Source organism: Opisthorchis viverrini, assembly GCF_000715545.1.
Source record: "Opisthorchis viverrini unplaced genomic scaffold opera_v5_2, whole genome shotgun sequence".
Taxonomy (NCBI): domain Eukaryota; kingdom Metazoa; phylum Platyhelminthes; class Trematoda; order Opisthorchiida; family Opisthorchiidae; genus Opisthorchis; species Opisthorchis viverrini.
In genome coordinates, this window is record NW_008751658.1 from 2,335,723 (window position 1) to 2,479,901 (window position 144,179).

The window sequence follows — 144,179 nt, forward strand, 5'->3', positions numbered from 1 at the left end:
TGGAGGACATTCGTCAACTCTTGCACAAGATCAACCCATTCTGCGCGTTGGGGCCGGACGAGGTCCATCCAAGGATCCTGAAGGAAACGTCCTCCACACCGGCAAATCATTTACACCTGGTGTTTCGTCAGTCGCTTGACCAAGGCCACCTTCCCTCTGCTTGGAAGGAAGCGACTGTCACNGTGACACGCATGCTCGTGTTTATGGACAACTTAACCCAAGCCAAGGACGAAGGACTCATATCGGATGCCATATTTTTTCGACTTTTCAGAAGCATTTGTTAGGGTCCCACACGTCTCGCTGCTCCACAAACTCAAGTTTTACGGGGTTCAAGGGAAAATCCTTCACTGGATCAGGGCGTTTCTCTCAGACAGATCATTCCGACTAGGAATAGGCTCGACCTACTCTGCTCCAGCGCCGGTCTCCATTGGAGTTCCTCAAGGCTTCGTTGTGGGAAAAGTGCTGCTTCTGATCTACGTCAACGACTTCCCAGATGTTCTCGTGAGTCCATGTCTAATTTTGCGGACGACTTGAAGCCCTAGAGTTCAAGTGCCAGTGCCCTCCAAATGGATGTTGTCGCTGCCAAGCAGTGGTCGTTGGACTGGTACCTTCCTCTGTATGATGAAAAGTGCGTCCATGTGTCGTTTGGAGGGAATTCGGCGAATGCCTTTGTTATGCATGGTGAAAAATGACCAGAAAACATCATGAAGATAGATGCCAAAAAGGATTTGGGCATTGGGTCTCCTCAAACCTGTCCTTCTCACTGCACCATGCTGTTTCTCGGGCTGTAACCTTATGTGCATGACTGACAACATGCAACCCACTAGTCGGGAATAAACATTATTATTATTACTATTATTATCACTGAATGAGAAATCTCCAAATCTGCCCCCGATTTATCTATCTGTGGAGTCTAACTTGAACGACTTTTGCAGCAATTTGCTAATCGTCTTTTGTTGTTTTTGTTATTTGATTTTGCAACCGAACCATCTAGCTTGTGGTGCTCTGCGTGTCACTGGACCGGCTGTGCTGGCAACTTTTCTTTACTCTTACTTAATAACTTCACAGCCATGGCAAATGTATTCTTCGGACGGTCGAATTTCCGGTACCATCAAGGCCATATAAAATATAGAAGGCTTCAATATTGTGAATCCACAGCTTCTTCTACGTTTTCTTAGTCAGTAACTCGGTTACCATCAAAAGTAAGGGAGACCTCGGTAAACTGTGCAGTATGCTGGCCATTTCATTAAGATTCGTACTCCACCGGAATCTGTGGCGTTGTTAAACGTGAAACATAGTAATAACTGAGCCCTAAACAACAATACTTAAATGCTTTGCGTTCACCTTTTAAGGAAAATACATCTACTTTCTAGTATAAAATTTTATTTCATGTAAGCACCCAAGATAGCCTCAGGTTCAAAGTCATCACAAAACATATCCTTTGCTTCCGGCTCCAGACGGTGTCTCTACCTGGTGCCGCTATTGCCGATTGACGACTGCTCCTCGAACTAGGCTCCACAATTATTTAGGAACATCGGTGATGTACAGAGGTATTTCTTAATTACGGAGCTACGTTGTTGTTGTCTGCGTGATATATGTTTGGAAGAACCACTGCTCATTTAAACTGGCTCTGCCGTCGTTGAATTGATCCCGCCACAAATCTATCAGCTATCCAAATTTAATAGTAGGTTTAAAATGAGACCAGAGTTGCATGCAAGTTAACCAGGTAGATCTAGCAGTAAAAGCTTGATTTAGGAACATATACCAGTTCGGATCTGTGCGAGAATTTGGCATCCCAAATGTGTTAAGACAAAAACGATGCGACTTGGTCAATATGGTTGAAGTTTTGTATATCCAACGAATATTTTTCAGTGTTTTTGAAGAGTATGCAATTTGAAAACTGCTTCTTTTGTCCTGGACAAAACGAAATATATTTTTTGCGGCGTATTCCGTCGGACGAGAGCCCCCGGGAATTAGTTCGAGTACTCTTAAACATGTGTTGTTGAGTGTGAGGTTGCGCGCTCTACGTTACCTGATTGTTCTTGTCTGGCACTGCTGCGCTCTACATATAGATGTATATTTTTAAAATTTGTGTAATCAGAGGCATTTTATTTCTTATCATCAGAACAGATCCGTTGCCAACGCACTGGAATTCCGCCTATTACTTCATGGCTAGCTCAATCCTTCTGAGGTGGTTGCTAGCCAACAATCAATAAAAAACGTTTCATAAGACAAACTCGTTTCGCGTAGCCACGGCATTTATGGAATGCGTGCTCACAGCGCGTCTATTTGAACAATCGTTCTCCTCTCCTGGGACAACCATTTTGACGCGTCCAAAATTGATTTGGAAGCTCGAATGGAAGTTTGCTCTTACTAGAACTCATCAACAGAGCATTTCCTGTACAGTGATGGCATTTGAACTCCGCGTATCTGATATGCAAGACTGAGTCGCTGTCATGATTCCATTAGCGCACGTTGGGCGCATGTGGACAGGATAAAATATGGTCGCTGGCTTGTCCGCTAGGTTGAGCTATTCGATTGTAAACGCTTCATTACCAACCGAAGTGACAACCAGCGCATTGTTAGAGAGCACAGTGATGCGTAGAAATGGGTTAATGGAACCCAGCACCCAATAAGAAAACTGCAATGCTGCTAAGAATAAGGAAACAGAACAACAAATCTAGGGAAGTAGTAGTATTTTAGTGATCCTGCGGGTCGGCTTGAAATAAAACTAAAAAGTGTTGCTCAGCTACATGGCCTTGAACATCTGGGTTTATAACTGGGATCCTGAAAAGCAAACGCGTAGCAGAGAAGTTTACAGCACGGGTAAACGGTGGCTCCAGTCCTGTGATAAAGCTGTAAAGTGAGACTGAATTAACTCCCGCAGAGGCGGGAAGGTGAGCTTGCAAAATGCACAGAATGAAACGCGAAATGTGAAAAATCGGTGACTGTGGGGATAATAAATTGAAAGTACATCACGATGGTCGAGCAAAAGGGAAGGTTGAGTCAACTAGAACTTACTTGCGGACGATTTGAATGATGCTAGGTAAGAAATATGTTTAGTAGCTGCAGCCAGGGTCACAAGCAGGCTAGAAGGGACAGTCCAGAGAATGAAGAAGATAACAGTAATGTTAATCCCCAACTAGTGTGTGGCATACCGTCAGGCATGGTCATGCGGACACAGTCTGAATACAGCATGACTGGGGTTATTTGCGGGTGCTGAGAATCGCGCGAAAAAGACAAAATGTCATAAATATTGGCAATACCTGATGCATACTTTGCCACGCATAAGATGACACAGTTACCCGGAGTTTATTTTACTTTTTTGGTGGGGGGGGAGATATCAAGCTGAGACAAAATCACATTGTTAATGTTTGATGATGGCGGGCAAAAACAGAACAATGGAGGGCCAAGAAGAGACAGCCCGCTTGGTGCATGATGCGAAAACTTCAATTTGTAAAGAATGATTAACCAGAAACACGGATCTGGTGCCGTGGCTGGAATGTAACGGTCCGTTCGGTCAACGTGAACTAAAGTCTAAAACCACCAATGAGGTCTATTTGGTTTTGGACTGTCGGGCGTTTGGCCAGGGCCAATAAAAGCAAAAGTGGCGCAGTAGAAGAGTCAGTAGTAGGGATGAATGGTAGCGAGAATCCCATAGTCAGGGTGCACACTGAAACCGTAGAGACTCACTGGTGTCACTGCTGGAGTGGGGTCTTTAGAGGAAGTTCCTTGGGAGAGGGAGCTCAGTGCCCACGCACAAGGCGGGACGTGAACTGAGTAGAAAATAACTGACTGCGTCATGAGCATAGAATAAAAGTCGATGAGGTTCCACGAGAAGGACCAAGAAATCCGATTCCCAGAATCACGGTGCTCAACAGATTCCCCTTTGAAATACCGTAGGAGTTACAATATAGGGTGTACAACCACCAGCCTGAGGATAATTCGCAGTGCACTTCGCCGTTAAACCGATATTGCTATAAGGAAACAGATAACGACGGTGAGAAACCACAGTTGTGGATGTTTGGTTAACCTGGACACTACAGTGCCGTACGACAAGCGCTGACAGGTAGCCGTTCGTCCTAGTTTACCCTGCACACGGAGCTTGCTCTGTCCGACGCTATTATGATTTTTTTCTGTGTTTTATGCCAGTGTATTTTAAAGATGTGTATAAGGTGAGGTGGCTCAGTGGTAAGAACCCAAAGTTGCCGATTGGAATGTCCGTGGTTTGAACCCGAACTCGACTTCCTCTGTCTAGACTCGGTCAACCCGACAGTATCCCAGCCCCGGTGCTACTTTCTAATGTCGTGGCAGCTAGGAATAAAAAGCGGCTACAGCTGAAGGGTTATAATTAGTATTATTACCATTCTTGTGTGCCCGACAGAATCGGGACTGATAGTTCTTGTGACCCGTTTCAGCTAGCCAGCCAGCAAGCGGAGCCGTGGTTGCTTTATCATATTTTTGTATACAAGCACATCATTAACGATAACAACAATATCAATAACAATATTTATTCCCAACTAATGGGTAGCATACCGTCAGGCATGATCATAGTATTACAGTCAGGATAGGAGCATGACTGATGGGCGTTGTGAATAATGGGAATTTTCTGGAAAATGGACGGCGACGTAAACGGTGTGCATTAACGAAGTAGATTTTATCTCATCTGGGTTGGCATGAGTAGGGATCCAAAATTACAAGGGGCCTTCATCTCTAATGGAGAACATATCAGAGGACACAAGATCTGATCGTTAGGATTTAAAAGTGGCGGGCAAATTAATACGAGTGAGGGCATGACAAAAAGCTTCCCGCCTGGAACGTGACAAAAAACTTCAAACTGCAAGGAGTGTGGAGCCAAAATAATGGATCTGGAAAGACAAAAGAACTGTCACGACTTGACCGGCCAATTTGAAATAAGGCTCAAAACCGTCAAATGGTGATAGGAAACTCAGGAGCACAGTGTGCAGTGAAACTTGAACGACTCACTGGTGTTGCTGCCGGAACAGGGTCGGGTGAACGAGTTCACGCAAACTGTACGAAAATTGACTGACTTGGTGATGAGTATGAATTAAAGTCGCCGAGATCTTTACATCCGACGGGAGGTTCGGCATATTGCAATCAGCGCCTCCCGGTGGTGGCTGGCGACAAATGAAGGCTGATTGTGAACGAGTGGGTGAGGGTGCGCTGTCAAAGATGGAAGTAGACAATCGCAGGTGTGCTATCAAACCGGGTATCACAGTGCCGAACCGTCACTGCACTGAAATACCTCGGTCGCTGGACAGCCCCGTGACGGACGTCGTGATTGTGGAAGTTAGGCTGAGAGGCGCAGTCCTGTGATCAGCGGGATGTTGTGCTTTTGCCGGAGGACTTCTCAGGGTGAGCAAAACCAGTGTAATATCACGCGTAATATTTGTTGTTGTTTTTTCAGGTCGGGGATCACTTTGTTCTTAATGCACAGATCAGGTGGAGTGGACAACGGGCAAACAGGTCGTCCATAGCGCGTATTATCATGGGTCAAAGCTTGGAAAGGCCTGCGCCACAAGCCTGAAGCAAGTTTTGCAAGGGCCGGTTCCTCATCAAAGCTTCAACTCCTTCGGTTTCTATTTCTTTTCCCCAAATCTGAAATGGATATATTGTTCGGTTTTCTCTGCAACAACGCAACGGGTCGGTTTATTAAATCCAGTAGTCAGAATTGGCTCAGTACGCTCATACAGCCATAATTTGCGTGCATTTATTGACCCCCTGCAGTCGTACCCGAAATGCTTCTCTGGTTCTCTGGTTCCGACCAATTAAAATTTAAGCAGCTCTGTCCTAGTGAAAGAGCAATTTACTCACGTTAGTTTTTGATCCTAGGATTAGCCGCTGCGCGGAATTTATTAACTACCAATGTTTCAAACATCCTGCCTACGATAACAGATCGGGGGGGGTGAAGTTCTCCATATTTTAGGGGAGTATGTTGGTCTTAACCATGGATTTCATCGAATAAATTAACGATAAGTCAATTCAAAGCTTGGAGAGAAAAACAAACAAACTCGGGGAGGTAACGTTTTCCTCCTGGGACGCTCGCATGACTGTCGTTACCGCATTTCCAAATCAGTTACCGGCACCATCAGTTAGTGCGAGATACTGCGTTGTGATAGTGTTTGCAACACTAGACCGGCGTAAGCCAGTTGCCTGTTCTTCTTGAAAACTTCTCCCAAACTTCATGCATCTAGTACATGAAAAATAATTACGGAATTATCAAAAATGGAATTTTGGTTTGTACTTTAACAGGTACACAAATGGTAAACCAGAAGTTGGTCTGTTATTTGATACCAAACTTGCAAAACCGATGGAAGTTTAGTTTAACCAGTAAAGTTCAAAGCAGGGACAGCTGCCTAGAGCGAATTGGAACTGAAGCTAAGGGCTGAAATCTCCAAAACAATGTCACAATACATGGTCACATAGGAAGTTTCCATTTACATTAGATGTCGGTAATTTTGTAAGCCTGTAAGTACCTGTTTCGAACTACTTATTAAAAAAGAACTGACTCATGGAAAAAAGCGTAGGTATGGAAAATAAGTGATATGTTAAGTTCTCAGCCTACCATGCTTTTTAAAATCGGCATTCATAGTCCACACGGAATCTCAATCACGACACATTCAGCTATTATGAAACAAATTTTACATGACCCTTCGTAGGTGGTAGGCCCTTCCTTGGAACTATCTGGTAAAAACGTATTTACCAGTACCGAACAAAACAGCCACGGCCTAAAACCAGTTATTGGGATACGAGTTAACCTTTTGGACTCAAGAATGTGCTAAGATAGGCATATTGATAAGACTGTCTTCAGAAGCGGTGTCCCGTGCAACGTATACTCCGCCGGTGGCCACTTGGGTCATAGAACCCTATGTCGTTGAGAAAATGGACCATGAAGACATTGCGATTGTTGTGTATGACGTGGTGCTGGCGATGCAGAACCTAAGCAGGTTAGGTGCGTGGACTTACCGTACTAGCCATTTCCATAAAAACCGGTATATATTGTGCTAAAATCCATATTATCTGCTACAAACAAACATATTAGTACGATATAAAGTGCACTCAGGACGACATAGTAACATTTCTAATGCTCAGCTAAAAGGAGTGAAGGTTCCACAGCATCTCAACTTGTTGCTAGAACTTAAACTACGATTGCATACGCCTTGAAACAGACGATCAAAAGGCCAAAGTTCTTTTACAGCCGAACGAGGCAAGGATATATTTACTGTTTGCTGATTGGACGTGCTCGAGATTTTTCATGCTTGCGTGTCCGTCCGTCAAAAAATGGGAGAAGTGTTCTGCTCTGCCTGGACGTTTGATCAGCTTTGTATATGTAGCATTACAAAGGAAATCTGCTTGACCGCGTGGCAACAATACATTCGAGGTATTACGTACGTGCCTTCAGGGTTACTATGAAGCTTACAATAGCTTCCTGGAACTGTTCTAATTTGGAACGTGGAGCGTTCCCAAAGCTGGACAGTGAACAAATTACTGGCTTGTTAGTGATTTCCACCAAACAGAATACCAGCAAGCTCACTTACACCTTAGGTAACAATTACTTTATTTGTACCAAAAAGCTGCATATTTTTCGGCCCAGCTTCATTCTTAATGATGCAGTGAAGAATGCCTTGTTTAATTAAACATATTTAACAATAGAGAGGATATATCGGGGTTGGAAAGTGTGCATGACTGCTTGAAAATGGTCTAATGACATCAGCCAATTAATTTTTTTAGTTCAAAACACAAGATATAAGCTTCTGACTTCACTAAAAGTCAACAAAGATACAGATGGTTGGCCACTTTTTACACTGCACAAGGCAGTTGATTGATTGCAACAATGCTTCGTCGTTGTTGGCCATTAAATTTATGGGAACCCACCGGAGAAATCCAAGTTTTTTGGGGACCACACAAGTTCATTAGCAGGCGGGTTAACAATTTGGTGGGTTTACGGAGATGATACATTCATAATAAAGGTATCTTCTGCTAGGCTTCTCCTATTTTTACGCCTTGGAGCTTTGCTCCAATTTGTCAGCAAAACCAGTGCACTTTAGACGTGCCTGCAAAGCCGGGATTTAGTGAACCGGTATGGTATCAAGCAAGATGACGTACAAACACACATGGATTTCAAAGCGTACCAAACCCAAAATATTTATCTTCTTCATCCAAAATAATTTTCAACCGCAAACTCGCTCATTCGAGTTGACTTACCCTGGGCATTTGGACCTCCAACATATCATCATGCACGGCTCTACGCAAGATCCCTGAAGTTAAAGCCTTATCATTTTATAACTTAACGAGCAAAGTTTAGATGGAGAAATGCGGCGAAGAAATTGTGCGAGTTTATTTAAGTTAAGCTTTTGAGCCTTCTGAAATTTTATCGCTTTTGAGCGGTGTGATATGCAAATGCGGCCAGACTTGTCAAAAAGAAGGACAAATGAATCTAAGAGGTTTTTATTTTAAAGAGGCAGGAATCATAGCCTCCAGTTCATCGGCATTTCTCTGCTTTCAAATTTCTAAGGACCATATAAACCTTTTCTCAAGCTGATCGCCCATAAAAATTATTTTTGTCTAACTTGCTATTCTCGAGGTCTTTTTTCAAGCCCCAACATTGCAGTCTTCAACAAATTACAATCTACGGTATTGCTGCCCAGCTGCTGCGACGGTTTGTTTCTCCTCCTACTGAGAGAATCGAGGTTACCAGGATCGGGGATATCTTTTCATCACCTTTTCTTAACACCGGCGGGGTAACTCAGTGTAGTATTTTACCTTCTATAGTCTTAATATACATTACTAGTGTCATCGATTTGGTCACCCATGGAGTGTCTCCCTGTTTGCTGGTAATATTAGGATAGTTTACAAAGTTAAGGCCAGTGACTCTGCTTCTACTCTTGCTTACATCCAGACTGGTCTCAATTCCTTACCCATCTTGTCCTTTAACTCCTGTCTTTATTTCACCGTTTGAAATGCCAAGCCTTCTGACATTGATTCCAGATTCCCATTGAGATAATTATTCCTAAAGGACTATTGATTCTAGCTTCTCAAGTAAGAAACGTTTGGTGCGCGCGAAAATTAATGATACAGAGTGCCTGAAGTTAGCGGGCGCTGCGCTTTCAGTCGCCGATCTTTTCGCAATAAATCAGGTTTAATTGCTATCTTTGGGCGGTTAGTAAGACACATTTATGAATTCAGCCCTCAATTTGATTTATAATATTCGAAGATATGCCGGACTGCTGTGGGGAATATGCAGCACTCGTTTACAGAATACTTACTTTCAGCATCATTCACACTGCCATATCGCCTCCACTGTTTTTCACTTGGCCTGCATCCTTTGTGGCTGGGGCACATTAGGTTGAACCCAGGCTTTTTGAATTACTTAATCTACCGCCAGACTCCCACGTTTGGGTGCCTCCCTGAAGTTTCTTCTTTCCCTCACTACAATATCAGCAACTCTAGAATTTTGCTCTCACTATTGACCTAATAAACTGTTTCTAGGCTAAACTTTTCCTTTGACTGTATTGCAAACTACAAATAAAGTCCTCCTTTCATATCTGTACAATATCATCTCATATGAGCTGTCAGACGACTCTCGATTCTTACACTCCAATTGAGCTGAGCGTCCTTTCACGCCACCGCTTACACTAGACACCCTTTAAAACAGACCATAAACCTTTTTAATTTGCGCTCTCACCAAAACTGTCCTATCACTCGGTCCGATCATGTACGCTTACCCTCTAGCTTCAACCACAATTGGGACAACGAACCCCCTAAATGTTCTTGTCCTTAAGTCACAATTTTATGTATCTACTATGCGGACGTTTCACCTCCAGGGACTACATGTGCACCTGCTTTCTGAAGCGTAGTTGTGTTTCGGAAAGTTCTTAGCACCTGCCATCATGACTATTTTTATGTCCATCCCACGGACCACGCCGAGTTTCCAGCCGACCAGTCATAGGCTTCCGTGTCCATAAAACCTAATTCTTGTTCATTCAGCCCTATTAATGTTTGGTGCTCCGCTTTGCCTAGATTTAACTAGCCTTGATACAACCGAAGCTTTATTTATCCACTGTCCAAAAGCATTCCGCACCCTCTGATCACGCGCAGTGCAGGTGCATCAAATAGTGGGTCTAAAATGCGCAGCGAATGAAGTAGCTTTTGCTTTCATAGCACACCCATTCACACAGACATAACACTGGGGTGTCCTTTACTTGACATAGCAGTTCACGACAATGCTTCATCGTCGTCGTATACCCGCATTTCACAGGCTCTGAACATCTGCATCCTACTCACATTGTCCAAAAGGTAGCTGCCGTCGCATTCGCCTCCTCTGCTTGCCTCTTCCAATGGCTGTTTGGGGTTTTCTGGATTGACCTGTTCTACTGATATGGATTTTCTCCCAACCGGGCGAAATATCTAGCGAGTGGAGTTATTACTGCATCAACCGCATTTACAACCGCTTGGTGGCCTGTCACCGTGTAGGTCAGGTGGCATGCATTAGGGATAAAAATTTTGTGTGGTGGACGCCCCGCAGGGAGAAATCCCTGTTACGTCGCACCATATTGCGTCTGTATACCCACCGACCGTCTGGTAGCATGGGTGCATCGCCTGTCGCCAATGGTTCTGGACCTGGCCTTTACCGTAGGAAATCCATAAAAGGGCACCGTTGTTTTTTGTCTGCAGCTTGATTGGATTTGTCTTCGTTGTCAATTGTCTGACAACACCAAGGGACACAAGCGAACGACGGCTGTCGTTTCGTTCGATTTTAAGAAATATGCATCGGGTATCTTGGAGGTACTCTGCGCGGCTCACGGCTAACATTGACGTGCAAGATGTTGACACATCCGTCTTGGTTGGGTTGCACCACACCAATCTCACTTTATCACTCAGACAACATATTTCTTCCCTCTTGCTTTCTGAAGCGGTCATAATCATACAAAATATAGATTTTTATTATTTCCCGAGTATCAGAAGTCACAGGTAGCATCCAATAGCTGTTCTTGCAATACACTATTCATTTTTTGAGGCTGACAGCAGTGACTCGGTGATCGGCGACCCATACTCTTACCTTCCTGTTGACGTATTAAATTCCACTTGAACTACGGCTGTTATCTAGTATCTCGGAAGCTGTTGCCCAGCTGTTTACTGTTTGTTTGCACTTCTTGTTTACTATACTCTCCCTTTTGTACAACGAAGACATTGTCATTGGGGTTTTCGGGTGAGTTAAAAAAATTGCCGCCATGTAGTTACCCGCTTCCAACTAGTCCAACACCTAGCCATCTGCTCGTCATCTCTGCAGCAAAGTTCATATCTTCTAAAAATCGGCACCTACAATGGTCCCGACATTACGTCTTCTGATCGAATGCGCTCGGTGCAAGAATGAGACACAACTGTTTCTATCAATGGTGGTCTCTTTGCACTGCACACATGCTGAGCAGCCCACTGATAATGATTTTGTGTTCTCCTATTAAATCAGCAACCGCAGCCGGCCCCTGCTTCCACGTCGGAGAAACAAATTCCACCCTCTTCTGGGTTCATTTAGCCTGCTGTCGTTCAAAGATATTTTTTGTTGGCCACCGTTTTATCTGATAATTTTTGGCACTTACCAGACGCTAATTCTCTCATTATATTACATCCTGATTCCTCTTATTTCCAAGCTTCAAACTTTGGCTGTTTGTTGCAAACGCCGCATACAACCCTTATTACTTCAATCCTGATGTTCCCTGGTCTACGCTGACATGGTCCTCAAAATTATCCATGACTGCGTCAGCCTGACTGTTTATATCAGTCTATCTGTCTTAGACAGATCCAGCTGCCACGAAAATGCGTTACCACTGTCCGATCGCGGCAACCTTGACGGCCGTTACGTAGCTGTCCAGAAACTAAAGTATGACAGTGCAATGATGACGAAGCCCTGCAACAGCCAGTCTGATGGCACTCTCGCAACTATTTTCGTGGTAACCTTGACCTCTCGGGCGGTCGGGACTGCGATGACAAATTTGAACAGTTTTTTACCCATCCCCAACTGCCTCTGGGACGAGTTCACTTTTACTTGCTAAACCTTTTGTTCGGATTTAACCCACCTGGTTTCCTGCTGAAATTTCAGTTCGCCACCTCCACAAGCTCAATTTCACTTACGGCATTTGTTTAGTCCTATGCGTTGGCACTATATTCTCATGAAAACTATCCTCTACAAATGAATTTCCTACAACAGTGGCACCAGTCAATCTATTCGTTTTCAATATAAACCATCTCATTGAGAGGAAGCTTACCATTTGTCAAAAATTCGAATTCTTCTACCTCCGTCAAAGTTCTTGTTTTATGACCCTGGCTGTTTGCCAACCCCCTAAGGGCACTCGTGGCTAACAGGTCAACCAGCTTCATCAGTGAACCGGCTCTACCTCATGCTCGTTGTGTCCGTTCTTTTAGTTTTTTCAACCACACAGTCTGCGTAATATGCACGTCTCGTTGGTTGTGCCTTCAACCCCACTTTTTAGTTTCATGCTACGTTTGGGTTTCAACAGTCTTGTCATGCCCAAAGTGGCATGTTCCCTACAAGCTGCGAAATAAAACTATTATAATAATTAAGTCTTTTGCTTCAGTGCCGACGACAATCATTTCAGTGGTTTTTTACAATTCCATTCCTTTGTGCCAATAGCTTAAAGCCAGTTGAATTAAACACCGGGTTGAAGTTGATACTGACAATTCATTTAATCTATGAACACCCACGACATAGCAGACCAGAAGGAATGCAATTCGACCATTCCTATGACCCTGGGTGCATATTATTCAAACCGGTTTGCCCTGCAACCGGTCGGAGCCCATCTGGCCATAACTACTCTGTTTGTTTCATGTCAGCATCTCCTGATTACGGATGGCTGATCACAGTTTCTTGCGCCATCCAAAATACCAAACTTTTCAGAGTACGTTCATTGCTTCGCGGGTATTGTCAAGTGGTACGCGAGTGGGCAGTCTTTCAACGTTGGAGTAATAAGGATGCCCATCTGAAGTAGCCTAAAAGGCCAATCAAGCACTGGTCTTTAGGTGCTGATTGTTCTTGTGTTCCGCAAAATATTGCGGTTAAACCTGGGATTAATGACTGTTCATGACTGTCTACTATAGTAACAATAAGAGTGTTCATTTCCAGCTTCTGAGTGGCATGCCGTCAGGCATGATCGTAAGGTTGCAGTAAAAATAAAAGCACGACTGTGGGATAGTGAGTACAGAGAAAAAGGACGGCAAGTGTGTGCAAATTTGAGCTCCTCTGATCTGACGTATAGTACTGACACTACAAGGCACATTCGCTACGAGCCCTTCATGCCATATCCCGACATAAAATTCTTGTGCTGTTTATATGGAGGGCAGAAACGTACGTCAAAAATGGCAATCTCAAGCTTTTCAGTCGGCCAGCATAGAAATTTTTAATAAGCTGACCCATTTGTTGGCACAACATCTTTCAGTCCCCACTTCAAGATGTAGCGCAAATAGTGGTTGAAATTTTTATCTGCACACATCATCGGCCTTCTCAATTAGTTCACCCACACTCAAAAATCGGCTTGCCTCAACCGCGTCCAGTTGCACTTGCAAACTCGGCTTAAGCATCGACATCTCCGGTGCTGTAGGGTTGCTTCATACCAAAGGTAAACGGAGCCATTCCATTCGTCCTCATAGACACTACGCTTATACCCTACCATGATCCACTGTGGATTCAACTTCGGTTATTTGGGACCGACCATCTCGTCAGGGTCATCTAATTTCACTCCTCGATTCCGCCATTTCCTATATGAACACTCGAACAACTATCCTCAAGATAACCCCTCCAAGTCTCTTGCCGGTGCGTTAACTGGACGCTCTCAAGGCATACTGGGTTGCATTCCATGGCGTCTGATTTACGAAATATTCTGTATCGGGGCAGACCGAATGCTCTCAAGATAGGGCTTTACCTCAGCGCTTCAATACACCCACCAGATACACGTGGGCCAAGCATCATTCTTATTGCATTCGGATATCACTAATGGGGGACAGTGCGCTGGGACATAGTGACACCATCTGTTGACTTTCGATTTCGTCCAGGAACCTCAGGCATGGAAATTTCCGTCCTGGAGACTTCCGAAGGTGTTGGGGCCATCTACACTAATGGAAGGCCACAGTTCGGAACAATGTTGGGAAAGTTTCGAAGTTCTTTCTGGACAAACCAGTGTAACCCAACAAACCAAAAACTGCCCAGATGCATTCGGTGCCTTTTGGAAACGAGGTTCAATCTGTTCTTCGAAAAGACAGCAGCTGGAGAACTGGATAATGAAACGACACTCCTAAATATATGGAAACGCTTCAAAGCAGAAGCCTGCTAGCTGAACACACTGAAACAGCTCATACTATTAGGCCTCTCAGGGAAAATAGGAGAAACACCATTCAAGTGGAAGAATAAATTCATTGACCGTCTGCTTGAGGGAGGAAAGCAAAAAAATACTGGATGACCCAGTGGTAGTATATCGAGCCGACATCAAACAATCTGCAGGCCTGTATTCTATTCAAACTGCCCTACCAATTCCATTCTTGGCAAGACCGAATTTGATATTCACGGTGAAGGATTTTCGTTAACTCTTGCACAAGACAATCCCTTTGGTACAGCTGGGTAATGTGCGTTCCATCTAACAATTCTAGATGGAAAATTGCCCCATCTGGCAAAAGGTTCCTCCCCGATGCTTCCTCTGTCTCTCGACGAAGGCAACCAACCAACCCGTGAATCCATGAACTAAGCCTGTTGTTTTTTAGTCGAAAATTATTTAGAAGGTCAGTCCGCTGATTCGGAAGTATCGTGATATTTCGCGCAGAAATGCTATTGCTTGCATCGTTATTCTCTGTAATAACTCTTGCATTTTGCATTGGAGCCGGAGTTTATGAAAATGTTGCGATAAGATCACACATCAACTTGACTCAAGGAATCGAGTTTATTGACCTTGGAAATTCTTTTGATAATGATCGTACAACCCAAACATTATTTCACAGTGAAGGAGGTCAGTTGGTGTCTATTGTGCTGGAACTACCGGGAGAATACCAGATCAAAAGTGTAGAAATTATCTGTGAGTCAGACTTTGCAATTTTTGCCGAAAGTATATGTGTTAAGCGCCTCAATTGTGATTCATTTTCTGCTATATTACGCCTACTCTCATAAAGTGGCGATTGTTGTCCATAATCTACCCATGCATTGTTGGTTCCGAAACGCTCATGTGGAAACCATGGAAGCCCGTGGGCCGCCCAAGAAAACATGATTGGGACGATCACAGACGCCTCGAAATTGTGCACGTTAGTGTGGACTCCGTTGCTCTGGTTACAAAGAGATGCGAATCAAGCATTTACTGTGTTTCATGCCCACGGCTTATAGAATCTGAGACAGTGTAACCCATAACCCGGACTCGGTAATGTGTTTCGATCCGAGCGAATGCGTAGACTTTGGTGGGAATCTTTAATAAACTATGGATGCATCCATCGTAAACATCCATCTTAAACACATGTGTTTAAGATGTGTAACAAAAGTATTTTAACATTGTTTATCTCATCTGCCTGACACTGGCAGCGGGCAGAAATACCAACGCCACTAGTGATGGTTCGCCAATATTTTTCTTCCGTTTTGTGGATCCAGGATTGAACCATCCCTGGGATTAGACCTCACTTAGCACGTGGATATATTTCGACCATAGCGAAGTCCAGTGTGTACAGGAAGACAAATGGGAAAACATATCCAACGCTGACCAAGTCCAAGAAACATGGTTTACATAATTTTCTAGCATACTCACACACTCGTATCCTGGAGCTCCGGCCGTGGACAACAGATCCAAACGTGAGATGAGAGACGATTACAACAACTAAAATGACCAGATTTTGGAATCCTTCTGATTCGTTCAGTTGATCCCATCAAAAGTCCATGTCTTCAAAAGATATGATCGATAGATGTATGGCAAAATTATCGGGAGATGACATGGGTACCCATGGTAATGTTACACGTAATTTCTTGCGAATCTAACGCACTTCTTGGAGATGCCGGTGACAAGTTGCGCCTTTGCGAATATACACACCGAAAGCAACGAGCCTGCTTATAATGTGATAGATCCTCGATTTTGTGCTTCATGGCACCTACTGAAATGGTGTACGGGCTCTGGTTGATATTAGTTGAGGGTTATTGATATAAGACGAGCAAGATCCCTTCCTACGTAATGGAGATCAGATCTAGAGGGACAACCACATTGACAAACTTCATGGAGGGCTCCTGTACGTCACAAGGGAGGCAGCCCACGTAGATTTCTGGCTAAGTGACCGTGAGTGTCATCGGGAACAAAAGTTTACGAGGGGAAGTTGATCTTCCGATTTTTGTTACTCTGAAGTAATTGAGTAACAGAATCTTCAGCCTTTTATATTGAGTGGTGAACTTTGTATATTCAAGACTAGAAAGGATGGAGAGAGTGATTCCATGAGCTTACATGTTTCAGCATCATCGACTATGTTAATGACTCAGTTATATTGATTCCAGTTTTTAATAACCACACAAAGCTGCCAGTTAGACAGTGTTTAACAAAAAACACCACGGGGTTTTATAGTAAACCTGCCTGGCACAGTAAGTAAAAAAACGGCAAAATATTAGGAAATTCCGCTAAACGTTTTGCCATGCAATTTTCATTATTAGTCAAATTATCTTGTCCCAAAGCTATGAAGACAGTTTGGCGCTATTGCTGAGAAGGCACATAGACTGAAAACCGCATATACGGGAGGGTGAGTGTTGCATTCAGGGTGGGGAGTAAAGAGGACTAGTTGTCACTTTTCAGTTTTACGTTCGAGGTCAGCCGCACTTGAATTACTTGCTAAGACTTGGGATAAGGGTCTCCAACTATTGTTTTGTTTTGCACCAAAAATGTTGATCCAATGTCGTCTTGGATGCAGTGAACACGATTCCCGGCAATCAACTTCATGGATTTATGGAACTCGTGGGAGTGCAAAATGAGGACGTTCATGGAGGAATCGTCATCTGATCGTTTTTGTTTAGACAAAATAAATTTCAACTTAGAAAGTCATTTCGGTTAGAAAGTGGCTTAGGACAAGCGGTAGTGAATATAAGAATCAACTGCCCCGATGCGTGCGCAAATAAGTCTCTATGTTTGTGGAATGCCATCCTGATAGCAGGATTTTGTGTTTTGTTGGTTTCATCATCTCTGGTCTAGCCTTCTCACATGAGCGGTATTATTGAGCGCGATCCCATTTGTTTGAAGTTGTGCTGCTCAGTTGTCGCCATTTCGGAGAAAGTTGGATGTCGCCTATTCATCTTAATAGATTAATCCTATAGTTTTTGAGATGGCCTGAGGAGACGCAGTCAAGTGTTTATTTACTGGACATATTCCCCCAACACTTTATTGTGTGGGTATCACAATCATGCTTTGCGTTTTCCAAAGCTAGGAGAAAATATATAGTCGATTTTTCTAGAACTTGGTAGTTTGTCAAGGTCATTTTTCAGCAAACAGAGCGGCCTTAAAAGAAACTTATCAGTTTCAGATGCTACTTGAGATTTTTGGTGTGTGTTTCTGCCGATGCAATAGAGATCGTGAGCTAATGGCCATTGTTTACAGACGACACTGATGTACTGAAAATCGTTGAACTGGATGTGGAGAGAGGCTTCTTGTAAGGAGTTGTTTGATGGTTTATTTGGAATTCTGGATGAACAGTCGTTTTTTTTGTGATAGAAACCTCTTTTGCCATTCTTTATTTTACTTCTGACATGCTTCTAAACGATGTTTGTGTTTCATGTTAATTACGTTGGCAACAGATGCCTAATGGGTTGTTTTATCTTTTTCTCGGTGTGAGGGGATACAGTATGATTAACCAGAGAAGGATATGCATTGTTTCCAAGTTTTGTATCGGTCCCTGACTCTCGCGTCGGTGAGAATGTAATGTTTTGTTCTGGAATGGAGCAATAGGAGCCGTTATGGTAGACTGAGTTATTTAATTGCACACTCCGCCTATCTCGTCAACTTAACGATATTTCGTTAAAAGGTATTTTATGCATGCCCCAGTTTGTTAAGTGAACTGAAATGATGCAGGACCATTTATTTCCTAATATTTGGACAGTTTTTTAGCTGGATCGGAAATAATTCACATGAAGACAGTAACTGGCTTCCCTTTTTTAAAATAAACTTGTGTGTTGAACCATCGTTTGTCAAATAGAGTGTTGTATTATATGGTTAGCTCAGAGTAGCGGAAGCAGAGTGGTGGGCAACCCATGATCTGGCGGAGGGGGAACTAAAAGAGATTGCGAGACGCTTGTGTGCTGTGTCTGGTTAAAGACGCTCAAAGGTATGGCTGCCAACCGATGTCAGTGACATTAATGTTGTCATTTTCTATCCAGATTGCTTAAATTCGTGTCTGGAAGTGCAGGTATCTCAAAATAATTGTAGTAAGCTAGCACTAAGTCCCTTTCCCATCCACCTTTATTCTTTTCTTTACAATAAGAATTTCAAATAAATGACGGTTGTACGGCAACCAAGTATCGGTTTTGAACACTAATGTCGTGCTATCAATGACGATGACAACGATAATGATGATGATGATGGTGACGGACATTTAGAAATTCAAGAGCAAGTCTTTAGGCTATGTACAGCAGATCGAAAACCTAATACAAGATGAGGCTGTTGCTGCCTTTCGAGTCTATGGCTGGCATTACACGCATTTTAAACACCAGGCGGATAGCTGCTAACTCATCGCACGGCTTGTTTTGCGTTGGCTTTTGCATTTGCAATCATTATGCTTAGATGCAGTTTAACTAAAGATTAATCTGTCGGGTAAATTCAAGTTAACAAGTGCCTTCTGGATCTTTGAATATTCTAAACAGGTTACATTCCACTTTTTCTGATTACTTTCTTAGGACGCAGGTTACTTAGTATCGTTACTGTTATCTAGCAATTTTCAAACCTGGACTAAGCTTGTTATCCACAAATGAGTATTGCAACTTTTGCTCCTACCTCAGCACCTATTTATAGAATGCTTCAGACTGACGGTGATAACTTTAGCCTATTTGGGAGTGTAGGATCTAAAATGTTTGTCCCAAGGATTATTTATTGTCTAGAGCGCTCTTTGTTGAAACACGGATTTGTTTACTCATTTACACAAAGCTTTCACCGACAGCTAATAACAATAAACAGCAACCTACTGTAGGGTGTCGCAAACTAAGTATCATGCTAATTTAACGAATACAAAGATTTAAAAGAGTTGTTTAAAATAATGAAACAAGTGGCATCATCAACAGGCCTGAACGGGAGCTGAACTTAATCTTCATCCGACTAATAATAATCTGACAAAAGCTTTGCGCTCACAGCTTTTACATTTGCATGAAATTGGAATGCAAATCACTTGTCTTGTACAATGGTGACCGTGGAGCAGTAAAACAGCAGTGGAAAAACAATGATGATAGTAACGAATCAAACATGTGTAGGCAATACGGAAGCAAACATACGCTGCGAAAATTTATTTGACGTCACAGCGTAATACATCACAAAGAAAATTAAAGCTTAGTTCTTTTGTAATTCATCAATTTACTAATGTTTTGTTTGTTGAGCTGAATAAACTTATTGCCATCGATTTGTCACCAGTGTAGGCTAAATCCAACATGCTGGTTTTCAGTGGAGTAGAGCGTCGGTTTTCCCATTGTTAATGGGTCTGAATGGCAACAGGTTGCACTTCAGGTACCTGAATTGCAGACCACTTTAGACCTCCAGTGGTATTTACAGAAGTATGGGCAAGGGGCGCTGCTCTGTCGAGACAAAGAACAGTATATCAAAATGTACAACGTACTGAAAGAAGTTGCACTAGTAGCCCATTTGTGTGTTTAGATTGTCAAAGTAGACCATATAATAGGTATTGCTTTGTGCCAAAATACGTGTATGTAACCAGTATCATAGATAAACGGCGATGGTTTGAAATGCTCTTAGAACTTTATTTAAGAGCTACTTATCAGTAAAAAGCCTCGTTTTAATCACTTTCTACCTTACAATAACTCAGAACTGAGTCAAATAACGTTACAGTAGGTAACCTATTTTTCCAATGACTTTCTTAGATACGACTTCACTCAAGTGAGATAAAATTTTATCTCGGCATCGCTATTCAATTTAGAGTTACAATCTCCCGCAGTGCAGGGTGTGGACAGCTGTCTGTCTGGACGTACAATTTAACTTCGAGAACGTCGCTCATGTCTACAGCTCAAGTGGAGATGTTTTCGTGGATCTATGAGTTACAAACTTTATTGGACGGAAAAGTGAGTGACTGTGTAGATTCAACAAGCGAACAGTAAGCGACCTTATCTAACCGAAATAAAGGTGATGTTCCAGATGAGTGGATATTCAAAAACCACTATCCACTTGTTCACCTGTGATTACAATATCGTAGAAAGGTTTGTCATACGGGGAAATCGACGAAAAAGATAGTTTGGGTTGAACCAACTATCCGGTTTAAATATGAAATAACAGATTATATTTTATCATGTGTTTTTTTGAGGATATTAATGATGCTGGCGACAGAGCTGAAGATAGTGACCAAACTTCAGTGATTCAGACGGCGCTCTTATGTTAGTATAGCTGGTTGGTCTTTAGAATTAAAATGTTTTAGCCCTATGACAGTGTAGTTTAAAAATTGCGTTTATCATGAGGAAGGTTTGATTTTTCGGATCAAGAGTGGAGTTCATTAAAACAGTGATACGTAGAAAGTTTACGCAATATGCATTTGCCATTTTTCGGTGGCCTGTGAATCAGCGCGTCGTCATATCAGACTAGGAAGCTTATAAATAACACTGATAAATAATGCGTTTAAGTGCCCAAGATCTTTTAACCATAAAGCAGGCTTATCGACATTATGTGTAAGTTTGATATCTATTTATATTAGAATTTTGGACTAGTTTTTGGTGAAATCTTCCATTTTAAATAAGACTGACAACTTCTCAGAGCCAAAGAAATTGGGCCTACTTTTTACACTAAAACTTTATGTGATCTGTGGAATCTGATTCAATTTATCGTATGTGACGAAGAACCTCATAATCTGCATGACCAATTTCCGTCGTGCACTGATTGCGTGCTTGTAATTATTTATGTTGAGTATCCTCCCGATCCAATAAGACCACACCTCAAGGCCTTTAGAAGATCGTAATATAGAGAGAGGTAAATATTAATATAATAAGGTACCAAAAGCGTAAGACTTTCAAATCGCTTTTCATTATCTCTCAGTTTTCAGACAAAATATGATAACCGCGCGCCTCTGAAATTTGAAATTCTCACTAAACAAACTTGTGCAGTATTTGGTTAGTTTCGGGTTTGATTCACCAACCGGGTGCGGCTTGGAGATCTGCAGTCCCCTCTTGCACTGCGGTTTACTACAAATTGTTAGTGTTTGTGTTCACTGGAAAGGAAATATCACTTTAGGCTCTAACGGGTATCGATCATCACGTTGTGTGTCAAAGGGTGGTAGGCCTTCTATCCGTCCACCAAGTGGTCACACTTTCAACACCTGAAGCTTATAAATCAAAAGCAAGTGAAGGATGTCATGCTTTATTATACACTGTGCTCAAAAATTAAAGAACAAATCAGCTGCCACTGGAGCCTGGTTACTTTTTAATATGAGGGGAATAGAGTGAGATTGTCTGTCTGTTTTGCGCTATAAACATGACACCTGCAAGTATACAGTAACTGGGTGATAAATAAGGTGGAAAATAAATTCAAAATCATTCCAGCTTTTCTCTTATAAGTGTGGCCATACTCGACGTATATGCGCCAACTAAAGTTTTTACGAGGTTGAATGCACCACGCACAAAGAATCATAATAGTAATAGTATAATGAAGGCAATGTATTATCGTAGGTAGACTTCCGTGATCCACCTGCAATATAAAAAACATCCGCTTACAAAGACGGGTTCTGTGGTCCACAAAAATTGTCACTACTGTAGAAGTTAAGAAAAAATCCGTTGACAGTCACCACTTTCTACAAGCTAACTTGAAGGACAGCTAATTCTTTCTTTGCATCAGGTGTACATGGGCCGTGGTGAGTAGGAGCACATCTTCAGGTTAGGAAAATGTGCACTTTTGGTTGTTGGTTTACTCTATAAGCTGAGCATCTTGTTTGGAGGCGTCTCATCATCAATTAAAGTAGCATCATCAGCGCATTGTCAAGAAGTGGAGTGAAGTGTAGTAATAGGTAAATGTTTGTGTGATAACTCATCTCTACGCGTTGCTCCACTCCTTCGTACCGCACAGACAATCTCACCTCGACTGGTGGTAAAACGTATGCAATCAAATTATTTCACCCGGCAAACAAAATAATGACCATCTGTGCTACACGATCTGCCAATATTTTGCTTAATCTGTATGCATGTTTCTTACAAAAGATGTGCTGTCTTGCTGATAAACTTCTTTTACGCCAAAACACACACGTTTCGGATGGAAACCGGTCCAGAAAATCTGCCCGCATTGTTATGAACATTAGTGCAGTGTTTCTAACCTAATTGTTGTGAGTCAAATTCCGGCACGAGCAAGCACACTAATGTCGCAATCATCACGTACAAAGACAAAGATTTAAAATGTCACATCTGATATTTTTCGAGTATTCTTAAGAGGATAGTACATCAGTGCACACAAGCACACCCTATCTCTTTTTAATTTGACCGGATGATGCTGATCTTGTGTCGAATGCAATTGGCCTTTCGTGGTGATATAACGCAGCCTGAAGATTGCAATCTTAATTAGCCAAGTTTGACAGGAACTACTTGCCAGGAGGGTGGGAACGTTAAAGAGGATCCCAAAATATGAAGTGAAGTTGTGTCCTTCGCAAGATATTCCCTTCTATCGAAACTTCCTGAAGTTTTGTTCAGTCTCCAAATTTGTGTTCAGTTTTTGACCGGTGATGGTACTGATTTGACTCAGTAAGTAGTGTGCTTGTTTGTGGCTCGGAATTATCATACTATTACGAGCAGCCGGTCATAAATCCATAGTTTTATCCATCTCACTTTAGTTGGACCTTCATCCTTCTGATCAATTTATTTTTCACTTCCTTGTAAATCACACTGGTGTTAGGGATGGGTACAACTGAGTCTCTCGGTGAACCTAATCTAATTTTGCCAGCTGTGCTTGACTGAAACATAATACTGATGAAAGCTCGGGGAATATATCAACCTGGTGATTCAAAAGAAGATCAGAATGAATGCTGTCTTCAGCAACCTCGCAAGTGCTGCGTCACAACAGCTATATTTGATGACTACTTTTTAGTACCTGTATTTCACTTTCGTGTTGGAAGGCCCAAATCGAAAGAAACATAAACATATGGAGCTTAATGATCGTGTTGCCATAGTACACCATCATTGGATACGTTTCGCCTAGATATTATTAGTTTGTTTTAGATGGTTGTCGTTGTTATTCTAAAACAAACTTTTTGCGCTGAAATTTTGAGTGCCCTTACAAAAAAATGATAGTCACAGAACCTCTCTTGCACGATAAAAACGAGAAATGAAAAAGGAGATACTGAGTATAGCCGATGTTAATATCGCTAACTACTTTTAATTTTCCACCCGTTTATTTGCTTGTAGGTTAGGATACTGTCCGCAAAATACCCACGAAACTCTTTTTCCAGAAGTTTTGATAATATAGTCCTAATCAGCAAGGGGAATCAGTAATATTAACAGCCCGCAAGACAGTGAAGGGTGAGCAAATATTTTGCGTTGACCAGTGTCTTGATACGTATTCTAATATCTTCCGTTCTTATCGGAACTTTGGCGTTCAGACTGGTTCACGAGAGAGTTGTTCTACCACGTGTTGCCCTCAAACGTAATCGATCCCGGTTGCCATGGATAGTGATCATTATGGAAATGAGACAAAACACAGTCAGATTCGCCTGCTAGACGGATAATTTTTTTTGCAGACGGAACATCACGGATTTCACATTGCGCAATTTGACTCGCCAAACAACAGCCTCAGTATGTTGGAGTCGTTTTGAAGGTTTCTGGAAATGATATGAACAACAAGCCTCAAATAATGATACAATGGCCTAATGGCAAAGAATAAATGTGAACGGACCACAATGTCTGATTCAATAGAACAAGACTGTGAATGTATAACGACTACTCACACTTCGAGGTTGTCTCACCGGTTGCGCGTATGTGTCAGACTACCTGGCTAGATAGTCGGGGCATTTAATTTCAATGCCAGGCGTGGAAAACAACATACAGTCTAAATATTATTGTCATGATTTCCGTTGACTGTGTGCCAGGGGCTTGTGCTTCATTTTGCTTGTAGTGCCTGAGACAGTCGTCCGAAAATGCGACCCAATTGGGTTCATTGAACATAAATGTGTTCTACCCCAGTGGTTGGAAATAAACAGTAGTCCGGAAGGGTACGGTTAATTATTCAGTTTATTGGATCATTATTAGGCAGCATTGAGAGTCTGAATTTCCGTTTGTGCCCACGATGGAACGTAAACAAAAACAGTCGCAACAAACGAGGGACAAGTGAAGACTGAATTGGCCATTTCTACGGGCAATTCTATATCTTAGTGCACAGAACATTGAAAAAACGTTGTACGGGCAGGATTGCTTGTTGATCCAATTTGCTTGCTTTACTTTGTTTATACATGATTCACTGAGTCAAATAATTGACACCCTTTTACTATCGTCGACCATCAAGGGCCCCTAATCACCGTGCGTGACTTATCTCTGGCAGTCAGACTTACTCAGTTCTCAAGGCTATATTAATACTAGACTGTTCCAGGGATCCAGTAAGTTTGAAGCACAAACTGGGGTGACTTTTCAGAAAGCGCTCGATTAAGCCAATAGACGACATTACATTCATAAAATTTAGTGGTATGTGCGCAGTTTCATGCACCATCGACTTCAAACTTGGGTCGCATTCTTTTCTGAAATTATTGCACTATGAGTGATTTATTAGGAACAGATCAGAGAGGTTGCTTTCAACTCTACCAGTATATATTTTATGCCTTATACTGGAATCAAACAAATAAAGCTTGGCAACTAACTGGTCATCGGAAATTTCCTGATGTGGTAAAGTGTGAACTTAGGTAAATGTTCATCCACAACGGATTGCGCGTTGATACCAGTGCCGTGAATAGTGCATTGCTTATGCACATGTATCGGGATATCTGGAATATCGTACCTACTGAAACATGGGGCGGCCTGGTGCAGCACATTCAGTTGCCTGGAAATATCACAAACGAGAGATTCAGCTAGATTCTAGGTGAATCTTTCACAAAACCAAATGTGTTTGCAAATGCGTGTATTCCGCTAACTGAAGAGGTGTTCGTAGCTTTCAGGCGCTTGAAACGGAATAAGCATAGATCGATATACAGTGGATTAGTAAATTCAGAGAATCTATCCCATGGTGTGTGATTAGATGCAGTACTCGAGAATTCCTCAAATATCGTGTCAGGGGTTTATGTTTCCCAAGCATAATTGATCGAAACAAAAATCACTGACACCGAATATTATTTTCTCTTGACCCTAAAATAAGTCCTACGATGTGGATAACGTTGTGAGGACAAAACAGTTTTTCTATATGAAAATCACGGCCTGCAAGAACACAGATAGGGTTTTCTGGAGCTGACAAAATACCTCTTTTTAAATTTGAAATTACAATGTGGCTAAATGTCGCAATAACGTTTCATGCCATTAGTTGAATGTATATATATAAAAACTCAAACTTTAGCCCAAGAATCCCGCTTTTATTTGTGAATACTGTGTCAGAGAGTTGAAGATAAAATGTCCAGGGATAGTAGAGCAAAAGGCGACCAAAAGGAACGTGAGCATTTTGAAAGAGTACAAATCTTTGAAAGAATTCATAAATGCTCAAATTTAGATTACGTGCGCAATTTAATCAACTTAGGGAGGACTGAAAACTGTTCTGGAACGGTTGATCTATCAACTGTAAATAACTCATTACCATGCCGTCCACAGTGCGGCAGAAGTGGGCTAGCAGTCAAAAAATAAATGTCAAGCAGGGGAGGTAGTCAAGCAGCAAGCCATCAGTCTGGGTGAGTAAATAAGCCAAACCAAACGCTGTACTAATTTGCTTGGTCACACGTTTATTTCATTGTAAAATTGCGCACAGGAAAATTCTATACTGCTGTGATTTCTGAGTTGGCATTGAAAACTTTGTTGGCACTTTCAGAAATTTATGTGGGCTACCACTGTTTTTCTTTCTCCCAAATAGCGGACGTCCCGTTGAACCTCAACCAAGCTGTCCACGTGGGTTTTCTACAGAATGGCGTGACGCGCTCGGGACGTTTGACATACGAGTGCATACCACAACACACGGTTAGCATTTGCCGTCCCTCATGCATGAACGAAAAAAATTCACGCGAAGGTGTCGTTGGGGATAGCATACTTTGGACATTCCAGAGGACAAAAGAAAATGGATGGACCCGTATTTACGATGTAGTGATTACCGGTCGCTTGTTCCAACAACCTGTTTCTTTGGAAGACAAAGCTGGTACGTAAACTAGCGCATGGATCCAGTTTCCCGTGTGACATTCTCATTGTTTTTCGTTGCATTCTGTTGCTCTGTGTTGATCAGGATCAGGCGACACAAGTTTGCTCGATGCAAAATATTTTTGCCAATATTTTCTTCATTCTTATAAGTTAGAATGTACACTGTCAGTGCCTTTTTGAGGCATCAGATAGCATGAACACCACAAATCTAGCAGTAAAAGACAGAGAAAATAGCAGGCTGACTGATACATGTTCAAATCTCTGTAGGTCCTAAAGGCAAAATAAAATTGATGAGATTGAACGGGCAGCTAGGGTTTACGCTATTATTTACGCGTAGTTAGTTTTATTTAACCCGCCGTGTTTGACTGCAAACGATTTTTAAGCTATGTTATGATTGCTGGCGGGCAAAAACCGGACTAGTCCCCTTTTATCTACTGTGGTACTTTTCGGAAACCTTCTAGCTGATTTTTTGTCGTGTATTAAGTGTGAGTCAACTTGGTGAGCTGTTCTGAATTAGGCCATGAATGAGTGTAAGGTTGAGGATAATTTTGGACCTTTTTCCGTCATTTTGGTAAATTTGAATTTGTTATTAGAGCCGAGGGTTGCATAAAGTTTGAGCAGAAATCTATTTGGTAGTATATCCGGATTTTTAAAACCACAAGTAAGAAGGTAAGAGAGCTCTATCAGTAGTATATCATAGAAATGCGTATTTGAGTTTTGCCTTTGGTGAGCAAATATTCCAGTTTTTCGTCAAGACAAAGACATCAACACCCAGTAGTTTTATTCCAGGTTTCAAGAAAAATGTGTCCCTTCTTCAAAAGGTTTGTCTGAAAGATAACTAGTTTTTATAGCGATTCCTTAGATAAGCGTAAATTGCTTTACCACTGCTAGCATTTGAACTGTTTTTTTGCTGTCGTGGAACAGATTATATGATCATCTGAACAAATTTATTGTTTCTTCACGAAAACTTACTGTGATATCTCAAATATTGTGCCTAATAAAACACAAGGGGACGTTTATGCAGCGTATCAATCGGAGAATTTCATAACTTTTTTGCTATAATCAGCCGAGTGCGGTTGGCAAATTGCATCCAGTTCATGTGTAAGTAGTGTGTAAGTTTGGGTGGAACGTAGGGACTAGATCCACCTGGAAAGTCCTGAGGAGAGCGGAACCAGATGTGCGCTGTCGGAGGACTTTCAGCAACGTCATGAATGGTGTTCCGTCAATAAGTATAAAACTGCTTACTTTGGTGCTACGCGTCTGCCGTTTGGTCTGTGCAGCTGATTAACTCAAATTATAAGTTGACTGTAGATAAAACCGTCTTTTGGGGAAGACGTACACCGTTTTATAATAGTCTGTTCAAGGTAACTGTGCCGACTAAAGTAGTCTCAAATAAACGGCTTGATTTAATCAGCACAAACAACCAAATTCTTCAGACGGAAGACCAGTGTGACCACATTTAACAGAAAAATGACAGTGGAGTAAAATTAACACGATTTAAACTTTTCGATAAGAGCACTATTAATGACTTACCGCTCGGATCACCATCTGTGTGCATGCGTGCCAGACAAAGCGCAGCAAAAGATATTGCATTTAGCTGTCCGCATAAAATTGGCTTGAATTTGGGACATAATTAGGAGATTATCTTACAGGGACATTCAGTAAGACTGGAAATCGCTGCAACATATTTAGAATCAACAGGTCCATCAGGACGTCGCTATTTACATCATTACACATAACTTTATGAGCCCAGAATATCTAAGCCGTGCCACTCTCTGCTACGAAACCGCTGAAACTAAGTAATCCATGTTTCAGCAGCCATAAAAGGACAATCAATGATCGTCCGGCATCAATTTCTTTTCAGCCCGTAGTTGTGATGTCACCCAAAAAGATGCGAAAGCTGACATACCGCCAGGTCACCAAAGCCTGGACAGTAGCAGTCGAGAGGTTGGATTTAAACCACATACCTCAGTCCTACTACATTCTCAGTCTTACTTTATCGGTGCCTCAGTGAATTTGCTCGGAAAAGGAGCGTTACGAGACAGAATCATATCTAAAGGTTTTTTAGAAAAAGACTGATGTGCTCCAATGATGACAAGGCTGATAACAAACACGCGCAATAAGCTGAAAAGCACAGATGAACACTTTATGCAGTTGAGATGGGCGATAATAAATAAAAGCGATTCTTGGCGCTGTCAAAGAAAGCCTGACAACTGGAATACGAGAGCCAATGTACTACACATGAGTTCGCTGAAAACTTTTCGACAGTCCACGACTGGTTTCGCGCTTTTTGTGGCTCGTCAGCTAAGCGCATTCCTCGAGTTTTCGCCACTCTTAGGTTCTACTTGAACCCAAATTGGAATGATTTCGACAAATAGACTCACCTGCATGTCAATGTGGTTTTGACCGGAGACCCACCTGCAACACAGCTGAATCTGTCTTGTTTGATGTTCTTAAGATGAGTTCCAGGTGAGTCTCCCGTCAAAACCAATTGATATGCAAATGAGTGCATTTAGCTTGAATGCGAGAGATCATCAGTATATTTGGAACTATTTAAGGATAGTAAAGCAGGAGGCAGCTAAGCAAAGTATCAAATCGGAAGGGAGCCTCATTATTCATTTACTCAGGGAGCAGTTGCCTGGACGCCCCACGGCTTATCCGGGCGTGAGCAGTCAGTGCTATAACTTTAAACAACTAATGCCTGCATTAGTCAGCAAACTAAAAATTGCTTAAATCATGCTTAACCTTGGTTTCTTCAGCTGTTTCATTCGCTCGAGCTAGCCAGAAAGCGTGATTTGATAGTGTGTCTTTAAGGGAAAGGGATCTTGCGAGCTGTGTTAGCAGTCAGGCACTCTATACTTGGGGTCGTAAACTGAACAAAATGATCAGCGAGAAAAGGAGAGCGACCGTATATTTTCTGAAAAGACTAAGGAAAGTAAACAGGGCCAAGAGTTTTGCTGAATTCAATGAGTGCTTGCTCTCTGTGAATGGTGGTAGAGGAGACTACCAGAGAAACAATGGGAAAAGAAGTACTCCTGTAAAAGACACAGGCGGCAGGATCGATGGCTTCCAATTACACTTTTAGATTTCAGCGGCTGTAGTGGACCACTTTTCGCAGGGTTAGTTCGAAACGCACCACTTTCTGTCAAGAAACACTTTAGACGCCTCATCTAACGTTGCACTGAGCGCCGTCACACTTTTGACGTCAGCCTGGTACCTGGGATTGTGCGGCTGTACTCTGACCCACCGAAAAAGAACTTTAGAATTGACAAGTAGAATTTGTAAACACTCGGTAAGATTGATCCAAGTATGTGAAACATATTGAGATGAACGGATGTGCACCTTGCGAGTGGCCTGCGATAAAATTGTGGATTTGAGTTGAAAAGCAAAAGTATACTAGTGGAGGAAACCATTGCTTCCAAAACTGGTAGGTTCTCTGATAAGCATTCCCTTCCTGACTGCATTTGAAGTAGATCGTGGATATTTCGAATAACCTTTCTTCTCAAACGAGGTTATGTTGCATTCTTCTGGAGTAATCAGCCAAGTTTCTTTGAGGAACTCTGATTGGTTTACTCATGAAAGCACTATCGATTGTGAAAGCTTAGCCGTAAAGAAGCGATTAAGAGTGCTAGTTTCATTCCAGCCACCAATGCACTGAATGCAAGCTAGACTCAAGCTATTACAAGTCATAGAGGTCTCCACAAGAAATATTTCAGGCCTTTTTGGAAAATTATTGTGGACTTGCAGTAAATATATCTTATATGAGTGACAACACTCACTCTATGTTACTATAGTTAGTTCTGTGATTAACTTCTAGTAGACTCCCCCTCTTTTGCGTACTGGGATATTCTGAGCCAACCCGTCCAGCACTACTCATGTAAAAGGTTATAAAAACAAGGCTGTGAGGCCCTCAAAATTTCTCACAAGCGAATGACTATTACTTGATATCATTGTTGGCAAGCTATTCTACTGTTGATGAGGCATCTGCATGTGTCATGCCAGCTCGTGCAGTGTTTCCTAACCAGTCTGTATGGGCTCTCAGACACCACAAACTAGCCAAACTTGATTAAACTTACTTTCAACAAGAGCACATAAATGGGTTTCGACTAAAGACAACTGTGTAACACACATTAACAAGCTGGTCAAGGATTAACCTAGTGATGGTGTCTTTCCACAGAAAAGCTGGAGATGTTCCGGAACTCTTTTGGTAAGAAGCTCGATGGTAAGTGTCAACCGTGATGCAATTTATTTTCGGGTAAAAGTTTACAGAAGCCAACTGGAGCACTATTTCACAGGTACTGGATTATATGAAACTGGTTTTACCTAGTGCAGTCATATTGACAGCCAGAGGCGTTTTGGTTATAGCAGTTGAAGATCATTTTGTTTGTGCCCGAAAATCCAGACCCACTTTGAATCAAGTCGGGGGATGTGGGTCCTCCTTCGATTCTACACGGCTTTCATATGGGAGAAATCTTTGTAGAGAAAGAGCCACAAACTATAAGCATTTTGTGCATGTGCTCAAATTACCAAACTTAAATACATAAAAAATTGTAAGTTTAGCTTTGGCGGGGAAGTCTACGATGAAAGTGGGCTCAATAATAATCTGATTTTGGAGCCGTTAGCTATAATAACAACTAGCGTGGAAGATAGGTTCTTCCACTTTTAAAACAGGCATCTGGTTCTTCATAGATGAGTTCGATAGTAAATGTCGGGAGCAACTATATATATACACACCAGTCCTGCTCGCGCCGATGAATTTCATGTTTGTTTATTGTGGAACTACTGAACGTCTTCGCGAAAGTAAACGCACTCAGACCCAATATACTCAGTTAGTTTGGGAATACTAGACTAAAAATCCAACAATTAGGACGTCTATGTTCATGTGCACGTAAAAATGCGTTAAATAAGCTTCGCGTAAAGCGCAAAAACGCTTCAGACAGTGCATCATGCATGCATGTGATAAAAACAACCATTGGACATGGACTGTTGATGAGCCCTAATAAGAGCGAAACTCGAGTCCAGTGCGTGGTGCACTCACCGTGGTGTGGACTCACCGGAAAAATTACGCCAGAACAGGAACACGGCGTTTCAAACGAGAGTGGTGTGGCTATGAACAAAATACTTACCCCCCGCAAAACCCCAAAATTGCAACCGAAAATCTGTCCAGTGGGGTTTCAAGTGTGTGTCACGCTACCTGGATGGCAGGTCCTGACTGGCGGGTCAATCGATAATCACAACCGGGACAGTTACTGGGTCCTCGTTCGATGACTCGGGCACACCAATCACATCGCTCAAGTGTGAACACGTTCGCCTGTTCAGACGTGATAATTCAGATGCGTTCAACGTGCGTTGATGGAGTAGTGGTTACACGCTCGCCTCGCATGTCAGATGTCCGGGGTTCGAATCCCGCCATGGCCATTGAATATGCACTGCTGATGAGCTCTAATAAGAGTGAAACTCGAGTACAGTGCTTCCCTTTGGTGTGGACCCACCGGAATAATTACGCCAGAACAGGAAAACGGCCGTTCCAACGAGAGTGGTGTGGCTATGAACAATGTAAAATACTTTGCCCAACATAGCTGTTGTGATGAGTTCCGCAACGGACCGAGCTGCGTCTAACGCTTCCTTAACTACGTACCAGCCTGGGTTGTTCTGCACACGTGCTCAAGAGTGTGTATATTAGCATGGATGCCTATTTGACAAATGCAGATATTTGGCAGATTTTTCATTTACTGGAGCTTTACTGATTACGTACGAGAATTTAGTCAGAAGGTTACAGTTCTGACTGAACCACAAGTAAGCGCAAGGATTACTATGCACTTTGACGCAACCGGCTTATGATTTTTCTTCAACAATTACGTCAGAAATAGATTGCATGTATCCTAATGCGTTCCAAAAAATCCGGCTGGCAAGAAACAGCCAGAGTTATCTGTTTCAGTCACTCTGTATGCGTAAAAGCTCTCGATTAGCTTTTGGTTTGACTTTGAATATCAGAAAACCAAATGGATGCTAGTGGGTAGGTCTTTATTCACTTGATTGTTTCACACATCAGGAATACCAGAATTTCGTACCAAAAGCATCTTGGTGGTGCACTGGCAACTCCATGCACCAGAGAAGCCACACAAGTTGTTGACAGCTGACAGGCGGAGGAATTATTTTTTTCTTTAGGTGAATCATCTAATCCTCTCAAAGTCAACATTGCACTGCATGGAAATATGTGAAATTGTTCGTTGCTGCAATGATCCCTAGACAAGTCGCTTTAAACAACGGGCAGGTTTCGGAAATCTGAGATTCAGTCACATATGCACTGATTATTTAATCTTTGAAGTCAGGTCATGTTCGGGTATTCGTTTATTCCTTAGGGATCTAAAAACTAATGAAATTCTTGGACGAGTTTTTTTTGATGTGATGCGAAAATGCCAATATGTCACATCATTCCATTTGTTAGCCTGTTACAGTGGCGATACCGAATAGTTCGGATTCCATTCAAAAGTTTCTAATCCAGGAAGCAGGAAATGAAATTTAGAAGTAATCTGGAGTTTCATTTATTCGCTGGACCGATTTTTGGTGGTCTCTGTGATGCCCAGAAAATGCAAACTCATTCCATTGGCTTTGTAGGTCCCATGGCTTACTTCAAATCTTAATAGAAATTGAAAACAATAACACTGTGCAGATTGTATATACACATATCACATGTATTTTTCATTAGAATCAAGTGACCTCTCTGAAATTTCGATCTAGGGGATACTCAAAGAAACAAAAACGAAAAAATCTAGCATGGGCTACACTTGGGTGGTCCTATTGAAAGACGTTTGAATCTTTATAAATACTTGATTTTTTTATCTTCTATCATTCTTTCGTCACAAATTTAAAGAGAATAACGTCTAAGTTCCTGAAACGAATCTATTTTCTCCTAGCTCCAAAGACAAATCTTTATAAAACAGCTTGTCAGGATTATTCACTGTCTGTGATTACACTCTTATCTTCAGAAAGCCTTAGACTTTTTCCACCAAAATCTGAGTGATAAAGCGGCAGTTTCAACCGGGGTGTGCCTAGAAGTCTCTCAAAACACTAAGGCACCGATTGGGCAACAGTTTTTTCACATTGATTGCTGAAGTCGATGCGTTCAGTCCTATCTTTAGAGTGTGATCAATAGTGAACATTATCAGATTGCCAAAATTCTCCTCGTAACTTAATTTCACAATGTGCACTGTGTATACTTAATTATGCACAGTACTTCTACCAAAATTGTTCCATTTCAAGGACTCTAGTTGCCTAACCCCCGATCACATCATCGCTTTATGCGTGCTACCCGATTAGAAAGATCCATTGAGTGATCATACCCGTCTGTGCTGCTATGGTAACAATTGGTCACGGTTACAGACACATCCGGTATTAACAAAATAGAAGAAACAAACCATTGTTCATTCTAAATATGGCTTCGTTTGTCAGAAAAAGAAGAATAATCTGTTAATGTTGTTCTCCAACAGTCCTGGTGGACGCTGTGTCCTTACTGCAAATTCTGGGTAAGAAATTCCCTAACGTGCATCAGATTCTGTAGGCTTATTGTTGATGAACCCACCATGCACACATTAAGCGAAGCCTGTATACACGTTAAAGCGTGTGACCGGAAGTGTCTCCGAGATGTTGAACGGAAAGGCTGGAGTAGATGAATCACAAAAGCTGTGTGGTGTGCGAAACTAATAACCACTTCATTCGTGAACACTTTCAAGACCAGTCAAACTCTCACTCGACTGTTAATCAGTGAGATAGATTAAAGCTTTCACCACGAACGGGGATATCATTTTACTGGAAAACGTCGCTTATCATTTTCAGTGTCAGTGTTGTAACCTATGGTGTGATGACCAACGGCTTCGCACAAGTAGGCTGGCTTAAAAAGAAGTTGATTGTGACAGTTTTATGGTGTGCACATATCATCACAGCTTTAGGTTGGAAAGCATCGAAATTTGGTTAAACATGCCATAACATTCATTATGATTCCAAACTACATACGCAAGAAGTTCGTGCTTTTATGCTGAAGATATCGAACAAACAATTATAGAGGTTTCTATACGTATGCCGAGTTTCCAAAAAATAATCAGTGAAAATCTGCTGGCTCCCATTGCGTTTTCGACCGGCTTGATTTTTTATCAGATGGTTTGAACTGGACGGGAAGAAAGGTTAGTTGTGAGACACTAGTTTTAACTAACTATTTGAAACCAACTAAATGTCGGTTACTCTTTCGGCAGCTTTGCTGTCGTTTTTTTCAGAAAATGTCAAGAAAACGTGCGCTAAATAGCCAGATTTACATGGATGAAATACCTGTTTTTAACTTCTACTAGCGTCCTGGATGTTTGGCATACCTACACGTTTAAAAAGTATTATTAACCAAAAGTATCGTTACTCTGGAGGATCTTTGGTAACCAAGATGTTCGTATATTGTAGGTCGGCTGTAAGTATCCCAGTTTTCAGGTCAGTATGATTATCTTAGAAGAGATCAATAAGCTAACCAGACCTGTTTCCATCCATCTTTCTCCTATATGTCCGAGACTGACACATTATCAGATATGGATTGCATCCTGTAAGTAATATTGACTTTTACTGACAGGCCTTAGAATCATTGTGACCAGGTCTCTCGGCAACTCACACTCTCATCCAAGGAATCACGGTGATTCGTATTTGTCATGTGCAGATGTAAGACCAATGTTTTTGCAGCACCGTAGTAAATGAATGAAACCGTTATGCAGAGGGACAGGAGAAGGATTTTGCTTCAGCCACCTCGTGGAGACTAGGTGGGACAAAACACAGTCGGGTGGCTTTCCGGAAAAACCACATCTCCCTTTCTAGTCAACATTTTTATGTCCAAGGCACAAGTGTTTGTTATTATCGGCTTCTCTAGAAGTACCGTAAAATGAACAGAAATCCTAACTGACTGACCATCTTTTGCTTAAAAGGTGTGGTAAATCTGTGTTGTTCGTGCTAGAAATTATCATTGGTGCCTGTATCTCCTGGGAGATCTGTGAGACAATCTTCCAGTTTGATGACGGAGTATTAGGGCATTCATCCGAAAGGTCACGAACTAACCCACAAAGTAGGGCAGTTGTCTGTTCGTTACACACTTGGCGAATTAGCAGGTGTACGTAGGGTGTTTGGCAATGGTTTTACTTCGTGCCCGTTGGTTTACTAGAACTTTAACCACAGAATTTAGTATCTGGTAATCAAACTTGTGTGAGCTTTATTCCGCAAACTCCGAAGTCTCTTTGTGGTTACCCGAATTAGGTCGAAATAAATGCTGGCGAAGTGTTAGTTCCAGTTCTTCTCTGACCGCAAGGCAGAAGTCAAAACCTTAGAGGGTGCACAGTTCATCAGTGTTCAATAAACAGTCTTGCATGGATTGCACAGAAGCAAAGGATTTCAAAAGTCAGTACACCAGATTTGCAGCGTTGTGGATTGTTGTTTGTGACTGGATCCTTCTCCGTTGCTGTCAAAAATGTGTCAGGCTGGCATGAACCTTTTGGACATGATGCAGTGCAACAGTGGGCTACGGTGGCAGTGGTGGATGTAGGGTTCATCGCAGCAAAAGGTTGCCTCAACAGCACCCGAAATATCAAATGTCAATCGGAAGTTGAGATTGGTGGCTATCGATGAGGAGTTCAACATTCGTGAGTAAACACTGTTCACAGTGGGACAGTACATGCAGGGTTTTACACCAAAATATCCACTGATATTATCCGTGACAGAAAGGGTAAATATTCTATGTATATCTCAGTGCTAAACAGAAATTTGAACAGCGTGAATTTGCTGTGCAAGGTGTTTCATAAATGAATATGCAGCAAAGATTGTCTCACCTGCGCCTCTGTTGAAGACACTGGTGCTGATACTGCCCATTAGGTTGAAGAGAATTTGATTCCAAGTGGAGAAGGAACTAACTACCGTGTGTGCTGATTTTTGGGGACTTGACAACCCCTTCACAGGTTTCTTGGTTGACACATGAGCTAAGGCTTTACATAAAGCCGTACTGATCAACAGGAGCCAACTAAATCATTAGATATATTCCACACCAAGTGTTGTGATTTGATTGTGTTTGATATGTAGTATTTGGATAGACTTATCAGAATAACCCACGTTTCTATACTGTCCCTGTCATTCACATCTACCGAAATGAATTTGTCATTGCTTTCAAGAAGAGTAATGAAAAACGTGTTTTAACGAACATCTTGTGCAGAGGACGAGCGAATAAAATATTGTTAATTTTTTTCTGCTGCACCGTAATTCAACCCTCGTCTTTCCCCAATACAGGGAGTGGTGATGCAGTGAAGATCCAAAAAAGGTAATGTTGATTGGGTTATCGTTTGATTGATTGTAGTACCGAATATCAAGAGCTATAGTCCGATTTGAAAAATACCAATGAAGGAGTGACCAATAGGAGCATTCATCTGGAATCAGATGTTGTTGTTACTGCTCGAAAGTTAGAAATTCAAGTAGCACAATACAACTACTGTTCTGTACAGGTGAGTTATTTAACTTTAAGCTGGCCAGAGAAGACTATCGTCGGATAGAGTACACTTAGGCTACATCTCATGACGCTTTGACTCAACTCAGAACTAACTCGGAAAAAATTAATTACCCCTGCGCTTGCTTTGGACGAATTCATTAACTTGCTCCATGCCCATAGTAAGTATAATTTTCTCGTCGCGTTTTATCCATTGTGACACGCTGTCCAGTTGCGCTCATCGATTCAACCTGGATTCAGACCATTCTCGTCATCGAGGACTGGCATAGCAACGGAGGACGTAATTTCCTCCCTGTCTGGTTGCCTACGCCCACACTGCTAATCGATTCGATGTTGGTTACTCTCTCTAGTCAACGTATATGCCGAATCGCGGTTGGTGTCCGATTAGTGCGAAATGTCCTAAAACGATGGAAAGATGCAACTAGTTTATCCACGTACCATTGAAAATAACTTAAACGGTGATAAATAGTACGACCAACCTGGACAAAGACAACTTATCGAATTTTACCGACCGAATTTTCTTTGGTAACTTGCTTTTCGGCTAGTTCCGCGTGTGCTATTCAGAACATAAACGATATTATTATTATTTGTATTAGAAGTTTTGCGACAGGTGCGATATATGGCTTAGTTGTTGAGCCTCAGGATGAGCAAATCAAAGCTAAGCTCCAAAGGAGATCCGATGACTGTTCATTCAGTCAGTCTTGCGAGGAACTTCCCTTCAAAGAAAGGCTGCCCTTCTTCGGAATCACTGCACAACCTTTCAGTATAGAAGTCACTATCTGGGGCAGATAAGCTGAGATAACCGCACCCAAATTTCTGACATTATCCATGGATTTTCATAACGGAAATTCACTTTAAGTTCACGTTACAGTCACTTTATATGCAATTATGTATGACGGCAAGGAAACTATATCCATTTAATTAGCTCTTACTCAAGTAGATGTTGCCTAATTAACTGGGTACTCACTTTCGGGTAGAGAACTGTTTTTACTTTCTTAAATGTACTCGGAATTACTTTGCAAAGAGCTGGATCGTGTAACTAAATCAGGAAAGTCTTTTACAAATCCAAGTTACCAGCTTCTAACTAGAAATCATGCTTCATTTGACCCCGCTGCAGGTCACGAAACACAGTTCACTCCAAACTTAGATGATAAGCATTCTTTCTGGGGCGTTTGTCTTGATCCAGCTGTTCACGCGTAACCATTTCTTTCAATTCCAAACTGATTTAGTGCTGGCTTTAAAAAGTTGCCATAAATCTACAAGGGAACTCCAGCTTAGCGTCAAATGTTTCATTTTGTCGTCCTTAGTGGAAGGCAAAATGCGGAAACGTTTGCAAAAAGCTTTTAGTGTGTGGGATGAGGTAATCAATAAATAATGGTTTTGTGCCATAAAACAAACCAGAGGAGTTCCTTTCTGGTGCTTTCCAAAAAACCACAAAGTTCCTACACTGTACTTTAAGCAAGTCAGCGTTTTAGATAGGTTAAACTTAGCTGCTTCGCGCATGCCTGAATAACTTATTTTTTAGAAACATGCTTGTACGTGCTTGTTTTCGCGCGCACTTTTAGCCGCGCTTCTAGTTGAGAAATTGTTGACTCGAGGACAAACTTACAAATTCGCCCTAGGAACAGCTAAGACTACGGACAAACATGTAGCCTCCATAAATAGCATTATTTATATCAAAGACGAATGGACTGCCGAGCTTTATCCTGATAATTGAGGGGTTCGCCCCCTCACTCAACAACTGAAACAAGCAGTACTTAAACAAAAGCATATCTCAAAAAAAAGAATCCTATGCAATAAACGATCAGACTGGTACAGGTCATTGAGCTGAAACCTATCGTTCAGGTCTTGCAGCAAGCAGTTAGCCAGCCGGAAGGTATTGGCCTTAGTTAGAGAAGCAATTTTAAACTCCGGTTGCTGTGCTTAGTGAATTTATGTTTATTTGTCCATTTTAAGAAAGTTCATAACTGGGAAGTTTACTCAGGCAAAGGCACATGTTTATTTTTTGTGCATTCTTTTGATTTCGATCTGTGGTTACAAAGATAGAGTATCCTTAAAACATTGTATCCACCAGATATGTGAAGCGTTCCGCTGCAAGCAAAAAAGAAAACGAAAGTGGTAACCTAGATGGCAATGCGCCACATTCCATGCACCAGCGATTGGCGGGTGAATTTGTGACCAGTCCACATATTTATATCATTTTGAATATGTACAAAAGGTTTGGTTCGCAATTTATTCGAAATAGTGTCAACAGCATTTGGAAGTAGCGTTTATTGTTTAGGTTAACTTTGTCAGTTAACAGTTGTGTAACCCTCTGGGTGTCTTCAGGACAAACAAGTCTTCAAAGAAGCTGATGTTATATGATATAAAATAGGTGGCAGCAATTATTAATCAAGCTTAGATTCACGACACTTTTTACTCTGCCATTCCGTTGAATTCTGAATATCATTCAGCCTCACGCATACAGTTCAGTAGATCGTATTTTACATGTTCCGATCAGCAAACATTCCACCTGTTCAGAGAGTGTTCCAGAGTTTTATAAGTAACAGCGCGACGCAGTTGCACGTCGTTAGAAAAAGCATATATAATCTACAGGATTCAACAACAAGAAAACAGATTTTTACGCTAAGATGTGTGACATTTCTGTAGCTTTCTTTTATCCCGGTTAAAGGAGGTTTTCAGTGTCTAACTTTTATGGCCGTCAAAGTCAAGATCGTATCAAAGGAAATTCACGCCAGGCTTAGACTTAAATTGCCTGCTTAATTCCAAATTGCAAGTCAAATTACGCAAGTAAATCTTGCTCAGTTATCAGTTTCACGCTGCAGAACCACTCACGTTTTACACGCTCAAGTTTGCTTTCTAGAGAGCCAAAACCTAGCTAGCTGAATTTTTATTAGGCATTGAAGAAATCCCAACCGATTGCGTGAGAGGTGCTACACATATGTTACAATTGTTATATTATTATATTATAAACATTATATACAATTTTATGTATATATTGTACAAAGGATGCAGTACACAAATTTCAGTAGCAATGATTTTTGGTATCTGGTTTGCCCTTGAAATACTTCTTTGGAGTTTTTAATTTTCGCAGCACAACTTAAAGGGCAACCACTCGTGTCAAATATTATTCTTAGATGGCCAAACTTAGCCTTTCGGAAGTCAGTTTTTGTAGTCGGATTTGTAATGATTCAAGTCCTTATAGCATAGTTTTATATTTCTAAATGCACGCCTTGATAGAATTACATACTAAATTTATGGTAAATCGGTGTGTAAAATATAGTCAGATAGCACTGTTCATTTAGGCTCATATCTAGCTTCTTGCCATAATTTCTGCTTACGTCAATTTTGTCCACTTTCTACTCAAAATGTTTACCAGGTTGGTTCGTCCAAATTTGGCGTTTCTGACAAATTTGCCTTCCTTGCTTTATTTTTTTTGGACGCCAAAGTGATCGTTGGATTATCGAGCAACAGGCTTTATGTAATTGATCGCTGTTGGTTTTTTTGGTGTCAGCCGGTCGCAAGAGACTGCTTGTGGTTTGTCAGCTACGCCCGAGTAGTTAGAGAGCCTTTAAATTCGGTTATGCTCAAAGAAAACTTTTGCATAAATTTGCTTAGGGAAATGCTAACATGCCTGAAACTAAAGAAAGGTTTTAATGAACCCCGATCAAAGTCGTGTATCCTTACATAATTATGCATAATTATGCTGCATAAACCGAAGGGAGTATCTTAAGGAATCGCTAAAATGTATAGGACCACACGTACAAAACCGTTTGCCATTTACATCATATCGAGCTGGTTGTGGAAACAGTCATCACTCTGTCAACCCTCTTCTGCGGATTTGAACAAAGTGACATGGAGCCACTGGTGAAGTGAACAGACTTAATGTCATTTTGATTTAACATGTCAGAATACCATAGATAGCGTACCTATGGGACTTGTGCTCGAATCTAATTTATTCTTGCAAATCATTTTCTCTTCTGAACGTGTTGCATCAGCTTCTATCCTGCAGTCAACTGGAAAAGCACCCTGCATTCTTAATCACACATTCCATTTGAAAAACACACAGAAGCCATGAGTTTCACGAAAATTGCCCACCTGGGGCGAGATGGCCCAAGTGGTTAGAGCGCGAATTTACTGACCGAAAAGTCCGTGGTTCGAATGCGACCTCCGCTACTCGACTTTCCCTGTCTAGGCTTGGGGAACCTGGCAGTATCCTAGCCCTCGTGCTTCCTTCGGGTGGCATGGCAGCTAGGCACCGGAAGGATGCTACAGCTGAACGCTTTCTCTTTTTTCTGAAGAGCCATCCTTTTTTGTAAAGCGCATTCATTTTGTTACATTATAATTACTCCTCATTCCGTCAACATCTAAGCGACTACCTCTTGGTATGTTACGATTCATGCTGTCCACTTAAAACCGTTCATATCTAAGCGGACAGGTCGTTCTCATACAGGGGTCATTAGAGTGAAAATATGGGGGATTATTTTAACTGGTGAAGCAGACGATCAGTCTTCTTCATGTCCAGAAGATGCTCACACAATAGGGTAAAATGCACGGTAAAAGACGTAGGATAATTGCTCAATGGATAATGGTACAGTTAATAAACGGATTATCGAGCAACAGGCTTTATGTAATTGATCGCTGTTGGTTTTTTTGGTGTCAGCCGGTCGCAAGAGACTGCTTGTGGTTTGTCAGCTACGCCCGAGTAGTTAGAGAGCCTTTAAATTCGGTTATGCTCAAAGAAAACTTTTGCATAAATTTGCTTAGGGAAATGCTAACATGCCTGAAACTAAAGAAAGGTTTTAATGAACCCCGATCAAAGTCGTGTATCCTTACATAATTATGCATAATTATGCTGCATAAACCGAAGGGAGTATCTTAAGGAATCGCTAAAATGTATAGGACCACACGTACAAAACCGTTTGCCATTTACATCATATCGAGCTGGTTGTGGAAACAGTCATCACTCTGTCAACCCTCTTCTGCGGATTTGAACAAAGTGACATGGAGCCACTGGTGAAGTGAACAGACTTAATGTCATTTTGATTTAACATGTCAGAATACCATAGATAGCGTACCTATGGGACTTGTGCTCGAATCTAATTTATTCTTGCAAATCATTTTCTCTTCTGAACGTGTTGCATCAGCTTCTATCCTGCAGTCAACTGGAAAAGCACCCTGCATTCTTAATCACACATTCCATTTGAAAAACACACAGAAGCCATGAGTTTCACGAAAATTGCCCACCTGGGGCGAGATGGCCCAAGTGGTTAGAGCGCGAATTTACTGACCGAAAAGTCCGTGGTTCGAATGCGACCTCCGCTACTCGACTTTCCCTGTCTAGGCTTGGGGAACCTGGCAGTATCCTAGCCCTCGTGCTTCCTTCGGGTGGCATGGCAGCTAGGCACCGGAAGGGTGCTACAGCTGAACGCTTTCTCTTTTTTCTGAAGAGCCATCCTTTTTTGTAAAGCGCATTCATTTTGTCACATTATAATTACTCCTCATTCCGTCAACATCTAAGCGACTACCTCTTGGTATGTTACGATTCATGCTGTCCACTTAAAACCGTTCATATCTAAGCGGACAGGTCGTTCTCATACAGGGGTCATTAGAGTGAAAATATGGGGGATTATTTTAACTGGTGAAGCAGACGATCAGTCTTCTTCATGTCCAGAAGATGCTCACACAATAGGGTAAAATGCACGGTAAAAGACGTAGGATAATTGCTCAATGGATAATGGTACAGTTAATAAACATAAACTAATTTCAGTCTTACTGATAAAGGAAACTAGTTCCCTTTACCTATCGACCCGGGTCACTTTGGTTGCTTAGATAAAACGCGTAAACTGGTGCTTAAACTAGTCCCAACAAGGCATGTAGTCATGACTATCTACTCCCCATTGTACGAAGAAGTTGCCCAGTAACGCTCCGAATTACCTTTACGTCTATATCACAAAGGAGTGCCTGAGCCCTGAAAATCAGCTCGCATATTCTACGTGTTAGAAACCTTGAATTGAATTCCCATTTGGAAGTTCTGGGCTTGCCATTGTCCCACAGTCGATTTTATCGTTTCCGAGCCTTTTTGATGCATAAAATGGTTCATTCCAAATCGTATAGCCTGAATTTATTCATTTCTTGCACGGTACATTTTCCAAAGAATTTTTTGGAACATTTAAAATCATGCTCAGTATTTTATCCCAGTGTGTACATCAACTTTCAGTGGTAAGATTGTGCTCTATTCCGCTTAATCGTTGCTAGATTATGACGACGCATTGATTCATCGTAGTGAGTAACTTTTTCATCGACCGTTTAGGTTGCATTAACCCTTTTGCGGTAGAGTCATGCGCATCCATTAAGTTAAAATTGGAGTTCTTTGAACTGAGTTTTCCCGGGCGCGCAAATCTGTTGTTAATTCGGTTTGTCAAGCAGCACGTTCTAGTCTTACTGTCAAATAGAATGAACCGTCTACCTGAATCTAGTGTTTGAAATTCTTGTCCATATTGTGATTTTATTGGGTGTCAATGGTCAGGCTACGAGGTGCCTAGTGTCTCCAATAAAAAATTGTTTGTGTATAACGACGACCATGGTTTGTGTTATCGTCGCGTGAATATAAAGGAATGGGTCGGCGAAATTGTACCGGACGTTTAGTTGACGTTGTCTCGTGCACAGTTCAAGCCTCCGCATTGAACTATCATAAACTAACGGGAATCTGTTCCGAGGACAGGATGCAAATGTTCTGCATAAACCAATAAAAAACATCACTTCAATATAGGGTAGAAAAATATCTTTTATAGGGAGATCTCGCAGAAGTTATGATGCCGATCTCTTTACAGGAGCCTGGGCCTGCGTTCTGAAGACTTAGAACCGCTGTAAGCCGCGTTGTGTAAACCACAATCCTGAGGCTATAACAGAAACATGACAGCCACGGAAGGTGTGAAACGCTCACTACAAACTCACATGAGAATGAAATCCTCATACTAATCGTCTACTGCGTAATTATTTAGTTCCGGGATCTGATTTATTAACTTACCGTATTGTGCGTCGCTCAAAATATTTGCTGATTTTGCTGAGGAACGTCCAAATACTGTGAAAATAATCTATTTATTCGTAACGTACACTTATTTACACAATAATCTGGCTTTTACGTGAGACTCGATTGAATTCCGGCTTAATCTCTCGGCTATGAATTTTTAATAGGAATTCGATGCACAAGGGCCACATAACGTTCCAGCTCAATATTCAAGAATTCGGAGAATATTTTCCTGAATGAAACTACTCACAAGGTGACTGAAAAATATCGATTACTGTGGAATAATTTCCAAAAATCTTTTGAGTATTTTTGTTCAATCTCATTATGTTCCTGCAGCCAGGTGTTTCAATAAGCATCATGATGAGCAAAATAACACTGTTTATGACCCATAAACCACACGAATAAGTTAGGAGGGTACCTTTAGTTTAGTCGGGTACGGCCTAAGGATGGCCAAATTCGAAGCACCTCAGATTACCTATGTACATCTTTGTATTGAGATTATCGCCTTCCAAAAATAAAACCCAGGTTATTTATAGGATGACTTTTGTTCGAAGGTGTTCAACTACGGTTTTGAACAAATTTGACCTCATGTTGAGCTCCATATTGTGACCGGCCGTGATGAACACAGTTTGTAAATTTGGATTCTGTTTGAGTGACTTACTAATGCAACTGAAGTTCTGCGTAAAAAATATCGGTTATTCCTAATAAAAGTCAATGCATTTCACTATTTTTGAAGCGCCACTGTCCTTTTTGTTGCACAGCGTTTTTCTTGGCGAACTGTATGGAGTAGGAGCCATCTTGCCCTCGCTTGAAAATGAGGACGGATATTCTACAATGGAGCTGAATTTCTGCAGCTGTCACCAATTAACACAGAATATATTGGCCAAACTTAAATAACTGTATTTGCTTTGTTCTACAAATCATGCGAAGCATGATTTAGCTCCCATTTCCGTAATTGCTGCTGGTTTTACTCAGCGAATATTAAGGTATTACACATTCTCCGCCTCTATCATACACGTCATATTTTGTTAAATTGTCTTCTATTTTTTGCTAACAGTTGAGAACACTCATATTCTTCGATCCGAGCGGTGCAGTGACGTAATTCAGCTGAGTCCTTCGTACAACGATTTTTGGTATCTTTTGCGGCCTCGAAACAACAGTTAATCTCCGGCCAAATCAGCCTAGCGTAATTTCTTTCTGTGATGCTAGGCAAATGAGCTTATTCCAGCGTCGTCTGGGGGATTATCTTCAATAACATTTCTAAACGCTAGTCGATTGCTGACGCTGATATTCAGTGCAATATACTTAACAATGGTAAACAAAAAGTCTAATATCTGATGACAGTTTGAGGGTCTATATTTATTCATGTCCTGTTCTACGCCGTATTTACATCTCTGGGGATCAGTGCGCTCATTTGCGCGTACACCTGGAGCACCCGCACTCATATCAGTTCAGTTGACCCACTACGGTTTGCATTGCAGTCTGCTATTTTGTCAAAAATACACAGTTTATGCTTTTTGGCCAAAGCGATTTAGTTCTGGATGCACGAGAGTGACAGAAGAGGATCGCAGTACAATGTACTCTTGTAGGCGGAAATACCGGAATTGAAATGGCGAGAATGTGACGCAAAAAACACCGTGATACAGTTCTAAAAAACATCTACGGTAAAAAACGTGTTCGTTGCTACACACTGATTGATGGGACTTGGTTCTTGAAATTGAGGTACGCAAGTGTGCACTTCACCAGTACTAAGTATATTTCCAACAGAAAATGTAGGGGAACATTTGTGCACGACAAAATTAGCTAGCTAATCATTGCCAAGCAGTGCGTTAAGTCCGTTTCTTAGAACACCTACTGCGGTTAACAAGGTTCGATTTTACGGGCTAAGTATGTGATCAATTGTCCATATTTATGTGAAACCCAGAGATCAGCCTTATTATTGATCTGTGCTCCATGTATTGTGCGGAACATTCTACATTTTAGCACTCGTATGTAGGACTTTTGAATTTGCAACCGTGGCAGCTGCGCAGCCGCACTCACTTATTGTGAAGAACAAAATCCTCACGGAACTTCCTTTCTTGAGGTATATTACGTAGCGTTACATAGGTAAGCCAGCTTTTGTTCTCCCGCTTACCATAAGCAGCGCATTCACTCTGGTTTTTCGCACTTATACCCAGTAACATGAAATCCAAACCCTAACTGACTCCGATCACCTCCGAATCTTTTCTCTGTCTATTACTTCCATTTGCAAGTTCAGTGCAGTGAAAAATGTTTGAGGTTCTGATTGATTTGATTTACTGATATTAGCTGCTGTGTGGTTGTTTTGAGTACGCTTAGCAGGAGTGTATTTTGGGTCTAGGTTGTAACAATTTGCGAATAACTTGTCCTGGATGTTGCTGGTACCACGGTGGTTTTGAGGAATAACCTACTTTGGCTCTGCTATGAAGTAAATTTCCTGTGCAAAATATTTCCTTGATTTCTACTGTTTCCGTTATGTGAATTTTCAGTCGGCTTTTTACGGCTCGATGGTTAATCGATCATGCGGTGCCGAGAACTTAATTGGTTCCGCAGATTTGAAACTTTATTCACCTAAGCACTATGCCTGAAAGTCTGCGAATCCTAATAAAACAACACACCTTGCATGAACTTAATATATAAAACATTGAGATTCTACACGTTTTATTTCTACACCAGCTGACATCACATACCTGAAGCCCTACTTCAACCGAGCTCTTGGAGTCGACTACGAAAGAGAACAATGTGCTGAACCTGTTTGGAAGCTAACGGATTCATCCGAAGCCAATTCTCAGATGCCTCCTGTATCGAAATTCCACCGAAATGTTACCGTTTATTTCGATCAGTCATATTCGATTGCCAAGGTGTCCTTGATAGCATCAGAAATGGACAATGGGAATGAAGAATGTGGTGAGTTGTGTTTACTTTCACGTTTCAGTAGGCTTCATAGTATTCTCGACATACATATATGCTATCTGCGTAGGGGAGTACAATTTATTCTAGATACGTTTTGCCGATCATTGTGAATTTCACCACTTTATACTAGGGCGAGCGGTAATTACCCATCCACTGACATACATATGTCGAAAGGATCAACCAACTTAAAGCCATTGAGAAAAGTTTCGTTTCAATTTAGCTAGATTTTCTCAGCCGAGGTTTGCACACTTCAAAAGATACAAGAATTAACTGGCAAATTATGGAAGGTGCTACCATTTCCCTGTTCAAATCAATTCGATACGCATACCACTCCAGCCACATAAGAGCGTAAGTGAGAAGAAGAGTGAGAAGAATTTCTGCATTGGGTAAATAGCAATCGTGGTAAGTTAACTGATGGGCTGGTATAACTCCTGTAACCAGCTAATTTTGGAAAACCTGACTGCTTTAGGATATAATCTTGGTATAAATAAGGTATCACTGTTTACCCGATAGTTAGCAAGTAATAAGCCGTCGGTACTATTCAATCGGTTGTGCTATACCTTTAGGGAAATTTCTCAAGCACTCCTTGATATATGCTTCGTTTATGGGGAGCTTCATCCATCATGTTTTCCCCAAAAAACTGGTCGTGGCCAGCACTTACGCGCTGATGGGTTATTTGATACGCGGCACAACTTTTCACACCATGCCAGAACATTTTTCATCTTAAGCCGTCTCCACTATATGTTGGGATTCTTCTGTAAATTCATATCCTCGGACGTCACGTAGATAACATCTTCATCAGCAACCTCTCCCAGTGGAGTTGGGGCTTATAGTACTATACCGATTTGCAGAAAACTAACTTTCCAAAGCGATCGTTTCTTGGGTAGGCTGCTTTGGCAGGAACAATTCTTCATCAGCATCCAGTCCACTTTATCTACCTCGGACTATTTAGTATAAGTACTTCTGTTTAACAACTACAGCTCCTCTAATAATACTATATTGTTTCCGAGAGACAACCTTGTGATGTCAATCAAAAGTATTTGTTTTCCGAGGGGTTAGTTCCAGCTGGCACCTTCTGAGGTGTGCACGTTCTAGGAGATGGTCTATTTTACCGCCGTTATGGCCAAGATTATCTTTACCTCAGGAAGTAAATTAGCGGTTTTAGAGAGAATTTAGATCAACTTTACAATTCACTTTATCTCTCCTTAGTGGCATTGATAAGAATTGCATGGCACGTAGGAGTAAGTTGAATGTAGCAAAGCTGTTCTGCACTTTTATTCCTATTCAATTCACTGAAACAAGTTAGGTTTCAGGTTAAAAGTACTGTATTTGTCGTCAAATAATTCTCCAGGATACCCACCGATTATTCACAGGTCCATGCCCACTACGATTCTACTGTGTCTCGTTCTGTTGAGTCATTTGTGCTTCGACATGTCACTGAGTGGGCACGAACAAATGAATGTTTCCAACTATCATTGACGATTACGAGGTAATATGGTCTTTATGAGTCACGTCTTGGCTGATTCATCATAGATTTGCCACGCCGAGATTCACATGACTCGAAACAAAGTAGCATAATTTAGTCCGGACAGACAAATCCCACCAGTGGAGAGCTTCGGCGGGTAAATTGCACATAGAAAAGTCCATAGGAAGGATCTGAGGATAATGTTCTCCTTGGGCGAGAATTCGGAGCGTTCCATCAGTCACAATTGTCGATGAAATATTCATTCTTTCTACTTTCACATAGATCAGTCTTGGTTCAAATATACTGCAGAATGTATTTATTGCTTACTAAGGTTATCGAAATAGATTAAACAAACCAACTGGCTTTTTTGGAAAAAACGCGTTAGTTCAACTCAAATCCTGATTTTAAGTTGTATATATATGATTAATAATTGTTTATACTCTGGTGGAGATTCACCAGAATAATCACGCCGGGACAGTAGGGTGGCTGTGCGAACGAGGGTGATGTGAATATGGACAATACACATCCCGGAAATCCCGCAACGTTGTTAGTAATTGGTAGGGCATTGAAACTTTCGGAGTCCAACACACCGGTACGTTGGATAACGTCGAAAAGTCTCCGCTGATAAACACTAGATAAGTTCACCTATCCAGTTGGATGGTATAAGGATGGCAAAATCTATACTGATGTGCAAAACTGAGGATTGAAGTGAAGTCCACCAATCGTGCACAAAGTGCTGCTGTGTCTCAAATACCAGAAAACTGACGTGAAGATCCTGGAAAACTCGAGCGTGTAATTGGCATCTGTATTTGCTTGGAAGCTACCGAGGATAACAGACTGAAGCAGTTTGTTTTGTTTTGCGCAGCTGAGATAGGTTTTTGCCTCATGCCATTCTTGTCGAAGGGAAGTTCACGTTCAAAAGTCACGTTCCGACTTGCGCAGATCCACACCTTGTTTGGAACACGCTACCTCTGAAAACACAGTAAAGTGCTTGGTTATCCATGTGCAGCGTAAGTAAATGACATCAAAGAAGACGTATCCAGAAATGAAAGTTATCTATGATCACTCTGTATCTGTAACGGCGAACGACGTGGGATTTCTTTCACGTTTGATTGATAAACAGGTCTCAGCCGAAGAAGAGGCATCAATATGTAATATTACAACAGTTCTGTAAAGTGTAGTTCAGTAGAAGATTTTCAGGTCTTGACAATACGGAACATTTTTCGTCCAGTTGAAGGATAAGGCACCTACATAGAGGTAACTCTAAAATGAAGAGAAAAACGGTCTTCATACCTTGCTGAGGCTTTTATGTAGACTTTCCAAACTCTTGCAAAAATCAAAACAAATTAGCGAAACACTATTTTATGTCTGAAATTTGTGTAAGTTAGTAGATCTGTTTATCACTGATCGAAGTGATAGGACGAATGCATGTAGTAAAGTGGCCGCGATAAGTTTATGCACGTCATGCCTACATGCGTTGAGTGTTGCGTCAAACGATGGCTGAAATTACTTTGGAGCAAGACGGAATGCACTCATTTGCGAACAAATTTGGTTTTGCCGGAGATCCACCTGGAACCGAACTGTGTATTGTTGTCTTATGCTTCTGTTGTGCTCATTTTTCAGGTTTCAGTTCTCTATACCAGCTGATCGAAGTAACATCTCCTGGCTTTTGGGAGTGACTTCCAATGGAATTGATCATTTGATGAGCGCAGATCCCTCAATTTAACTCACAAAATAGGAGTAGTGGTAAAATAAAAATAGACGCTCCTAACGGCTTATTGATGTGTGTTCAATCACAATTCGTTTCATATCAACTTCTGTTGCCCAGAAAAAATTCAGTACACATTGAGGAAAAAATCCTAAAGCGATTGAACCAATTTCCAACAAGATGAGGGAAATTAGGTGCCACTATCTTTGACTGCAAGTCAATTGCTCAAGATAAAGCATAGTCGTGACTCGACTGTCTTTTTCATTCTCCCTTTACATTACTGTATTTTTCTGCTTCCGTGCATCAGCAATGGCTACTCACTAGAAACCTGTGTCTGTCATCAGCACGCTTTAAAGCAACTCATGGCTCATCCTCGTAGTGAACGCTTGGTTCGTCTGTGCCTCAAATATGTCAGTTTTTCGTTTTTTTTTCAAAATTGCATTGCAATGAAACAGTCATTTCCAGATCACCGCAGCTTTCTTTAAATAAATACTTGAATCCAATTAATAATACAGGCGTAGATATAAGTCCCAATTGTCCAGTATTTTTGCGCTAGACTGATGAGCTTTTGACAAACAGCGTTTCAGGTTTTGCACTGTCATTGGTTATGGCAGATGCACCGTTGGAATGCGGCCGAATGGATCAATTGCGCTGAATCACTTTATTAAATCTCTGACAATCTATCTACTGGGACGGAGGAATATTAGTTGAAATTAGGTCAAAACGATACCAAGAAAAAGAAATCAACGAGCTCCAAAAAAGTAGACTAGGTTGAACCGGTCATAATTCCCAAGGATATTGACCGATATTCTAGTGCAAGAAAACCGAAAAAACATTTCTTCGGTTAATCAAATGCAAAGTTACTACCATTTTAATTCTCAGCCATAAAATAATTCAATGTGAAGAGTTTTGTGCAGACGTTTTGTGGGAAAACTACTTCAGGGTTATTCTTGTTGACCGGTCTTGCATAAACGAAGCTTAACTAGTCTTGTTTGTTTTCTACTTCAACCAGTCATTCGGTTTGGTGGACGCAAATCGGTAACCAAAATCTTCAGTTTGAAATCGGACTGCACAATGGAGAACGAAACCATCGGTCTTTATGTCTGTTCCACACCAGACTTGATGGGCTACCCATTCACAAATGCCACGATCGATGCGAAGGGACTGGTGCGCGTTCATATTTTTGGAATGTTGTGTAAGTCTGCCAAGTGTAAAATATGGCAAGGGTAATCGAGCACTCTGAATATTCAAGGATAATTTCAATTGTTCCATGTTCATCTCCTGAGATGTTTACTTTTGTCACTTGAGCTGAAGGTTCGGTAAAGCATAAGTTGTTGCGCAAGCACTTTTTGTATCACCCGGTATGGTGACAGGAATTAATTTTTTGAGGAAATCATCACAGCAGCAACCCAGTATCTATATTTTTAGCAAGTAGCACGCATTAATAGGGCAACGAAAATATCCTGTCTCACATACTCACTATTCTAATATGCATTCTTTTGTTCAGTATTTCTGTCAGTGGGTTTTCGACTAGATTGTGTGTTACAACAAGAAAGCCCCTTTTAACAAATTTACTGATCAGTAGTACTTTTTGTTTACAGGATTAGTTGAAGTCCGTTAGATTGAGACATGGGAATCAGACTAGGGTTCAGATATACAGTGCGATGAAACGAATGCTCCACGGCCACCTAGCATGTCTGACAAACATCAGTCCACGAGCTCACACCGCAGTGTTTGTAATAAACATGGTTTATAGGTACGATATCTGTAAAGGATAGCGTATCGTATATGCTTGTCAAAATGACGTCAGATACTTCAGCGCTTCGAGGACTGTCACATTAATTCGTTTTACGCACATATGTATATTCAAATGGATCGATTTAGACTAACCGAACGCTGTGATTCATATTACTGTTAAACATGGTGTCTTTTTACTAAATTTCTTGCGCCGTTTTTTGAAATCCACCAGCTTCACTATTTTGTGCATCATAGCTTCAGACATCTACGTACGTATGCAGACAAACGCACTGTGTACCCTCGTTCAGGATTTGTATTCCAAACATCAGTTTTACAACCTAACGCTTCGGTGGGCAGTGATTTCGAATGGAGTGATTCTCCATACTTTACTCATTTAGCGAATAAAAACTCCTCAGAATTCTATTTTTCCCTGGACGATGCGCCTTAAAAATAACCTGAATGTTGTTGATCGTTGTTCTTTACTCGAAAACCCGAAATTTTCTCTAGGTTCCAAGGATAATTTTTTTCATCCGATGGGACAGTTCATACTGGCCCTCGGAGTGTAGACTTTATTAGAGCCGTTTTGGTTTCGTATATTGTTTGTGACGGGGCAATATCCTTTATTTCTGGCGAAATAAATGTCTGCTTGTTTTACAGTTTACCCTCATCGCATCACAAACACATTTGTGAGGTTATTGCTGGTTTGTTTGGCTAGTTTCCTTACTCTGTGATTTACGCAGTAGTTTCGAGTTGGTCAGAATGTAAACGCCAGGTGAAAAATAACACTGGGATTAATTAGTACATATAGTTTTCGTTGGCCACTCCATGTGAGGGACAAAAAGCACAACGGTGAGGATTTCTTTCATGGGTCTTTGGGAGATGCCCATGTTTTTGTTAAAGCTGTTGGAATTTGGTTGTACCTGAAACTGTGTCTGAATATTTGATGCATATGGAATTGTATTGATAAGGCGGCTAAGTTGAATGTAAAGGTTATCAACATATCTTCACATTTTGTTATGATGGAAACTGCGGAACGCTCATCTCATTGTCAGCTGTTCTTCTCCTGGTTGAGGTGTTAGTGCCTTAGTCAAGGAGAAGAGATAATATTGACTGCTGCTGCAGTAGGTGTCTGAATACACCGGAAAAATGACACGTGTTGGTCTTACGTTTACACGATTACAGCGTCCAGTTAGAAAGATAAAACCCAAAAGATTTTGGTAACTTTTATTTTTATAGCAAGATTTAACTGTGTGGTTCTCAAGCGGAATCACTAAGCAAGTTATGGGATTTTGAAGCCGCCGGAATGGATGGTCGGTAATACACTGATACGAATACTTGATGCAACATGATGCAACCCCGGTAATAACGGTCATTTCAGTTTCCCACAAAGTGTCCTCATCTCACCAACGGGCTGGTGTTCCCAGGAATTTTCAAAATACTTCTTGGACCAGTAGGGTAAACCGCTTATTAGGGTGAGGCCAATTTCGCGGGTAGTTGCTAGAGACCAAATGGTAACAACTCTCATTGAGACGTGCACTTAAAATAGTCCCTTGTAAGAGTGAAACAGTTTTACAGTTCCTCACGACTTTTCTGCGTAGACTGACTTTGCTTACGGGACGGCAACCGGAATATAATTCTGTTTGCATCCCTCCCAATGAGAGCTCTTTTAGATCTGTGATAATTGTTCGGAGTGCTGTAGAGTGAACATATTGTTGACCAAGTTAAATGCCCAACACTAAGTTTCTGTGATTCAAGGTGTTGGGCACATACCAGACAATGCCTGAAATATAATGGTGATGAGTTTTCACTCATGGTAATGTTTATGCTATTTTTCTTCGACACAGTGACAAACACCGTCAACCTGACCAAAACATTCGGTTTCAACTATGTCTTAAAGCAATGGCTCCTACCCTGTACTTACTGTCATTCAATAAATCACTGCAAAGCTGTACTAAGTTACAGGAGCAATTAGGGGCTGTTGAAAAATTCTATGCGGAAACTAGGAAGCTCAAAAGGATGCCCGGCATAATATTCGCTTTTGTAATTGTGGGAGAATGAAGCCGTTGAAAATAGATATATCCGACATTGCTAATGAAATTTGTGTAAGGTAAAATACAGAATGTCTCCTGAACGAAATTTTTCCGACATGAGGATGCTTTATTCAGGTGGATGTCAGAGATAAACGGTTTGGTCCATTTGTTTTCACTGATCAGTGTTTAGAAAAAAATGAGGCGAACAACGGAAGCACTATTATTAGTCAACAGGAAATGTTTTTAGTATATGAACATTAATGCCCGAAATGTTTGCTGAACTTGACAATTTGGTTGCCAATTTTAGACACTGATCAAGGTGACACCGTCGGTGTTTATTTGTGTAGGCCTACATACCGACACACGGCTGTACAAAGAAGCACATCTATCAGAGAGGTGTTTTCAGAATACCGCAAAGGTTGACGAGCAGTTCATCTCTGGATACTACTGATGAGGCATGCGAGTAACATGTTGTTTACTCGTAACTCCGCTTTGATCTTACGGGAGGTGGGATTTATTACGGAATTTGTGGAGCTGCTTTGCAGCATTCGCTTACAACTGCGTGATAGTCAACGAATATCCAGGAACTTTTAGGAAGACGGGTTCAAGAAGAAGACGGACATTCAGTTTTCAAAAACACATGCATGAGAATTTTGCTTTACTCTCCAATAGTCTGTAACTGTTCTGTTGGTCTTCCTGATAAAACTCCGCACCGAAGGGCCTTCCTCATTTAATCAGTTCTACGAGTAAAGCTGCCGAAACTGCCAGCTGTATTCAGCTGTAGAAATGTCGGAGTATCACACTTGGTGCCACGAAATGCAGCGTTAGTGTTACGTCTCTCTAGACTCAAACCAAACAAGATCGCAAAGACCTCCTCAATGGTTAAGAGTTCAAAGTTAAATTTTCGCCTTATAATTTTTCATTGCTAGAAATGTGAATGACGATGGCCACTGTTCTTTTTTAGGAACGCACATCACCATAGAAATCACGTTTTGTCATTTGCTTGCTTTCCCCTGATGATTTCCTCAGCCAACAGTGTGTGAATGTGGTGCTTATTTATGGAAGTTACAGACAGGTTTAAAGTTACCTTACCCCTTGCTGACTGCATTCTCTTCCTCTGGAACGTCTATGTGAACAAGCCATGTATGCGTTTACCAAACAGAGATTAGTAAACTAATAACCTATCACAAAGTAGGAGTTGCCAGCAAAGCATAAATGGCGTTACAAATCTGTCCCATTAGAAATGTGCGAGTAGTATTGTGGGGAAAGCAGTGATGAGGTCTGCTTTGTGTGTATGCTGTTTACAATCACTCAGTCCTCTTAAACAGAAGATGTCATGGGGAGTTACATCAAATTAAGTGTGTATCTGCAATCATATCAGCAACCAAAAATAAAAGCTGATAAAACTAGGTGTTTGTGCGAAAATAATAAATAGTTGTTTTTAATCACGGTTTTCTCGCTCTGGGAAGATCAGAGCAAGAGACTGCTCTCAGTTGGTCCCTTCAGTAACGTTCTTCTTACAAAATACATCATTTTGCTTAAGGGTCAACTTGTTACCAGGAATACGACTGCAATGGATTTTTGAAGGTTAACTGTATAATATACACGGATTTATAGCCATATATTTTACATCTACTGATAGCTTCAGTTGATTTCATCTGTTTTGCTGTATGTTGCGCCATAGGAAACATGATTGAAACTGCAATTTTTCATTACCGATCTAGCCAACATCTACGCTTTTACCCCTTTTGACAGTAGACACGTTTCTGCTTGGTATGCTCTGTGGAACATTGCAAAGTGCTTAGAGCTCACAGGGTTTCTCATCAGGCGATAAGTTGTAGGATATTGAGTAACTTTTGAGCCTTGTGGGGCGTATTTTCGTCGATTGGGACAATGATGTATTCTAATCAGTGTGCTTGCCTCCAAATAAAAGAAATTTTAAGTTTTTATTTAGCCACAAACTGAAGGATCAATTCAAGGTGGGGTGGGTGCATTTTGGCGTTATGGCAACAACTACCGTGATTTTTCCGTTAGCTTACTAGTAGCTTAACTGTCCGGCTGAATTGTCGTAGTGTTTATATTGATTTTAGTGTATACGGTTCCTGCAACTAAACGCACGCCTCTACTCCAGTGCGGTTGCGATTTCATGGTAGTGTGTGTTGAGTGATTGGGCAGAACGTAGCCATTGGACATGTAGAATCCTGCAAAATTTCGTGGCCTTTTTAGAGTTTAACCTCAGCATATCACCAGAACACCGGAATACTCGGGTATATGAATTTTAGGCATCCTCATTTAAGTCTAATTAACAATTATTGTAAAGAACAACGCGAAACCATCCATACACTAAGGAGGAAGTGTAGCCTGATTTAACCGAAGGAACTACACTAAAAGTAGTTTGGACCAGGTGCGTAAGGCGAGACTCTCCTTTTTCCTCCTTATAGATTTCTTCATTAGTTCTATGGGAAAAGTTACCTCGTTACTGCCACTCAGTAATAAGTGTGCTGGCGATTGAATCGCTGTGGAGAGTTTTGTCATAATTATCATCTTATTTGCACAACCGATTAGACTAATGTTATCTGGCGTCTGTGCACAAAAAAAAGACTATTTGGCTTCCTCGAAACGGAAAAGGTTCCCTGCCCCGGTTAGAACGATAAGTGTGATAAAATCGGACTGGTTCGAAGGCGAGTTAGCCGTCATAGATTTGTGTAGGCTCAGATATTTCATACGTTTCAGAAGTTCGCTGAAGGGCATGGCTACTGCTATCAAAAACGACGATAATAAAAATAACCGTAAAATGCTAGTACCGGAGAAGGTAGCAACTTTGATCGCGCATTGTCTTACTTCATAATGACATGGTGATGACGCATGATCTGAGCGCAGAAATCAGATGTGGTGTTCGTTACCTTCGCATGTGATCTGTTCGACGAAACTGCGTTACAGTCGAACGAATTTAATTCTTGAGTCACTCAATATAATCTTAATGGGTGTGTACATAACAGACTGACTGACCTGTCTTCACTTCTGTTTGATGAAGGCTTGCAACCCCGCTTCGAGGTCAAAAAGGTTTGTGCCTTCTTGAACTAGCAGTGCTGTAGGGTCAAAAGGTCACCTGACTTTACCTGCATCACATATATCCGCCGTTCGGTTCTGAACTCAGTCAGGGACTGCATAATTCTGAGAATGTTTTAAGAAGTGAAATACTTCATGAGTGTCTAAATGTTCTTGAATATGTATTTTACTGACAATTTTTAGCTATTTGTAGGGAGTAGACCATCTTTCATTCGTTCTGAAGGTGGGAATTGATTTTTGACTTTATTATCCCCTTACAACGCATTTCACTGATTGCGATCAGCATTCTGCACCCAGGGTTTCACAACCAACCTTTGTCACTCTGAAGTAGGCATCGCGTAGTAAATGACATTTAACTGCTTACCCTAGTTGGGAAGCGTTTGACACTAGCAGTGTGAAAGCTTAGTTGATTAGCTACGACATACTTAAATTCCAGCCACTAGCTGCTGAAATTTAATATGGCAACGTCAGATGCTCCACTGTTGAGACACGCAAGCATTCATTATAAGGATCGTCAGCTGCAGCCAAATACAACCAACTGAAACTGAACTGCTAATCGGGCAAGTTTTTGATACTGTCCTGCTGCACTTTTAACAAAGCCAAACAGCTTTAACTATGCGCCGCTGGGTTGTGACCTACCGCTCATGACTCAGATTATATTTTAGCTGGTTACTAACTCATCGTTGCAAACCTGATCCGTGCGGAGTTTAAATATTACTGGACAGTTCGCTTACTTAAATGACTTCACCTTCGTGCTGGTGCCAGAGTGCCAATATCCTGTGGTATTTTGAGTTGACTAAAATTACACTACATTTGTTTGCGGAACAAACCTCACTCTTTCAGCACCAAGTTTGACACGCAAGGAATGTGATTACCAGATAGTACAGCTATTATCGTGGTTAGTTTATGTAGATCAACTCGGTTTACTTGAGCGTGATCAGTGTTGCTTGTAGACAGATTGCATCAAAGTAACTAACCCATAAATGGAGTTGCACTAAAATTATGACTGAACGGGTGAATCATTAGGTGAAGATAACTACAAACGATTGTCTCTAGTGGAATCTGGTGCACTGTACCCGCCGACGCATAGGCTACAATGGCTGGCGTTCACTATAATCCATCTCCGACGAAACAGCCCCGTGCACCACTGTTTATTCGTTCCTGGCAACTTTACGTAGACGTGGAGCTAGTGTACTTCACATAAACAAATTGGAGGGCAACATATGAAGCTCATAGACAGCACAGAATATCGGATACATACAGGGTGGCTCGAAACTTAAGTTGCAGGTTTTCAACATAAGCCACTGATCATGTAGTGCCTAATGAGATTGGTTTGGTTTCAGTTGTTTGTCCCCATGTAGTTTGCACATGTATGTCATCGGTCGGACGGCAAGTTTTTGTGTTTTCATGGCAGTTGCAGTGTTGGCACTTCGAAAGCTGCCTGGAACTATTCTTCGCAAGTCCAGTACAAAACATCGCGTGAAATCCCTTTGAATAGATGCACGCGCTGAGGTTCATGACCTTATTGATGCAACCGAATTTCAAACTTGAAGTAGGCAAATCCTCCTAAGCAAGGTTAGGTTGAAGGCTGCCGGAACCAAAGGACCTCTTTCGATTTAGAGCATCTTTCCTTTTGAAATTTTTTAAAATATATTTCCTTGTTCTCCCACTGTGAGACTCGGTGTTGTCTCACGGATCTAGTCAGAACGGCGGCACTTGACCATACGAGCCGGATTAACAAGACGGCAAATAATGTGCGGCTTTGGGGTCACGACGTTCATTGTTTGGCTGTGAAAGTAGTGTGCACTCGTTTTGCTACTTGCTGCTCATGATAATACATTCTCTACTCTGTGTATAGTAGAGCCACCTCAGTTGGGTGTCTTTTTAGCTTTATGTATATATTTTTTTAATAAATCTACTAATAAATCTATACTAGGACAATTTGTCTCAAATTTGCCCCCATTAACAAGTATATTAATTATCTTTGATATTGTTCGTAAATTGACAAATTTGACACAAAATTGGCCCTCATATTCTTCCCCGTCCTAGTAGAAATCATGTCATCAAGTTCAGAGAAGCTTTTCACTAAGTGGCGTCAAACTGAAATGTGAATCCTAGCTGCTGAGTTAAACCCTGTCATCTAATTAACGCAGTAGACTGCGAATCCAGGCAGCATGGTTTTGGTAGTGTTGTGCAAAGCAAGTGCAATGCTGGACTGATTACAACGATAAACAAGAATTTACTATTGATACTAATTGTTATGATAACATGTTTAGACCAGCTGTCGGATAACAACAGCTGGCTGCATACATGCTGGCTAATGCAAGTCTTTCAGGTCTAGGTCGGATGCTTACACGGTGCACCGTATCCGCTTCGCTAAACCCTACTAAGAGGTTTAATCATTAGGCCACGGCCCACTGGCAAACCCGTTCTGATGTCATCCACTCATATGAGTATGCCTGACTTTCTTGAATTGTGAAAGCTCAGTAGGTAAATTTGCGGATACCCTGTATGACTCGGGTTCCGGCTCATCAATCCAGTCGGCCAGTCAGCCCTATGGAATTATTTAAAACACAAAAATTAAGTTGCTACGTGCTACATAACGCTCTACCCCGTATTTCCAAACATCAAGTTTTTCTGTTGGGTGGGGTAAGTTAAACAATCTACCGTGTGCTCTCAGATAGATGCTGTCACATGTCCATCAAAATGAGTACTAGGACAGTGTGTAGGCTTGTTAAAAAACAGAGGTGTGGAATGATAGGCTAGCAGAAATTAAACTAAATCTGTGTTAGGACAACTACATTCATTTGAAAACCAGTTTGGTTTTCCCAACTGAATCTCTCGCTTAGGACGTTCTTCAACTAAATGCACTGCACCAGGTCATCTCATGCCTTAGTTGGTACGATATTCGAGTAACCGCAACATATTTTTTAGAAGAAGCACACTACTCGTACGGTTGATGCAGACTCCTCCAACAGTCGACGAGTGGTTTTGCTTCGCTGTGTTGATCACGTGGACGAAGTCTTCTAGGTTCAGTCGAACGTGTGCCCGATTTGAAAATCCCAAACACGCAGTAAAGCTGGGATGCAGGAGAGTCTTCCATGAAAGCCAAATTATTATGCGAATTGGCATTCTTGTCGAATTTCGTGCAATTTTAGTCCAAGTAGATCAGAAGGTGGACGACAGCTCGGTGACTGCACCTATCTGATGAGCCCCAAGAAGGGCGGAACTGGTCGTGCGCTGTCGAACAGTTTTTAGCCTCCTTTATGGGTAGTGTGTTGCGCGTATAACCCCGCAATTGTTTCGATGTGCCGTTCATTGAATTAGGGTGATGTTGTTCCTAACACTATCACCTTCTAACCTGAAAACTCGTAAATTATACGATCAACAGAGATAACTGTAAGGTGCCGGACCAAGGTATTTGGATAATTCTTTTTGATTCAATTGTACCGTTGTGGGGCTTAGTGCACCAACAGATTATGGATTGTCTGTTGAGTACAAAACACGGAGAGGAGGGATTTAGCCAGGGATTTCATCAATCTTACGTTTGAATTAGACCCACTAAATAACCTATTGCGGCAAAACTGAAACACCCCAACAAGTTCTGATATTGGATTACCAAATAGAAAATAGAAATCACTCTCTGGTCACTTTAAGAAAGCGCATGGTTTGGGAGCGATAGAAGTTAATGACAACGATCATTGGAACACCTAGCAATAAGTGTGAGCAGGAGAGGCCGAGCTCAAAGCTCACGAAGTTATGACTTCTTGAGGCACAGTATAACTGACCAACCAATAGGACCAACCCACCGAACAATGAGTAACAGTAGAAAGTACGACCCACCTAGCAGGTGGCTCACACACAGCACTATACAATACAGTCCCTGATCCGTCGCTACGCTACTCCCTTTAACGAACCACTAATAATACAATCTAGACTGGTGATGAAATGTCTGTGAACAAATCAGTAACCTCATTGCTCAATTTGGTTCACTTTCGTTTTGCACATTCCTCCTACCTGGAGATGCGACATCACGCTACTGTCACGATAATAAGGGATAACCAGTTCTACTAGGTAAGAACTTTCAAATCTCAGACCAGAATTATTATAATCAGCATTCGATGACCAAAAGTATGCTGGCTATAGAAAATTAGGCGGATGTGCTGGAAGGCAACCTGGGCTGGACATGCAGTTTGGCGTTATGCCATCTGTGCCGTCTTCATATCTCTGTTGTAGAGGTGTGTCGAATTAGACGCAATTTAATTGCCATAAAAACCTACATTTTTTCGCAAGTTTCCCTAAAGTAATAGTGTGATTAATTGTGTCCCGGCTTCACAATTCTTTTCATCCTATCAAGACTAATATAAAAGAAGATAAGCTCCGATGAGGATATTACGCAAAGACCTAGATCTGTACATCTGAGGGTTGGGGACTAATTTGTTACGTCCCCTCTATTCCCAGTTTCCGAACGCGGTTCTTCAGAAGTGTGGTAAGTTTAATTAGATCAGCGAACCTTTTCGCCATTGGATAAGAAAGGGCTGATAAGTAGTCGTAATGCACAGGAACGCGTTTTTTCACACAGTCACTTAGTGCAAGTGGGTATTCAAAGCAAATATGCGTCTTTAAATCAGCTGTCAACCCAAGTAAACATGGCTAGATGGGTTAATGAGACGGACCCTGGGGTGGTCGCAACAGAAGTTCAAAGAAAAAGTCAAATTACACGAAGCCCAAGAGGAACATTGACCACAGGCTTGACGAACTACTTCCACCACGTTTTTGTCACTGGTGCTGAACTACGTTATTTTTGTTTCCAATTTCCAGTTCCAAAATGTGAGTCACAATGTCCTTGGTTATGAAGAGGATCTGTCCCGAAATTAGCGACCGTTTTTCGAACCCAACTTTTGAATCTCGACTGCTCCTTTGAGTTTGGATAACAGCAGCAGCTTAACTCTTGTGCTCCTCTGGGGTGACAGTGTTGTTAGGCGCTAAAATGGTACCACGGTCAAACAAATAGTATTTTTATTATGCCATGCACCACAGGTAGAGATAAACTAATATAACTTTCCTGGATGGGACTTTTAACGAGTAGCCGATGCGTTTCTGCGTATACTTTCAATCTGATAACTGGAGAAACTGTCTAGAACAGAATACAACCTTCAGGTCGATGGCTAAAATGTCACGCCTCCCTTACACGGAACGGATTAGCATAGATTCTCAGATTAGTTGACTTGCTGCAGAGTAGTGCTTTCAATGAAAGGGTTTCTTGTGTCCATTCACCATATGGACGGTTTTAATCAAAATCGTCTGACATTTGACGGGATCAGAGCTACAGCTGCTACTTATCATTAAAATACTAGCCTTAGAAGGCCAATTTGACGTCAAAACGATTAACTCTCAGGGTGTTGAGCTTTAAAGGGGTTAAGCTATCTTAGTAAGTTAGAAAATGTGACTTAATTGGAAATGAGTTTCATCAGCAACGGATTACAGTGCCTCTGGGGTATGATGGCAAATAGACTATCTCTGCTTTAGTCCCAATGACCAATTGTTTCTTTAAACTTATGACGATTGTTTCCATCTGACTGCATATCAAGCGTTGCCCTGTTGCATCTTTGCAGCTGTTTATTCTTAAACCGATGTAACTGTACGTCATTTTTGCTACTTCACCGGTGCTGGATGAGCATCTGCGACTGCCTGAAATATGTTCAAAATTAAATTCAATAAGTATATGCCTAAACTGATTGTCTGACCAACTTTTGTCAGTTCGTCTGTTCCGTTACTATTTTTAGTAAAAGATAAATGTGTGGTTCTTTATGAACAGAAAGTTGCCTGTTGGTTTACGGTTCAGATTGTAATTATTCAGGAGTATTTTGAGTATATTCCTTGTCGAAAACATGAGAAAGTGAGATTTTTAAAAATATTCCTACCTTATGATTGTGTTTGTCTTTACCCAGCTGTAACTATTTGGCCTTCTGAGGGCAGAATAAATTTTCTGACGGGAATGTATCTGCTTCAGGAAAATGAAAACTACATTTTTTCTTCAGGGTACTATCCGTCAGTCAAAATCGTACCGTTTACAAAGGCTATTGATCCACAGTCCACAGAAGACTTGAAAATACAATGTGTTGCTTCCACGTGTCCTGAGAAGCACTCAAACTCGAATTGCGACCAATATGGTCACATCGTTCAATGTGCATATTTGGAGTTGGCCCGAACACATGAGCCTTCAAACGGCCATGCGATCCCAGATACTGTGCTTGTCACAAACGGTCGGGTAAAACCAGAAGTGGCTGAAGTTATAACGGAACTAAAAATAGTCCATTCTTCTAAAACCGAACTGGTCACTACAGTGCCACGAAGTGAGTTTCCCTGAAATTTTGATAAAGCACTCAGTTGAAAACGGTCCATTTTTTGGTCATTTACTCATCCTGTTAGCTGGAACCCATCCAACTATGTAGACTGGTTCCAGCTGTACCAGCTTCGTTCAGAGAGGATAAAAGGAAGGGAATAAAAGCCACGTGTGAAAGGCCTAATAATTTTTCCGATCGCAAAGTGATCTGTTTTCCCTGTATATAGTAATAGATTTGACTCAGAATCTTCAATGTTTGTTGTCATATCTGTTGGAGGTTGAAAACAAACCTCTGTCAGGTGGTACAGGCAATCACACTGGTGTACGATAATATCACACTAGTCTCATCGGAACAGAAAAATATCTAAAATGGAAATTTTTTAATGTCAGTGCACCAAGTAACAACTCCCGTCCTCAAAAATAATGACCCTATGTCAGACGTCGTGTGCAGAAACCACCAGTTGTTGAACCTGCTCACAAAGCTCATGGTGAGCTGAGTTTAGAGCTAAAATATGCCATTGCTTATCTATGTTCTTTGCCTTATCGGCGGTTTATGGCCTCATCAATCTGGCCTCACTAAGCCTAGCTGCAGTTTGAGACATAGACATGGCGGGTCACAGGAAACCTTTAGCTACCGTAGCATTGCGCTACTGAAGTATGCCAGCGTGCTTGAACGTAGGATTATACGGTGCATGATCGTAGATGAACAAAGGTGTAGGAACTCCAGTTCAGCCAAAAAGTAGTTGAATTTTCAAAAATCGGATAAGAACACTCATCTGCTGTTGAAAAAATTGAGTTATGCCATCGCCTTTTCAGTACAGTTTATGTAAATAGTGGATTTCAATGATTGGTTGGTTCTAGACACACTGCCTCATGTAGGCATCACATTAAACACTAACAGTTCACGTCTATAAAATATCTTAAGTTGATACATCAGATTTGCATGGTGCAACTCGGGAGGCAACGGGAGGCCTCCCCAACGTGGTCAGAAAAATTGTATTGTGAGACGGAAACGAGTTCTTCTAGGTCAAGGAAAACCGTTATGAAATAGTTCTAAAAATTACACGAGTATTTTAAATAAAACCAAGGTTCTGAAGTAAATTAAATTTCCTATTTTCAGCTGAATAAGTGGAATAATATTTATAGACATGAGGCATTCATAAAATTGCGTTGCAAGTAATGCATTTAACCTGCATTCTTTCACGGTTTTTATCTGAAAGAATTTGTCAACCATTCGTAGGATATGTATGAACTGGTGACAAAATGTACAGGCTTAGTTCTTTACTTTTATTTACTGCAATGGTCTTGCTTTCACGTAGGAATGTTTAAAAGCCAACACAACTTCAGTTACCACACTCCACGGCATTTCCAGGATGTTACCGTTTCTCCAAGCATATTCATGCTTGCTAGCCGTCGAATCTCATCAGTTTAAACATATCACACACAGAGCTCGCACTTAACTAACGCAGGTGCCTTGTATCGTCACAATTTCCGGTTGTCCTAGATAGAAGCTATACGTAGAAATACATAGTCTTTCTGCCAGATGTTTTGCTTGGATTCAGTGATTCCAAATGTGCAAACACAGTCGATTGAGAAACGCAGGAGATTTTATAACAAAAATCGTCAGCGAATATACGCTCATTTTCAAACTAATTTTGAGTAAACAAACACTGCAAACATTTTGATTAAGTGATTGTAAGCTTTCAGCCTATTACCGAACTGGAAGTTGAGGAAAGCCAACTGGTTTGCAAGAGTAAGGTAAGTTCCACGAAATGACTTCGAGTGCTATTCATTAATCAGAAATGCAGGACTTCTGTGGTGTGGACATAGTTGAGGAATAAAGTAAAGTAAACATCTTATTTTGGTGACAGTTTGAACCAAATGAGATTTCCAGCAAACCTGTAATATTGAATCTTAAACAATGCGCAACACAGGGGGACAGAACTATACCTGAGGGCCTGGTCTGTTATCTCACTTGAAGCCCCAGTTAGTGACCCTCTAAGGATCAAAAGTAGAGTCGGATTACGAGTTGCATGGAGTTATGAACGACTGACTGAAAAAACCTTCTGAGGAGCTTGGTGACTGTTTAAACCAGAATACTATTTATAATTATTCAAACATCAACGGTGTTTATATTCAACTTCAGTCCAGTACCACACAGTACTTCCGTTGTGCGCTACGCTGATGACGAGGAAGGATAAACATTTATCTCGACTTTTTCTTTTAACTGGCCTTCACCAGTACGGAGAATAATAACGTTGAAACACCTGACCAAACACTACTTCGTCATGTTATTCTGCGTTAATTGAAGAGGTAATTTGCTGATTTTGGATGGAAGTCCGTAAACTGAAGCCCCAAGCTGGCTGCTCCACGATATAATAACTTATCTGAAGGCCACTGATTATTCGCTTTGCTTATTGTGCTCATCTGAAGGTCAGAGACTGACAAAACTATTGAGAGATTGGATGTCAGAAGTTCAACATTTATTAGCAAGCGAAACCTTAACCTCTGTGAGTGATGGCACAAGGAATTGACCGACTAGAGCGCTTTTCGTGTTCCAAAGCGTTCCAAGATTGTTTCAAAATCGTAAAAATTAGATTTTGTAGATGGCATTGTGCGGAATTTAGAGGCAGCTTTTACTTCAAGCGCTTTTTGAGTGCCTGTGAAGCGATTGAGTTTTGCTTGACATAGAAGGTTCCAGATAAATGGGAGCAGATAATTCAACGAGGTGAATATTGGAAAATAAACCGAGAAACAGCAGGTGGTTTTTTACCAACTTCTGAGTAAACTTAGCCTCGGTGAATTCATACTCACATTTACACTTGCATAGACAACTAAATCTACGCACGCGTTAACCAAACTCCGAAAGGCTTTTGTGTCAAACCGTGGTACTCTCAACCTTTTCACCTCTGACTCGACACGTCTGGTCCATAACTTGGTTAAACTTCGTATAATTTTGTATACTCTCCTGCAAGTTATGGAGCACTTTTATGTAAATTTATGACAAAACCCTTCGAAGTTGAGTGGATGCTTCTGTGTAGCAGCTGTTTCACACCCTAAATCAACTCTCAACAGTCTAATTTTCGGAAGGTCCCCAATAAGTTTATTTCACCTTTTGGCTGCTGCGGACTTTTGCTACCGAACAAGTCGCGAAATGGAGGCGATTTATTTTGTCAAGTCCAGTTCTCTCAGTCGGATTATCCAACAATGCGGCAGAAAATTTTGACCGTATGAGTTAAAACCTTAGTATGTAGTCTTTGCAAGTACCCCACGAAGTCTAAACAAATGTGGGCTGTCAACTTCTACATACCTTACTATTTTAGAGACTCCAACATACATTACGATAAATAGATTCGGTGGTCGTGTTCAGTACGGGAAAAGGGTAGGTCGCTATTTCCGCAATTTCCAGATATAGTAACTCGCCTTTTGGGTAAAGTTATTTCAGGACTGTTAGTCGCCTCGTCCCATCAGTTGGTATTTTAAGAAGACGAATAGACAATAAACAGGAATATAGAGGATTCATTGCTGCTCCGTAACATCCAGAAACACGGAGCATTCTGCAGTGATGTGTGAGTATTCGATCGTGGGAATGTAAAGAACGTGTCGTCTGACGCTGCTGATGCAGAGTAATTGTCGAAATGCCGATAAGCCGCGTCAGGTGTACACTCAGTGAGATTTGGAAACAGCTGCTGCACCAGTCATAGTTCCTCCATATAGAGTTTTACTTTTCAAGTAGTGCGGCAACCGTCCAATGCAAAACCCTTAGTAGTACCGAGTCAAGAAAAAACATTTGTCTCATACGTATGAGGACCTCTCAAGCAGGGCGCATCAGCAGTCCACGAATGATTTGAGCTCGCAACGATCCGGTTAGGGAAAGAACATTAAAGGGTGGAACACCGAGCATACACCGAAGCATACAGTGAATCAGTTTGGTTGTCGGGACATCGTTGACTTTCGAGTTCAACAGATTTTCTGGTAGTTAGGTTTCATTAAATCACCGAGAGTGTTGTACGCTTCATTGTCAATTATTGTCGCCTGAATTTAAGTGACCAATCGCCCTCATTTACGTGATAATCAACGGAATACATGTAGATTAGTGACCTGCGCTGAGCTCATTGCATGCTTTGCTGCCAGAGTTTAATTTGAGTTTAGGAAATCAAAAAGACCAACTTGTTAGTCCGGGCAGAGATCTCTTCGCGAAGTACATTGCCTATTTTGTGACTTCAAATGACATTAGGTGCTACTTGTGTCATCCGTGCTGCGCAGAATTTTACGGGAAATGAAAATCCACAAACAAGATTTGAGGAAAGGAGATAATCAACACCTTCTATTGATTTTGCTGAGAATCACGGAGTAGTATCATTCGCTAAACATAATAATTAATTGCCGGCTACAGTGATTCTGATTCTGCTGTGTGAAAGAAATCATCAGGCTATCATCAAATTAACCATGCATCGTACTCTATATGTTTTGGGAAGTCATTTTATAAAAACCATCCAATTATCTAAACAGTTGCATATCCTTGCTATGCGATGGCTTTAAATCTGTTCACTTTGATGTCAAAAATTAGCTGTTTTATTGTTTGGAACCTAGATGTTTTGCCAAATGAAGAAGGGATACTCAGTGTTTTACGAATTAGTAACGCAAAGGGTTTTGAGATTGCACAGACTGGATGTATGCACCTGGAGCATAGAGCTTTCCGCCATTAAATATAAGTAAACGATTAAACCATTCCATCACTATTGCCCCATAAGCTTTTTGTTTACTTTGTTGATTTGATTAAATTTTGGTGGACTCTGGTAATTATCTATTCTTTTGCTATGAATATTTCAAGCAGTGAAACCACATATAAATGCATAAAACAATAACTGTCATGTTTATAATTTAGAAACTTTCTTGCACTCCGCATGAGTTCTGTGTGAAGATCTCTTTCCCAAGTGCTTTTTCCTTCCAACCGCAACTACGCCGATGTATAGGGCTTTTCGGATGCCTCGTTTGTAGGCGTTCATTAAACGAAAAATACCGTCAATGGACTACAGGATGGTCTCCACATTGGTGAACTGACTGTTTATTATGAGGTCAGTAAAGAACATATCTGTGGATGTTACCATAAAGTCGCAAAAAACATTTTGTTTAATAAGTGTATCCTGTTTTTGCAAAAGCACATTTCCATGCCATTCAGTGGTAAGTAACTAAAATCAATGCAAGGAACCCTCCGTAGGTGGGCAGAACGTTTAAATGCGATAATCCACATTGTTCGAATGTATAATTTGTACATAGCTGTGCAATCAGGAGTCTGTTCAGGGACCGAAGTTATTTACCTGGTCCAAAACCGTGCTATCGGTAGACTCCACAAAACTTAAAGGTCGCAAGACAATATAGCACGCTGTCCACCGAGTACTACGCACGCAGTATCCTGATTTCAGCTGTGCGTCGTATTCTGTCGAAATATCAGTACTCCCAACTGGATTCCCCAGAAGTTTTTGAATCTGATCTTTATGGTTGCATACTTCTGGATGTGTAAGTGTGAAAGGCGAGCTCCTGGTAAGCAACATTTTAAAGACTATGACGAACGAGTCAAAAGTCTCATTTACCGAAAAAGTCACAAATGTTCCTTATTTTCTATCTCATCCTCCATCCAGAATGTTTAGTGATTGGACGTCAATCAGTGTCTTATTTGCCGCTCTAAAACTGAAAAACAGGACCAAAAACTTTCATTTTAGGCATTAGGCGATTTATGTGAATCAAATAAAATAAAACAGATTGCACAGCACTGGGGTTTCTTTCGTGTGCGTCGGTTAAAAAACTCCAACTAGTCAACCTTTTTGATTGTGTTTGTGCCACTCTGCAATGAATGTACCATTTGTAGCTCTTCTGCAAAATATAATATTGTGCTGCTTGGTGCATGGCAGTAACAGCTTCCTATGCAGAAGTCTAACAAATGTGTTGAAGTTTGGATGCGTGCGTAACGACAGATAAGCTACGTGGTTGTTCAGCTGAGAATTCAGCTGTCACGTAGGCGATCATACCGGAGTTGATTATCTCCTCCATTGGATTCACTTAGATTCATTACCAATCATCCCCAGATCTCTGTCATCCGTTATAATCTGTACCGTATTTATTAAATCGGTGAATCGGTTGAACCCATCTACCTAATTCTAGGGACATTTAATTGCATATATGGATTTGATACACTTGAACACCCATATTCCTATTCAAGGGTGGAAGAAGGCGACGTTAATTAAGTGGCCTTGATCATATAAATCATACTTTTTTACTGACAGAACCCCATTGAACTTCCATAAATCTGAGAGACTCCGAATGTCAGATTTAATTTATTAGACGTTTGTCAGGATTTATCCGGCCTTTGGCCAGTAATCAGTAACGAATATTTTTCTTTTTGATTCCGCCTTTTAAATCAGCTCACTCCTACTACGGACAGTACAAATGCCGATGTCAGACTGACGACCCGTTCACCTCCGTTGTGGAGTCAGTCGAAACAAAACTTCCAGCAACGGAGTTCGACCAGGGTAAGTTTCGTTCACCCATCGTGAAGCTGATTCAATCGTAATCTAAGGTACACAAATTTCTCTTTTTGATTCGTACTCGCTGTTGGACAACAAGTGCATTCATCGAATCGCAGTACAATTAACACAGTTTTGCCGTATACTTTGGTTGCAACGTGCTTTTTCCTACGTTCATCATCGCTACCGTAGATCATTCAAAAACTAAACATTATTTATTCGGGGCCGAACTGGTGAACACCAAACTGATCACACACACAACGGAGCGGTCTACGAATGAGAGTAGATTCGATATGCCGGACCTATTTAGTGGAAGTGATTGTTTCTCCTTCGTCCATCACCGTGGGTTGCAGTTTATCTTGGAAAACTCATAGTGCGCACCAGTTCGAAAACTTTCACTGGGAAACATCGATTTGTCCGGAAATTGGTGTGATCATTTTTTCGAAGGGCGACCATCCAAAAGCCCTTTTTGGCCAGGTATACCTCAGCAGTCAGCAGCGAATTTATGATACGAGAAACGTAAGATTACGCATAGTCCCTGGCACTAGGTCAAGGGCCAAGAGAGAAAAAGGGTTTACCAGCTTGTCCTTGAATTTGGGTCTACATATGTTGATTGTATGCATTTTGAAGGATACGAGATAAGAGTAAATTAAGGTCTAAAAAACTGCACAGATAGTGTGTATGCCGTCCAGGTTTAATGGAAAGACACTTTACTGTGGATTGATCATTGAGTTAATCATTTAATAGCAAAGTATAAAATGTGGTGTCGAGAAATGATTATATTTGAATTCCATTTCATTGTGTTGTACAGGGGTTGACGTGACCGTTTAACCTAAGATGTCGGAAGTTACAATACTTATTAGACCAAATGGTTTGTTGCAAGGAAAATAGTGAAATTATGATATTGGATAATGAAAACAAGGATTCTGCGGTCTAACTTAAGCTGCACAGACCAGAGTATAGTGGATTTGTGTGTTTCTGCTACTATTTCCATTATTTTTCCCAACCATTTAGCTGAACATCTATGAACTTCTGTTGTTACACCTCCAGCTGCGGTCGAACTGCTTGAAACCATATGTTTGACGTGGCTCCAGATTTATGTCGCATCATTCCTCTGTGTCCAGTTACTTCCGTTGGTTCCGCGTCTGATGGACGTAACCTGTCTTGAGAGTAAAAATATAACGCAGGACCGCTCAGCTTGATCCAGAATTTCATGCAATAACATTTTGTGAAAAGCGCTATGTTTAGATCCTCTTGCAGTCCTAAAGGCAAACTTTCCCCAGGTAGCACACTTTTCCCGAGGTATTTGCGCTTCTGTAATTTTGATTGGTTGCGGCACATTAATCAAGCGAATATGATATTTGATGCAGAGATTAATCCACTGTGCGCGCAACCAAAGTTTATCTGACGCTTTGATTAATACACAGTCAGGGACAGACTAGCAACCAGTAGTTATGACCTACTGAAGGATTTGTTTGTCACTATGGTCCCCTATAAACTGTGGTTTCGCACGTTCATATTAGTTATCCATCATCCAAAATGACCCGCTAATACTCTGATGAAACCCAAAATCAGAAAAAAACTTTATACAACCCACCTCTCTATAAAATAATGTATATTTTCGTTGAATTCTAATATAAGGTTTATGACCGGGCAGGTCACGAATTTGCCAGCAAGTTATAATCCAAACAGTTTGAAGTCGTTCTTCTGACACTAATGTGTGGTTAGACTTCCGCATTCTGTCCAGGTCTGAATTGATTGAAACCAAAATGATATTTGTTCTTTTTTCACTACCACTATATAATTTTGCTCTCCATGTATACTACTAATGTGACCGTTGACCACTCAATTTTGTGTCATTTACCCGTTTGTTCGTTCTACTGCCAGGTGGTGAGTGTAGATTTCCCGTTTGTGGTTTACTCAGTCGATTCTTAGACGAAGTTGATCGATCCGCATTGTTCATATTTTGTTTGTTTTCTGTATGTACGACCTTGCGTGTATGCGTAAACGTGCCCATCACTAACAAGTTTAGTAATGGTGCGTCCGTAGTTTTGTTAATTCCACCCTACCCCTAACGTTGTCTACTCTGTTCTTGGCCTGTTTACCGACGTCTCTGCACATGCAACAGTTTATCAATACGTTTACGTAATCGTACTGGGACAAATTAACCTGATAAGTAAAGCGTCGTGGGTCTGCATAATCCCACCTACATTCAGTTAGTATTAGTCCGAAGAATGCAGACCCAGTTCATGCAAGGTTTCGACTTGGGAATTTCGTCTGCGTTTGTCGAATGAATCGGTGTATCTAGACTGACAGACACGTTGCATGGTGCATGAAAAATGAGTTAATCATTAAGGCCTGTTGCCTTGTTTTCATATGGAAGTTTACTTTCCGTGATGTGTTCCTGACCAGTGAATGTTTGACAACTTGGTTCTGGACCCTGGTTAATTTGATTTTGGATCTGTCACTTTTCCTCTGCACCGCTTTTCGTCGCTTACTTATTGTGCAGTGTGCACTAATGTTATACTGTGGCAGATTTTCTATTGGTCGAATTTTGAAATTCTGTTATTCGGACTTATATTAATGTATTGATAAAAATTATAGCATAAAAAACTGATTCGGAATTATTATGGTGCTAACATATACAGATAAACACCTGCACTAACAGCACCGATAAATCGCTGTCAGCAAGGTCTTACTTCAATATGTGTGGACTTGACTTTACTGGAAAAAAACTCTAATTACGCTCAACACGGTGTCTCGCGCACAATCGCAATATTCATGCAAGACTTTTTTGACCACAGTGCATTGTTATATCCCGTCACAAAGAGACTGAATCTTACAGTGGTATGACGGTTTGCGCACCTCAGCGATCCATTGAGCTATACTGGGGAGTGTTTTCGTGACACTTACAGAGTCTCTTATACCAGGTTGATCAATGGTTAAGAGGTATGACGAACACAGTCTCCTGGCCTTCCAGGTTGGGGGTTGGAATATGTGGCGACTTGTTCTGTAGAAATGGTAATGCATTTGCGTTTCCCGCCCAACACCACTGCCTTGCGGTGTTGGCGCCCTGGCAGTATCCGAGCCCTCGTACAACCATGACATTCACGACTGTATGGCAGTGTAGCATCGGTGTTGAACACTGATGTCATATTGTCGATGATGATTGTTATATCCGGTAAGGGTTTTGGTACTTAGTCAACTGTTCTATAAGAGGTGAACATGGATACTCTAGGCTGTTTTAAATCTATCTTTTTAACTGGTAGTGATGTGAAGACATTTAGTAGCTATCAAAAATGGAGCAGCAAAGCATCAGTTTTGAACACTGCTGTCATACTGTTGAGGATGTTGATGAATTGAGAAGAAAATCTATGCCGGAAACTCAAGAAGCACAGTGCGACTCTTTCAGCATTGTTTAGTTTCATCGTTAATGCGCATCTCACGAAGCTCATAGTTCAGAACTCGAAAAATTAGCTGTTTGGCTCGTACCAAATAAGACAATCCCCTCCGAGTGTGAGCTGTGAAAATCGCGTGATTAAACTGGCATACTACTCATGTACTCTAAGTGGGTAGATTGAAAAAATTCTGCCAGCTTAGTTAACAAACAGTTTCTTTTTATAGTATCAAACTTGTGGTTTTTTGGTCCCAAAGTGATGCAATTGAGGATACTAGCAAAGTGCTAGCTAAAAGACAAGCGAAACATAATTATCTAAGACTTCTTTTTTAGTAAATTTCATTCTGCATGTTGGAAACTAATGCTATGTATGTGACCTCGCATGTCTCCTAAGTTTTCCATATATATTCTACACAGTTCCCATTCAATCGGGTGAAAATTTGAGGTATATGATTCATTTTTGCAAAAATTGTCCGTGGTATGACAAAGTTCATTCCATCCCGAACGTTTGCGTTTATCTTATGCTTGTTACTCTGGACCGGATCCGTTTATACATTTTATCTAATATTTCGGATTAATTTCCAAACAACCAAATAAGATGCTCAGGATTATTAAAGGTTTCGCATACAGGATCCTCAGCTGCACTTTTCTGTGTCATAGAATAGGGTTTAGAATTTTTATATTAACACTGAATGCTTATATACTGCAATAGAGTACGATTCGTTTTAGGCCCACGTGCTAATGATATTCTTGCTAATCTATTACCCTACCCAATTTGACCTTGTCCAACAGACTTGGTGTTCGAGCGCAGTTTCACTGCAAAGCTTGATGAGCAAGAGATTCCGAACACTCTTGGATTCCTTGAAATGCCAGAAATTACCGGTTATTTCACTTTGATTATTTCGGGTCACAGTCTAACGGAGAACTTACAGCTGCGAGTGACGTATCTCGACAGTGGGGAATTTACCACAATCACCGAAGAAGTACGTGAAATGTCCTATACAGATGCATATATGCATATACATACACATGTGTTCGATTAACATCCGACTGGGGTTCTCCTGTTTACAGAAAATCGTTGACGCGACCTAAACTGCTTGCACCTAGTTTAAAGGGAGGCTGGTCGTAGGCGGATTTAGGCTGAGAAAAAAAAATAATGTTTTAAGTGTTCCTGTAGTTTCTGTTATCGCTTTCATGAAAACGTTCTTGTATTTGCTCTATTTTAGTACGCGCAAACAAGTTCAGTGCAAGCGTTTCCTCTGGCCAAAGGAACCCTGTATGCATGGCCCATTCGAGCCTACAGAATAGTTCAGGAGAACGCTTGGCCAGATGTGACCGATGAGGGTTTGACTACAATTGAGTGGGAAACCAAAGATGAAGCAGTAACTGTCAGGAAGGTCAAAGATGAACTGCGAACAATAGGTGAGCATAACTAAATATTTTCAGGGCATCATCGTCAGTAGTACCGATTGTTTTTCAGTGATGAACTTTATAGTGAGTCACTGTGACGGTCTAAGTAGCGGGGACTAACTGCTCCTCATTGTTGGTCTTTTGCTGATATCTACTCACATATCAAAAGATTCAAGTGTAATAAATGCTATCTTGAATCAATTGGTGATAGCTATAAACTGAATTTTTGGTTCGTTTTTAAAGCGTGCCTATGGTGCCTCTGGTCAGATAGGGCAACGAAAGTGAAAAGGCTACTCAAGTCATCTACACTTCTTCAGGATATAATCCAAAAAGACATTATGTCATCATTTTTATCACTGTCAAATTTTTCACGGACAGTTCAAGTCTAATTATATAAGGAGCTAAAGAAATAGCTTTCTATTTATACCGGAAAGTATCATTTCCTACACTACAGACTACGTAAAGATATACTACACCAGAAAACGTTTTTAAGAGAGTAAAGTTTTTATGTTTCTGCTTTGTTGGTTGCTATTTTGAAATCACCTATTTCAAAAATAATGGCCGAGGCCCCAAACCATAAAACCCATCAACTTTACGTTGACAGTGATGCTGATGACATAGTAGATATATTTGCTAAGACGCGTGTTTATCGCGCGCATCCAGCAGTTCATGAACATCCTAAATGAAAGATTCAGCTGCTCCCATCACTATGCAGCAGTTTCATCCCTTTTGAGAATCAGTCCGCAGTGCGCAATAAAAAGGTATGTGAAATATTGAATTCGAGACCTCGGTAGTTAGGAGTAAAGGAATGGACCTTTCGGTCATGAGGGGCTGACCAACAGTGTGGGTAACTCGCGTACATCTTTCAGCCGCGGAATCCGCATTACCCAGTCACGTGTTGACTGACCATTTTGGTGACGGAATCCCGGATGGAAATCCCATTCCTCTTTTGAGTCATACGTAGTTTGTTACTAGCAGCCGGAGATGTGAAAGTATCGAATGTGTCCAATAAATATTCACACGAAAAAGCATACCCAGAGAGAGGTCAGCTGTGAGAATTCCTGGAAGTTTATGGATTTAAATCCAGGATATCTGACGTTAGAGATAAGCTTGCTCTAATTGCTTGAAGGTGAAAATGAAATTACTTGCATTATTATGTCCGTAACTATACATCAATTTTCACCGGATATGATGATTCAAGTTAGTCCGAAGTTAAGCGGAGAATCGCTGAACAAACCTTTTTCTCGTATTCTAGATTAACAGTGACACATACTTGGTCGTGCTTGGAAGTGAAACCTCAAAATGTAACACGTTAAACTTGACATGTTACCTCTACCTTAGCGTACTTTGGACTCATTAGACGTCGTAACTCAGCAACGTCAGGAATCCTCTTGGAACATATTAGTCATGCGTTTGTTCCGTATTCCGAATGCCAGGGTTGGAAGCCCAACTCTGATGATGGGATTTAATAAGTGTTTAAATCCGAGTCCAGCGCTGCGCTTCTCTCGTATGAACTGGCAAAAGTTAGCCAATAGGCACAATTGAAAAACAATTCAAACAAGAATGGTGTGGATGCACGAGACATCGTCTCGTGCATGTAGGAGACGAATATCTTCAAGTTGGAACCTTCTGATCCACAGGTCTTTCACTTTCTGTACTTGCCGACTGACACCTCCCCACAACCAGACTGGTTCGAATGCTGGAATTTAAATGATGAAACTAGTTGATCAGTAGAGCTATCCACAACTGATGTGGAAGAAGGAGCATCATAGCACTTAGTATATGCATTTATGATAACAATTTTGAATGAGTGTTTTATTGACCAATAACCTTACCCCAAAACACTTTCTGTGTTGCAACAAAACAGTCATCTCACCACAGCGCCAAAACACCGTAAGAGCGTGGGTATGGAGAAGAGACTCACATGTTGTGGATATCCGAGCTCATTACCAAAATGAACCGCACAATTCAAGAGAGAAGAAGCTATACCTTCAGCGCGTTTCCTGCTCTACCGGAGAGAATCCAGAGCAGGTGTCATCTGTCACAATTAGTGGTAAGTGTTTTTCGACGGCACCCTATTTTTCGTTGCAATAATCAAACACAGTAGATGCCGGATATTTTCACTCACTGTTTTTTGTCAGTGTTTTTCAAGTGGACTCTCGATCAATAAGACCCTTTTGTAAATTGACCAGCTCGCACGTTTGATTTTGACAGACATACCTTCGTAACTAAACCGGACATTATGGAGTATGCCAGCTTAACAACAAACCGAAAATCAGTTGTTTCCCAATTGTGACAAGTTGTATTTCAGAGTAGTGAAATCATCAAAGGCAGTTATGCATGCAGTGACTCCTTGGATTATGGCTGTGTACACTGTCTACTACTACGCTATATGTAGCTCTCCAAAGTGACGAATAATGACAACTTTCTATCTGATTTATGCGCCCGATGCACTGGGCAGTGAACTAATCAACGGATCATCGAGGTGTAGGCATTCTTTCGTCTATGAATATGCTTCCTGGGATAAAATATTAATTCTGACGACTAGTCACCCTTCTTACAAGGGTGGTTTCAACCACCGAGGGGGTTGTATTTAGGAGACAATTAGGAAAAGCGGGTCGTTCGGAATAGCTGTCCTGATAGTTAACGGCCAATCTCTATTTTCAAAGAATTTATCAGTGGAACGTTTTAACCGTAATATATGGCTCTGTGTTTAAATGCATCCATCGAATGAATCCAAGGAATTAACATGGATATCCATTCCATCATTGTTGTTAAATTTACCAGAAAGTGTCCAGTTAGAATGAGGCCCTCAACAGCATTACAATCCAAAATTTAATTTTCTAGATTTGAATTGGCTCATTTTGTCAATAGCCTGCAAGTATGCATACAAACCTGGCTGATCTCTAAACTCTTAGGCCTCATAAGAGCGTACATAGTTTGCATTCCAATTTGTTCTTTTACACAGGAGGAGGAGCTAAACGGAACGTCACCCATTAGTGTTGGAGCACTTCACCGAGGTTAAAATCCAGAGAAAACAAAGAAACTTTACGAGTATTTTGTTTTTTCAGTCTCTTAGTTCTCAAAAAATTATTTTGATGAAACTGTTTATATACATTTTTGGATGTCTGCCTATTCAATAGAAAAGCAGGATTGTCACAAGCTTTCCAAATTATGACATCAGTAAAACGCAGTGGTGGATAATTTGCTCTGATAGACCGTTTAAAACACATTCGGGGTTTAACTCAGAAAGTCTCACTGATCCATGGCATATTTTTCTACTAAAGGAGACGAATGTAAGCGGATTGTACGACAGGGAGAAGTAGAGTGTGAGAGAACCAAGGGCGGATTTGCTGTTCAGTTCACTGTGACAAATCCCTCGGCTTCTGACTCATACCATCTTTACGAAGTTATGGAAGACCAAGAATCGGATAGAGAATTGGCCAAATCGACGAGTGTTGTTCAAGGTCTACAAGCTGAGCTAGATGGTAAGTACTGTGAAGAACTGTAAAATCCTCGTTGTTTGCTTCCGTTTGGTATCATTTTCCTTTTATTTACGTTTTTTTTCAGCCCCACAAGGAAACCTAATCACAGGCTGATATTTTGTAGATTCGTAGGTTTTGTAGGACTGGAGCATGATGCTGCAGCATGCAGTGTCTTTGGGGTATGCTAACAGCTCGCACGATAAACAGAGTAATTTTCTTCTAGGACAGTTAATACCGGAGCAGCGATTATAGTGTTGAGTAACATATGACGGAATACTTCAACTGCTGTCATACTTTGGTATGAACTTATTGTTACAGACCGAAGCATTAAACAGGGAGCTGTCTGCCTAATGCGCCCGAATGAAATTGCTGGCAGAGTTTGTGATCTTCTGTGAGTGTTTACCATTGTGTGCAGGAAAGAGAACATCCATTTCTGTTGCGGTGGCCTACATGCTGTGTTAAATGGTGTTTTATTTGTTGTCAGCACCATATTGATGGTTGTCTTCATATCCGGACTTACAACACAGGAACTGTGAACCATTAGTATCTTCTTTTTGTGCTGAAACTATAAACGGTGTTTGCTCATTAAAAGAATAAAATGAAAAACTGTGATTTAAATGCCAAACGTTTGATCTATTTACCACCAACAGACTTATTCAGTCTCTCTTATGAGTAACACGTATTTAGGAGTGTGGTGTGTGATGTTTGCTGCTGGCATGATCACCTTGAGCCCAAAAAAGGGATTCATATTTTTAATATGGTTCGTATATTCCAATTTATACCCATCAGTCGAAATTGTGAGCATACTTAATTGAGCTGAGTGATATCAACAGACATACCTTAACATCTGATGTTCTCTTGGAATACTATCAATTCACTAACTTTACAGGTGAATGCTGGGTCTTTTACCAAGAACGGCAACAATAGTTTAACATTAGTTTTTAAGGCAACATCATGAAGAAAACCAGTTGAGTATAGATCCATCCGGAAACATGAATTTGGGTCGCGTTTCCTTTATAAGACTTTGACACTTCAAATGAACACATGGACAAAAGCTCATTGACATATGTCTGCATGTTGTGTTTTTGTGGTTGACGGCGGCAGTCGATGGCTAGACCATTAAAATTATATGTTTACTTTTCATCTTACTCAAGTGATTAGAGCGTGAATTCATTGACCGGAAGGTCAGCGGTTCGAATCCAACTTCTGCATCTCGACCTTCTATGTCTAGGTTTGCATAACCGGGCAGGGTTCCGCCCCGCGTGCTTCCTTCGGGTAGCATGGTAGATAAGCACCGGTGGGCCCTTACAGCTAAATGATTTTTCATCTGACTTAAGGACTGATTAAAAGAAGTTTCTTGTTGCAATGTAATTTGGAAAATCAGCTTGTACAATGGGACTCAGGAGTAGATTCGCCCTTTGAAATTTACGACCAGCATGCAAATTTTTCTTTGGGAGCTGTCTCGATGAACTTTACGTTGAGCGAAACATGTATGCAGACTTCTATTCACCATTTAAGGGTGCAAGTATGAGACCAATTGCGCACAAAGATTTGATCTAACTCTTTGTTGGATGAATTTCAGTGAAGATCTCCATATTACAGCACTATGTTTGCCCATTAGACAGTGTCTACGCTGAGGATGGAGAATTACCCTTAGTTTAACCGCTGAATACACCAGAGTAGTAGCTGCGTGTAAAACCTCTATACTTGAGTATTTACCTCAAGTGTTGTGCGTACCAGCATGAAGGTGACAAAGCTTCTATTTTGAGGATATCAGTGGAGTACTAAGGGAGTTTGTTGTCTGGGTTAAGACAATGCCATTGCGCACAAGCTTGCTTTACAGAGACGGTTTGGAATTCGGGATTTTCTTGAGGGCACAAGCTGAATACGTGTTTATTCTCATATATCGATATGATGGAAAAAATATGTCTTTTATCTTTTGCTCCAGCTACTGATATTCGAATAAAACTGGCCGGTATCAAAGCAGAATCAGAACCGGGCAGAACGCAGATGGTTGTGGTATTCACAATTCATTCAAAGGTGAGAATGGACCAGTCAGTTGATTTGCACTTGGATAGAAGGTGATGCTTAATGGAACACAAAAATGTATCTGTTAGGCATACATAGCCTGAAACTAGTTCAGTAGAATCCCTTTTCCATTCTTTAACCGGGCCAACTTCTAAGTACTCAAAATTCTGAAAGCTCTCGTGTAGCTGATGGTTTGTGGAGCATACAACCTTTCGGAAGAATGCAAAAATTAACCCTTTGTAGTACAAGGCGAATGTCAGCCCTACAGAGCTTTCACATTATTGTTTGGCTTACAGGGATTTTCCATTTAATACCTTCCAGTTGATTGTTGTCCGTCCGTTACCTCAAGCCACGAATAACTCACGGGATCCATATGCGGAAAGCAAATAGTAGGCGTTGTGTTTTTAAGAAACATATCAGCGGTATTGGTCCAAACTTTGATCTCTACCTTAAAAATGGTACCTCTGAATCGTCGGTTGAGTGAGTGACATTTTGTTGCCGCTTGTGTCATCCTCTGCCAGCAAATAACATAAAGGTTATTCAAATTACGTATTTGGAAATTGCCTAAATATTGTATCGTATATTCTTCCCGTTTGAAGATTAAAAATTTTCACTGACATCTTCAACCATCGCAGGATTGCTTCTGAACTTTATTCTAGAAAAGAGATGGCAGTGGTTTACTCCGGATAGGGTTACTGTGCAACATTTACGCAGAGAGATTTTAATCGGTTTGAACCACCATTTTTGTGGAATTATGTGAGTGCAGGTCTACTCTTGCTCATATTTTCAGGTGTCGGTAGGAATGGGAATACTTATGAATAAATGAAGTAAAGCGAATTTCCGGATCATGCGAAACCTTAAGCAGGTCCCATCTTGCCACAATAAGATGCAATTAATTTCATCCGCAACTTTTCCTGTACGTGCAGTTTGCTTAATTTCCACAATTACTCTAATTCAGTTAATCACAGATAACAGTGCGTGCCATCCAACCTTCGTGAAGCTTCAGCCGTCGTGGCCAGTGTCCGAGAAACTGGAGCAACAATTGGGGTCGAACCAAACTCAGTTCACTGTGGACGTTCCAAACGACCAGCAATTGCTTACTTTTGATCTGGAGGTTCGCATAGAAGGCGGTGATGCTTCTGGAAGTGATATAACTACGAAACGAACTTTGCAGTTGTTGAATCCACGTAGGTAGTTTGACGTGTATCATTAAACTGTCAGTAAGCAGGTCACAACTAGCACGCCCCGATATAGAGCTTCTAAGAATGAATCAGGGTTTCCTAGGAATTTTTCAGGCCTTGTTGCGATTTGACACATTTAAACATTTTTATGCTCACTCATGAGTGAACGGTTCCCTAAAGCTGCTGATGTGAAGTCCAGAGAGAGGAGCGTAAAGCTTTTAGAGCGCATTCATTTATCACTTAAAGTTTACGCGTTCGCCCGATTATCCGAACTGCACTTTACCGTAAACAGTAGTTTGCACTTTTGTAGGCATTGAGAGTTTGTACCAGTATTAGGGAAACTTACTGAGTCCACTTTTGTTACATACTTTTTAAACTCGTTTTTCTACCCGCTATTTCTTCTTTGGATTATACATCCATACTTTTTGTTTTAAACAAGGCCATTTAAAACTAGATTTAAAGCTGGACACCCAAGAAGAGACTGTTACATGGACGTCACTTCCGGAGTCAATCACCGAGGTTCTAGACAAATTTAACGTGAAAATGTGGAGTACAAATAAGGTTTGTGGTATTCGTGAGGAACAAACACCACCGAGAGTTGACCGACCCATTGGTAAGTGACACCGGTCAGTTTCCGTTTTGATAGAAGTCATCGGATTTTAGTTCTGTTATTAGTCCAGACAAGGTTTACGTCTGGAAGATCACCAAATACTCACAGGGTGCATTCCATAGAGCTTCAAACGCAATAATATTAACATAATTAAAGGAAAAGATCTTGCCGAGTGTAACTAGCGTTAACCCTAAATGTCTGGCTTTGACGCACTTAAGCTGGCGAAATCTGTGTACACATGTTTATTGTAGTTGCAGCTGCCTTTTGATCGACGTTCCGAATTCATTCGCCATCGAGACAGTCGGGTTCAGAACCGCCTTGTTAGAACACCGAAAAATCCATTAGCATATGATACAGCCACCAAACGTCTGATTCCTTTGCCTCCACATCTGCATACCGGGAAATGGCGCACTCAGGATGATGTGAATCTTTTGCAAACTTGTTTACAGTGGTTTTGTGCCTGCCGAGCGAAACAAATAATCATCACATTTGTCTTGTCCGCGTAGACTACCAGCCCTCTTACCGGTGCTGAAACCCTTACTTCGGAAATAAAATTGTCCGCACTTCAGACTTTGCTTGCTCGCAGATTGCAATGCGATCTAGAGAAACCGGTGGCTCGTGTTAGTCAACGGCTGATTGTTAAAATGCACCTTCGTGTATTTTTCGTTTGGCGCAATGATTTAACTGCCGGATACTGCTTTGCAGCACCCAGAAGCATTTTCTTTCCAGCAACACTCACGTATCCTGACATCAGTGATTCCGAAGTTGACATCTTAATCTCACAAATCCCTTGATTATCCTTTGTAGAGGTACTAAGTAAGACTCAGCGAAAGCAGGTCTGAAGTAAAACGCTCTACTGCAGAGTCGTAAAGATTGCACGCTGTGCATAATTTTTCCTCACTAAAGATTTGGTCTGTTTCTTGTGGACAATAAGCAACTGTTTTTCTGACTTCCGGGTTGCTAGGGCGCGTTTGTAAGCTCAAAGCACCCGGGTTTGGTTGAATTTCTAAAGTGCCAGGTTACCAAAATTAGCATACGAGTTTCCAAAAGTCCATATTTATGAGTCAAATACTTGAATATAGGGTATAAAAATAGGTCATTTTTGGTTTTTATTGTCTTTGAGACACCGATTAATCGCCAAAGGTGCTAGCCTAAATAGAGGCACATCTTAAAACAAACTTGATATTGGTGGTTTCACACGACCCCACAAAATTGGCAGCCCTTGATCGGATCCATAGTATGGCTTATCCAGAGGAGAAAAATCTAAATTACTTAAAAGCTTATGGGCCTGAATGCTAAAGTGACCTGCTTGTAACGACAGGGGCACCTCACAATTTCGAATCAACACACCAAAAGTCTTATCGTTGTTATAGGAATAGCACTGTATCCACTCTTGGTCCCTTAAAGTTTTACCAGTAAACCGGTCTCATTAATCTTATCGTTTTAAAATTTTGTCGGCTGTATCAGGCTTGCCGGGAACGTTCAGTGGAGGCAATCTATTCCAGGTATCAAAATTTATCTCACTTCTGAACAAGTGTTCCAAGCTTAGGCTGAGTTTAATGAAAGCGTCTTGTTGCCATGTTTTGCTTTGCCTCACTTGCTGCGCGTGCTTGCTACTGGCATTTTATTTTGTCCAATCCGAGAAAGTGGCCTTTCTCAAGAATCGGTGTTTTTATTCTTCGGTGCATCCATAGTTATGTTTATTCTACCTCCACTTGCACAGCGAACACTCAAATGCACGAAATGGTAGAGCAAAGAATCTTTAATGAACGTGACTCCATTAAACTGAAAGAGCACCAAATAGTTCTGATTTAATATAAACATCATAACAGGGGAAATTACATTTTTCCACCCTGAGTTAATAAACCACACGCTGAAGTATACATTTTCAAACGCTTCGTTCATTCAAACAGGTCTTTTGTTGGTGATAGTGTAAAACTGCACGCTAATCAACAGGAGAAATATTTTATTTGGACCAGGCCAGAGCTGTGTGAGATGGATACTGCAGATAATTTTCAGAAAGGCTGGAGCACCTGGGCAATGCTTACCATTGTTTAAACATATTAATTCCACTCACACAATAGAGTCCAAAGTAAAATCCCAATTGTTCATGGCTAAAAGATGACGTCTCAGGAATCGTTCTGAAAATCAAAACATGGCATATTCCCGATATGAGTTTCAGCAATCAAACGTCACACTCAAGTGACTGATTGGAAGTTTCAATAGGGTACAATAAGACGGCTAATAATGTCACGCACCCTTTAGGTTTGTACGTCTCCTGTGATGTCCCACGCCATTTGGCTGATCAAACAAAGCTATCAAAGGGATGTCTTGCTTTGCCGGCGTACTATTTATACTTTGCAAGTATAAAGTTCGTCTACTGGATTACTAAAATAGACTTAAAATCGTCCTCTGATTATTATCATGGAATTCTCAGCTTTGAGGTTCCACTGTGCCGTTTGGAGGTGAAAATTTCATCTAGAGAGAGGATTTATACTGACTGTTCAGAACAGACTTTTGTATATATTCACCTATCTATTCCGGGCCCAAAAATGTGTTGCATTTTCAAGGACGTTCAGAGTGAGGTAGTATGGGTGAGTTTGCCAGCATTTGCATTCATAATTTACATAGGTGCAGCCTCTGTTAATTTGACCATCGGCGCTTTTTGTCAATGCTATCAGTCACGTTCCTGCCCTAAGAAAGTTGTCTAAGTGGGTCGTCACGTCTACGCACACGTTCACAAGCCCACATTTAGTGTTACATATCCAAATCAACAGTCTTGTTTGCACACTTTGGTGATTAGTTGTGGTTTTCTCTAGTGTATAAAGGGCTAATTAACAACGGGTTTTACAAATTCTTTGTTTTAACGAAAGGAGATGCCGTTTGGTTGCGATGAATAGGAGATACAATCTACAGACCCTGATGGATTTCCAATTAAGGGAAAATTGTTTGCATGCTGTGGAACGCTTTTCGGCAGCACATCTGATCTCACTGGGTTTTTCAGCGTGTTTTGATTAAAACTGGATGCAGAGATGATCGATATGCTGGTTGGTGGAGCATAAAAACAACTATTGTCCTTTAAAACTGCACAAGTCTACTTTGCCAGATTAGATCTCTTATTACGACAAACAGTAACACGCTAACAGAGTTATGGTTTGTTCATGCTTCACTCAACCTACAAGGTTCTGTCACAGGTTGAAATGAATTATACAAAAGTTGAACACTGCTTGTTTTTTCAGCTGGATAGAATGAGCAATTTATGCAATCACATTGTAAAGCTCAGTGTGCTTGGAAAACTTCATGTCCGATTCTTATTGACAGCTGAAGAAAAAAGGTGGACAGAATAAAACATTTCACATGTAAAATCTTGAGGTGTATGAAGATTCGCAATCATTGCTGTTAGCTTTTTCAACTGTAAACTGTTTATAAAATACGCGTAGGCTGGAGTTGCAACAGTTTGTTCCAACAATGCTGTGGAAAATAAGAATATGACTGCTACACATTCGGGGCCATTGGGATGAAATAACAGAATTAAACTATAGATTATTTCACAGACAATCAGAGTGGAAATACCGAATTTCCTAGTAAGATAAGAAAATGAACAATTAGTGAGTCATACCATCGTCTATTGAGCACGCTGTATTGTGTGGTAACTTCAAATTCCGAAAAGCCACCTGATTCAAACCATTTCAGCACTAACTCATAACTCACAGAATATTGTGTAAATTTTGCTTCAAGTTGTCCTTATTTTCTTATTTGTATTATATTTTGAACCCCCAATTTCACTTGATGCTGGTAAATCCATGGTTACTTACAACGATCATTAGGTTTGTATGTTACTTATAGCGCTCCATCTGGTTCCCAAAATTTCTAGACTTAATGAAACTGACAGCTGCTTGGCCCAATAAAAACCAGTAATATAGCTTAAGTATCACTTATACACTTGTTAGTGCTACAGCAACTGCGTTACCAGAAAAGTGATGTCCCATTTGTTTGTTGTTTGTGCTAATTGTTATTGTGCTAATTCCTGTCACTAATAGCTTTTATGGTGATTTACAGGAAAACTCACTGCTTTAGCAGGCCGAAAAATAATGCTTATTCATGTTGTCCAGTCAGTTTGAATAAGTTTGATTGCCCTCAGCACAAATTGTTTGTTTTCTTACATTCGTGCATCAATTAACAAAACAACATCTGCTTTCTGCATTAGTCTGGATGATTTGTCCGGTCAACTTCCACATGTCTGCTACCACCATACCACTCATCAATTTTGTTGAAAACAAGGTGGCGATGTGTTTCTAGTCTATTCGGTCCTTTGTCAGTAATTAGAGGATTCGTGTTTCACGCCAGTGAAAACACACATGCGGAGCTACAATTATTCCCGGATGTGCGTTATTCCTTGGTTTAGATGACACCACAATTCTAATCAATATTCATCAGTGTATGAATTAGGTGGATGAATAATATAACTAAAATATTCTCGCCTTCACTCCTCGTGGTCGAAAAGTTGAGCTGTTTCATTTAATATATTGGCTGTGCAATCTATGGTAAAACTTCCTTAATGGAGGTTTCATTGTGCACACGCATGTTTTTTAGAGTTGGGATGGTTTTTAAAACTGGAATTTGGGTGTCCTTTACTTGCAAGTTTGATTACTGATGCCCTAACTGGAGACCAAAAGTCAAACCGTCTTCAAGCAGGCTGCAAAGTAAGCATAATTACTGATGCCACGACGTATTCAAAATAAGACGGCAAAATGTAGTTTCATGAATACATTTCAGGTCGTAGTATGCGGTCAAACCATTTTGTTTGAGTAAAATAATGCGTCGATTTTTTTCAGCCCGATTTCATATTATTCAACTTATACTTTCACATTTGGAGCTCAGTTTCTCCTAACACTGTGTGACGGATATGCTGCCTGCTTTTGCCAAGATTTCACATGTTTACTATCTTCCAACCTTTTTGTTAACAACTTGCCGTAGGTACTTAAACTTTATTCAGTTCTGATTAATTTCACTCGAAGATTTTTTCTCGTAACTGACCCTTAGCTCTTGCTCCAGTAACCCATAACTATTTAAATTACAGTATTCCACTACCAGCTTGGCAGCAAACAGTCCGTTTACTGAGTCCAACGAAAAATAGATAAATCAAGGTGATTCTTGTCTAGGTTCATGTAGAGCACAGAAAACGAAGTGACCAAACGTTATTTACATTAATTTGGCTTTTTGAGGGACGTCCAGGTGGCAGACCGTTCCAGATGTTCGATTTTGGACTGTAGGATATCTGCTACGAAAACAGGTACATGCACATACTGTTGCGTTATATTCGGCAAAATCTACTCCACCCGTTCTGAACTAAATGCAGGCCATTGAAGTTGCGATACTTTAAGAAGAGGAGAACACCTATGAACCAATTTAACTATATTCCCCACAAAAGAGTGGTTTTTGATGTAAAACTGCGATTTTATTGACCGAATTTCCAAGTTTGTGTAGGATTAAATTATGCGTAGGAGAAATATTTCTAAAACAACAAGTGCCGTATTACTAAATTTAAAGGATTATATCTACATGTTGTGTCAATCCTATCATTTGTTTACTCGCATGTAAAACGGAAAAAAGGCGTAATGAAGTAACCGTCACCGATCCCGGTTATTTATATCGTATTGGTTGAAGGAACGCAATATGCCCTACGCATCATAAGCAGCACAATTTTTCTATTCTTTCTACCGAAAAAACAATAGTTACTGTCAGTCACACACGCGACAGTTTTGGAAGTATCTTGTTTCGTCCTCCATTCACCACTGAGAGTTATCTCGTTCACCTGGTACGTCCGGACATCCACATTAGTTTCACTCCACAGGTCCTCACCTGCCACAATTGTTTCAATAAAGTGTAGCTAATTTACATCTCTTTAAAGACAAAAAGTTAGTTTTTAGACCAATAAATGATTAGGTTGTTGCTTCCGTTCCTATCCTGGAACCAGATCGCTCCACAATTAACAAACACGACCTGGCAAAAAAATCTGTGCAAAGAGCATGTAATTATACACACCAGATTGGTGAATACCTGTGTATTGCAGCTATTATTTTCCCCCACTCAATGGCTTGGTAAAACCACATTTTTCCTCGTCGATTAAAAAATTAATTTATACCAACAGCCGTTTTGGTTGACAAATAAATTAACACTACTGGTGTCAGGCGCCATAGCAGTAGTTTCACTCATACAGTGACAGGTGACAGGTAGATTCCACGTGTGCCACGCTATGTTTACTAAACCCCATTGATAGAAACACCAATTAACGTTTCATTTGTAGAAAACTTGATGGCGTATCGCATAAGTTTAATCGACGTGCCAAACTTCAAATCGCGGGTGCTGGTTGATCATGAAATTGAAGTCACACCAATCTTTAAAACGATCGATGGAGAATCAATTAAAGGAGTGCCATCAAACGTTGCTATATCTAAAGGAAAAATTGGTGAGTTCTACCTTCTCACTTGCACATGAATTTTTCCACTACTGAAGAGAAAAATTCTTATTGGAGAATAGCGGAAAACGTTTTTCTGCCACAATATGCCGTTCTGTTTGTACATTTCTACTACCAAAACAACCAAACGAAAACCTGGCTTTTATCCGTACGCGGTACTTCTACCACGCCGTCAAAAAATCGTTCAGTCAGAAGTTTTTGCTCGGATAATAACACCAATGGGGAGAATACGAGATTCATTAAAAACTGAAATTGAAAATTTATGCAGCCTTCAAGGTAAGATACTTAAAAATACGAATACAACATCCTGCTCTTTCGGAAGGTGCAACATTCCTTTTGACAGATTTTGAAATTTTTACTTTGTATAGAGTTTTCAATGCTGACGTGACTTACTTCAGCAGGCCATCTATATTCCTTCTATATATTCCATATATATATTCCATCTATATTTCCTTTCCTCATTCTGGGTCGCATTTTGCACATTATCCATAATCAAACTTGGTCGCTGTCCTCCTGAGTGTCACTCAATCGCAAAAACAGGATATTCCGCCATTACACAAGTTTAAAAAACAAAATTCAAAATTTCCATTCCACTTTATTTCAACTTTGAAAACTTTTTCTTTACCAAACCAAAGTGGATTCAGTGATGAAAATCTTCATTCCTAAAGTGTTGGGGACAAACACCATAGAATGATATCCGAGATAAAAAACAAGAGGTTCTCGTGTGTCGGTCGGGCTCTTGGCCAGTCGAAATCACATTTTTTCTCTAAATGTCAGGCATTTCAAACATATAATCGTTCTAAAAATTAAAAGCATGGAAAATATAAACGAAAATTTTGAATATCATCTAGCCCACATAATGGAGCGGTTCCAAGTTGTCACCCACATTTGTGCGGTTGCTTTATTTCTGTGCTTAAAGCGGTTTTTATATTGGCTCGTAAGTCTACGATATCTATATTGTCAGTGTTTGTTCATTTTCATTAGACAACACGATATAACCACTACGTTGGGATTTGGAAAAGTTTATGCATTGGTTTACGGCCCTACGTTCAGTTCAAAATATGGTCACTGGGTTTCCATAAAGAATGCGCTAATCGCTTCAAAAGCAACGCGGTTTGCATCATCTGTTGCAACAGAGCTCTTGGTTTGAAAAGACGGTTTTACTTATGATCTTGGATAACCAAAACGAGAGCGGCGGATATAAAGAGCTTAATGTTGAGCTTGTGGTCTAGCAGCTACTACTGTGTGCGTAGATAAGACCAAATTTTCGGCTACTTTGAATATAATCCAAGCAAGTGGAGTACACTCATTAGCTTGGGTGCTTTGCTCGCTGCATGTGTGAAATAATTGTTGGAGTACCACTGCACCAATGCAGCAGGGTCACAGACATTCGTACGTTTATTGTGGCATGTCTTTTGAGGAGAAGAATAACCAATCACGGAACCAACAACCTTCCCTCTCTGAAGGCAGGTTAAAATGGGAACAAGTCTCCTTCCTGGGGAATGTTTCTTTTTAGGGAACTCCTGTGAAATCATATATTTACTCTCTGTAGTGAATAAACAAGTAATCATATCGAAAGTCTTTTTTAACGCGTTGTGTGGGCGACTGTTATATTCAACATGTAAAATAAACAACCCATACCTAGGCTGAAAATATACTGAATCGAACAGGTAATGTTCTGAAAATACATGTTGACGTGCGCATTTTTATCTCTGTTTCCATATTAAGATACAACGCTTGCTAGCCCATCAGTTAGCTTACACTTTACCTGTTTTGACAGTCTACTCATCTTAGAATTCCGAATGTAGACAACATTTGCAATTGTTAGTTTTGGACAGCCAGATGACATTATTATTTCATCCTGCCGAAGCTCAAGTTTCTCCAAATCAGAAAATTAGAGGAAGGGCAATAGCGAGTCATCCAAGCAGCAACCAGATACTAGCATGGTGTGCATTCTTCCTTTTTCCTTTCAAGCCAGTGAACAAAAGAGTTATAGATCTCTGTTTAGCGAGTACTTATGTCCTTAGAGGAGAAAAATAAACAAACTGAAATTAACCAATCAGTGCCTTCCTTCAACTACATCTGTCAGAAAAAATGTATAAAATGAGCCGTAGCAATACTAAGGGTTGTGTTCTTCCAATCTACGCCTGCGTTGTAATATTGAGAAAAATTTTCCAGGTTCATTTTCAATAATTTGCCTGAGTGTATCAGCTAACTATTTATTATTTGAGCAAATTAAATTCACTTATTAAAGTTCATTAGATTTTCCAACTGACTACACACCAAAACACCATTCGGAAGTGGATGAAGTAGTGGAGGAATGTCCGGAGGCTTTTCAGTGTGTTCAGTGTTTGTCGCTCCTCTGCGTCTTGCTTCTACGGCTAAAGAAAAAAAGGTGGTAACTCGATGTGAAACTTCTCGTTTGATTACTCAAAACATCTCGACAGCCTACAAAGGTTTCCAGCAACTTTGTAAATAGTATTCCTTGCAGAAAATATATTCAGAGATTTCTTATGTCGCACTGACTATAACACGAGGAAGCTTTTTGTAACGCATTTAGTTAATGAATATCATAAACAGAACATTCGCCTAAGTTATATCTCCCTCTAAAATACAAATTAGAGTGCAAACGTATGTCTTCCATGATAAGCTTTAACTGATACAGGAAGGTCGGTTGGATCAGCTAGGATTCTAGTGGATTATGGTTGATTGTACAGGTTCACAAAGGACGGCAAATGTGGCACAAATGTTTGAACAAATGGCATTCCCACAGTCCACCGATGACTGCCAAAACGCCTGGAGACATGCCATTTTATGGATTTTGGGAAAATGGTTTGGAGCATATTGGATGGCGACTGTTTATTGTTTTGGATGCCGTAGGCTTTGTACACTCAAGTTCAAAACATGCATTCGTTTTTTGACGATTTCACTTCTGAGGAATGACCGGTTTTGTTTGGGAACTTGCGCGTATAAAGTGTAAGAAAAGAACGTGCATGGGAGACCGTGGCTCGCCGGACTTTCGCTCTACCAGCTGAACTGCCATGACCCTCGTGTGCACTCGTATCCGCCCCACGAGTCCACTATCAGACGTCCATACCGATTATAAAGGAGATTTACTCCACCACCCGTCATATCGTAGAGATTTGGTAAAGCAGTGTGAAATTCCAGTGCATGTATGCCACATGAGCCCATGTACATAGTGGTTGGGTCAATGGGGCGCTCTGCTGTAAGCAAAGCGTGCTCGGATTATGCCCCAACTGGATACTGCTGTCGTTTTGTTCAGATTGTGTAAGCCCGGATGTCTATTACGAATTCTCCGTCTCTGCGTCAGCATTAGACATTACTTTCCTTAAAACCTTTCTGATAGATTTACTCTTTTCACCGCTGGTAAACAATTTGCGTTACAATCCACGAGACATACTGATTTGTCTCGCTTTTTTGTTTTGGACGCCTTTTTACTTGACAGAGTTAAAGTCGTCGCATGAAAATAGTACATTACCTCTGAAAAAAACCCATTATCTTTTTACCAGGTCAGAGTGGCGTGAAATGGGACAAATCTGCGGCCAATCGAACTGCCCGGATATACGTCATACCCAGCCAGCCCGCATTATGCCTTCGGGACAATCCGGCAATTACCGTAAAGCTTGCTCTCCTGATGATGAGTCCAGGAACAGCAACGCCCAATCAATTGGTTGATGGATTTCATCTTGAGGCCGAAGAGGGTGGGCTTGGTTCTGATTTCGGAAAATGGTACACAATAAAGGAGCTTCAGCCGGGACGAAGATACGAGGTCAAAGTAAGTAACCATTTACATCCGGATCACATATGTTTACACTAAAGTAGCCCGCACTGTATAGTTGCATGGTAGTACTGTGTCATATCGTAATTGCACACTTTGGTTGAATCCCGTCATTTCTGTTATATATGTTTTAGACTGTAGTGATGAGCGTATTTGTAGTTACAGATATCCTGGTGATGATAATGCTTCCTCTTGCCAGATCATCTGCTTTAACGTGATTACACTTTGTTGTGGCTTAATGGAATAGCCAGGTGGGATCATTGTGTGTACTGTTATTGCGCTGACAATTTTCCTATACTCTGTCATCAGAATATTTTGATTTCGCCTTCCAATTTGTGTGAGTGTACATGGTGTTAGGCAGGATCTTTACTAAGATGACATCGCTTGCGAACTAGCTTGCAGCTGACACAGCCTTACTGCTCATTACTTCATGTTTGACAGGCAAATCCCCTAAGAAAGGGAAATAATGCGCGTTAAACATTTTTATCTCGTCGCCACTCGCATAATCGGAGCAAGTAAAGCCATATTAGGAATGTAGGATCCAATGAGTCCCAGACCCTATTCTTACTTAAGTTATCCGGTATACCTGGTGGCTGACAGCCTCAGATCTTATCCAACGTAATCTCTGTTGCTGTTCCGAGTACAGACTTGGCCTCTTAGCCCCTGGAAACAGTATATGGCAAATCCTGAAAGTAGTTATTGGACATGAAACAAATTGGAAATGGCTTGAAAGCTGTTAAAAGCTCGCTTCGAGACACACGATAGGGACCAAATGGAAAACTTTGGTCAGCACATGTTCAGCTTTCATAGCGGTCCTGTGAAACCATGAAACCACAATAATTCGGAAAACACTTTCGAGGCCCGCTGACTCTCTATTCACTTTTCTATATCAAAGTTTCTTCTTTTCATAAACTCTATATCCGTCTTACGATCATCCACAAGTTCCTTCGTTCGCTACTAATTATTAATGATGAATAGCTTTTCCTATTGTAAATGGGGCAGAACAATTCTCAAAAAGTGCTTCCTGGTTTTAAAATGCTTCGAATCAACAAATCTCAGGTAAACCCTACAAACGGATAAGTTCAGGGCGTCTAGAACAAACGCTGTCTGTTCAAGTTTTTTGTTTATTAGGCAATTTAAATGGTATCATTCCTTATTACTGATATGCAACCTCTCCCATCGTCAATACGTAACATTCTCTCCTCCATTCTTTCACTACTAATACGTCAAAAGTACGATTAAAATAATACTTCCTTATAACCCGATCTTGTAACTTATTTCTAATTGCGAATACAAAATGAAAATTTGCTTTGTCCTACAGAGGGTTTTTATCTGCCACCTTTAATAGGACAGCGAAAATTCGAAGCATATTTTCTCTTCAGCTTTTCCAACTTTCCGATGCATCTGTTTACTCAAAATCCGACTAAAGAAATAATTACTCTACTCTTTTTCATGTGTCGTACAATTAATTATCCATTCTCCGCATTCTTTTTTAAATGTGCCTTAATGCAACCTTTGCTACTGTGTGAATGAAAACCTCGCGAAGCACTTCTAGCTATGGGTTCTGCCTTTCCGTGTTTTCCGGTACGTCAGTGGTGAAAGGTCACAGTTAGTTTATTTCTTGCCACCTGTATTACTGAGCACCTCATTCGAGGTCCTGAAAGATAACTGACCATAAAAATGCTTGTGAGAACCACTGACATACATGTGTTGCAACTTTTTTAGCCGGGCCTAGTCAAGGTTAAAGGGGACCGACAACAAACCAACTACCCATTAATCATCAGTACGTTTGTACATCAGACGAACGTCCTGGAAACGCTGTAATGGCTCTGATATCAACATTATCAACATTGCCAAAATCTCAAATAATGCTTTTTTATGAACCATTTATGCCATGAAGACAATGAATAATTGATTGGCTTTGTTGGTCTTTAACTGCCAAAAATATTCGAGAGTGAGTGAGCACATCAGATGCATTGATCCTATCTTTGCGGTGGACGCAGTGCGCATCGTAGTAGCGTGGCAGTTTGCGCATTTGTGTCTGTCTTGTAAGTCAAGGCGATATAAGCCCGCTGAATATGGATGTGCTTTGTGAAAACAGGTGTTTCTGCAGCAAATGTCGACGAAATGTGAACTGCAAAGTACAGTTGTAAGCATTATAACCGGATTGCGAAATCCCGCCTAAGTGCGTCGAACGAGGAGTTAGGTGGGAAAAGGGTGATTACATGACTAGGGCAGTTGATGTGATATAATAGCAGTTACTTCGGCATTTGTGGGAGTTTTTTGAGGGCGGCCTTGAGACAGATATCTTTTTGTACGGCCAAAATAGTTTGTGTCACTTTCGAAAACAACAGGATACGATTGGCATGGACTTCCATCTTGTGTTTGAAGCTGCTATGGAGTCAACGGTCACCACCAGTACAAATCCTAATTTTTGAGGTACGAAACGATTTTTCCCAAGGGAGGACACGCTTCTTTCGGCAGGGCTATTGTTTTTGAAAGTCGGAAATAGACAGCTTTGGAACCGACAGAATTCCTTCTGTTCCTTCTCTACCAGTTCATCTTAGATGTTTGAGTATGAAGTTATCTGGGTACCACTTTTCCTTGGGGCTTTTCGTGCGACATAAATATCCCACCCTTTTGCACTCCTGTTGTGCTTTATTCAAAACTGCAGTTATCATTTGAGATGATACCGAAAATAATCGTTCGCAAAACTACAAGCAGATATAAGTAGAAGTTTAGCAGAGGAAACACTGAATGCATTTTTTGAGCGTAAATTTACCTCTTTAGTTTAGTTCAGTTGGAGAACAATGATACGTGGGATTACTTGTAACATTTCTCTGGTGACTGACTGGATAAGTTATTAAACTGACATTTTGGTGACTTGAGCTCAAACACCATGTTCTGCCGGGCTCATTCATTATGCATACTTGGCAATGACGAGGTACTGCGTAATGGAAGAACACCAAAACAAACTCTCAAGATTGTCATGAGGGTCACCAGAGGTTGACTAGTTTCCGTCTTTTATGGCCTTCTTCCAGAAGATAAGCCAGGTATATCTACTAGGCTCTTTGCCTAAAAATCGGAAAATATTTGCGATGAAGGGAGCATAAAAACGGCGTCCTTAAAGAGTTCACAAATTCCGAAAAGTGACTGAGTGATTCCTAACATCAATACTCTGTTGATGGGGTAAACTGGCATTCTGTCTTCAACGAATCCGATCAATAAGATCAAAACAGAAGTGTATTGCTTAAGTGAGCGTCAGTGTTACAGAAAAGAGACTGGTCAACAAGTTCTTTGTTCCCATGAACTGTGTGCAGCTTCACTATTTTTGTCTTTTATTTATGACACGTTTCAATTTCTTTGTACTTGATTTGACCAATGAATCATTCCTCCCTAAGGCAACTGTGCTTTATCCAACGGGCATTCAAGACGAGCGGTCTGCAGCTGAAGTGTTCTGGACATCGGATGGTAAGTTGCTGTTGTGATATTGTATACTGATACTTAGTGCTGAGCACTCTCAGCAACGCTGGTTGAAGTCTGCCTACTTTACAAACAGGTCCGCCTGAGTGGTCACCCAAAAATTATTTGGCCCACCTAATAGCGTTATACAATGTGGCTTAGTATGAATCATGGCCGTTTGCAGGAAAAAGTTCATCAGTAAATTAACACGCATTGTTCAGTAAAAGTAGCAGCCATAACTACACAAGCTGATTTTCGTCAAAGGCTGCTTAGCAAACAGCTAAACTTCAGAGTATAACTGGCGTTGTTCAGGTGCAATTTGTTGTAAACAGGTAAGGTTTTGGAGTGCTTAAAATCTCGAAATTCACGCATTACTGATTTGTTTTCATACGAGTAGCTCAACAGAATCTCTCGTTAATGATCTCCTACCGGAAAAAATATTACAATGGGCGGGCAGGAAGTCACATATGGTGCGATAAAACCAATCTTCTGATACCTTGAGAGCCCGATCATGAGCATCAAGTGTGCAATAACTTGGAGCCTTTTTCGGTCAGTAGGCGGGCAGGAAGTCACATATGGTGCGATAAAACCAATCTTCTGATACCTTGAGAGCCCGATCATGAGCATCAAGTGTGCAATAACTTGGAGCCTTTTTCGGTCAGTATTGTAACGTTAGCCATGTATGTATAGGTAAATCCATGTTATTCAAAAGCCGTGTTGTTGTTCATACTGTTTTCTGATTCTATATATATTCTCCCCATGGAATGAACGTGAATGCAACAGCAATCGGGATTTTCTTGCGGTAATCGGGTACAACAAGATTTCAAGCAGTCACATCGTCTGTGCTGGTGAGTGAGGCAGGCTACCCAAAAATAAGCAACCTTCATATATGGGTGTAATCAGCATCACCCCAGCTAAACCTTGGAAACCACGTGGTCAGCTGAAGTGTTTTGGGAACCAGGCTTAGCTTTCTGTGGGTGGAANATATATATATATATATATATATCAGTAAATGGCAGGACAGTCAGTAAACATCATACCCACCTCTATTTCTTTGGGAATTCGGGGACGAGGCCGAATTCTTGAACCTCAAGAAGGGAAAAGCGGGTCATGAGATGTTAAAATTTCGGGCGACGATATCGGTAGTATGTTCATCAAGAATCATACACAGTATATATTTAACATAAAAGATAGCGCACGATTATTCTGTCGGGTGTTCAGTAACCTTGAAAACATACTTCAAAACCTAAACAGGTCTATATGTCGTCCAATCCGGAAATAACTGGAGACTGAGATTTACTGTGTTATATCAATTATTTGCACATGCCATACATTCCGATGGATTATTCCAACTCTCACCAACCGGATACTGATATGCTACGATACACTTCAATAATCTTTTCGCCCAACTATGACTCAGGAGAACAAGGAAGCTTATTCTATGGGACGGGTTGAATCGACCGTATAAAATCATAAAATGCATCCTAGTTTAAAATGAGTGGTCTTCGTAAAGAAAGCTAATAAAAAGCTTGTTGACAGCTCACCGCCGCTTTCACACTTCTTATTGTAAACGAGAGATTCATTCGAGTCTTTCATGAAAGCGAAATTCACATGCAACCGAATGTATTTGTTAAATTTTCTTCAGTACTTCAATGTGACCAATAGAGTTCAACGTATTCAGTACATCGGCGTGAAACTTTCAACGTGTTCCACCACTTTTTCTCGAGGATATTTCACGTTTTCAGTTCAGTAGATCCCCAGAAAAGAGCTAATAATTTCAGCTCTGATGTTGTTTGGCTAAATCCTATTTAGAGCCAAAGATAATTGAAAATCTCTCCTTCATTTTTTTGGACCTCGGCCAAAATTAGGATCTGTATTTTTCCGCATTTATTTAAACGTACCAAGCTGATATCGCTTGAAGTGTCCCTTACCTAAGGAAATCAGTGGCAGGGGATGTTAGCGAATCCGGTCATGTGGAGCTTCATTTGCAGGATTTTGGCAACGGGCAAATTAGCCTGGTGGACTGGACTGGTTTCCAATAATGAAGCGCCTTGCTCCGACCGCAGCACGAGACAGTAACCTAGTTATTGTACTGTTGGTTCTCTGTATTCTGTCACATTTATTTGATGGGGACATTCATGTCAGTCTAGGTTAAAGTACAAACGGTCTGAAAGCACAAAAACTAGGTTATTTATTGACCAACAGACAAATGACGAAGAATCCCATGAATAATTCACTGAATCGTTCCGAAAAATATGCATTGTTAGTTACCTATGTTTTTTTTGCGTTTTATGATTTTTTGCTAGATGAATTCCGTGAACAATTTATTTTTGAGATTGGACCCCGACTAGTGTTACCTCTCTCGACAGTCTAGACAATTATTACAGGGACATATCGGGAATGATTACTGGGCGTTTTTTGAACGGCTTTATTGCCATGAATATGCAATATTGTTTTAAGGAGACAAGGTCATAAGTACTGAAGAGTTTGGCGCAGGGAACGTTTTCCCAGCTGTGCAAAAGCATGGATACAGGCTCACAGCCCCGATGTCTTAAGATCATTTGGTCGGACTAACTGATAAGTAGATAGAGTCTTTTTATGAGACGAATGAATGACATGATAGACCCTTGACTGCGTCCCGTAGATGTAATCAGCTGACTCAACAATCTTCTCTGAGTAGTTGGAGCAACCTGCGAAACCTATAAATATCCCTCCAGGAATACTCTGCTGCAATTCACATGTGATATATTACTCGATGAACGCATGAGTAATTAACGGTCCTCCTCGGTGTGTGAATAATCCAAGGGAATATGAATTTATTTGGTCCACAATGTCTGCACATATAACCCAGATGTTCCCACGCTTCAATTACAAATCGTTTCTTGGTTGTATTTTTCCCACTATTAATGTTTCCTGGCACGGGACTCGGTTTCGCATGTGCAGCCGATGTGCTATGGGATACTGCGTAAAGTTCTGAGCTTCTAGATTGCTTTCCTTAGCCATCTTCAGGCTTCTACACAACAACCACGGGATACCTATTATCTCTCACAGTGCAAGTTCAAATGGCAAAGATGAATAGGGAGTTTGGTGAATGCGTTCTGAGACTGTCTCTAAGCTAGTATCCTTCCAGAAATCGTTTAACTGTCTCCGTGTTTTAACTTGACAATAAACGTTCCCTTCAGTTGGTGACGTTAAGCCAACTAAATTGATATGAATATGCTTCGGTCATGCTCATGAAGTGATTGGAATAAGACCAGATCTACTAGTAAATCTGCCAATAATTTGAACGTGTATTTTTCATCAGGTGTTTCAGGTACTTACTTACTTACTTACTTACTTTCAGGTACTTACTGACCGAATGGAGTTATGTCTGTTTAAAAGTAAATCAAACCGCTTATAAAGTTTATGCACTTTCACACACATAACTGTGCAGGGACCCAAAAATACTGAGTTATTTGCGCAGTCATAAAGTTCTTTGGATTCTAGGACCTCATCACGAAGACCTCAAAAAAAACGACATGGCATACTTATAGTGCACGAAAAGTTTTCTGCACAACTTTAGCTAGTTATCCTTTTACGCTCTTCTTGTATGATTTGCTAACCACCACCAATTTATCAAATTTTACTTCCTCGTATTTAGAGGTGTTTGTGTCATCTAGTGAAGTTTCTGTAAAGCCAGGAGATCGTCTCGAAATTCAGTGCACAGGAGCTGTTGGCCCGAACGATTCATTGAAAAAACGCCTCGAGTGGAAGCGCGCGGATGGCTCGCAGCTGCCGGATGGAACGCGTATTGAAACAGTCACTGCGACCGAAAGTGACCCAAAAAATATGGAGACAGTCAAACTCGTCTTCGAAGAGGTTGAAGCTGGTCAAGCCAACACGTATGCCTGCTTCATCAAACCTTCAGTAGCCTCTCAAGTCGGAGTGCAATATGTACCACCTACTGTCAGAGTGGTCGTGAATGGTGAGTGAATCATTTGGTAGACTAAAATCCAATGACATCCACTTATTAGATGTGCCTTACAGGTGGAAACACCTTTCAACAAAAACAGGCATTGGTCGCAACACGGGATGCCGTATTATTCACCTCCATTTATGCTCTAATTCATTGAAAGGCAACTTCGATCAATGACTAATTTGTTGTCCACCATGAAGAGCCCGGACATGATCTTAGCGCATTGTGGTCTTAGATTTCAGCGGACAGTTCAGAGAGCGCAGCACATGTGAACCGCGTTTTGGTGACATATTTAGTGTGAAAGGAAAACTCAGCGGTAAAGGAGAATGCCATTTGCAACTACCTTCAAGCAAACGATTCCTAGCAGAGCTCGTTTTGAACGCAACGGGAGCGGTTGTGCTACCTGGCCTCCATCTACTGCTGAGCAGTCCTAGGATAAAATGAGCATATTACCATCAGCTGCCGATACTGCGCTTCAGTCCTTGGCCGTCGATAGTACTGAGATGCAGAGGTTGATTCAGGTGTGCAGATGTCCATCAAACGTCCCCAGTAGAACACATGAACAAGCTTTTCATTTAGTAGCAGAAAAGCATCGTGTACCAAGGCTAGGGAAGCCAGTCATGGCCCACTATGCGGTGCGTTACAAGGGGCCTCGTGAGAGGATGTTGGTTGTAACTGAGATAAGATAATTGCAGCTGTACATGAATACCTGATTAGGGAGATTCACAAGGCTAGTCATGAAAACATCATCTGCAAATCCGCCACTTTGCCTGCGCAATCCCGTGGAATAGGGCTGCAGTTAGAATGCAACTGATTAATGACCTCAGCACGAATTGTCTGTTATTTCTGGAGCTTGGCGGAGCGATAGACGAATCGATTACTATATTTGCTGAACGAAGCTGCAGCACACCGGGGTGTAACGAAAAATCGAGTAACACGTGCATTTTGAGCCCTTAATTTTTTGGTTTACTTTGTGAGACGTTTCCTCTGGCAGCTTAAAAAAATTCCAAATCACAACTGATGAGTCCTTCTTTTTTATGGGGGGGGGGGGGATATTCTCTGTACTTAATCTCGTTTTCTTATGCTGTTGATGTCAATCACTTTATTCTTTAGGTATGAATGCGGTGTGTAAAACCCTACTGTCAAAGAATCATGCATCATTTCAACCATCCCGCGTTTTGTCAGGAACGGAAGTTCCTTTGGCTTGAAGTCCCTAGCAGCAAAATGGCAGGCCAAATATATCAGGTTCTGTTGTCATGTGTCTGGTTAAGCAACATGAGTAACGTCTGCAGCACAGATGTTATGGCTAGGCATTTACAACCGAGCTGTAAGTGCAGCGTTTCTGGGCAACAAAACCACCTGTGTATTCGAAACGACTTGTTTACTTAACCTCCGCTGACCGGTTGGCATAGTTTCGGGCGACAGTGCAGAACAATGGCATAACAACTGACGGGGATTAAATATCCTCCTGCCTCCTGGTGAAGGGCTCGGCTAGTGATGGACGGTCATTTTTTCCTGTGTTGATAAATTCGATCTCGATCCAAATATTTCCTGCTAACTGCATGTTTGTAACAACTGGGTTTACTGACATCTCAGAGTCACACATCTGGACATAAGCAATTCGAATGATGACTTGCGTTGCAATGGCTACGGATAAGATTCTCTTAACAAAGCTTCCATCAATCCTCAGAGGTTGCATCAGAATTCTCGATCCGAGCGCTTACAACTCGACGCATATTTTCGACTTGCAACTGTTTTTGTTAAAGTATTCCGCTGCATTCCATACTGCATCACAAGTGATGATTTTGACATATTCAGTCATCTTTCGTTAAACTTGTTTTCCTTTTTCACCAGTCCTTGAGCTCGATATTCAATCTCATGTGGCGAATGTAGCTGATCCTATCACGGTGCAATGCCGTGCCCATCAGGGAAGCACGCTGACGTGGACTTCACCGGGCGGCGCAGTGGTGCGTAAAGATCGTCAGCGAGAGGAACCTTATGTGACGGATGTGAAAAATGAACAGGGCACGATTTCATTGTTACATATTCCACGCGTGAAACTGGCTCAGACTGGTCAGTACTTGTGTAAACAAGATGGGACGGACAATCACCGTGCCTTCAAGCTGAAGATGCAAGAAGGTAAACAGGTCGATGAACAAAGGTGCAAGTGAAAACGATTCTTAGATTGTTTTCGGCCTTGGTTTAGTTCCTTTGGGAAAAAAAAACTTTAAAATTTAAAGACATCATCGTTACAATTCTGTGATATTTTTCATTTGGTTGATCGGTAGCATACCAACCACCAAAGAGGTGCCAGAGAAGTTTGTATATATTGGCTAATACTGCTAATTAACAAGTCAGTCTTCACGAAGAGTTCATTGCAGGCCTCGCAGATACGGCAGCAAAATTGTGCGACCGGCAAAACGACTCGTTTGCGAATGATAATTCTAAAAAAAACCGAAAACATGGGCAGTGAATTAGGATTTAGCTAGTGCAGTCAAACTTGTTGATAAGATATCAGAACAAAGTTCTGTGGACATCAAGATAAAGCAAAAGTAACAAAAAAGGGAGGGATTAGATAGGAACTGCATTATGGTTTATGATTACGAAATGACTATTCGGGAACATGTGATGCTGAATTATATTCCGCGGTCTTTAGAATTTGGTAATAACTTTCTTTCCTAACATTCCACTTGGACTCAACGTCCATAAACGCCCTTAAGCGCGGATGCTGACAGTGAGCACGAAAGCTGCAATGTGAACAGCAAGTTTAATAAAGGGCTTATAAATGCCGTATTCATGAAGAAACCCTGGAGGAAGCACAAATGACATGCCCCTAGTGTTCATCATCACCCTAAAAGGCGAAAACATCAATGTTGATATAGATGCTCCACAGCCAAGGTATATTTTCAAACCCCGAGTGTCTACCTCGCCGACTTTGAAGTTCGCAAACTGAAGCAAGCAGGTCGACAGGTGGTTCGTGCACGTAAGCTGGAATCCCCTAGTATTTCCAGGTGGATTAATGGTAATCACTTGAGTAAAAAAGTGTAGAACGTTACCAAAAACAATCTATTCCACCTCTATGTTCTATACTTTTTGCGTGGAAAAATTCAACAGAAATTTGCTGGACTTGACAAGCATAAGTTTTATCATGACCACATATCCGTGACAAAAATGGACCAGGTGCAGAGCGTGAAAAAAACGCGGAACGGTGAGAAAACCGGTTGTTAGTTTTTATTTAACAGATGGTTTGCTATGATATGAGTACATTCAGTGCCTTGCTTGAAAGATGTTGCACGCCACATTGATTGACGGAAACCTGCCGACAGCCATGGGGTGAGCATGATGTTTAGAAAAACAGCTTCTCCGTAATCTTTCCATCTGGCCCGTGGAGTTGGCTCTTCCGGGGTACCAATAATAGTAACCAGTGACGTAATAGTGTTTGACGGCTGATGTGCACGCATGTGATGGCACCCTATGGGGCAAACGTATGAAGCTACGTTGTTTCATTGAACAACGGAACTTCCCAAAGTTGAGCTTGGCCTTCATTGAAGTATGATGTATCATTATTTTATTTTGAAATGACGGCAAAACTCATTATTAATGGCTCGTAATGAGGTTGAAAAATGAATTATTGAATTATTTTTCTACGTTTGCTTTTCTTCCATAAATCCGCTTCAAATGGCGGCTCGCTTTCTTTCGTGACCTGGCACAATTTATCATTCTGCGATAGTTACTTTCGGTCAAATCTGTGGTGTGTTTTGTTCAAGGGACTAGGGAGTCCTAGGCAGAGGCCGGCTTTGGCGTTCAAATCCCACTGATATCAGTAATGTGCCCCATTCTGATATCAAATCGTTTTTGTATCGTTACTCACGAACTGCTCACCCCTTTTTTGTTCCAAGATGTCCGGATTGTAGTTGACGAGGATAGCTCACAGTTGGCTGGCGAAACTTTTTCAATCACATGCAATGCCTTACTTGGTCATGCGGATCAGAAGGTCGAATGGTACAGGCGTGAAGGTGATGGCCATCCATGGACCCCCGTCTCCTATGCATCATTGGAGGACGAATCAATAAAAATCACTAACCAAAACGCTGAACTGTCTAATGGAGATAATGTTCGTAGCTCCCAGTTGCGCATGATTAACTCTCCTGCCTCGGCCGGCGAATTCGCATGCGCACTGAAATCAATGTCCGGCGACAGTAAACAGTTTGCGAGGGAAACTATGGAGCTTCCCAAGACGAGTGCAAGCGTTCATTTAGATTCCATTCCAGGTGAGTCTTCAGGAACTACCGTTTTGTGTGCCACAACCTGCTAGGTGTCCACAAAAGCTGCATGCTTTATCATTTCGAAGCTATATAGCAGCTCTAGTTACATTGTTGGCGTCATAGTTGAAGGAAAAATAAACCTTGTCAGTTGAGATACGTCTAAGTGTACATAGTCGGTAAGTAGACTGCCAAAGCGCAATAACATTGTTTAGCTTGCTGACATGTTACGGTGGCGCAATCCAAGGTGGCCGACCAAATTCAGGCACTGGCCTTGGGCTAAGTAAATGGGACTGTAAAACGTGGGAAGATGATTAGGAGTCAAGCTGGTTTCAAGTAACTGGGCTTCTACAGCTCCAATTCAGTGACTTGTATACGGAAAAGATGGTAATAATTATGAATCCTCCAGAGGAATGACTTTTAGAGGACGTACTCTAAGTATGAAAGCAGATGTGCCTATCTTCGAAACAGCCTCTTATTCGAAAAAATGCCGTAATTTTTAGCGTCCTTATCTTCAGAAACCTCTGAATAATAATCGGCGACTCCATAAGAGAACAATAAAACGGCAGAATCTGCGAAAACGATAAGGTACTGTCTTGCAAAATGACAGAATAACACAAGCTTAGAGCTAAACATTTCCTATACGGATTATATCATATATGGAAAAGCTGTTCACCCTCCGTTCCCGTTTTCACCAATTTGGTCAGATTTCAAAAACATAGTTACTGTAATTGTCCATAGCACAACTGGGCATATGCTTGAATATAGGTTCTACTTTTGCCCAAAAAAATTGAAAATTCATGCATTTTTCAAATGTGACAACCAAATGAAAGAGAAACACTGAATACCTGTTTTACTTCAGGAGGCTTTTTTCGAGTAAAAATAGCATTGTTGTTAGATTCGAGGTTTTGTGGAACACCCTGTTTGCTCCAGATTTACTGAAGTTTGTCACGCAAGAGTTGAATTGATCTAAAAAAAAAAACAGATAAATCTTACCTGGAATCGTACAGCTTTTTCTCCGATCGATATTGTGTAATGGGATGCCGCGCTAACACTGATCGCTTGGAACCGTACTTCTTAAGGTTTCCTGTGGACTAAACTTGTTTCGCCACATTTTCACTTCATACAGCTCCAACTGGTAACCTTTGAATGCCTCCGTCAGGCAGCTTGTACTTTTAGCACTGCAGAAATGCTCAAGGATCCCTTGGATAGTGGATTAAACATAGTGACAATGAATGGATCATTTTGAGAGCCCAATGTGTAGATGACATCCGCTAACACAAGTGTAAACAGGCGGTCTGTGTTCAGGACGCTTCATAGGTGCCTTCCGGAATAAAACGAACCAAATTTTTAGCAGGTTTATTCTGGCAAAAATAATGAGCCAGATCTTTTCGGAAGTTGAACTTTCCTATGCAGGTCTTAAATTAGTGCTCAAATCCCCGGTTAACTGTGTAAGGTTACCTCTCGTAAAATTCCAAAGCTACCATATGGAATCTGCATAAATAATATCAAATAGACATCGTTTGTGTGATGCAAAACTTCATGTATGTGTACAATAGCACCGCATACCTGATGTTAACAGGTTAAAACAGCATATGCTTCCTGGAACAAAGTCGTTTATTCACCACAGTAAATATATTGCCAGGCCTATTGCTGCTAACCTTCATATCGTACAGCTTTTTCTCCGATCGATATTGTGTAATGGGATGCCGCGCTAACACTGATCGCTTGGAACCGTACTTCTTAAGGTTTCCTGTGGACTAAACTTGTTTCGCCACATTTTCACTTCATACAGCTCCAACTGGTAACCTTTGAATGCCTCCGTCAGGCAGCTTGTACTTTTAGCACTGCAGAAATGCTCAAGGATCCCTTGGATAGTGGATTAAACATAGTGACAATGAATGGATCATTTTGAGAGCCCAATGTGTAGATGACATCCGCTAACACAAGTGTAAACAGGCGGTCTGTGTTCAGGACGCTTCATAGGTGCCTTCCGGAATAAAACGAACCAAATTTTTAGCAGGTTTATTCTGGCAAAAATAATGAGCCAGATCTTTTCGGAAGTTGAACTTTCCTATGCAGGTCTTAAATTAGTGCTCAAATCCCCGGTTAACTGTGTAAGGTTACCTCTCGTAAAATTCCAAAGCTACCATATGGAATCTGCATAAATAATATCAAATAGACATCGTTTGTGTGATGCAAAACTTCATGTATGTGTACAATAGCACCGCATACCTGATGTTAACAGGTTAAAACAGCATATGCTTCCTGGAACAAAGTCGTTTATTCACCACAGTAAATATATTGCCAGGCCTATTGCTGCTAACCTTCATGTACACTCTAACATAAAGGCAGCAATTGTATGTTTGTAAATGTACTGCAGCATTTCAAATGCTCCGTAAATTTGGGCTCGACATAGGGCATCAACTACTGACACGAAGATTCGTGGTTCGAATGTCCATGCTTGGTCACCGTGGCAGTATCTCGGCCCTCGCGCCCTACTCGGGTGGCATGTCAGCTAGACACCACAATAGTGTTACAACTGGGGATTCATTCTAATTTACTTTGATTATCCTACAAATTTCTGTTTAACATCCTTCCAACCGACGACCTCGGATGAAAATTTCACATATTACAGTCTACACAAAGAAGCAGTATTTTCACCGCAACAACCACACACCAATAAATATGAAAACTACTCTCAACTCGCATTCTTGACACGATACTTATACCGTCATTGACTTGTCGTTCCCCTGCAGTGATTAAACTTGATCGCGCCAGACGAGTATCCAGACAACAGGTTGTTGTGAAGTGTACAGGTTTTCCAGCACACGAAGAAGACCATCTTGAGTGGTACTACGTCTCATCGACTGGCAACCTGGAAATTCCAATAGGTAAGAGGGACGATAAGGAGGAACCTGACAATCAAGAGGTGAGTTAACACCTTTTGTCTCTACTTAAGTTGTCTAAGCACACATCAACATCCACGAGTCTAACAAAACAAATCCTTACTAACCAATTGAATTATTTCGTGATTAAACTATTGTCTTATTGTTTAACGGTCCCATTCTTTTAAACTCTGTCCTCCTTGCATGGAAGCTTAACTAATTCTCAGTAGTGGTTCTTAATTAATAAAGTCTGTCCGTAAAGCTTTTTGCATAGGATATCCTATGGAGATAACTGCAAAGCTTATGAGTGCTCCTCCGGCTAATTTTAACACCTTCAACTGGCCATAGACTCATATTCTTTATTTTTCTGAATTTTTTGTTATCCTCAATAAATAATAAATACCCAGTTTCAGGTAGGCTGTATTATTTGCATATCTCTCCATTATACAAGGTAGGAATTATAAATCATAATAGAGATAGAAGACGAACACACGTACAATAGTGAAACCTTTGAGTTGACGATTAGGCGTTGACCTAACTGAAATTGCTTTAGGTGCGTCGGAAACCAGTAGATCCGGTTAAATTCGCACAATCCTACTCTCTGATCAAGACCAAATATTTTGGGTTACCTCTGCTATGCGAAAGGAAGCACAACTTACATAACCTTGTGACGGAATCACACTTTGTGAACGTTGCTTTTCAAAGAGGATTTAGCGAGAATGTTGTATCGTGGGTGGCGGTCTATTGGTTGCGCCTGAACTGAACCTGTCAGACTATACGATAAGGAGAGGACAGAGAACCCTTGGCACGGTTATATTGTCAGGACAACATACAGAGCTTCTGCGTAAATATATAGGATAGCTAAATGGCCAGATACGGTCGTTCACTTGTTCATTCTCTACAACCAACGGCGGTGTTTCGGGCGTGAACAATTTCAGCCCCATTCCGCTGGTCTTGTGTCGCTAAGTCGGGTTTGGTGAGCTCCGCCAACGCACCTGCTTTTCGAACGTGTGGTGCCGATGGTGACCTTGGAGATGCCTCAATCTGCACCTGTAATTTTTCCATGCCTGGGTGCGTCCTGACAGAGAAGATTCTGTTAAGTTTTTTTGTTAAATAGAGGGTAAACAATCTTCAGGGCTCTAGTGATTTATCATCCATGACCTTGTGCATAAACGCAAGTTTTAGCCAACTCACTTTTTTTGCGATGTTCGATAGTGAGCTTTTGAAAACTTTCATTGTGTAATTGATTAGAATATATTTTTGGTTGGCCTGGTTCAACTATCAAGGTAAATCTATTCAAGCTGTACACTTCTGTTTGAATCAATCATGAAAGTGTTGCTTGTTGTCTGATATTTTAATTATTGTCCAGGAAAACTCTTTCAGTTTAAGTGTAAAGTAAGATCCCGAAAAATCCCGCCAAAAACATACCTTCAACATTTTTGAGGATTATTTGCGTTAACTGGTTGGTTGGAAAGGGTTCTACGAAAAGATGATGATCAATTAATCAGAGGTTCAAACAAGTTACTCCTACTGATTAATCATAGAGAAAATGAAGGACCTCAGGTAGCGTTTTTTATGTTCTCACTGCACTTCTACCATAACATTTAAACGAATTCCAAACATTAGGCTCTGTAATTATCAAATCCTCAGCTGACATAGGTAGCGAATCAGCTAAAATAATGGCAAATGAACTGCTTAAATTGCGAAGACCTGAGGAAAAAAGTGTTGGAAACCGATACAACTCCAAGCGGCCATATCAGTCACCAGTTTGATCAAAATCACCCATTATGTTTTTATTATGGATTCGTAACTCTCAACTGCCTGCCTAAGTTGAGTTTTGATCAGAAAATGCAAGAAAGTACAAATTTGGTTCAGTTATTTAGCGATCAGTGCGCTGTGCCCGGGTGTTTTTGGGAAGCAATCTCGTTTTCTTCGTTTCCATCTCCTATCACACAAGCTTGTCCAACTTCTGCAAGCAACTATGCGAATTACAGACAGCACTCCAGCAAGCTGGCCTGGTCTGTCCAGTCCGGTTCTGTTGGCCGCATCACGGAGGATTGCAGCGCGCAATGCAGAAATCCTCGTTTTCACTCCGGAGGTGCTTGAGCTAACAGTTACAAATGCTACAGAAACCGGAATAGACCCGCGATTGATTGATGGGTCTATAAGTTGTCGCTATCGACGACCGCGTGCTGTTATGAAGATAAAGGAGGGAAAGCTTCTTACACAAGAGGTGACGCCCTCATATATTGAAAAATTAATCCAAATCAATCAACTACTTGGTAAGTTATGTATGCATGTCGTGCCCATTCTGGACACTGCTATTATTTTTCTCAACTGAATGCCTCACACAGGAAGGGGAATCGTGTTTCAAAAAGCAGAATACAGGGAGCTAATAAAACTTCTATCTCCGCAATTGTATGCATGCAGTCGGAATCGAGACTGGGGTAGGAAAACGGGGTAAAAAATCTCACGGCAAACACAGACCAGTGAAAACACTGCAGCGAGCAAAGGTCATCAGACTCCGTGGCAGGTTGGATAAAAGTACTAGGGCTGTAGACATGATTCAGTGTTGGCATTACGAAGACAAGGGTCACTACGAATTCCGGTTGTTTACTGGTTGTTTTCCTGACAGTTTATGACATCGAAGGATTGTCTTGGTTTTCTTCTAGGGAACTGCACACAAGACTACTGAAAACCGTTTGGCAGATGACCATCGGTTTTGCCCTTCTTGGGGCTCACAAGTTAGACGCAATATCCGAGAAGGGCGAAAATATTGGTAAGCTGCCAAATATTTTTCAGAAACATTGTGAGTAGTATTGTAGTGCTGAAAACCGTACCATGTGATGCAATTGTTGAAGACCAACTGAAGAAGAACACTGTAACCGAGAGCTTCAGCTGGATCCGGTTCCGCGTCAAAACCAAATTTATATGCAAATGAGAGCGTTGGTGGAATTCCGTCTAATTTGGGTTCACGTCGAACATAAGCCTGACAAAAACTCCGGGACTGCGCCTACCTGTTAAGCCACAAGTGAGGTGAAACCAATCACGGACTGTCGAAGAGTTTCCGACAGCCTTATGATTAATGTGTTATGTCGACTGTTCAAAGCATTGTGAGAAGGGTCACATGCAATCCATTCCGTAGAGCAGCCGTACAGCAGAAGGTAAATAATTAGGGTGCATCAGGATTGACAAATTCCTTTAGAATGCAAATTTAGATGTATTGATACTCAGCAATATACAGATGCATACCTCTTTTGATAAGCAACCATCAGATACGGACCTTTATTTTCCAACCTTTAGTAATTCATTCCATATCTAGCGACAGTCATATTTCATCGTCCATTAGTGTCCCGAATTTGGGCCATAGACACGTTTGCTGGCCCATTTTATTCATTTCCATTCTCAGTTTTAGAATTTCCCTAATGAGCCACTACCTTTTTTGCCGAACCACTTATATGCAGTGCTACTCAACATAGAGGGCATAGTATTCGTGTAGTTCCCAATTTCTTCTCGTGGAAAACTGAATCAGGGGTTCTGTTTTTGCTTCTCATGCAAATAAACAACATTAAATGGGACACCGTTCCATGGAGGTGGGTCTACTGAGACAGGAACGGAAGTCATTGACTGTGCCACTGACTTCACGCAAAAATGAAAGCAGGGCACGGGGAAATGTTATCCTACAAATACCATCCATCCCCAGTAAGACCTACATATATCCCGTCTACGGATTTGACTCAACTCTGGTCTTGAGTTCAAAGGAATAATTTACTACACTCTCCTGATCATAGCACGAAACTGTCGACCACAGACCAAAGTTCCTCTAGTCAGTACCATTTGGCCGATTTAGGTCTGCACTTATTTTAGCAGACCAGTTTGCACGCAAGGAATTCACCGCGCAACATTGTTGTTCTTACAGCTTTGTTTAATATCCACGTTGTATGTCCATCATTTCAGTTACCAATCTTTGTGAGGTAAATTAGAATATTTTCCAGCCCGGTGCCAACTTTGCTCCGGCCATGGTGAACAATCGGGGCCCGATGTTCACTTATTAAGTTTTTACTTGGAAGTAGAGCATGTTTCAAACAATCAACGATGAAAGCCAGCAGTATGTGGCACGTGAATGTGTTAAACGTGTTGAAACTGTGGTAATGAAATTCAGTTTACTGCACAATCTGGTCACCTGCATTTTTCTGGAATAATCCAGGTTGATTTCTGCGATGTTCTGAAAAATCAACTAGCATACAGTTGCCTTCAGGTTAAATTAGAAGCAACTGGAAAGTCGTTTTCAAACTGTAACTTCAGTGCCAACAGTTGTTCCAGGTTTTCATAAGTGAGATTTAACATGAGACAGGTTACTCAATATTTGGCACACGAACTTTGCGGCCAATTTCTCTTGAGTTGCCAGCCAACGTTTTTCCCGACACAACCATATCTCGGCAGGTGATACGGTATGCGTTTACTCTACATTCGCTTGCAATCAGCAGTGGGTTTCTCCAGAACAATTTTTTAACATGAATGACGACAAACCCCAAACGCTTTGACAGATTTCATAGAAACATGGCGAGTTTGCTTATAAGGATCCAGGTGACAACGTCGTGTAAATATAATATATCTTACCTTTTAGGTTCGGATTATCCATCAGAGGAAGGCATCGTCGCTGCAGTCCTACAGGAATCTGACGAAAACAATGCAATGCGTTTCGGCCAGAAGAACTCAAAGTGGCTACCTATTATCCTTGCATTTGCTCTAATTTTCTTGCAAATTTTGTGACATCTCAATTCACGTTCTGTCTTTGAATCGATCAACGGAAAACTACTTCTTTTACTCCAGCTTCTACACCAAGCTCTAGGGCCAGATTTTTCTTGTTGTCGGCTTGTCCATTTCCCCGTCTTATTCTTCGCGTACCTGATTAAATTTGACAACATTTGCTGCTAATGTCTTCATAAGTACTTGTGTTACTAGATCAAACTCAAAACCCTGACCCATCCATGTGTGAAGTTTCCGAATACACCCCCCACAACCCATCCGAAGCCCTACAAACCTTCCGGTCCCTTCGCTTATCATGCTTATATTATAGGCTAGCACAATCGCTTTCTTGATAACATACCATTCAGTGAACCAGCTGCTCTACATTCTTCATTCATTTCTACATGCTAACACCTCGTGATACTCTTTATTCTTTTAAACATCTCGTCGAACTCTCTTGCTGCGCTATACAAACGAATAATAACCGAATTCGGATAATCCACAGATCCGGAGATTCGGTGGAGTGATTCATGCTTTCGATGTTTTAATTTTTTTCCTTTAACCTCTACACCAAAACCCGGTCCCCAAGTATTGCCTATGCAATCCTGTCCGATGTTTCTCTTCTCCATGTTTGATGTGCTTAAATTAGGATACAAGTCATGTAAATATGGATGAATTGTTCCAAATAGGTTACGTCAAATTGATTGGAAAGAACTCTGTCTCTCTTTTTCCATAACGGCGGAAAACTTTCCCCGGTCAGCCCATGTGTGATTCTTAGCGACTTATTCCTTACAGTTGTTCCTATCTTATTATCAGATTTTCAATTTTCACTTAATAAAGACATGGGGGTAACATCTAACTGGCGATGCGAATACAGGTTAAAAGTGACAGTGGGTTATCCAGGGCTTTTGGACAACTACCTCAAATAAGGGATCTCCTTTGAACGTGCATCCGCCCAAATGTTGCAGTTCAGTTTCGCGCTTTCCACCCGCAAAATGATCCAGAGGGCTTCGAAACCATGTCCATGCAATTGAGTGTTGGTTAATTTTCTGGTGTCTGGATCACACGTGATTGGATTTGTTTCCGCCGTTTCCATTGCTTTTGTTGATTTTTTTGAGGTCCTAGTTACAACGAATCGCTTAAATCCGTCTAATCTTCGCCGCTGCGTAGTAATTAAATGATTCTCAAAAGTCGTATTTCAAGCTCCTATTGTTGTGGAACGTGGCTGAGTTTGTTGATGGCAGCCGACTTTATCACTAAAGAACCGGGTAAAACAGTTGGTATCATTCGAGGCTATGTGCCATATACGCCATCCAACTGTGTGTATCATGTTCTGAACTCAAATACTTGTTACTCCTAAGCACATCAGATGTTGAATTCAGCTTTGCTGGCTTCACACGAGACTCATTCGGATTAAGGTTGACAAATCTGCCTCAGGTCGCTCTCATATTCTTAGATCACACGGACACTATCAGGGTAGGAACAGTAGTGATGTAATCGCAGCAAAGTTCCTCAGAATTGTTCAAGCTGTTGATGAAACTCACTTTTATTTTCGATTCCTTTTTATTTGTACACATTATCTTTTATGATCTTGGCTGGGTTTTTCTATATCGTTACGCTTTAAATTGTGATAAACCTAGCAGTTGCCCGGAAACTTTCTATTATTCGATCTCGGAATACAAGTTTATCATTTATCCAAAAGGTGACAAAGCCAGAAGTATCATACATGTTTGAGTTGCAGTACGAAATATCTACCACCAGGATTAAGACCAGTAGTTTCTCTTCGTGACAGCACCATGGCAATTTTCGCATCTTAATGCAATCACCGCAGTAGTAAATGTAGGCCGTTGCGATGCGACGCAAATGGGTTGTTTGTGAGTCACTAGCTGCTGAATCAAAATTATTAATTCAATAATGATCTGTGGTTCTTTTGACTTTCATTCATACGCAGACCGACCCGACACCCAAAAAACAACGATGGGGATGTCCTGACTTAATTGATCGAACTGCTCTGCGTATTACACTTCCACAAAAGCGCTCAATGTAAATTGTATCCATTAAACACTCAACCCCCCTTGCTTGCCCAACTCCTTTGTATGAATGCAAATGACCTTGTTCTCTTCTTTATTGCTTCACGAGTTTTCTGAGTAAACTAATGTCATTGAGACCTCTGATTGCTTCATTCAGATCTAAGCGTTTGTTTGAGGCAACACAGGAAAGATTCACGAAATCAGTAAAACAGACCGTTATACATGGTATCCCTCATACAACTAGTTCCTTTTTCGCACTGTCCGGCAATGGAAAACGTAGAAAAACATGCTGATTCTTCCCATTAGAATAATCACCCGGCTTCACCAGATAAATGGCCAAGTTTCACGGAGAAATTAGCGTGTTCGGAATTTTTTTACCCACTGTGCTGCTAGTGGCTTAGTCTAGCAACCGAATGCTTGGAAATACAAAACTGTCTAGTTCTGTTTTCTCTAACATGAAGGTACAGGCACCCTGCTAAGTGCCATTTAGGGTACTGCACAGTCTCGGGGCATCAGAGCGTCACCCGTTGTACAAAATGCCTGACAAAACTGCAGAAATTAGTTTGCTTAATTGGCCGTGGGGGTTGTAGGAAGTAAAAAAATGTATACTGAAACACTGACAACAGATATATTTGGGATATTCTGACTGGAATGCATAGATTGATTGTTGTTCATGGATGGGTATTTGATTTCATATCTGATTAGTAATCTGAGTCTTCCCGTATGCCTGTAAAAGAGCAGTTTGTTGGTTAGATCATCTGGGGAAAAACCATGCGTATATGTATAGGCGTATATTTTCACAAGAATAATATGTACGTAATCATATTGAGACAGAATTTAAAAGTTTTGCTGTAAATCCATTCTGCCTCAGGTGACATTCTTTGTCCACCTTGCTTTACACTGGAATGCAAAGAATCAGGCTTCTAAATCGAAGGGCACATAAAACGACCTGCGTTTTAAGAGTGATTTTCTGACCTTATGGCCCGGAAGAAAATATCCCCAACCGGTGCAGAGCTACTAGTGTAACGAAGATACTACTGATGAGGCATGCGAATAGTGTCTTCTTGTAGACCCGCTTTATGTCCCTTGAAAAATGAGATCTATTACGGAATTTTTGGAGTCGCTTTGTAGCATTCGCTTGCATTTGAGGAACAGTCAATGAATATTCTGGAAAGTTTAGGAAGACGCGTTCAAGGAGAAGGTGGATGTTCAGTTTTTTAAACATATGCATGTGAAAGCTTTGCTCCCCTGTCCAGTAGTCTGTAAGTGTTCATTTGGTGCTTCTCTAGTGAACAACTCTGCATCGAAGGCCATCTTTCTTTCACTATGGCCAGAACATGAACACTATCTTTAATGTACTTGGGTGCAAGTATCAATGTAATCTACGCCATTCAGTTCGGTAGACCAACTGTATAGGTCACTCACTAGATCACGCGTCACGAACACTCAAGCCACGTGACAATTCCTGTCCCAATTGCAACCCTAGCCGACAGCATGTACACTTAAGCTTCTCAACCATTTTCTTCACGCGGCTACCACTTGCCTCACGCGCCATGCTTATGAACTTCATTCAACACATCAGGTCGAGTTGTATTCATGTTCGTGAAAGCATCAAACACGAAGGGCCACCTTATCTTCACACTGCATTCAATAAATAGAAATACAGCTGGGCTCAACACGCGCCCACAGGGCAGGAAGTCAACAGAACTCCGCAGGTCTCCACGGGCAACTACGAAACACGTGTTGCAGCTATACTGCAGAGAAGACACGTCCCGCGTCCGAAACTTCACTCAGGACTCTCAACAATTGTCCGCAAACGATAAGCCACTTTTTGGGTAATTCCAATTTCCGCATTGTATCTATTTTCATGAAGTGCACCTAACAATCGTATTCATCACATTCTAGTAGAGCAGCCATTTGTTAGTGCTTGTTATCTTCTGATAATCAACTTAATTACTTCACATCAAGAGCACTAACAGAACATACGACACTTCAGAATATACTGTAAAGAATGATAGCTTTACTTTTCTTCATCTTTGCAAGCCCATAGTCTGCACTAGAATCGTTGCAACATTTGTTAAGAATAAGTCCACTGCGTCACTCATTAATGTGTCGCACATACCACGACCAAAATCGAAGATTTTTTGTTAAAAATATCGTCCAAGGGATATTTTAATATCCCTCGCTCGTGTTAGGAAGTCTTGTCAGGAAGTTCCTCACTCTTTAATGTGAAAAAAACTTTCCATCATTTAGCATGTCAAAAGATTCCCGGAGATTGTGTTCTTCCATTGCGAGTAAAACTTTCTATTTCTCACTGTTGATTGACGAATTTCTTTTTAATCAAATTTCCAAATGCACTGCAGGTATTCGCCTCAATAACCCACCATTTCATCACGTTGGTTCTTTATAGCATGGCTGTGGGTTTTGTCACTTGAAGTTTGGCGATTTGAAGCTGTTTCCAAACATTTCTTATCCAACCGATTCTTGCTGCAAATCGGATTCTCACCCAGATTTTCACAGTTTACTGTGAATAATACAATGTTGCAGTATTTCAACCGGGTTCGTTTAATGAAAATAACAAGTGAGATACGTTTGAATATCCCATGATATTTAACCCCTCTATCTGCCCATGCAGTGTCATTTTGACCGTTAGTTTAATTCAGTGGCGGACGGCACGCAACTGAGATGAATACTACCGAACGATTTGGGCTACGATCACTGCATAACGGAATCTTTGGCCAAAAGCTGTCAGCATGGCCCTCCTTCAGTCTAAACTTCGTTGTCACTGATTACATTGGCTGCCTGCAAACGAATCTAAGTCTTGATGAGCTTCATTCGAATAGGTGTGGTCAATATGGATATTTTGTGGGAGAGCCGTAGTTCTCCAGCCAACTTCTATGTTCTATGTTCTCTTCTTTGTTCCCAAGCACAGTCATCTCGAATTACGTGAAAGATGAGAATACTGTTGGTGATAACTAGCCACCTAAAAACTAATCTGGTTTTGACGGGAGGCTCAGCTTTACGTGCATTGACATCGAAGATACTCTGGTGTTTTTCCATCCAAGTTATAATGTCGGTGAGGCATCTCGAGAGATCACTACCGGTTTTGCCCTTCTTGGGGTCTATCATGTGGGATTAGTGTTTGAATTTCCATCAAACTTAGTTGCTACATGAATACCGTATATACTTATGTATACTACCCCTGCATAGCGGTTGAGATTACCTGTTATGACGAGAGGTTTTTTGTCTGCACGCATGGCTCCGTGGGTTTTCTCTAGAGGATAGTACCGTGAAACATGCAACGGAAGGACATAGTTTATGCAGTGTGAGCTTCAACCCGGCCGAGCGAAATTTCCAGGTCGGTTGACCGAAATTCCTGCGACGATTGGTACCAATCAGTCTACTAGCACTAATGTTAGTAGTTAATAATCGGAAGAAATATACGGTGTTAGGTGGTGAAGAGCCGTGGAAAGGCGACAATGATAAATTGTTTGTACGTTGACATCCTTTAGCCAGAGTATCGTCCTGTCAATCAGGCTACAGAACGTAATTCCGTCCTCTACATAACGAGGATACCAATGGATTTGTAATGCTGACAAGTGAGGAGTTCTATAGTTTCCGCTGGTGTGACGTTGAAGCTTCCATCGATACTCCTGCGTAGCATTTGACCAAATAATAAATGATCGGGTGAGACTATTGCAGGTTTCCTAAAAATGCTAAAACTTCTTAAAAACTGGTACGAGTATAATCTTATTCTTTTGTTCTGTGATGTAATATGTGCAACAGCGATATCAGGCCATGCTAAATTCTACTTCACCAACAACGCCCAAAATGTAGGTGATAGGGCTTTCATGTTTTTATAATTTGCTTATAAAGAATCCTTCAAATGACACAAAATGGAGCATTAGGGCAAATGATTGTGTTCAGCGAAATGCCGAAACGCTGCTGGTTCAAATATCCCTGGAGATTCATCAATTGCCCAGTGATATTCCAGCACAAATTGAATTGATTTAGAGGATATAATACTAGCGAAAAACGATGCTAACCTCCATACAGTCGTACGGAGCAGACTACTCAACTAATACTAGCTTGTACTTCTGTGCTGTGAAATTAGGCAGCTTTGTTTAATCCCAAATCACGGAATCAAACAACCACTCGACATGTGTCCATCTGAAGAAATAAATAAAGATATGGGAGGGTACACCAATTCAACCTATTTGAGTTCCAACCTTGCATGTTTGTTAACCAAATGGTTTTCAGCACAGCACCAATAACTATCTTTTAACAATTAGCCAACTGTTTAATTTGGTCTTTTGGTAAATTTTTCGCAACCAACTCGCCTAAATCAGCAAACACATCGATGATCTTGCAAGCTTTTCATGTGTATCGTACCGTCTCAACGCCCACATCGTCCTTCATAAACACAAAACAATGCTTATTTCACTGGATCCTCTGTCCCTAAGTGGACCACTTCGGTACGAAATCGTGAGATTTGAATTATATTGTATACTTTTTGGGAAACGTCCTGAAACTTCACAAAAGCACAGTTTCATATGTTTTCTAAGAAAGGCAGGACAAAATTTACATACGGCACCAAGCAATTTTCTAGCCGGCCACATTACGCACGTATTCGCCCCCGGGTATTTAGAGACACCAAAGTAGATTTCGCTCTTATGTGGTCACGCTTTGGCCATTTTGTCCTGAAGAACCGTTACCCAATAAAAGAGAATCGCTATAAACTCGCGGCAGGCTAACAAAGACTTTAGGGGCAACCCATTGTTAGTAACTTTTGAGCACTGTACCTTTTATAGCTCATCTCTTGAATTGACACTAACGAATGTCTGCACACACAGCACGATTCGAAATAAAATATCGGCATAATGTAATACGACATACCATTATTTCGTTAGAGTCTTTCTGTCTACCAAGAGATTCTGCCGTTGAGTAGCACTCTTTACGTTTCATTTTTTAGTTGGAATCTTCCTGTACCTAGACTCAGCAGTATTTCTTGAGGGGATTGTAATTTCATGTCAGGCTTTGAGCATGATTGAAATTTGTATAGGGATCTCAACATTTCACTGCTTTAAATATTCATTTCCACTTCCAGGAGAACCTTACTATGGGCATGGGCAACTGTATAAATAATCGGTTGAAGACATCACGTCCAAATTTTTATAAATTTGAACTCCTAGTGTTAAGGAATGCAGGTACACGCATAAACTTGATGTCCGTCAGCGTTAAAATGTTACTGCACTGCAGTTTTCCCGTTTCGTGATCAAAACGATAACAAATCCGTCTACAAATAGCTGTTGGAATGCTCTGGCACCCTTCGCAAGTACGATGCAATGCTGAGAATCTCTCGATTTTCGGGGCTATTTTCGAAGTCCTCTTGTATAAAAATGATACAAATCTATAATACTGCTTTTAAAACCCTAGGTAGCTAAAGGGACTAGCAAAATTAAGTAAAGTTCCTTCCAATGTTTTTCGCGTTGTTTGCCATTGACAAATTTGTCAGTATTTTTGTAGCACTCTATAGACGTGAAGGGATCTCCACACTTTTGCATAAGCTATAACTGAAGGTTGATTTTGCGGGTTGAGTTATTTGGGGACACTGAAAAACACCAGCGGCAACTCTTGCCCAACTCAACTACTCCCTGGCTCTGTACTTATCAGTTGCACGTTAAAAATACTACACTTAAGAAGGATATCATCCTCGGCCTCATGCGTCTTGCTAACCCATCTGACAAACGTAGATGAACATCTTTTCTTACTTTGCTAACAGAGTACCGACCAAGTCGGGTATTTTCTCATCCAAATTGAGCGAGGCTTTGCGTGCAGTTTTCACCCTAATTCACAGAGTCCGGGAACCAGTAGTCCCGCATTTCAGCCAGTCAGATAACCGTTATTTTACCTGAACCAGTCTTCAGCATATTTTATTCCCATCTTAGAAGATGCTTATAGCTACAATCATTCTACTGAAGATGAAGGGGTGACCATGTAGATGTGGATTCGGTGACTCACAACTAGTCCACTAATCATAGTGTTCAGTGTTCTGTTCAGGAATCAGTAACCTGCCCACAAATGTTGCCAAACGTGATCTAGACACCCAAACCCCCAGTGATTTATTTCTGTAGGTTTTGAAACGTGACATTATTAGGGTGACTGTCTGGTTCTCCAAAGGTTCGGATGGGCAGTGATATTTGCCATTGGGTCACCTTAAAATGAAACTGCTCGATCCAGATAAGTGCTTCCCAGAATGTGATAGTTTGGGGCAAGCAGTTATTTTTAATTTCTAATTTTGGTAACTCCGCAATATTTTAAATTTCTGAACAATTTCCACAAACGTTAGCAGACCGTATACTCTGCATGTGATTGTGCTAGTGTATTGCATAACAGGGATACCGCTTATGTTGGTGTAATACGTCGTGTGTTCTCTTCGGTGTTGTCGCAAAAATACCAAGAGCCATGTGTAATTAATTAGCGCTGATTTCTTAAAAGTACAAAGAGTCATTTTGTAATTAGGTGCGGTCTTCGCAGACCACCGGCTCCAAATCCTGCCCGTGGCATTATGATATGCATATTTCTGCAAAACGTTCGCACATGCGAAGCTGCAGAACAAGGATGACTGAACAGTCTGAGTCTGGGTAAATAGAATCACTATTCGCGTGACTGTGCCTTGTTGGAGGTCCTCAACTACAGGGTGTGGCCGGCTGTTAGTTCTCGAAGACAGGTCATCCATCAAAGCATGTTTTTAAATTGCTGCTGAAGACTGCAGAAACTCCATTGTCTATTTAATGGCAGATGGCTTGTGATGACAAACCATCCGTTCATCCAACTCACTGATGATCATAGTATGGCAATCTGCATTGGGTTTCAGCTTTCTTTGAAGACACTGCGAAATCCACAACTTTCTTGGCAAAGAAAGGTGATGCAACCAGAACTTACTGTGATACGCTATTAGAGTTTCGTACTCCACCAGATTTCCCACAAAACCCACCGGTGTGCTCGCACCAAGCTTCTCTCGATAACCCAAAGGCAATCGAGTCACCTGGCAAATCGCTCTAATTCTTACCCAACACTTGCCCAACTCAACTACTCCCTGGCTCTGTACTTATCGTTTGCACGTTAAAAATACCACACTTCTGAAGGATTTAATGTCCTACTTTGCAGTTAATCACCTAACTTTTTTGGGGAGTTTCCGCCTTCTCCGTCATTCTGATAGCTTTTTTCTGAAATTCCGTGCTCTCTAAATGATGTGACGTAACTTATCACCATCTGAATGGACCCCATAGAGCAAACGTTTTGTATTTCTGGAATAAAATTCCACAATCATGTAATATTCAACTACAGGTTTTGTTGAGTTTCCCGAAGCGGAATTTTGAGTGACGCGTAGGTTCAACAATCCCAAAGATCAAAAGGAAGGACTTGGTCTAAAATTCTACGGTACCATTTACACATAAGTAGTCCAATCCATCCAACAAACCTCCATTGTCCATGTTCGTAGCGTCAAAAAGTGCACAAGTCTGTCATTAGTACCCCACTCTCATCATCAAGTTCACATCGTACTCACCATTTCGTCCTTTCCACCAGGTTACCGGTGTTCTTGTTGGGTCGTTTGTGCGGTGATAACAGCCCGGCCATTCAACCAAATCTCCTTCGCTACCGCATAAACCCCAACTGCTCTACTTACTCCGCCTGCCCGACGGAGGTTCTCTGGACGTCATAAGCTGCTGATGGTATTGACAGTGGCGTTGTAAGTGTGTGCGCGTCCCAAAATTGATCAGTCACAGGTTGAATCATCGGATCTTTTCCAGATAGGCACCGCCACAAATGCTAAAAGTGCATGTGCGAAAAGTTAAGCCCCGCCAATTTTTGCTAGCTCCAAATTGATGGACGCACACAACCTTGACCTGTTTTTGATGACAACAATCCCTTATCCGCATCTAGGCTCATTTTGTGTAGAAAGTTTCTCCGTTCGAACTTAAAACCTTAAATGAACTTTCTGACGCTTTCAACTCTCGTTCATAACAAGAAGTAAGTACGTTTTTTGCAAAGCCGCGGAGTGATACATCAGCAACGTCTACGCAACGATGGCCACCAAATGACACTTTCAACTGTTTCTGACAGGTGGAGGCATAATGCCCGACAATGTAGGTAAGAAATCGGTCTTCGGAAGGGAATTTGGCTGCAGCGGTCCAGGATGGAGTTCAGGACAGTAATTCGATTCACTTATTGCTGGTCCAAAAAGTTAGCAAAAATCAGATTCTGCTTGGAGGAATTACCTATTAGCAACACTACCGCTGTTGACTTGAGGAACTTTCTTCGCGGAGTTTGCGCCTGGCGGCTTTTACAGACTCCAGCAGTTGCCGGTGGCCCAGATCTACACGTCGAGATCGATGAAACGCTAATACCTCGCAGTAAAAACCACGCAGGGCGAGTCCTTTCCTAGCAGTGGATTTTCAGAGGGATCTGCCGGGAAACTAAAGAGGTGTTTATGTATGCCATGTCAGATCGAACCGCGGCCACTTTGATAGAGATAATCCGGGCCTGCACCGCTCCCGGCTAAATCATCATCTCTGATATGTGGGCATCATATCAAGGAATTGAAACGATGATTGACATGAATTCTACTTATGAAACGGTTAAACTTTGGCACGTCTAGAAGAGGCAGAATAAACGCCAATGCGACACACAATGTTCTTTAGTGGACAGCTACTCGTGTGAGTTCGTTTGGAGACGAAGATACCAAAAAATTTACCTTTTCAAATTATAAACGACATGTCCAAATTTCACTCTCTTCAATAAAAACTAAAAGTACAATTTTCATATCCCCTTTCTTCTAATCTCTTTTAGGTGGCGAGGTTGATTTTTTGTCCAGGCTTAACTGGAACAGGATTTGATGATTCATCAACTGGTCCTATCTGGCATCACATAATAATAACTATGATTGTTCTCCAAGGACAACCTTGCTGGTTAGACCACCGCGTTTGGTTATGCTTAAATCCTCATAGTTGTTTCCACAGCTAAAATGTACTTGCACTTATTTTGGCCTTCATTTCTGTGGCTGGAATTGTTAACTTCAGTGGAGGACTACACAGCTTACTGTAGAAAAAAGCTCTATTGTGGAAAAGAATATGCCGTTGGATGAGTATTAAGTCACAGCATTCTTTTAGGACCGTTCGGCAAATTCCATTGGTAAACTGTTGCTTGACGACTTCCAATGAGTGACACATTATAGGTCAAGCGGTCAGGCATCTCTGAGTTAAAGAACGAGGAGGTAAATGTATCAATTGGATAAGACCATTCAACAAACCATCATGCGCTTATCGCGTATGATATAAGCTGACACTGTTACCCAAGTGTTTTTTAATTCGTTGATATTCACTATTCAACCGCTCATAGAACCGAACTGAGGACAGGTCTTTTGCAAAGACCGTGTGGACTTGCTTAATATCACTACCCGTAGGCAGTTACAAATAAATGGAGATAAATGTCTTGTCTGAGGTCTGTTTATTCAAAGTGTGTTGTTAGATTTGCACAGAAAATCCCGAGGGTGACAGTGAAACCTGTCTACTTAGGAGACATTGCTCCTTGTCAATATGCGACAACTATGTGGCAGCGAATCCATCAAAGCCACTCGAACGTGTCCATTGTTGTATCCGGCAAGCGGATGTCACGGTCAGTGAGCTCATTGTATTGAGTTTGCGATCCAATCGTCTTTCGCTCCCTCAAAATACGTTCATCTCTTGACCTGCAGTCCTAAAAAGCAGAGAAATTTTGTGATGAAAAAATTTACACGTAAATGCACCTGGAACATATTTTAGGCACAGGGGCCAAGTTAGAGATTCAACTGACTATCGCGTTCAATTAGATTGATACGTTTAGGAACGGCCAGTCATTTTTTTCAAAAGGATCGTTCGCGTGATAAATAGCGTAGCAGCCTTTAAGATCACATGCAAAATTATTGTTTCAATGGAAGATGGGAGGTATTGCTCCCTACTGGAATCTCGGACTTCAAAGCGTGTTTCAAACTTCTCATCAAAAGAGTCTCTTTAGAGGACAAATCCCTCTTAAAAGTCCAATTGAAGGAGTCCACTACGGCTTTCTGTGTGAAAAGCCTCTTCGTTTATTACTTTGGAGTACACCACAATAATCTGGGTACAGTAGTATATGGCACTTAGATCGGTTAAGTTTTGTTAATAAGGGTTTTTTGACACAACTTATACTGAATAATAAAACTTAAGTCCATATTACAAAACGGAGAGATAACCTTTAATACCCTTGTTTGACTTTGAGAGTGTTTGGTTGTAGCCATCTGTGCATGTATTTTAACTCATTTCCGTTGAATTCTTTCTTCATTTCTTTATTCCACCAGGTTGTAAATCCCACTCTCTTGGAAATAAAGAATATCACATGAGTCGGCACATATAGACGACATTAACTTGTAGATCCTTATTTTGATTGATGAGGTTTCTGTAGTTGGACAGATTTCTCACGATCGGTCATTAATTCATGGCGCGAGCGAGCCAGATGATCTGCTAAGCGAGCAAATGAGCGTGAGTACGCACGTGCACAGATGATGTGTGCATATGGTCATGAGAGACAGAGCCAACACCGTCAAGAATAAACATTTGAGGACCGAAAAAAAGGAACCATGACATTCTTGATTGGGGTACAGTTGACGCCAGCGTATACCCTGATGTGTTTTCGATTGTTTTTGTATCGGTGCAATCCAGTCAGATTGCTGAACAAAGATGACATATTGTGAATCTACTGTAAATACACGTCTTAAACTGTAAACGGTGTTGCCGGTCGACTGTCGGGTAATTTGTCAAGCAATGTTGGAGACCGAAATATACCGAAAAATTCCAACGTTGATATGGCGATGGAAAAATAAGCGTGTTTTTCAAATTTTCAAACTCGTGCATCTGGAAGGGGAAACCCATATCTATGCTATTGGAATTCACCTTCCTGCTTGCATGTTGTCTGTGATGTACCTCATATCAGGCATAATGTGTCAGTTGTGGGGAAATTCTTCCGGTGATTTCCACAACGCGCGAAGAATTTTAAACAAGATCACACCACAAAGATTAGGTGACTAAAATTTTACGGGTTGACTTCATGAATTCAGGCATAAGTTTCCAAATGCCTTTTATTCTGATATAGCTGTAAAGCTGTAAGGTAAGCTGAAACAGTCAAGTTGATCAAGTAAAAAGGAAGAGCTCATGGTTAATTTTCTTAAAAAAACTACTCACAAGGTTGCTTCGACAGCCCACGACCGGTTTCGCCCTTCTAGGTGCAGTTCCCGGGTTTCCGTCAACCTTATGTTCTACTTGAACCCAAATTGGACTGTTTTCGAGAAATACACTCATTTGCAAATCAATTTGGTTTTCACGAGAGGCTCAACTGAATCTCTCGTTTATGATATTCTACAACTGAATGTGCCGCACACAAGCCTCTTCATGATTCAGTTGGCACGATATTCGACACATTGCAATATATTTTCATAAAGGAAACTACTCACAAGGTTGCCGAAAACTCTTCGACATCCCACGACCGGTTTCGCCCTTCTTGAGGCTCATCGTTCAGTTGTAGAATATCATAAACGAGAGATTCATTTGAGCCTCTTGTGAAAACCAAAGTGATTTGCAAATGATTGTATTTCTCGAGGTCATGGTTAAATTTAACGCGGATCGAAAATTTTTTGATAGATTACGAGCTAAAATAACTACGCTCACAAAATATCCCTTGCTACTGCATTTATTGGTGTGGATAACCGGAAACTCGAAAAATTTATGTGGAACGAAGCTATGCGCTTAGAAGAAGACGCGCTGTTTTCGAAAAATCATGGGAGCATAAACACAACAAAATTTTTGAGTGTCCTGGAACTCATTAGTAATGAATTTTAGTTTTCATTATCTCGGAAACCACAAAAAATATACGTCTGGTATGTCAGAATTGGTTGTTTCCTACCTGCACTGCTGGAAGGAATCTCGCGCGTTCAACCATTGCATACACCTTTCCATCTGTCCATGCAGTTCCAAATGGATCAGTTGTCCCAGAACAGTCCTTTTCGGTCCTTATCTGTTGTCGAATTTGTTTCCTTTCTTCATTGCCAGCGAAAATGTGTGGCAGCCGGGTTGATCTCGCATTATGCAGACCGTCTGTACGTTTGCAATATGAAATGCCTTCGGTACAGTGTGATGTGAAATCCAAGCCTTCTTTGGAGTCCAACAGGTATGGCTTTTGCATGGTATATAGCGCCTCCATTCTATTCCAGTGACATTTCGAATGTTTACGTAATGAGCTGGGATCCGTGTACCGCTTAGTACAACCAGGAACTTGACAAGCATAGGGTTTCTTTAATGTGTTAGGCGATCGCGTGGAATTTTCGAAAGCAAAGGAAGTGGTTTCAAATTATAGAATTAGTATTATATTTTCACACCAAATCTTATGAGTACCCTAATATAACCCAAGTACTCTGTGTTCTCGGCTTGGTCCAGTGAGTTTAGACAATTTCAATCAAAGGGACGGTCGAGTGACGAAAACCTGAGAGACATGTGAATGGTTCATAATTTAATGTGAGCAGTATTTCTCATTGAATATATGATTTCTGAAAAGAAAATAGTTGTTCTTACAACCAAATGTATTTAGTCATCTTGGCCGATTCGTTTTATCAGGTATTAAGTTATCCAAAATGACAGTGGTTGGTCGCCATATTCTTATAAAACAACGTTTCAGCATTAATTGTAACCTCCTGGCCACCGGCAATTCATTAACGATTTTTATTCCCTTGTGCTGCATGTTCAAGAGCAAAGTTTGCTAGCGAACCATTGTTGCAGCTTTCAAAACCCCAAAAATATATAGCCATTCGCACAAAGATGAGCTTCAAATCAACTCTGAAAGAGATATCTTTAGAAGAGATCATGCGTTTTTAAACTTTTATCATTACTTTGAATCAAGAAGGCATCAACCGTCATTTCGCGTCATTGACTAGTTTCTCGACCGTGTTCTAATGAAACATTTTTTAAGGTCTCCGTTTTTGAAGAATGAAGAGGGATATTCCTATACCCCTCGTTAGATAATTTGCTCTAACCCGTGGAGGTGGTTCCTTTACAAAGGACACTTGTATTATAAAATTATTTGGGAATGTCTTTACTTTGGAAAACAACTACTGCATCTGAAACTCAGTTGTATCGCGACTAGGTTTTACATGTTACAAACGTTCACTAGACGCAAACTGGGAATTATTCAAGTATCTCGAAGGACCAGACAATGCCGGCATATGACACGAGTTCTTAAGTTGTTTTCTTGTAGTATACTTGAAAAGCGGCTTTGGGATCCTGATAGAGAAGAAACAAATCTCGCTGTTAAATCGTATGTGGGTGGCTAAGAAGGATAATGGACAGAGTTCCCGGCCGGTCGAGCTAGTGTACTACCTGGGCGTAAAGCTCGTCTCAGCATGTGTGACCTTGGAGACGTTAGTGATCTGATGAGTCGCGTGATATCATGTAACGCTAGCAACTCTGACTTGACATGCTTACATACAAATTCATCAAAATTCTGCAGTTTTACGGACGATGATCTTATGACCACACCAATTATGCAGTCAGGGACAGATGGCTGATTCTGACTGGCCTTCCAAGAAGCAGAAGCAAATATTAAATGGGCACTGACAAATCCATACGTCCTATGAAGTTTTCTCGCATCATTCTAATTCCATAGCTCATGTAGAAACTTCGGAATCAAACAAACCTCTTTGTCGTGGTGGAAGCCAAGTAGGAACTAGGCTTTCGTTTTTATGGCGAAATTTTTCGACTGATCATTATTCCAAGTTTAGGTCACGCGTTAGAATGTCAAAGTTTTAGTTTATCACTGTATCACACTATATGCTATACCTTCCGCGTTTTATGCACGTCATTTACATTACGTTGAGCTTGGTATTTGCGGACAGTCAAATACCGACTTGGTTGAACTTTAAATACACTTTTACGCTCACTATGAACGTTTTCCATATACTGATCCCTAACTTCTCGGCGTTTCTCTAAAAGGTCTGTATTTAACATCACAGGAATGAGTCTTCGACTGTAGGCAAAAAGTCAAAAGGAGAATACTTGAGCCAAGTTCGTTGCTCACTAAATTTTCAATGAACAGTAGTTGTCTATGGTTGTTCAGCACCATGTTGAGTTCCTGAATTTTCCTGTGTTGATTTAGAAATTAATTGTTTTAAAATACTCAGTATATTAACTCACCGTATGCACATGGGTTCTTTGGTGTTTGGCTCTGTCCGAACTGTTTGAGAACGCTTTGTTGCAGTTTTCCAGATGACATACAAATGGCTTGTCTCCCGTGTGTGACCGCATGTGGATTTTCAGATTTTCCAGCCGGGAGAAAGCTTTTATACATCCAGCATACTGAAACACACACAAAGTGGGTAACAATGTGGCTTTATGCGTTAGGACAAGCAGAAAATGATGAATCCGAACACTTGTAACTTTGTAGAACTTTGAGTTTTTGGGCCTAACTCAACGTGTACAAGTATTTGGCTAATAAAATGAGTTCACATCACAGTCTCTTAGCTGATCCTAAATTTGTTAGTCCAGTCCTTTATGGGAACTTTTATTAGCGTACGATATGGGGGAATTGTTGCCACTTTATAAGAAATGTCCGAAATAGACTACATAATTTGATGAATTCTGCTTTAAAATCAACTGAAGGTTAAACACTGCGTCACATGTGCATTCTAAGAGATGTTACGCTGTGTGGTGGAGAAAAGTAATAGAAGGAATGTATAAACTCCTCAGAAATACTAAAAAGCTTCACATTTCGTATCGATGTTCCGTTCGTGCAGAGAATCGTTGCGCTTTGCTAAGATGATTATTAGAACGATGAGAACCGTCAATTTAACCGTGTTATTATTCGTGCAATGTAATGCAAAGGTAACGACAAAGAACGTTTTCGAGCTGTGTTCAATTTTAAGCAAAAGAACTTCTGAACAGGAAGTTCTCTAGGCTAGCCACTTCAAAGAAAAAATTCGTGCAGCTCACTTCTTCAGCGACGAATTAAGCAAAAGCGCTATAAAACTCAGCTCGAGATAGCTTAGCACGGCACGAAATTACCTACCGGTTAGATAAAACAAAACATCTGCGTCCCTACTGTCTCTGTTTAGGCTTGGGCAACCTGGCGGTATCTCAGTCCTCGTGCTTCCTTTGGATGACGTGGTGGTTAGACACCGATAGCCTGCTGAAACATGTCGATTTTTTAATCAGTCCAGTGGAGACCGCTGTTTGTCTAATGAGAAAGAGACCTGGCATCGTGGTAATAAACTCAGATAGTTATTTGTTAAAAATGATATCTATTTACTCAGGCAAAACGCTGAAGTTGGACAGCACACTAGAGTACAAGAAATCTTGAACGCCAAAGTCCTCATGGTTCCAGCACTGAATCTGAGTATGTAAAGCTTAAGGCGCTCGAAATCCAGACATCTAAAATGCAGGATTCACTGAAAATTTATAACCCGACCATGTCACTTGGTCTCGCATTAAAAGTCTACACTTCCGCCTATTGCATAGTGCGGCGATGGTGATCCATGTTTTTACACCTATCCGGACGAGTTTATCGCTTTTTTGTTTATGTGATTCACTTGGACACTGCAACAACGTCGAAGCAATATTATCAGCAAGTTCAAACAAAGTGCTTTGCATTGGTGTAAAATCCTTTATTACTAACTTACAACTACTTTATATCGTTTAATTTTGTGTGAATGGACGCTTAGCCAAAACATTTCAATAGGCGTCTCACATCCTCTACTACCAGATCTTATACTTGAGAGTGCGAAACTGGTTCATTTTGATTTTCAAAGCGTCTCCCACTAGAGACAAATCTTTGGGCCCTGCAAGTCCCTGGGGTAGAAGAATATTCACGTTATAAACACAAAGTTGAGCTATAAACAAACTTTATAATGATGATATTCTACTTTCCACCGCTGAAGAACAGTTAATTTTGTTCCTTAATCTCCTTAACAATATACATCCCATAAATGCAATATATCATAAAAAGGCGCGAAATTCATCTGAGTTCCGGTTTCACCTCAAATCCGCTTGAATAACACTCAAACCGTGTTAGCTACTGTAAACGAAAATTCTCGGAGTATGCAAATTCATTTTTAAGCTTTTCATCTGTGCTTTACATGAGACAACACACAGCCAGTGTCAGTCTGCGGCCCGTGGCATAATACAACCCACTGAAAGAAATATGTTGGTTACATAATTTGATTGATTTCAGATAATAATTCGTTATTCTGTGCGGAATAACGGCGATTAAACTGAGACAATCAGTTCTATGCCGTAATAATTACTCAAGGCATTTGCCCAGATTGTTATTAACCACTGACTACTCGATTCCCCTTGAATACTTTTGCCTGTTTTCCGAACTGCGATTGCTATGTGGTAAACCTATGAATATAGGTTTTTCTGGACAGCCGATTGGAGCAAAATTGTAATTCAATAATAAATTGAATAGAGGGGATTCAATTTTTTAAATTATGAAACACGAAGGAAAGGTATGATCATGGTGCTCGGATAAAGAGAGCAAAATCGAAGCACCTGTGATCAAATCTTACCGGACACTTGCTAGGCCTTTCACCATTATGTATGCGCATGTGCACCAGCAATTTGTATCGTGCATTAAACGGCTTCATTTGCCGACGACATCCTTCCCAGTGGCAGCGGTACTCTTTGTTCATGATGTAGGGAGCAATATGAGTTTGTTCTATATGCAGCACCAGCGACTTCTGTTCTTTGCAGTCCTAAAAAGATGTCCAAGGTAAATTTTCGTTGCTTTTTCAAAACGGGTTTAAAAAGCTACTTTGATTCGGAAAGTTTGAGCTGAAAATAATCCGTTTCTTTACCAACGCTAATTAGAAAACCTTAATTAAGAAGCAATTTTTCTTGTTGACCTGTGCTTTGTATGAGTCCCGTTGAAAGGAAATTTAGAAAGTACAATAATTCTAAACATAAGTTTGTACACGGAATCATCAGACAGATGTGTACGATAAGTATAAAGGTCGATACAAAAAGTTCAAGGAAAACTTCTGGCTAGATTTTCAAAAACGTTTAAGGGCTTATAATTTTCAACATGAAGTTTAGCATTTCTCAGTTAGAAAGGTATATATAAGGTCAATGGAGCCTGTGGAATTTTTTCTAATTTAATAAGCACTAACCATACTTGAAACCCTCATGAAATTCACTGTGAACAGCTTTCACCTTTGGGCCTTGTGTCCACTGGATATCAGCAGGCTGACACCTGCTTATTCCGAGACCCTACAGGATAGACTATGTACATATGTAGTTGCACGACAAAAACTATTGAAAATGATCCTGATTTTACTAATACAACAAAAAGCACAGTTTGTTAGGAGTGAAACACTTGATCAATTTTAATATCTACTTCGGTAATCCGTTCCAATACAGATATCTTTTTCCTTGGACCCATTAAGGCCAGTTTAACTCCTTGTAAAAAATGATGTTTAAGGAAGATTCAACATGGCGTACTTTCATCATCTTGGATTTATCCGAACAGAAAGTGGCCTACACTATCTTACGTTTTCCTCTTCTTGACACAAGGAGATTCGTTTTCAAGGAGTAGATTCAACAGATTTGTTTCAGTGCTGGCACAGGGCCGCGACATATGTACAAATTGCTGACCGACTCCTGTGGAACTAGACTAAACGGCTACCGGTGCTGCACAAATGGGAGACGAGGTTTCTGTCTGTCTGAAGAAAGAAAACTGAATATTTTTTCCATCAAAAAATAGGTCATGGCCTCATCTGTGATGTCCCACGCGGCGAAGCACTGGAGGTTGCACACTATGTCGAAAGGTTTCGGATAAGACAAGTAGATGTTTTTGGCAGAAAGCATGCACTGAAGGTCCCCACCTATTATGCCGAACAACATTTGCTAGGATTTGCAAATAGTTGTATTTGTTGAAACTTTTGCTATCATTATTGGAAATACAATAAGAATTATTCAGTAAGATAAAGACGAGCAAGTGGTGAACAAAAGAAATTTTCGTGAGAAGTTAGTAGAAACAAAACTAAACTTTCACATACCTTGAAGCATTTCGCCCAGCGACATATGGTCGGTGGACTTTCAGGCTTTTGGTTGTCCTTTGTTGGATTGAATCTGATGTACTGTTCCAGTGTACGCATGCAGGTTACAGGGTGCTCAGATTGGGAAAATTTACTGTTTCCAATATCGGGGACATTATTGGGAGAGCCCGAATGATTTGGGGTGATTGCAGAACAAGTTGAAGTTATGTGGCTGTCCTGCTTCTGGCCCGAGCAGGAAGATAAAGTTTTTGGAGTTTCCACCAGTTGCTGTTCTAACTGAATATTTTTCTTGTGATTCATACGAATATCCGTCAGATTTGTTTGCCTTCTGCTGAGTGATGGCACGCCCAAACAAAGCTTTGGAGAATCGTTGACTATTTGTGAGTGTTTAATATCCTCACACTCTTCGTTAGTCCCCTCAAATTGTGAATAGTTCTGTGAGGGCGTACATCTATTGTCCGGTGAAATTTTTGTAGGAACAAAGTGCCAGCCAAGCTACAGAAGGATTGCACGTTTTTAGAAGGAGGTGAAATTATGGCCTGTTTTTATATTCATATTTATGCAGATTATTTATTCCTTATTACGTTTAAAACATTTGCTTCGGTTTTACAAAAATTTAATCACAAAGGGGCTATTAATGGGTGCACGCAGTTAGACCCCAGTATTCAATCTCCAATATCATTGACAACACAGCTCTTGGAATCTTCCTGAAAGGGAACTATCATAGTCGTACCTCGCTGTATGGCTTGCTTTAAACTTCTCCAGTTGAGATGCCAACTCCCGTTCCACACAGGCGGAAGGGCATATTTGATGTGCTTCAGTGAGCAATGTTTGCGCAACATTGAAAATTTTTCTATTGAATCAACGCTGAATAGATCTATATACTACGCGGGCCACATTTGTTCTTTACAGAATCTAAGTTTTCATAAGCCGACAAAAGGCCTCAAAATGTGGACAACAGTCAAAACGGTTTTAACATGTCGTCGTAAAATTGCCTGTGAGTAGTGCCATATATCGGAGTCATTAGCTAGATCATGAGGTCTTACCAGAATTGGTTTGTTTGTTTTTTATCACTGCCTATCCAGTTCTGAAAGTATTCCAATGACTAATGGTAAAGTATTCCTTATCATCAAGGAACAGACATTTGCGTCCGTCAGTTAGGAAAGTTTCAGACATAATAAAGATCTGATAAAGAAGCCAAACTTTTAGGTGCCGTGGAGGTGAGCTCAATGTGCATCCTTTTACAGAACCGAAAATCATCAAAGAGTTTTGTTCAGCAAACAAAACTCACAACTTCTTTTCCAACTCCACAGTGGGAAAATGACAATGCAGGACATTTGGCAGAATTTATGAAGAATGGCAGACGAAGTAGCATACTTATTTTACAGCATTCGGTGCATTAGGCGACTAATACTTTTAAAGCGCCAAATTAAAGGGCAATGTTTATACCGTGTTCTGCAAGGAATTAAAGGAGGCGCAATTTATTGACGTGCTTACATTTTATTAGCCTTGCATCAAATTAGTTTCATGCCCCACTAAGGGAGATTCGCTGCAGGTAATAAGTATAAATATTAATGGCTTCGATGAGCTGTTTGGCAAGCTCTACATTTGGTTAACAAACCAATTATCAGCCTGTGAGGAGATGTCATAAATGCGTGCAATGATGATGTTTCGTCTCGTGGCGACGAGAATACTGCAAGTCAATTATCAGTATCCTCAAACAGATTATTTGCAATCTGAGTTCCGAGTGTGTGCTTCGCGTAGTCATCAGTAGACGTTCATCCTGACTAACAAATAATAATTGTTTTTTATACGGATCTGGAAAATTTTCCTAATGTATCATTCGTTTGTGATATTCATTTGTCGCAACAGAAGCTCACCTGTAGACTGTTTGAGATCCTGTAGTTCTCGGAAACGCAGGACAACGCAGTCTGCTTGTTTACAACGCTGTAGTTTGTCCCTGAACAATATTTGTCACGCTTTCCGTTGCAAATAAGCTTGTTTAGAGAATTCTGAGGTCGATTTTGGGTTATCTCTGGTAAACCTGATTGTGCATGCATCTCCAAATACGTAGGTTGGGAAAAATCACCGCTGTCAGAGAGAGATGAGTTGTTGGTTGATCGATCGGTAGGTCCGATGTTAGACCACACACTTCCAGGTGGATTACCTAGAAGAAAAATCATGCACAGTTTGCAGCCAAATAGCCCGAAATTGTAGTTTCTTAAAAGAAAAAAGGGTGAAAACTGGCACCGAAATCAAGAGATGTCTCACTGTCTTAGTAAGTTACTGCTTTATAAGGGACAACCTCAATAGCTTTTTCGCTATGAGTGTTTCATTGGGTAGATATAACTCTGCTGCCCAGATGTTCATAGATAATTGCTGGGATTAGTGAAGTTGGTTCTGTGATAATTTGCATTGTACTGAAGTGATGATGTAAGGCACTTTTAGTTATTCGGTTGTCATAGCATCAACGTATGTCTCTTCTACCTGTTTCATGTGTGATTTATGGGGATGCTTGTTGTCCCCCTCTGATAGTCCCCAGCCTAACGAATGTCGACCCCCTAAAGTTCTCAGCATTTCGGAAGTCGGGTTTTGGCAAACCTATCAAGACTTCATAAACTAATAATGCAGGGGAACCAGAGCAATTTGTTTTAGTGATGTTTAATAGACTCTGAAGGTTATGAAACAGACAATTAAGACGTCATGATTTCTAAAGGGTTGCATTTAAATTATATTGCATTTGGCTTAGGGAGGGGATCACTTACTGCGAACGGAGATCACATGACGAATAGGTGATGTTGGCTAAACAAGACTGATACGGAGTAACCAGCAATTAGTATTGCTATGCACAGCATATCAGGGGCAGTGGTCGACAGTACTCAGTGGCCAAGATACGAAAATGTAATTTATAGTTCAAATGAAAGACAGGTCGTGTTTGTCATGCACTCAGCTTGGGGAAGAAGAGTAAAAAACACAGGTCTGCGCTCTTAGCTATCAGAACAAAGTTCAAAATCGATTAAATCTGGTAATTCAATAGACTTTTGGACATAGGGTGGCAACGCTAAATACTATTCTGTTCCAGATCAGCTGAGTTGAACAGTGGCGGCATGTGATTAATTACGAACTTGGGCTATCAATCAAAGATGCTCACATCGAAAATACATCACGAAGACAAGTGACAATCCGGAGAATGTCACTTCTCCAACCACATTTTCGTAGTATAGAACCTACCAGCTTACATAGACTAATAAAAATCGTAAAAACTCCTAGGAATGGCTCAGTATACAAATTTAGGAATATTTTACTGACCAGTTCTCTGCCTTCCTTCAAAATTTGCCAACCTAGTGTTTTTCTCAGTTTTGATAGCAAGGCTTGTGTGTAAAAGGCAAAGCATCACCAAGTACTAAATCGACCCTTACGGTTCTGTTTTCACAGTGAGGGAAATTTTTCTCGTTAGTAAATTGCGCATCAATACCACTTCGTGAAAACTGTAGGGATAAATCCCATCGGTAAGTCGTTGAAATTATATGAACAAAGTACAATTTTCACCTTTTATTCTCCACGTTTCTGGCCACAACGACACTCAATTCCTTCGTATTGGACGGGCCATTTAAGGAATTATTCTTAGGGCACCTTTTTATTTCTATTCAGTTCACATCAACAGGCAGCAGCGCATGAGCGATCAAAGCTCTAGGGCGTACCGCTTTTGGACAAATTCACGGAGAGAAGCGGTGTTTTAGTCGATATTTGATCAAACTCTACAAGATCCCTGGCCCCAGTTTTTTGTTTAATTTCGGAACTACCGTCCTCACTCCGTGTTTTATTGAAGTTGTTTTTCCGTTATATACACAGCCTGCCAAGATGTTCTACAAAGATTGCGATAAAGCTTATCTCTGGCCTGTCTACCAAATGGTCTAACACACAAAAATGCCAAAGAAGCAGTCACTACATCACTACTGAATCAAAACAGATGGAGCGAAGCATCATCATTCAGCTTGCTCTCTTCACATAAAAAACAGGAATGGCCTTTATGTAATTTTGTATCAAAATGGTTTGTCGTTTCTTTGATGAACTGACTAGATGTTTTATCTCAGTGACTTTTCATACCTTAGTAAATCATGCAATATGAGCTTGGCCTCTAGGCATTTGTCCTTATTTATTCAGTCGTTCTAACAATAAGTCAAGTTATCTAGTTATAAAGTTCAGAGTCCTTTCATCGTCGTATGTGCATGTCCTCTCATTTGTACGGCGGAGAATTCGCATTAAAATTAGGTTAATTTCTTGAGACGGCACGGAACTCAAAATTTCTTTACTACAGTTATCCATTATGCGATGATCTCAGTTGGTGGACCCCACTTACTGGTACAGTTTGAAAGACAAGACGAGCTACTTGGCCGAACATGTAGGTGACTGCATTTGTTTATCGCCAAATAGGCGTAAGCTCAGCGTGTTTTCGAACGCCTGATTAAGCGCAACAATAAACATGTATCAGCCTTCAGCGAAGCATTCGGATTGAAGGCGGACTCCAACTAGAAAATCTCTGTTTCTTGTCTTTCAGCAGAGAGTTGCACTTTTCCAAATTGAGTTATCCAAGGCAGACATCAAATCGTTCAACAAAGTTACATTACGTGCAATTATATACAAAGACAGGATTTTGAACCACCTTATGAGATGGAATGACGCAAATAAGATGTCAGTTGAACGTTGTTCATAATAACTAGGTTGGTTTTTCCTCTCATTGTCGGCTGGATTATCCTGGAATGGAGCATACGTCATGTCAAATTGGTATAGTCCTCAATATTTTTGAACAGGAGTCGGTCACGATTTTCCGACTAATACCATCTTGGCATTAGCTTGGAGCTGGCAATTTGCTGACGCAGTCACTTGTTTAACTCTGAGTAGCACCTTTTGTAAGCAACTAAAGAATCTACGGCTAGCATGCTGGGTCCGGGCCAAGATATCTTATTCTATATATATACCAGACTTCACGAATGGTGTTCGTAAAAGCATTTCAAACATTTCAAACTAATCAAAGCCTTTTAAAGTGAGATGAAAGCCATGGTGCAGACCTGCGCAACTATTTCAGACGAGTTCAAAACTGATATTGGAATAAGACAGGGCTGTTTTGTTACCGTAGCTCTATTCCGCTTTACTCTATCAACCATCTGTACGTAAACCTGACGCCAGCACGAGGGTGGTCTTTTGATTCAGTCTCGTTTGGATGGCTACTATTCAGTTAGTATCCAACTCGACGAGTTTTCTGACCGGAAATCATCAGCAGTGCGCATCTCACGAAATTCCGGCGAACTCCCGAGTAGTAGTTTGACTGGCTTCACGAGCAACGACCGCGTGATTTGGATCTCGTGATTGAAGGATGAGCGGCGAGTTAATCCCACTGCTGATAAGCCGCTCGTGGCAGAACGGATAAGTGTTCAAACTACAAGCTGGGAGGTCGCGGATTCGAGACTCTCTGGAGTTTCGTGAGGTGCGCACTGCTGATGAGTTCCTATAAGGATGAAACAGTTGTACAGTGCTTCTCGGCCCTTCAGAATAGATTGGCTTTAATTACAAAACGAAATCGCCACAAAAAGTAGTCTGTTTGTCTCAACGGTTGGGGTAGAGGGCTCCACAGAATTCCGCTATGCTGGCAGCACATTGTCTGATAAAATCCGTACTTGATGTTAAAAGCGTCTGGTTACCTCTCAGAACGCATCTGATACAGACATCAAGACCGCTGTATCTCTGGCTATCCGGCTTTGTCCACTCCTTCACAGCTACCGGATTTAGACGCTACGAAGACAACGGGCTTTGGTTTTTGACTCACTGGTACCGCCTATGCAACTTCATTTGAGACAGTTGGAAGGACCGAATTCAGAACTTCGGAGAGGAAATACCCTTGGATTTAAGTGCAGTTTGGGGCAACACCAGGTTTGCTGGTGAGGCCATTCACAGTGATGGCAAAGACTGGTAACCCAAAGTGACTCGTCTACGGGCAGCTAAAAATCTGGATCGCGAACGCCGGAAATGCCGATATTCGGGTAGATTTTGGGTAATTTGACAAACCGTGGATTACTATTAAGATCATGGAAGGGACTGTTGCTAGATAGAATGGTCTGCAAAACTGAAGAGCCATGAGGCTTGACTGCTCACAGTGTTATACATCTTCTAATGCGGCCTCGATCACGTGGGCTTACGCAAGTTGCCTCAGTAAAACAGGCCTTATGAATTACCAGCCTACGCGCCGGTTGACCTGCTAAACTTAACTGCATGGAACCACAGTAAATTTGTCCCGTTTCCTAACGTATGCCAGCCCAACATTTTCATGAAAAGGATAACAACGTCATTACTCTTACGGTTAATGGGTTAACCCATGTGGTACAGCGTGCGAACGGGAAACCACCGGTAAATTTGCACGATGCTGTACTCTGAAACGTGCGGTATTACCCTGAAAATGAAAGGACCTGGTGCACGACACTTGTACTCTAATAATGAACAAGTGCTTGATGCCGGTACCCATTGTGAAGCCATCATGTTTAGACTGGCTAGCAGCTTGTAATAGTTATACGAAGCTTTTTGTGCAGCTCCACAGTCTCAGCGCAACCACCACTGCTCCCTTGGTGATCTTAGGCTTCCACTAGCTTTACCACCTTTTAGGAGGCTGTGAGGCACTTTAATCTCCAAGTTTCTAAAACACTCCGGAGGATCCAAGGTGCCAAAGTACTGCCAAGTTACTTAAGACTAGTCCAAGAGAAAAATACTGGATTGGAATCAAAAACCTGTCTGTCGGTTCCACGCATTAACCAGTGAAGCCATTCGGTGCTTAAAAATATGGGAGGAAGAGTAGTGGGATTTCAGTGCAGTCTGTCTTAACTTCCCCACACATCAGGAATTACAATTCAATCCAGTAAAACAAAAGCAGTTTTTGCGAAAAACCCAACAGGTCAAAGTAATTCTAAGGGTTCACGTCAGTAGAAGGTATTATACTGAGAGATAATCTCAAACAGGATAGCTAGTGAAGCCACAGCGAACTCACCAGACATCCAGTCCATGGGGTGCAAGCCCCAATCCTCGGAACATTCCCAAATGAACCACTGATCACACAACATAACTTTGTCGGTTTAAGATGTAAAAGAACGGTTTTCAAAGTAACAATGCAGACTGCATGTTTTGAGCTTGACTTTTGCCGACAAAAGTCTGGTTAAATTTATACCAACCACCTGAATGTTGTTCGTGCGCGGTAGATGCACACACGCACCAAACCATTTGTCATTGTTGGCTCTGGTGTGAGAACCACTGGAATAATATTGATGCGCATGAGTACCGACAGAACTCGCGTTTGGACTTGTCAGTTTTGTGGAGAACAATAAAATTCGCATGTCATTTAGCGCCCGTACGCCTACATCTAAGATTCCTTGATGCACGCTTTCTGTGTTGACTACGATAATCATAATCAGCTCGACAACTATCTTTACACTGAACCCCGGAACTTTCGGTGTAGCGTTTCGAAAATAACGAGACGGTCGGAGTTATGAGAACAATGAAACCGTGACACTGTGCCACAAATCCATCACATTATACAGATTTTAAATCCGATAAAAGAATATCAGTTAGATTTTGCAATGTGCAGAGAGTGGGAAACTTGGTGTTCAGGAGTTGACTTCAGTACTTTCTATCGTTCACTGTACCCAAATTAGTAATTTGTTAAATAACAGAAAGTTTAGAGCAAAAGAAGCTTAGTCGGTAAAGCTTTGCTTCTTCAGTTGAAATATATGGCACACTTCCTTTCGTCATTTTGGAAATATATTGTTGAAATACGTTATTGCATATTGAAATGGTTCTGGCAAGATTTACTCAAAATTGATGAAATATATTAACTTCACCTTGGTGCAGACCAGATGCGATAAGCTAACATGACGAGGCACACTTCATTCTAGAAGGTGTTGTCAATGATGCGTTATATCTAGGCCTACAGTACTATATTCTTTTCGGAGTTGCAAACCGGTGTCCTTAGTAGTGATGCTCTAACATTACCTTTTTTACCTCCGTGAAATGAGTTCGCGTGTTTTCAGAAATGCGTTTCGTCGTTGTGTATTCCAGTGTACGTTGGGTGAATTTCAGTTACCACTTTGCAGACGAACTGTCTTAGGAAGCTCACATCATACACAATCGGGTTTCGTATTGACTTCCTACGAAATAAAACAGATGGGGATTTTGTATTCAAAACATGAAAAACCATAACCGTTTATTTCATAAAGGCCATGAACAAATAATTCTTCCGAAAGGTCCCTGTTTCTATTATCTTTCACCTCATTTTCCTAGTCAAAGGCGGCTACAAATTTCATTCAGGCTCAGTTTTAACAGAGAAGCATTTGTTATCATGATCAAAAACTTTATTCACGTGATCGTTCTTAATATGAGAAAATCTTCAATGCAAAGTCTGATAGTTTACAATAAGAGAAAAGTGATATCATTATCAAAACAGTCTATTAATTTTGTATATCCGGACGCCCGTATAGAATTTTTTCGATATAAATCTTACCCGGTTGAACCATTTTAGCAGTACGTTTTGGGCAACAACACAACGGTCTACTCTGAAATAAAAAATGCTTCACTTTCAAGTGATTATGGAAGACCCTGTATCCTAAAATGCAGAAATAAACAGGCAAACATTTTCCTATTTTTAAAGCATCAAGTGCCTTCCTAGTCCATTTTATTCCTTTCTTCACAATAAGGCTTTCAGATAAATCGTGGTTTTATGGGCGCGAAGCCTCAGTGTTAAACGCTGTCACGCTGACGATGGTAACGGTGATGATAATCTCCGGTGAAGAACTCCACCACATAAAAGTAGATAAAATATTTCACGAGTGGTCCTTGGAATAAAAATTTTTTAGGAAGTCTGTATATCAATATTTGGATGTAATGTGCCAAACTTCAAATTGAACACAAAGAATGAAAATCATTTTACAAACTTGTGTTGAATTTGGAGATAAAATAGCGCAAATTGTTGATTGTACGAACAAGGGAAAACTAGTATTGAGTTCGGAATTAGTCGCCCTATAAACGCAATCTGATTTGTGACCAACATATTCAAGCCAAAGCTCTAACATCCAGCATAATCATTTAGTAATAATCAGAGTTCATTTTGGTTTTTGTAAGTACGTCGTACCATCCACAATCCGATTGGCAGGTACAAGGGCTTTTTTCTTCTGATCATCGTGATTTATTCTGACAACAAAGCTGCTGCAGTCTTCTGAGATACTGTTGGTTGGACCACCGTTTAATCGTTTGAGGACTTTTGCGAGTTGCCCAAACTAATATGCTGTAGGCAGTGTACCGATAAAACATATTTTCACTTTAAAAGTGAAGACATTGGTCCATGGAATGTAGCATGAGAGTCACTGGTGTCCTATTGTCCGGCAGAACAGCTGAGAATGTAACTCGTGAAATTTTAGAGGGCAGTAAAGCTTTGCGCATGTAGCAAGCATGGTAAAAATTGGATATTTGTATGTAACGAAAGTTTGGCCGTTTTACTGCACGTGGCGAGGAGTCGACAACGACATACCTTTTGGCAGAGAACGACTTTTGAGGTCATGTTCACTCGAGGAACTTGGCAAAAAATATCATTCTCATAAGTCCGTGGGACATTTGCGAAGCCAATATTTATTGGGAATAAAACAAATCAATAGATCAAAAAATCTATCGGAATGCATCCGGATAGAGTAATTTGATTTGTGTTCTACGGAAATATACGACACCTGAGGATATTAAATCAGACGGATATGTTTTGTTACGTTTTGCGCACCCCAAGGCCGAGTGAAACAAATGGGTGTCATCCTAACATTGCTCGAACTATTCTTAAGACGCCAGTGATGATCAGACGCATTTTGGTCCACACCATTTTCACTATATGACATCTTGATATTTCATTTAGACTTTTCAACTGGAATGTTACATTTTGCTGAGAGAACCGAAGTAAAGAATACCTTAGCTGTATACCCATCCAAGGTTAGAATTCACTCACTTATATAAAACCGTGAAGATTGAAGGAAACAAAACTTGCTTCTTTTTTTTTGGGGGGGGGGATCCAAAACACTTTATTATACTCACGAAGCGGATGATTCCTGGCTCTGTGTCAAAGTTGTGCAAGTCTCTTTTCCCGTGTCAGTGTCGGATAAATACACCTGTACTTTTTCCTTATGTTCTCTTCAGCAAAAATACTAAAACCGGAGAGTTACCCATAAAAATAAAAATCACCGATGTACACGGTAATGCGAAATATTTGCAAAACTGCCTGAGGGTTGCAAGCAGCTCGCTGTCTCGTAGAAACCTATTCACAAGGTAAAATCATCAATATTGACACCTATGGCGTGTTCAGCTCTTCAGTAGTTATGCTCTAATTAAACTTTGGTCGTAAATTGGTAGAACAGAGGATATCGAGGGATCTATATTTCGAGGTTAATTCCTGGCATTCGGCAGACTACCTGATACTTTATTCGTCTAATGGTAAGAAGGCAAGCATTTGGGAACGAATCATGATCACCAGGGTACAAAGCGTGTTGCCTTACATTGACGTGGTCAGGTCATGTACCACGCAGTCATAACTAACTTCTAGAGATGTCTACCTTTCCCATTCCAACCGAAAGAAAATTAGGCTGTGCTGCATGGCAGTGCGAAATGAAAGGGCTAGAGTCAAGTTGAATTCTGAGAGATCATCATGTCCTCCTGTCTAAGGTGCCCTTGGTGCTCCTCATACTCACCCGGTTGCCCTACAGGGCACAGCACTTGATCGATTTCGGCAGCAAGCATGTTTCCACGCGGTAATCGCAGCGCCTACCAGAAATTAATCTGTGGTTGTGTTTAATACACTGGATGCGTGCCTGTGTCAATTTTTATGTTTTTGAGAGTATAGATGGTTTGTTCTTTACTGTATCCCCTGAGGTCGGGTTTTTACGTGAGCCGTCATCCAAACTGTTTATTCTCATTGTTCAGTGCAACGCTCCTTCCCTATGGTGATCCGCCCGTTAGGAATCAGTGTCCGGATGTGAGCTTTTACAGCAGTACTTTAGGCTCAATACAGACAGAGTAACTTTGAAGGAAATACAGAATTTTTCTGAGTATTTACAAAGAGTGTTACCGGCTTGTGGACAGTCTGGAAGGCATGAGTGCGTTGCGGCAAAAGCCTACCGGTTTTCAAAACGTGACTTTTTGTTGTACTTCTGTATACCTATTCTTCTTTCGAATCAAATTCGCTCAATGCCCAAAGAAGTTGTGGACTACTTGAGATGGCAGAGGTGTCCCTCCAGAGGTAGGAAACCCCATAGGAAACTGAGGAATTGTTCGCAGTTTATTATGCTGATTTGATGTATTTTCGTTGGTTCCCAAATAAGATACTCAGCTGTGTGAGAAAACAAAGGCCTGATAAGTTGGACATGTAAACAACGGTTGAAAATTATTAGGGGTTAACAGACTTTTTAATTATCTCATTCTGGAGAGATACGTGTCATAGTTTCGCATGGTTTGTCAAGTCTGACGTACTAGACAGAATTTTTTACCGCGTATTGGTTGTCAAATGGCAGATCGGTCGGCGGAAATTCAAGTGAGACCACAAAATTACTGGAAAACATAAAACTGTCGGACGAATGGAACTGATATTACTTCCATATCTTCGTTTTCGGTTTTACAATAACTGAGGATTTGGTTCCTATCCGTCACTGATCTGTCTATGGATAAACTATTGATCCAGGAATAGATCTGGGCATCATTTTTCAGCTACTCACTTCTTTTATAAGTAGCTAAAAATAGCGGTACGTCAGGTGAGGCGAATACATGCTACTTAGCTGTGCTCCCGAGCAAATGCTCCACAAGTGGTATGCAGTTTTCTCTGAGAACAACTGTGTACCTCTGCTTACTAGTATATGAAAATAACTGAAAAACTCTCCAAGACCTTATTCCACGATTATTGTCAAACATTGCGTTATTTCATTCCTTTGGAAGTAAGGATTGTGTTTTTAGACTAGCCGGACAAAAGCTAAAGTCAATTTAAACCACAGTGACGATAGTCCGAAATTTCGGCGCCATCATATCCCCATTTTTGAATCGTTTACGAACTCACCACAGAGGGATCACAGAGAGAAAAAACCATATCGTTAGTCGTTGATAATCTACGAACAAGCTGATTTTAACACTGTTTAAGAAGATCATGCTATTTCCGTTGTCTGACTGACCTCTGAAAGCCTATTTTCTGGTAGGAAGATTCATTTGCAGGCATGATGGAGCTTATTGTGCTGAGACTGCTTACGCACTTCTATTACCTGTCTAAATGTTCTGTAGGATGTAACATACGCTGCAGGTTACTCAGTCTCTCCTCCGAGGCTGGAGACAACAATCTGAATGGAAGCTTTTGTCTCTGGAGCTGAAAGTTTAAGGTAGTTGTGGCAATTCACGCTTTAAATTTGAATT

The 144,179-nt window shown here is 41.0% G+C and overlaps 3 protein-coding genes across 3 annotated transcripts; 1 reads left to right on the forward strand and 2 right to left on the reverse strand.

Annotated features, from left to right (window-relative positions):
• Positions 1 to 26,204: 26,204 nt before the first annotated feature.
• On the forward strand, positions 26,205 to 112,875 carry T265_12484 (hypothetical protein; the record flags this gene model as incomplete). The annotated part of the gene is made up of 21 exons (XM_009164008.1): positions 26,205 to 26,525; positions 46,762 to 46,992; positions 51,184 to 51,366; positions 63,049 to 63,363; positions 69,776 to 69,883; positions 74,067 to 74,257; positions 74,501 to 74,696; positions 76,552 to 76,737; positions 77,972 to 78,172; positions 80,118 to 80,209; positions 81,156 to 81,384; positions 81,818 to 81,991; positions 88,296 to 88,457; positions 91,997 to 92,262; positions 95,667 to 95,736; positions 99,290 to 99,691; positions 101,537 to 101,821; positions 103,582 to 103,953; positions 106,704 to 106,876; positions 108,790 to 109,114; positions 111,460 to 112,875. Coding segments are annotated over 21 exons (4,626 nt in total), but the record flags the coding sequence as incomplete, so codon positions are not given.
• On the reverse strand, positions 31,854 to 41,367 carry T265_00210 (hypothetical protein; the record flags this gene model as incomplete). The annotated part of the gene is made up of 2 exons (XM_009163918.1): positions 31,854 to 31,966; positions 41,136 to 41,367. 2 exons carry the CDS (start codon positions 41,365 to 41,367, stop codon positions 31,854 to 31,856), a joined length of 345 nt encoding a protein of 114 aa, XP_009162182.1.
• Positions 112,876 to 123,238: 10,363 nt separating the features above from the next.
• T265_00211 (hypothetical protein) lies at positions 123,239 to 138,826 on the reverse strand (the record flags this gene model as incomplete). The annotated part of the gene is made up of 7 exons (XM_009163919.1): positions 123,239 to 123,370; positions 125,585 to 125,971; positions 127,864 to 128,115; positions 130,233 to 130,418; positions 131,721 to 132,215; positions 133,601 to 133,887; positions 138,754 to 138,826. The coding sequence occupies 7 exons, from the start codon at positions 138,824 to 138,826 to the stop codon at positions 123,239 to 123,241; spliced, it is 1,812 nt and encodes a 603-aa protein (XP_009162183.1).
• Between the last annotated feature and the right edge of the window lie 5,353 nt (positions 138,827 to 144,179).